Source organism: Schistocerca cancellata, chromosome 5 (genome assembly GCF_023864275.1).
Source record: "Schistocerca cancellata isolate TAMUIC-IGC-003103 chromosome 5, iqSchCanc2.1, whole genome shotgun sequence".
Taxonomy (NCBI): domain Eukaryota; kingdom Metazoa; phylum Arthropoda; class Insecta; order Orthoptera; family Acrididae; genus Schistocerca; species Schistocerca cancellata.
The window spans coordinates 623,455,788-623,556,764 of record NC_064630.1 but is presented as its reverse complement, the minus strand read 5'-3'; the positions used below and the strand labels follow the sequence as shown (position 1 = coordinate 623,556,764).

The 100,977-nt window shown below is 40.8% G+C and overlaps 1 protein-coding gene across 6 annotated transcripts; it reads right to left on the bottom strand.

Moving 5' to 3' along the window:
- Positions 1-19,395: 19,395 nt before the first annotated feature.
- On the bottom strand, positions 19,396-99,868 carry LOC126188057 (sialic acid synthase). Of its 6 annotated transcripts, none has more exons than XM_049929496.1 (8): positions 99,304-99,868; positions 86,157-86,294; positions 43,186-43,205; positions 42,346-42,479; positions 29,316-29,534; positions 29,105-29,228; positions 28,792-29,018; positions 19,396-21,408 (listed from the first exon to the last, which is right to left on the bottom strand). In XM_049929496.1, exons 4-8 carry the CDS (start codon positions 42,475-42,477, stop codon positions 21,007-21,009), a joined length of 1,104 nt encoding a protein of 367 aa, XP_049785453.1. In that variant the 5' UTR covers positions 42,478-42,479; positions 43,186-43,205; positions 86,157-86,294; positions 99,304-99,868; the 3' UTR covers positions 19,396-21,006. The 6 variants fall into 6 exon arrangements, with proteins under 6 accessions (XP_049785453.1, XP_049785451.1, XP_049785457.1 ...); XM_049929494.1 differs by having other exon boundaries at positions 86,168-86,294; XM_049929500.1 differs by lacking the exon at positions 43,186-43,205.
- Positions 99,869-100,977: the final 1,109 nt, after the last annotated feature.

Here is a 100,977-nt window from a genome sequence, read left to right as displayed (position 1 = left end):
AGCAAATATGCAAGCTGTTAAGATGGCCTAGAAAGAGTGCTTCCCAAAAAAATTTACATTTCAAAGTAAAGACTGACGAATCACTCACCAGCTTTGACAAAATGGAAAGTCAACTGCTGCCATCATAATAGTAAAGAAAGCAGTTATCTGGCTTTGCACTGACAAAAGACACAACTTGGGCCGCACATTCATTGCAGTAGAGCTTGACCTTCCCTTGAGCAAGAGCAAAGCAGCTAGCTTCAAAGATCTAAGACTGTAACAGGTACAGAACTTTGAATTGGTTACTGAACGTTAGCCTATGCAATTAATGAACAACATTGTTCAGTCATGCAAAATACCCTATACACTGATGAGCCAAAACATTATGACCACCTGCTCAATAGATTGTTGGGCCATCTTTGTAACACAGTATATCACCAGTTCTGCATAACACTGGTTCTGCAGTTCGTTGGTACATTTCTGGAGATGTGTGGCATCAAGTATCTATGCACATCTCTTTTAATTCCTGTAAACAGATGGCCATTGATTTGTGTGCATGGTGATGGTGCTATTGAATGCAAATGGGAATCATCTGATTCGCTTCAGGCAAATTTGGTGGCCAAGACATTAAGGTGATTTCACTATCATGCTCCTCAAACCACTGAGTATGGTTCTGGCTTCAAGACATGGACAATTATTTTGTCGAAAGATGATATTGGCATCAGGGAAGACATCAAGCATGAAGGGGTACAGGTGGTCCACAGCTGTCAGTGTGTCTTCGATTACTATTACAGGTCCTTTGCGAGGGCAGCAGAATGTCTCCCATAGCATAACATTGCTCCCACCAGCCTACGTCTGTGGCAAGGTGCACATTTTGAGCAGCCATTTGCCTAGATGACTGTGTTTGTGGAGACAACCATTGATGTGGTGTAGCAAAAACATGATTCATCCGATGAGCCGACATATTTCTAGTGATACATGGTCCAATCTCAGTGGTCCCAAACCCACTACAGTCTTAATAGACGATGTTGTTGGGCCAGTGTAAACAGGCAAGGATCATCTGCTGCAGAGCACCTTGCTCAACAATGTGTGCTGAATGGTGTGCACCAAAATGTGCATCCACTGGCACAGAGCTATTTCGACAGAAGTGCTGCAGATCCCCATCTACTCTACAAAGTGGAAAAGCGTCAGAACCCCATGTTCTGTGAATTCTTCACAGAATTTTGAACATCCAACCACTTAGTGCCTGGTGGTTGTTTCACTGCCCTTCTACCACTTTCCATAGACGCTCACAATAGTAGCACGTGACCATTCGACCAGATTCACCATTTTTGAGATGCTGGTTCATAGCCTCTGTGTAATAATAATGTGCCCTTTGTCAAAGTCAGTGGATTTCTCCATTTACAGTGCATAGCTTTGCTAGGGTAATCTCCCATCCATGTCTACTTGGCTTACATACTTTGCTTACTGTGTCATGTGCCCCCAACGCCACCAGGAGGCATCCAACCCTGCAGTTGACAGTGGTCATAAAGTGTTGGCTTATCATGTATTTAGTGCAGAACTAGGGAAAATAGGACCCTAAACAAGAATGCACCCAGGAGCTGAGCTGACGGGAGAGTCTCTTGTTAGTGTTGTAGTGAATAACAAGATACTAGACCGTATCCATTACATGTTGCTTTTTTCAAACTCGTACTGAACTGATATGTCTATCTGTTTTATGGGGCAAGATGCAAGTTTGGTTTGTGAACAATTGCAATGCAATAATAAGTCAATTCTGATCTCCATGTTTGTCAGTTTTTGTCAGTGCAGAATCAGACTTAACTCCGTGAAAAACAGCTGGGCCATGGAATATTTGTGTACACATAGCTGTGGCTGTAGCAGTATTATAGACAGTTTCAAAATCATAGTCTTGCTTTTACGTCTTAGACCGCCACCTGTAAACATGATACACCATATGGGGCACCATTGTTATATAATGTTTCTCTGCTGTTAACAGTGTGCACTGAAAATGATTGCCTATGTAGATATATATTAAATGCCATGTAGTAAATTGATAATGCATGAGAATTCACTGGACAGCCTCCATAGTAATATGAGAGGAGGGTTCCTTATCAGTCTTGCTGTGCTTCATGCAACCCTATGTGACGGTGGATTAGAGCAGCTGATGCAACCACACCGCAACCTGTCAAGCACCTAGAGGATGCTGTGTGGCAGAGCCAGAGTAGCTGTGAAAGAATAAATAATTTCTCAGATTTTGGCAAGATCAGTGTTTTTATTTTCCTAGAATGATATAAACACTGAACAACCACTGTTAAAGTAAACTTAGCACTATCATTTAAAAAAAAAAAATTGGGCTGAGGCAACTGCCCTCCTGCTTTGCCCATAGATCAGTTTCCCTCTTCTGTCTTCTTTAGGAATTGCTGGAGAGATTAAACCTTTAGATGCTGAAGTAAAAAATTCTAAAACTGACAGCATCGGCATGTTGGTACGAAAGGCAGCTGATTAGAAGAGTAGTGTTTATTGCCCCTTCAGTTTATTATGATACCATCAATCATCACCACCTACTTGGGAAGGTTGACAATATAATGTAGCACTTTAATTTTACACAGACCTCAGGAACCTTCTCAAGAGCTAAAATTCTTTGTAGAGCTCCTGAAACAAAGCAGCAGGGTTAGAAGACAGAAAAGTGGTTGGGGAATTTTATGTGGATGATTGTGCAATAACTAAACAGGGGATTAGTTTCAAAAGCATTAATGAAAGCTTCCAAAAGTCTTACGTCATAATTCGCCTACTTCAGGAGTCACCACGTGAAACAAAGACACAGTCATATGTTTTACATTTGAAGAAAAAGAATGTTACAGATTGGCTGTGCTGTGCTGTAACATTGCACAGCTCTGAAATATCTCGAAGTCACTTTAGAGCGATTCCTGGCCTTTAAGAAATCATTGGGTGCAGGGAGCATTGTAGTGCAGACATTCAGAAACAATTTGGGAATCACAGCCAGAGACAATGAAAGATTCTGCATTAAGCTTCTGCTACTCCAAGGCAGAATATCACATGTCCAGCATGGTACTAGTTTCACCACTGTGGAGCTGTGGATGTAGCTTTTGTATCTCTGCAAATAGGGTTACAACACATTTTAAAGTGCAGCAGAACTGCCACTAAATACAGACTTCATACTTTTGAAGAAAGTGGGTGAAACACCAAAATCTCAACCTTGTAATTCAACAAAATGTGAGAAATACAAAGTCATTGTGAGAAAGTGAGTTCAGTCCAAACAGATGCAGAACTAAATCTAAAATAATAGGATGGTCATATGTAGTAAACAATATAAGGGATTAAACAATAAGTAACATATATTGCAGAAAATCAGCTTTGTGTGATGAGGACCATGCTTAAACTGCGTGCTGTTCCTACCTCTACGTATCACTTATGATCACTATAGCTGCCATGGTATAAGCCAAGATCAGTACAAGTCGACACAATCTATGCTAGCCACCCAGTTCATTTCTGCATCACTGCTGCTAGCCAGTAAGGATACTATATTCTTTCCCCCTTTACCTGCACATAGGGCTGTTAATGCTTGGCACCTGCCATGGACGCATTGTGCTGGGTGATGTCCACGTAGGGAACAGGGGTGGCTGGCAGAATGGTGCTTTTTATCTTCCACAACTGGAGGCCGGGTCTCCATGCTTGTTTGTTGGTAGATGCTACAGATCCACTAATGTTGAAAAGCATGGATCCAATTCTATGGATGCACATGCCTTTTTACAGTAGGTCTTTGGGAACCAAGCTGGCCCAGACGAAGAACATAATGATGGGGGGGGGGGGGGGGGGGTCAGAGTCAAGGTCAGAAAGAGTGGGCTATGCCAGCTGGAAACTGAGTAACAGCGGTAGCCAGCACTGTCAGGCATATATAGTCCATGAAGTGAAGTAGCCAGATCTGACTGTGGTTGGCAAATCAGATGAGCTTGATTGCTCACAGACCTAAGAGCCTCCACAACAACATGTGCTGAACTCTCAGGGGAAGATACACGAGTTGTCTGCACCCATGTAGCAGCTCTGCTAGGCTGCAGCTGTTGACAGGCATGGACCAATAAGTAGCTAGGAAACCACTCATCGCTTCCCCTGCTGTCATTGCCTGCATCATTTGCATTTTAAATGTCCTGACCAACCATTCCACCTATGAATCTGATGCCGGGTAGAAAGATACAGTAATCAGATGCTGAATACCAGTTCACTGGCAGAATTCTTCAAATACAGATGATATAATTGCTGGCCATTGTCTGACACAATAGTTCATGAAGCTTCCTAATTTACAAAAATTTGGAGAAGGCTTGGCCTGTACATCTTGATGCAGTGGTTGTGTTTGCCAACTGGGCCACATAAGGGAAACTAGAGCAGCCACCACCAACAGTTACATTGCTCTGTGGAATGATATAGTGAAGTCGAAATGCACCCACTCCCAAGGGTGCTATGGCTTGGGCCCTGAGAAACTGCCATGTTGGTGCTACCTGGTAGTGGTCACAGACATTGAGGTACCACCCACATGTTCAGTGTTGGCATCCATACTGTGACAGTAAATGAGACCTTGAGCCAACGCCTTCATACATAACATCCCTCATTGTCAAACAGTGGAAACTCCAGGTTGGAATATCAACAATATGAGGAAAGTATAGTTTACTACCTACTATAAAGATGACACAGGCCAGTCTGAGCTGCTGGAAGTGGCGGTTGCATGTGCATGAGGTGTGCTGGCTTGTATGAACGAATATGAGTGTGCTTCTTGCTCTGATGTAGGCTGTTGCAGAAGGCTAATGTATAAGTTTCTTTTCGGTGTGCCTGTCTGCAACTAAACGTGTCATCTTTATGGTGATTAACAGCCTATTTTTTGCTTATATTGTTGACATCCCTCATTGTTATTTAAGTAGTAACTGGAGAATATCAAGCTGAAGCATGGGCAGAAGGGCAACTCTGCATTCTGCTTTCTCAGTGACCAAGAGTGGTAAGCGGTGTGTATACGTGCCGGGACAACTGGGAAATCTGGGAAAAACCCGGGAATTTTTTCATCCGGGAGAAAACTGAAAAACCCGGGATTTTTAGAATTCCAGGAATTTTTCATTGCTTTAGTCTTCAGATAAATTTTTCTAATTTTGACTGGTAAGAACTGATAAACAGCAAAATGTGTCAAAGCCGTTAGGATGAAGACTGTGGAATACTTCATAACAATAAACTGCTGCCAACGAGCGTGACATCACAACTGTTTACATAAAGTTAATTTGAGCAGTTGCCCATGGGCTCACACGCATCCGCAGTTTAGTTCCATATCGGCAGACATTCTCCTGCTTCCGGCTATGTGAAGTGTGAGCGTTAGCTGTATCAACATTGGCAACAAGCAGCCAGATGCTATCCCGAAAATTTTTCTGTCACGCCGAAGCTGGCTGATTCGCGCACGAGTGTAGCAGTTGCGATTGTAGTGGAGAGAGGGGGTTAGTTTGCACTTAAGCTGTGTTTATGTTCAGTGATTTTGCTGTTTCCCTTCATTTACATGCATCACATGAAATGAAGACAAAATGGGTTTCTGTGGTTGAGAGCTATCAAGTGAACTAAAATACATTCACATAATTACGGAAGGCTAACAGATGTTAGAGGGAGACCAAGAGATGAATACACTAAACAGATTCAGAAGGATGTAGGTTGCAGTAGGTACTGGGAGATGAAGGAGCTTGCACAGGATAGATTAGCATGGAGAGCTGCATCAAACCAGTCTCAGGACTGAACACCACCACAACAACAACAGATGTTATTAGTTTGCTTTCTGATTTTATTTTATTTCCACATTTTTGGCTGTCAGTCACCTTGCAGAACAATGAAGTTATTTTTGTCAGCTTGCTAAATAAATATGGCTTTTATTAATCTTTTTCCCCAGAGGCACTCAGTTTATTAGAAATGAAGTGTTTCATTCCGCACTATTGGCTAGTTTCAACTGTTCACTGAATTTCAAGAGCACATTTTTAGCTTCTGGCATGTATGGTATTATGCCATAATAAAGAACCAAAGATGAGATAATATAGTACTGGTACAGCAAGCAAATTTGCATACCGCAAACTGCACTGAAAAGCTTCGTAACAGGTTGGGCCGTACTTCTTTGTGAATCTGAACATATGAATGTGCTCTTTAAGCCAAATTATGCAGTTTAGTGTGGTTTACAAAATTCCGATGCTCTTGGAGTATACTATTTCTTTTATGATGTCATGTAAGATCTCTTAATACTATATACGTACGAACATATGGACTTCCTACATCATCGTAGCTGCCCACACACAGTAACACCTGTTTTTTGGCGCTCTCGGTCAGATAGTGAAATGAAGCTATTTCTAACAGGTCACAGGGAAATATTGCGAATGGTACTTTGAAAAGCATCAGTTTCAAAGTAAATTCCTTTTACACAAGATGAATTACATTACGTGTGTAAATGTGCAATTGACTTTCTTAAATCAAACAGCATTTGGCTCTCATTTAAAACCCAACACACTGAGAACTAGCCATTTAGAAGAATTTCAAGTGCTGAAGATCAGACACTGTCATTACTTAAAATTTTACTGGCACATTTGTGTGATGTATCTGAAAGTGTAACACACACAGAAAAAGACCAGTATTATATGTGAAAGATTAACTTTTCTTGTAGCTGCACTAATTAACTTTTCTTGTAGCTGCACTATGTACATTAATTTAAACCATTTATTCTTCCTATTTATGTGTTCACAGTATTGTTGGCTGCTATTGGCTGACTATGTCACATGTCTTATGCCCTGAATTCTGCTGTCATTGGCTGGTGAGGTCTCGTAATGTGAGCTATGATTGACTTACAAAAGCGCATTTCAATGCTTCTGAAACTGTGGTGCTGTTTTGAATCTATACTTTTTTAATACGAACACAAAAATGTGCAGTGTACTGTAATATGAAAATATGCAGCATAAGTTTAGCTGCAGATCAAATCTTTCCATAACTTTTTTTTTTGCCGAGTTTTTCGACCTCTGAATTTCCACATTGATGTATAAAATCTTTACCATTCAAAGGATTTATTTTTTTACAGCCCCAAGGAAAGTACACTTTCACTTATGATTAAAAAAAAGTGTATTTTTCACCTTGGAAGAAGTGTATTTTCATGTGGGAAAAGTGCATTTTTAACTAGGAGACCCGGGAATTTCTTTTCTTGCCCACATATACACCCTGAGTATGCCATCCCTGGCACTGAAGCAATGGGACAGGGAATAATATGTGCAGAAACTAACATCTGTTGCTTTAGGCATGTGCTCCAGCCCCTAAAACCATGTTGAAGACAGTACCTGCCAAAGTAGGAGTTGTTTACTGTGGTGTGAGCTACTTCACAAAATGTGACAGGAAAGTCGTATAACATGTAGCTAATAGTGTCTACGATCTAAAAACATACTACTTAGTTTCCAGAATGCAGAAAACTGTGTGCTGGACCGAGACTCGAACTCGGGACGACGTATTGGCGGAAGTAAAGCTGTGAGGACAGGGCACGAGTCGCGCTTGGTAGAGTACTTGCCCACGAAAGGCAAAGGTCCCGAGTTCGAGTCTCAGTCCAGCACACAGTTTTAATCCACCAGGAAGTTTCATATCAGCGCACACTCCACTTCAGAGTGATAATCTCATTCTGGAAACATCCCCTAGGCTGTGGCTAAGCCATGTCTCCACTATATCCTTTCTTTCCGGAGCGCTAGTCCTGCAGGGTTCGCAGGAGAGATTCTGTAAAGTTTGGAAGGTAGGAGACGAGGTAGCGGCGGAAGTAAAGCTGTGAGGACGGGGCACGAGTTGTGCTTGGTAGAGCACATGTCTGCGAAAGACAAAGGTCCCGAGTTCGAGTCTCGGTCCGGACAACAGTTTTAATCTGCTAGGTAGTTTCATACTACTTAGTGTTGATCAAAGCGGAGCCCATGGGTAGGTGGGAGAAGACACTGGCATTGACATTTCAGCACTGGGATGAGCTGCTCTAAATGCTCTTGAAAAATAGTGGTAGCACCTGTGTCTCCATATTGTAATCTATTGTACTTCTACATTTCAAAAGGTGGATTCAACGCAAGTATCTGTTATGTTATTGCACCTACTGCCAATGGCAAATATGTCTCTCTTAAATAAATTTTTGAAAAGTTATGTCTCCCGGCTAACTTCACCAGCAATTTTTAAGAATCCAGAACTGGATATACTTGTGTTAGAAAGTGCATTAACTGTGCCTCTGAACCAACCACAAACATTTGTATCACCATTCCATCTTTTAATTACTACTGTGCTCGTATCCATTAACTGCTTGCCTAAACGGAGGTGGTGATACCCTTTTTCCGCAGTTGACCAATTTGTTCTTTTACAGCCTCACCCATTGTGTTAGGTACCAGGTAAGCATAAAGAAATATGGATGGATTGACAACTTTAATAACATATGCACAAAAAACTCTTTCGATCATCCCATCCCCTAAGTGGGATGTACTTAGGAATTAGATTAACTTGCTAATGGATCTGGAAGCCAAACAATGAAAATTCATTGTGCCAAAAAATGGCCTTTCATTGATATTCATTGATTATTATGGGTAACTACACACCACTGTGAGACTTGGATTGGCACTGAGCCCTTGTGTTAATACATGTACAGATATGATGCATGACATTTTGATTCTCCAATGTAAACTTGAAACCCCACCTTGCAGGTGTTGATTTCAAACATAATCATCAACCTGGCAGAAATATCTGTGGTTAATTGTGTGATGTGATGTGAAGTTGCGTGTCATGACAGACACATGGTATCCAGACTTTTTTCTTGTTGCAAACATAGCACACTGCCATACAATGTAGGTAGTATGTATGGCTATGCTTTCTGCAGCACTGAAGACACCATTTATGTGACATCCATCTGCCTTGTTGATATGTTGTACCAAAATCTCATTTTGTGAAGAGAAAATGAATATGCTGTGTGAAAACTGTTATTCAGATTTACAGTTACTGATTTTATTGAAGTACTATTCACTGTTCTAATGTAAAGCTATTTCAACACTTGTCAGTAATAACAATGTGAAAAATAAATAGTGAAATAAATTAGTACTTTTGTAATCTGATAGTTCAAACTAAGAAAAGATAGAGACTTTAATCATTCTTGTTGAGGACAGTAACATTTTTTCTGGAGTCTTAAGATCTGTAATCAGTAAATTTTTTAAACCATGTCAAGGAACAAGAGTGGTCAATTATGAATGATAATTGATCATTTTATATCACAAAATTTGCTATCAAATGTTCAGTTCAACAAAAGTGGGTGTTCTGTGGTTTATTTGATCAGTATGGCCAAGTTTCAACAATAAAATATGCTGAGTAGCCTTGTATCACAGAATTATAAACAGTGACTTGATCGTGGTGTTTAGAAAGAAAATATGTGAAGAACCTTGAGAAGAGATTACGAATCAGATGATGTAGATCAGAAATCCAACTGTTTGGAACATTATTAATGAGTCTCAATAAAAATGGTAATCCTAATTAAAGTGAATCCCCAGGTGGACAGTAGCTCTGACAAACTGTGACATATTCAAATCTTTGTTCACCAAATTCATTTTTTTTCCCTCATGTGTGCAGGAAATGGTGTACCTATTAATAAGTGATCAAATTCAGATTTGGTAGACGCTACATGCACCAGTAACAAACACTTTTCAAAAACCTAAAGAACCTTAAAAAAAATATCAGGTTACTAATAAGAAGTAACTTAACAGGTTGTGATAGTGTTTCTATCAGAGTATGAATATCATGTGTTGTTCAGTATTATCTTTGTAATCAGTCACAGGGCATACTTACCAACACACTACACATGTTACAGTTACACCCATATAAAAAACTGAATACCTGTAAATGCAAACCACCTCTAATTGGGGACTCAAAATTCACTTTACTCCTTCTAGCCATTCAAAATAACCTATGATAGAATAATGATCCATTTTGTGCCCAGAACTTATTAGCTACCTCTCAGTTTGGCTTTCATAAAGGATTTACCACAGAGAAAGCCATACGATACCTCACAAATGAAGTTGTGGCAGAGCTAAACAAGAAAAATTATCCTGTTGGTATATTCTGTGATCTTGCTAAGGCTTCTGCTATGTGGACCACAAAATTCTACTTTGCAAACAAAAATTTTGTATCATTCATTTTGTATGAATGGTGTCCTATCATAATAGAAAGCAAAGGATCACGTTGACAGACTCTGTCACAAAGCTGAAACTGACCTCAGAACTGAGGAATGTAACCTCTAGGCTCCTACATGGATAAGTACTAGGTCTGCTCTTGTCCTTAACCTACATAAGTTATCTCAAAAGACGAGCCAAAACTGCAATTTTTACTGGTGACACAAGCTTACTAATTGTCCAGACACAGTTAAACTGATAACTGAGAAGGCCTATCTGGTTCAAAATGAACAGTTTAAGTCTTAATCTCACAAAGACTCATATTGTGCAATAGCAGGCTTTGATTAAAATAACTGTGATTGACGTGTGTCAGATGTGGGGAGCAGAGCTGCTATCCCACACACAACATGTGAAGTGTGCTGGTGTAAGCTGTCGCCAGCACACCAGACGGCAAAGAGGCTACAAGAAAGTCGATAGTAGGCACTGGAACAAGCAAGCCTATCAGAAGAGAGGGCAAATAGAGACTTGCAAGAAATATGCGCTGCCAATGCCCTCTTGGCTGCCAGTATTTACTGTATTTACTCGAATTTAAGCCGCACTTTTTTTTCGGTTTTTGTAATCCAAAAAACCGCCTGCGACATAGAATCGAGTGCAAAGCAAGTGGAAGTTCTGAAAAATGTTGGTGGGTGCCGCCACAACTAACTTCTGCCGTAGAATATATGTAGCGCTACACAGGCATGCTTTGTAGGCACAAAGATAAATACTGGCACCAAATCCTCTGCGTCAGTAAATAAATAAATAAATAAATAAATAAATAAATAAATAAAAAAAAAAAAAAAAAAAAAAAAGGTGGAAGACGAGCTTTTTTTCTCCGCCCCGAGTTCTGACCACTGCATTTTCATACATTATCCAACGAAGTAAATACAAATTCCGTATTGTTCATCTTCGAATGTAGCAGCATTTCAATGTACTACGAAAATCCGACTGGCAAGACTGTTTGGGATGTTTGTCAATATGACCAACTCTACGTTCTGAATTTTTTCCTACCTGTGAGAAGAGATGGTTGCTAATAGGAACTTCTATGAATTGTGAATCACATGCAGTATTCTCTTCACCATAAGAATAATACGAACATAAACATTTTGCCATGTATGTGAGAAGAGATGGTTGCTAATAGGAACTTCTATGAATTGTGAATCACATGCAGTATTCTCTTCACCATAAGAATAATACGAATATAAACACTTTGCCATGTATTGTTTCGTGTTTGCTGCCATCTCATTTAAATCCTGTCTGCCTAATAAACTACGAAACTAGAGTGAGACAACAGCAAACGCGGAAGAATATACATATCATGTCATGTTTATATTCATATTATTCGTATGGCTAATAGTGATACAGTTAGAAATGAAGCACAGCAATTGACTAGATCTTTAAATCTAAGATGACTAATTTCTGTGCAGAATGTAATGTACTAAAGAGGCGCCTGCAAAGATTTTCAAACGGAGAAAAAATTTAGCTAAAATCTCGTTCAGAACATCATCTATCATACGCAGTATATTATTTGGTTCTTGTTGATCATTATCAAAGAAAGCAGCAGTGTAAGTAACAACAAATAGCAGTATCTTGCCATTGTTTAGAGATTCCTCTCTCTTTTATTTTTTTAATTGTAAGCAGCGGTAGTGCGCACTAAAGCAAGCCATGGCGCGGGCGGCGACAGGCCATAAACACGCACTATCAGAATGCGACAAACAATGCATGACAGTACAGTAATGCATTTTCAGCTTAGAGTGACGTAAACACCTATAACAAAGAAAACGGCGCTTTTCAGATCAAAGAAAAATAAGCAATCAATTCAAAGCAGACGAAGCACATGAAAAAGGAAGGGTACCCGTATAAATACGGACGGAGCGCCTGACGCATAGCAATGGCTACCTGGTAAAGCTTAACTGCTAAGGTTACGACTCGAACCAAACTACTGTAGATGTATTGTCATTCATTCGACCTAAATTGTGTCTTCTATTACAATGGACCAACTTTGTTTCGATTTGGAGATGCGGCCTAAAACTTTTCTCTCCCCTTGAATTTCGAGTCTCAAATTTCAGATGCGGCTTAGATTCAGGAAATTTTTTTTTACTTGATTTTGAGTCTCATTTTTCAGGTGCGGCTTAGATTCGAGTGCGGCTTAGATTCGAGTAAATACGGTAGATCGCAGCCCTGGGCCGGAGGGCCCATTCAGTCATCCAATGAATCAATGAGTCGAGTCATCAATCATAGCCCAGTTGGAGTCGCAGTCGCAGTTATCTCGGTCACTAGCTCAGAGTCAGTCAGTACCTAGTGACCAGAGTAATGTACATAGTGGGACTTGTGCTTCACCAGCAATGAGGCTAATGTGGACCATTACCGAAGAGCTTGTACCACAACAACTGGACTATCTTAAGTAACTTTTTGTTCTTGTGAATAAAGAACCCTGTTAATACATGCATGCAGTACTAGCCTACAGGGACTATGAAAGGATACAAAATGAAGTGATCATGCAAATGATAACTGTGTGCACACATTCTGTCACATTTAGAGCCTGAGAAATAGTTGTGACCAGCTGATGCCCAACTGTTACCAACTGACTCATTGAAGTGTATCACAAAGTTATTTTAATTGAAGTACAGTACTAAAGTAGACATTAATGCTCATACATAAAGTGAAACAACTTCAGTATTCCTTGGTGTCCTGCTGTATGACACGTTATCTCTATTGTCACGTGGAATTATCTTCTGGAGTATTGCACCTGATTGAAATAAAGTATTTTATTCAGTAGTAATGAGCAGTATGAATGTTGTGTTAAGTAGATACCAGCATATCTTGGAGATGTCTCATTAAAAGTAATTGGAATTCTTCCACTCAATTTCCAATGTCTCCATTCCTTAATGGTGTTTTTGTTCTGATGATAAAAATCTGTTTCACATAAACTGTTATTTGCTGGTAAGGTAGTCAACAAGTTTCTATCAAACATTAACGGAGCTACCAGTTCAGAAGATATTAATTTATATAATATTAATTAATAATTAAAATATTTAGTTATGACTTCTGTAAATTATTTGATCACTTAGGTTCAAAAATTGAAAATTTCTGTAACCAAAATGACAGGCATTATGACCAGTAGTTTTACTACTGCTGCCATAAATGTAGATAACACTGTCTTTGAAAATTTTCAATGCTTTTGTATTAATATGAAGCTACCAGTACAAGGTAAACAGAAGGCTATTATAATACAGACACAAGCAGACATATGTAAAGGCAAAGAGTTTGGGCAGAGATATCAGTCAAGGTGGAAGTACAGAGGCAAAGATGATGTTGAATGACAGGTGAGGTATGAGTGGTGGCAACTTGAAATTAGCAGAGGTTGAGGCCTGGTGGGTATCGGGAAATATTGAAGGGCAAGTTCCCATCTCTGGAGTTCTGATAGGTTGGTGTTAGTGGGAAGTATCCAGATAACCCGGATGGTGTAACCCTGGCCAGGATATGCTGGCCATGCACCAAGGCATGTTTAGCCACAGGGTGATCCTCATTACCAACAAACACTGTCTGAACCATTACACCACCAACCTGAAAATAGCTTTTGCATCCCACAACCACCCTCCCAACCTGGTACAGAAGCAAATAACCAGAGCCACTTCCTCATCCCCTCAAACCCATAACCTCCTACAGAAGAACCCCAAAAGTGCCCCACTTGTGACAGGATACTTTCCGGGACTGGATCAGATTCTGAATGTGGCTCTCCAGCAGGGATACGACTTCCTCAAATCCTGCCCTGAAATGAGATCCATCCTTCATGAAATCCTCCCCACTCCACCAAGAGTGTCTTTCCGCCGTCCACCTAACCTTCGTAACCTCTTAGTTCATCCCTATGAAATCCCCAAACCACCTTCCCTACCCTCTGGCTCCTACCCCTGTAACCGCCCCCGGTGTAAAACCTGTCCCATGCACCCTCCCACCACCACCTATTCCAGTCCTGTAACCCGGAAGGTGTACACGATCAAAGGCAGAGCCACGTGTGAAAGCACCCACGTGATTTACCAACTGACCTGCCTACACTGTGAAGCGTTCTATGTGGAAATGACCAGCAACAAACTGTCCATTCGCATGAATGGACACAGGCAGACAGTGTTTGTTGGTAATGAGGATCACCCTGTGGCTAAACATGCCTTGGTGCACGGCCAGCACATCTTGGCACAGTGTTACGCCGTCCAGGTTATCTGGATACTTCCCACTAACACCAACCTGTCAGAACTCCGGAGATGGGAACTTGCGCTTCAGCATATCCTCTCTTCTCGCTATCCGCCAGGCCTCAATCTCCGCTAATTTCTAATTTCAATTTGCCGCCGCTCATACCTCACCTGTCTTTCAACATCATCTTTGCCTCTGTACTTTGACATCTCTGCCCAAACTCTTTGCCTTTACAATGTCTGCTTGTGTCTGTGTATATGCTGATGGATATGTGTGTGTGTGTGTGTGCGCGCGCGAGTGTATACCTGTCCTTTTTTCCCCCTAAGGTAAGTCTTTCCACTCCCGGAATTTGAATGACTCCTTACCCTCTCCCTTAAAACCCAAATCCTTTTGTCTTTCCCTCTCCTTCCCTCTTTCCTGACGAGGCGTTGGTTGCGAAAGCTAGAATCTTGTGTGTATGTTTGTGTGTCTATCGACCTGCCAGCGCTTTTGTTTGGTAAGTCTCATCATGGAAAGCGCTGGTAGATAGGCACAATAAAAAACACAAACACACACACAAAATTTTGAGCTTTCGCAACCCCCGGTTGCTTCGTCAGGAAAGAGGGAAGGAGAGGGAAAGACAAAAGGATTTGGGTTTTAAGGGAGAGGGTAAGGAGTCATTCCAATCCCGGGAGCGCAAAGACTTACCTTAGGGGGAAAAAAAGACGAAGCATTCCCACGTGGAATGTTTCCCTCTATATATATATATATATATATATATATATATATATATATATATATAGAGAGAGAGAGAGAGAGAGAGAGAGAGAGAGAGAGAGGGAAACATACCACGTGGGAAAAATATATTTAAAAAGACAGATGATGAGACTTACCGAACAAAAGCGCTGGCAGGTCGATAGACACACAAACAAACACAAACATACACACAAAATTCTAGCTTTCGCAACCAACGGTTGCCTCGTCAGGAAAGAGGGAAGGAGAAGGAAAGACAAAAGGATATGGGTTTTAAGGGAGAGGGTAAGGAGTCATTCAAATCCCGGGAGCGGAAAGACTTACCTTAGGGGGAAAAAAGGACAGGTATACACTTGCACACACACACACATATCCATCCACTGCTTGTGTCTGTGTATGTGTGGATGGATATGTGTGTGTGTGCAAGTGTATACCTGTCCTTTTTTCCCCCTAAGGTAAGTCTTTCCGCTCCCGGGATTGGAATGACTCCTTACCCTCTCCCTTAAAACCCATATCCTTTTGTCTTTCCTTCTCCTTCCCTCTTTCCTGACGAGGCAACCGTTGGTTGCGAAAGCTAGAATTTTGTGTGTATGTTTGTGTGTCTATCGACCTGCCAGCGCTTTTGTTCGGTAAGTCTCATCATCTGTCTTTTTATATATATATATATATATATATATATATGGGTTGCAAGCAGCGATCTGGAGGGGGTGGGGAAAAGGAAGGGGAAGAGTGGGGAGAGAGATGAACGCTGTCTGGTGGAGTGTGCAGGAACTTGTCTCCAACAGGGACAGCATCAAGAGGTTGTGGGGCAGGGAGGTGGTTAAAAAAGAAAACAAAGAATGAGTGGTGTTTGTTGTTGTTGTGGTCTTCAGTCCTGAGACTGGTTTGATGCAGCTCTCCATGCTACTCTATCCTGTGCAAGCTTCTTCATCTCCCATTACTTACTGCAACCTACGTCCTTCTGAATCTGCTTAGTGTATTGATCTCTTGGTCTCCCTCTATGATTTTTACCCTCTACGCTGCCATCCAATTCCAAATTTGTGATCCCTTGATGCCTCAGAATATGCCCTACCAACCTATCGTTTCTTCTAGTCAAGTTGTGCCACAAATTTCTCTTCTCTCCAATTCTATTGAATACCTCCTCATTAGTTATGTGAACTACCGATCTAATCTTCAGCATTCTTTTGTAGCACTGCATTTCCAAAGTTTCTATTCTCTTCTTGTCTAAACTATTTATCGTCAACATTTCACTTCCATACATGGCTACACTTCATACAAATACTTTCAGAAACGACTTCCTAACACTTAAATCCATACTCGATGTTAATAAATTTCTCTTCTTCAGAAACGCTTTCCTTGCCATTGCCAGTCTACATTTTATATCCTCTCTACTTCGACCATCATCAGTTATTTTGCTCACCAAATAGAAAAACTCATTTACTACTTTAAGCGTCACATTTCCTAATCTAATTCCCGCAGCAACACCCGATTTAATTCGACTGCATTCCATTATCTTAGTTTTGCTTTGTTTATGTTCATCTTATATTCTCCTTTCAAGACACAGTCCATTCCGTTCAGCTGCTCTTCCATGTCTTTTGCTGTCTCTGACAGAATTACAATGTCATCGGCGAACCTCAAAGTTTTTATTTCTTCTCCATGGATTTTAATTCCTACTCCAAATTTTTCTTTTGTTTCCTTTACTGCTTGCTCAATATACAGATTGAATAACACCGGGGAGAGGCTACAACCCTGTCTCACTCCCTTCCCAACCACTGCTTCCCTTTCATGTCCCTCGACTCTTATAACTGGCATCTGGTTTCTGTACAAATTGTAAATAGCCTTTCGCTCCCTGTATTTTACCCCAGCCACCTTCAGAATTTGAAAGAGAGCATTCCAGTTAACATTGACAAAAGCTTTCTCTAAGTCTACAAATGCTAGGAACATAGGTTTGCCTTTCCTTAATCTATCTGATAAGATAATTCGTAGGGTCAGTATTGCCTCACATGTTCCAGAATTTCTACGGAATATAAACTGATCTTCCCTGAGGTCGGCTTCTACCAGTTTTTCCATTCATCGGTAAAGAATTCGTGTTAGTATTTTGCAGCAGTGGCTTATTGAACTGATAGTTAGGGAATTTTCACATCTGTCAACACCTGCTTTCTGTGGGATTAGAATTATTATATTCTTCTTGAAGTCTGAGGGTATTTCACCTGTCTCATACATCTTGCTCACTAGATGGTAGAGTTTTGTCAGGCCTGGCTCTCCTAAGGCTGTCAGTAGTTTTAATAGAATGTTGTCTATTTCCAGGGCCTTGTTTTGACTTAGGTCTTTCAGTGCTCTGTCAAACACTTCACGCAGTATCATATCTCCTATTTCGTCTTAATCTACATTCTCTTCCATTTCCATTATACTGTCCTCAAGAACATCACCCTTGTATATACCCTCTATATACTCCTTCCACCTTTCTGCTTTCCCTTCTTTACTTAGATCTGGTTGGTAGTCATACCAATATAAAAAGCTGTGCAATGATTGCAGCAGTGCTGGTAGTTGACGGACATGGTGGTTTTAACAGGTGGCCTGGCCCCTGATGGGGTAGGATAGACCTGTGACAGGACTGGAATAGAAAGTGCTTGGTGGGTGATTGTGGCAAGTTTTGCACCTGGGTCTTCCAAAGGGAACAACTGAACCACATCCTTCACCATGGCTTTGATTGGCTATCATTGTGTGCTGAAATGAGAGACTCCCACCCGAGATACTTCCCACCCCTCCTTAAGTGGTGTTCCATTGCCCACCCAACCTCCACAACATCCTGGTCCATCTGTATTCCACTCCCAATCACAACCCCTAGCCACAAGGATCATGTCCCTGTAGAAGACCCAGGTGCAAGACTGGCTCTATCCACCCACCCAGCTCTTCCTATTTCAATCCTGTCACGTCTTATCTTACCTCATCAAATGCTGGGACATCTGTACAAGCAGCCATGTTGTATACCAGTTCTGCTGCAACTATGCACTGCTTTTTATGTTGGTGTGACTACCAACCAACTGTCCACCAGGGTGAATGGCCATTGCCAAACTGCGGCCAAGAGCACAGTAGACCACCCAGTGGCACAACATGCACACTTGATTTCAATGACTATTTCACTACCTGCGCCATCTGGATCCATCAGTCCACCACCAGATTTTCTGAACTGCACAGATGGGAATTATCCTTACAACACATTCTCTGTTCTCGTAATTATACCAACGTGAACCTATGGTAACACAATGTCCCCACACCCTTCACCCAACAGTTTCCACCCCCTATGTCCTATCATCTCCTCCCCATTTTTGTCTCCCACTGTTTATCTGCAGCTTTCTGCCAATGCATCCACTCATCTCCCCCCCCCCCCCCCCCCACCTCCCTACTCCACAACCTCCTGACGCTGTACTTGTCCCTGCACACTCCACCAGACATTTATCTCTTCCCCCTCTCATACACTATTATCCCTTCCCCTTCCCCACCCCATCCAGATTGCTGCTTGCATCGTACGTGGTGCATTCCGGCCCGAGACGCTGGAGATGTCAGTTTTTTGTGTGTGTGTGTGTGTGTGTGTGTGTGTGTGTGTGTGTGTGTGTGTGAGATGAATGATTTAATTAATTAACAAGTAAACAATTGGATTATTGACATTTATGTTTCACTGGTCAACTGGATATCATTTTGTTTTTGGTCAATGTAAGCAGAATTTTGATACATAATAGCAATCAAAAAATTAAGGTCAGTACTGCATATCTGAAGTCTAAACAATGAACCTTTTGTCACTTGTTCTTTATTTCCTTTACAACAATGCTTGTGGTAAGCTATAGGTGTCCATTGGTATCACTAAAAGGCTCCTATTAACATTTCACAAATAATATTTATCTGCTCTTTGTACACTGGACAGAACAACTCGCATAGCTTAACTTGTAGTGCACGTTTGCCAGAGGAGAGGAAAATGAGCCAAACCCAGATACACTCTATGACTGGATTCCTGAGGATGAACCTCATATGCCGCCGATCCAGAACAGACAGCAGTAATAACAGAGTAAAATGTTTTGAAACACACATTAAACAATTATTTGAATAATGCACACAAAACATAACATCTAACAATTAGTCGTGCAATGTATACGAAAATATATAAAAATGGAGTAAGGGTATTGATATCTACTAATCGTTTTCACCTGGCAACCACAGTATAAGGTAAAAACAGTATTTTTGTGTTGTGTCATTTATTTTTTATTTGTAACTGAAGTACATACAGTCTTTGAAATAAGAGCTCACAACCACACAATGGTTCAGTTTGATATACATACAATATGAACTGAAGCTATAATGAAATGGAATAACTACATAACTGCTACAGAATAAATGTGCTTATATCATGAGTAATTAGCTAAAGTGATAAGAAGCTGTGCATCAAGGAAGACAGTAGGCGGATGAAAGAAATTGGAACCAGAACAATATTAAATGCAAGAGACTCAAATTTTAGCAAACTATTAAGAGTTTGAGAATGAGAAATCAAACCTCAAACAACTCACATGATGTAAATGGATATGAAAGATTAGGGAAAACAGAAATAGAGTGAAAGAAGGGGTGAGTGGAGCATATTTGCAAAGGAACGAGTAAACAATGGTTATAAAAAAAAAGATAAAAAATCTATAGTGACAGAAATAAAACATTAGAAGAAGAGAAGGAGAACATAGAATGTAAGTAAAATTTGGTGGAAGGTAGGATGGATAGTTTTAAATGTGCTCTAGGAAGCCACTTTTTAGATCTAATTTGGATCTCTCTCATCTTTCCCCAAAATCTTTGTGGCATTCCTTTCCTTCCTGTTTCATCTATATCCGCTCTTTCAAAGTTGAGCTCCAATCTTTGATAGTACTTTGATATCTATGTATGTAGCCCCTTTTGATTTCCAGCTAAGTTCCTTTATTTCAAATACCCCTTAATTCACATTTTGCAGTGATTTTTCAGCCCTTCAGTAACTATGGATTCTTAACTTAATTTTCTTTGCATTTTGTTTCTTTAGCCTGATAGGCAAAATGCTTAAAAATTGCAGTAGTTGAATATTCATATACTTTCATAATTTCTGTTCCTGTCAGATTTTCTCAAGTTCATCTTCTGACGGATGATGATTAGATCTTTCTCTTGTGTCTTGCAGAACAATTAGAATAACATTAACCCTCGAGCAGGTGCACCTATTTATGATGTGTGCCAACCACAAATAAGATTGTCTTGTACCATTCCATTGTTGTTTTATAATTGCAAGACCATACTTATTCCTTTGTTATTGCTTCAGCTAACACAGTGATAAGTTCTGTTGTCATAGGTCCAAGCGAGCAGCAGTTATATAAAATAAACACCGAGCTAGGTGAGAAAAAATTTACGATCCGTGCAAGAAAATAAGCCAGATTCTGAGCTAACAGCACAAGATAATATGTAATCAAATAAGTGTTTAGCTCGCAATGATGCAACTGTGCTGTTTAATGCTCCTAGTGCGTGGCAACAGAGAGATTCAATGAAAGTTAATTTTATCATTGTTTAATTGAACAATGATTTAGCTCATATAATCTAAGTTAATTTTATCATTGTTTAATTAAACTAAGGTTAAGCTGTGATTTTGCTCATACTTGTTTACCTTCGTAACACGACAGACATGCTATAGTTGTGTACAAAGTATGCCAAGTGCCCATTGTGTTATGAAAATCGGCATGCCTAATCGAAGGGTTAAGGTTGCAGACCTGCAGAACATCATAAAATGAAGAGATCTGAGTTATCGCAATAGATTATTCTGATCATGCAGGTGCTCCACTGAGAATAAGAGCACTCATTACAATGGTTTTCTTGCTCCTAGTTATAAACACTGATATCTTTAACTTTCTGGTTGTGTAACAGTTAAATTTGAGAGACTTTGGATTTCAGTCAGATCTGTTAAACATATGCTTTCATCTCTCTTAATATCTCTGATTAATTTTTTCCCAAGAACATGTTCCATGTCTTCAGCCTTTATCCCTTTGGGTTCTGCTACTTTAATTTTAATATCATGTTGTGTCAGTAAAGACCCCAGCTTCAAATCTCGTCCAGCTACCAATGTTTTACCTAGCTTTTTATAGCACAGTAACTCACTGGGCTGAATCTTCTTTTGAGGATTACCTAGTGCTTGTTCCACGATTCTTATATTTGTTACCATTTCTGTAAATTCCTCTGGTGTTAACGAACATTTGTGATCACTTCCTTTCCAACTTTTGTTGAGCGTTATGTGCCGCTCTAGCACCTGAAAACAGGATCTGTGTAAAAATTTGAAGTCAAGAGCAAGAATATAAAAGGAAATGTGGGATTAAAAAGATATTTTCTTAAACATCAGTTGTAATTTACACTTTTTAACATTTGTAGCACATTAAATGTTATTCATATCTTTGTTTCTGCCTCCTGTGAATACCATTCTTTTATTTTAGCTGCATGATGCATTGTGGAGCAACTTAAGTCTCACTTTCACTTTGGAAGAAAACATGAGGGAACAAAGAGACGTTATAAAAATTCCCAATTTAATTTTAGCAACATCTCTGATACCACATTTAAACCATTCTCTGTATCACCCTATTTTTACTTTGGGGTGCTATCCCTTTTTGGTTTAGAAGATAGGCAGCTTGGAGATTAGAAGAGAAAGAGTGTTTGTGAAAAGGGGAGGGGGACATTTTGGATTCACCTTTGAAGTTAATCTAGATTGCAGAAATTGATACAGCAGTGCCCATAAAAGACTGCAGCATCACTTCAGGTTCCATCCAATACACAGTTTGCTGATTTATTTACAGGACCACTGTCTCATTTAAAACAACAGAGCTGTTCAGAACTGGTTTGAAGGCAAAGAGAGACAAACATACTCCTTTCATACCAAAATCACCAGATCCAAAGCAATACAAAATATGTGGGCAGATGTTACATGGCAACAACAACCTAGACCTACCAGTGTTAATCATTTTTGGATGAATTTTGAACAGTGGTGGGAAATATATCCTCATCTAATTTAGCAATATCTGTGTTATACCTTCAGCTAAGCCTACAGAATGAGGTTTTGCTGCAGCTCTCTATAAATGCCATCAGCTTTCTAGTCTCTTTTGGACTGTTGTCTCATTGCCAGAAAATGTGGAATTGTCCACCTTTTTCTAGGTATTGCATAAACAGTTGACTAATTTAATTCTCAGTGGATATTCCGAAACAGGAGAACTTGAATGTTTTCACCCAACAGTGAGTTTTCTCAAATGAATATCCCTTTGATAATAATAAATTATAATGGAATTTAGATAAGTTATTGACAGGTGAGCTGCAGTTTATTGGGATTTGTAGAAACTGCTTTCAGTTTGTTGCAAAAGGATATCCACAAATGATCTGGTATAGAGGCAAAAGCCCATATTCAGATGGGAGTGGACTCAGATACTAATGTGTAATTCTGATATATATTTTATATGAGCCCCTAAATCACTAACAAGTTGCAGGAAGGTTCTAAAATGCCACAGCAAATTCTTTCCTCTTTCAGCAGTTTTTTTTTTTTTTTGGCGCAAAACTGCTATGGTCATTAGCGCCCGGTCAGCGACATAGGAAACAGTAAAAACCCGAAAATGGAAACCAGCAGCAATGGAAACGAAACTCAAAAAATTGGAGAAACTAAAAGCAGAAGGAAGGCTTAAAAATCCACTACAGAAAGGGGTTGGTTGTCCCCAAAAAAAAGCTTCAAATGACTGACGTCATTTCACTGGCACTAATAAACTCGAGAACGCGATCGGCCGAGCGCGTGTCATCTGCTAAAATTGACGATATATCAGGCGACAGCTGTAGACGGGCGCGTAACAGAGTAAAATAGGGGCACTCAATTAAAAGGTGTCTTACCGTCCACAGCTGAGAGCAGTGGGGACAGAGTGGGGGAGGATCGCCGCTTAAAAGATGTCGATGGCTAAAAAGACAGTGCCCTATCCGGAGTCTAGTTAAAATTACCTCCTCCCGACGACGCGTTCGGGAGGAAGAGGTCCAAGCACAGGGAAGAGCTTTCACGAACCTGCAATTTATTATGGGGAAGTGTCGACCAATGTGCGTGCCATAAAAGAATGACACGACGACATAAAACGCTCCGTAGATCGGCGAAGGGAATCGACTGAATAGCTGGCCGAAGAAGAGAGACTACAGCCTTGGCCGCAATATCAGCCGCCTCATTTCCACAGATACCAACATGTCCCGGGAGCCAGAGGAACGCCACCGAGACGCCCCCCAGGTGGAGAAAGCGCAGACAGTCCTGAATCCGGTGGACCAGAGGGTGCACAGGGTAAAGAGCTTGGAGACTGAGGAGAGAGATGAGAGAATCTGAGCAGATAACATACTGTATCCGCTGATGGCGGCGGATGTAATGGACAGCCTGGAGAACAGTGTAAAGCTCCGCAGTATAAACCGAACACTGGTCGGGAAGTCGAAATTGATTTGGGGTGTCACCAACAATATAGGCACTCCCTACACCTAACGATGTTTTCGAGCCATCAGTGTAAATAAATGTGGCTTCCTTCATTTGTGCACATAGAGCAGCAAATGCCCGACGATAAACAAGTGAAGGGGTACCATCCTTGGGGAAATTGACAAAGGTCACGGAGCAGGCAGATCCGGCGACGGCAGTCTCAGCGTAAAGGCTTTCCACAGGGCTGGTGTAAAAAGCTCCAGATACTAAACGTAATCCACGGTGGTGGATAGAGTCGAGACGACAAAGAATAGACGGCTGAGCAGAGGAGTAAACTATGCTTCCATAGTCCAATTTCGAGTGCACTAAGGCGCGATAGAGGCGGAGAAGGACCACTCAGTCCGCTCCCCAGGAGGTACCATTCAGGACACGGAGGGTGTTGAGCGATCGCAGACAGCGAGCCGAAAGATAGGAAACGTGGGAGGACCAGCATAGTTTTCTGTCAAACATAAGAGCCAAGAATTTAGCGACGTCCAAAAACGGAAGGTTGACAGGTTCTAGATGTAAGGAGGGTGGAAGAAACTCCTTACGTCGCCAAAAATTAACACAAACGGTTTTACTGGGAGAAAAACGGAAGCCGGTTTCAGTGCTCCAAGAGTGTAGGTGATCGAGACATCCTTGAAGACGTCGTTCAGGAAGGCTGGTCCGTTGAGAGCTGTAGTAGATCGCAAAATCGTCTACAAAGAGGGAGCCCAAGACATCAGGAAGGAGACAATCCATAATTGGATTTATGGCAATAGCAAACAGTACAACACTTAGCACGGAGCCCTGGGGTACCCCGTTTTCTTGGGAGAAAGAAAATGCCACAGCAAATTCTTTCACCTGCACTCTAAATGTGCGCTCTGCCATAAATTCGCGAAGAAAAAGGGGCAGCCAACCTCGAAAGCCCCAAGAGAACAGTGTGCGGAGGATGCCTGTCCTCCAACAGGTATCGTATGCTCTCTCCAGATCAAAAAATATTGTTACTGTTTGGCGTTTCCGGAGAAAATTGTTCATGATATAAGTGGAGAGAGAAAAAAGATGGTCAACTGCAGAATGATGCTTTCGGAAACCGCATTTGGCAGGTGTTAAAAGACTGCGGGACTCCAGCCACCAAGCTAAACGCAATTCACAATACACTCCAAAACCTTAGATACACTACTCGTGAGAGAAATGGGGCGATAGCTAGAGGGGAGATGTTTGTCCTTTCCCAGTTTCGGAACAGGAATGACGATAGCTTCCCGCCACTGTCTGGGAAAAGTACTGTCGGTCCAAATTCGATTATAAAGGCGAAGGAGGTAAAGCAGACTATGGTATGATAAATGCAACATTTGGATGTGGATACCATCCGGTCCTGGGGCGGAGGAGCGAGAAGAAGAGAGTGCATGTTGAAGTTCCCGCATGGAGAAAACAGTATTGTAGCTTTCGCGGTTTTGAGAGGAGAAAGCAAGAGGTCGCACTTCCGCTGCACGTTTCTTCGGGAGAAACGCTGGCGGGTAATTTGAAGAGCTCGAAATCTCAGCAAAGTGTTGACACAAAGAGTTAGAAATTGCGACGGGGTCCACTAATGTATCATGCACGACAGTGAGCCCAAAGACCGGGGAGAAACTAGGCGCTCCTGATAACTGTCGAATCCGACTCCAAACTTCCGAGGAGGGAGTGAAGGTGTTAAATGAGCTAATAAAGAATTTCCAGCTTGCCTTCTTGCTATCGCGGATGACGCGACGGCATCGCACACAGAACTGCTTATAGCGGATACAGTTGGCCAAAGTAGGATGGTGGCGGAAAACGCGAAAAGCACGTCGCCGCTCACGTACTGCGTCGCGGCATGCCTCGTTCCACCAAGGAACTGGGGGGCGCCGGGGCAATTCGGAGGTGCGTGGTATTGAACATTCCGCAGCTGTAAGAATAGCATTGGTAATATGTGTGACCTCATCGTCGACGCTAGGAAAGTGACGGTCATCGAATGTCGCTAGAGACGAAAAGTGTCCAATCGGCTTGGGCAAACTTCCAGCGTCGCGGGTGCATATAGGGCAGTTGAGGCTGCAGTCTAAGGACACATGGAAAGTGATCACTCGAGTGTGTTTCATCAAAGGCGAACCATTCGAAGCGCCAAGCTAGCGGAACAGTACCGACTGAAAGGTCCAAATGAGAGAAATTTGTCGTGGAGGCAGACAAAAATGTAGGGACCTCAGTGTTGAGGCAAACTAGATCCGCTTGGTGGAAGACGTCTAGCAATAGTGAGCCACGTGGACAAAGATGTGGAGATGCCCAAAGCAGGTGGTGGGCATTGAAATCCCCAACCAGCAAATAGGGGGGTGGAAGCTGACCAAGAAGATGAAGGAGATCAGCTCGTGCCATTGGTGTGGACGATGGAATGTATACAGTACAAAGAGAAAAGGTATATCCAGAAAGGGAAAGACGGACAGCGACAGCTTGGAAGGAAGTGTTTAAGTGGATTGGGTGATAATGGAGAGTATCATGGAGAAGAATCATGAGTCCTCCATGGGCTGGAGTGCCTTCAACAGAGGGGAGATCAAATCGGACGGACTGAAAATGAGGGAGAACAAAGCGGTCATGGGGACGCAGCTTTGTTTCCTGAAGACAGAAGATGACCGGCGAGTAGGATCGTAAGAGGATCGACAATTCATCCTTATTGGCTCGAATGCCGCAGATATTCCAGTGGATAATGGACATAGGGTGAACAGAAAAGGGAGGAATGTGACCAAGGTTGCCGTCAACTCAATGACTGCTCAGAGCTTGCGACCGACAGCATGGAATGGCATTCAGCCGAAGGCAGAAGATCCTGATCCATAGGTTGTTCAGGAGCAGCTCCTGCCACCAGCGATCGGCCGGTTGATCGGCCGCCAGCAGTGCGCCTTGGCGACACAGAAGACGGCCGAGGGCGATTTCCACCAGGTGGTGCTGTAGATGAGACACGCCTTGGCGGAGAAGGAGATGAACTGGGTTTCGTATTAGCCTTTCTGGAAATATGATGTTTAGATGAAGGAGGAACCGATGGTTGTGAAGTTGGGGTACGTAAAAAATCTTCACGAGTATGCTCTTTTTTCGAAGTCTTGGTGTCTGACTTTTGGGCTTGAGATTTAGCAGAACCCGATGAAGGGTGAGCCGTAGAGTGGGCAGACGAAAGTGGTGAGGTTGAACGGGTGATCTTTGCGCTGGCCGATATGACGACCGTGGCATTAAAGGTGAGGTCGCAAGTCTGCGTGGCCACCTCCTCTGTTGGCCGAGGAGAAGCAAGGACAGTGCTGTATTTTCCTGTCTGAGGCACGGTGGGCTGTCGACTGGCGAATAATTTTCAAGCAGCAAAGGTCGACACCTTTTCCTTCACTCTGATTTCCTGGATGAGCTTTTCGTCTTTAAAAATGGGGCAATCTCGAGAGGAAGCAGCGTGGTCACCCATACAGTTGATGCAGCGAGGGGATGGAGGTGGACAAGCACCCTCATGGGCATCCTTGCCACACGTAACACATTTGGCCAGACTGGAACAGGACTGGCTGGTGTGATTGAACCGCTGACACCGATAGCAACGCGTAGGGTTTGGGATGTAAGGGCGAACGGAAATTATCTCATAGCCTGCTTTGGTTTTGGATGAGAGTTGAACTTTGTCAAATGTCAAGAAGACAGTGCGGGTTGGAATGATGTTCGTGTCAACCTTTTTCATGACTATGAACAGCCGTTATGCCCTGGTCAGACAGGTAGTGCTGAATTTCGTCGTCAGACAATCCATCGAGGGAGCGTGTATAAACGACTCCACGCAAGGAATTTAAAGTACGGTGTGGTTCCACACGGACAGGGAAGGTGTGGAGAAGTGAAGTACGCAGCAATTTTTGTGCCTGGAGGGCACTGACTGTTTCTAACAACAAGGTGCCATTCCGTAATCTGGAACAAGACTTTACAGGACCTGCAATTGTGCCGACACCTTTCTGAATAATGAAAGGGTTGACCATGGAGAAGTCGTGACCTTCATCAGATCGAGAACCAACAAGGAACTGTGGCAACGATGGAAGAACTGTCTGTGGCTGAGACTCAGTGAACTTACTTTTGTGAGCAGACATAGTGGAAGGTGAGGAAACCATTGCGGAAGAATCCCCCATGATTACCGGCGTCTCTGATGGCGTGCTCCTCCCTTGTGGGGGCCCTCTCTGAGGGCACTCCCGCCTTAGGTGATTGTTCACACCTCAGGTCACACCTCCCGACAAACGGACGGAGGGACCAATCGGCACTTTCGGAAGGTATCAGCTCGGGTAATCACCCCTCCCTGGGCCTGGCCGTTACCAGGGGGTACGTACGTGTCCTACCTGTCTACCCGGGGCGGGGAATTACGCGTTACCCCGTCACCGGCTATGCACGAAAATGTGTGGGTCGGCCTTCAGACATGCACAGGGAGGAAGAAAGAGAAACGGAAAAACAAAGAAAGGGAAAGGAAAGAAGAGAGGTCTCAAACGCCGCAGTGGAGAAAAGGGTAAAGAGAAGAGGTAAGGAAAAGAGAAGGACAAAGGAAAGATGAAAACATACACGCAGAGAAGGCGAAGAATGCGTTACATTTACGAGCGTCCGTCTCCAGACATAGGCACAAACCATACTCCCAGAGGGGGAGAAAGGGAAGGAAAGAGCCAGAGGGGAGGGGAGGGGGGGGGGGGCGAAGACGGGGGATAGGGAAGGATGCGGAAAAGGAAGGTATGCAGCCCGGAAAGGAAGGAGGGCCACATTAGCTCGGAGTCCCATGCTCGCTGCGCACATATCCACAAAAGAGTTGTGGACACCCTGGGGGGTTTCAGCCGGGTTTGTCTTCCATTTATAATTACCATAATGCTGACATAACATTGAACTGTAATCTTCCCTTTATTTCCTTTAAATGCATTGCTAGACTTTAAGAATAAAGAAGTCTCCTAACAATTCATAAATGAAGACTTGTACATCTCATATGAAATTACTACGCAAATTAAAATTTCATTATGTTATTTATATGGAGCTATACTTCCCAGTTGATTCTGTGAATTCAACTAAGTAGTAACATAACTGATTTTATTGAGCTCTACATTTTTTCTAAACAATAAGTTTTGAGGGAGTAAATAAAGTGGTAATATATTCAGAGGGCTTTAATAGCTATATTAGATACTCTCCACAAACAAAGTAACAGCAGACTATTGATAATACCTTGGATCCCATAGCAATAGCAGCTATTGAAATTGCTATCCCAACTTCATGTCCAGAATATCCAATATGTATATCAGGAAATTCCTGTTTGAATGTAGTGATAACTCTCAAGTTGACTTCCTCGGGCTTTGTAGGATACGATGAAACACAGTGCAATAAACAAAATTTACTAAAGATAGGTCGAACACAGTGATATATCTTTTTCACTATTTCCATGTCTGTCATACCTATATAAAACAAATGTATTACAACATAGTTACAACATTCATAGAAATTCAAGGAACTTGCAAATAAAACAACTATAAATACAAACCTGTAGATATGAACATGGGCCGTTTCTTAAATGCTGCATATCTCAACAAGGGAAAATTGTTTGCATCACCAGAACCAATTTTTATGAATGGGACATTCAGAGAGTCAAGCATATCAACTGATACCTAAGAATGACACATCATTAATGATAAAGATAAAACAATAAATTTACTGTTAAGAGAGTAGAGGGCTTTTAGGGACTGTATACTTACCATATCCATTGCTGATGCCGAGAACATTATTCCAACTTCTTCTTCAGCATATCGCTGCAACTCTCTAAACTGCTCCTGATCAAATTCCAAAAATCTTTTATGTTCACCATATGTTTTACCCCAAGAGTTCTCATTTTCATAAGGCCGATTAAGAGCTTCAGCATTAAATTTTTCGGATAAGCAAGATTTTTGGAATTTCACACAGTCAGCTCCACTTTTCTGCAAAAAAATAATAATAATAAATCAAGTAACTTTGTTAAAATAAAAGTATTACTTGCAGAAATTTAATCTTTTTCCAAGGCAACACAAGAGTATATCCATGCATTCTATCATTATCTGCATCTGGCTTGTATATTCTGTAAATTGCGATAGATATGATTACTTTTCATGAGGATTTATATTAATGTTTCTACTGATTACATTTCTGAACAAAGTCTGGGAAGATGATTGTGAGTGCTAAAGCATTTCATAAAAGATTACAAGGAAAGAAGTCTGTACACTACATACTGCAGTAGATATTTACAAAAGAGATGATGATAACCAAGGTTTTGCCATCGGTTGTTCATACCTTGGATTCATGTTTATAACATCTGCTTCTTCCACGCACCAATATGATTGATCTGTTTTAAAGACAGCAACTTAAACTGACACAGCTAGCTAATAATAAACCAGTTCTTCAGGAAAAATGTGAATGCACTGTGATAGACTCGTATTGCCAGTCTACTCAATGATTTGTTTTACAACATACAATGAGGTGTCAAAGGTAACGGGAAAGCAATATACAGTACACAGTTGGCAGTACCACCGCATACACAAGACAAAAGTGCAGTGCATTGGCAGAACTGTCATTTGCACTCAAGTGATTCATGTGAAAAGGTTTCCGATGTGATTGTGGCCGAATGATGGGAATTACAAGACTTTGGATAAGGAATACTAGTTGAAAGTAGACACATGGGACATTCCATTTTGGAAATAGTTAGGAAATTCAATATTTGGAGATCCACAGTGTCAAGAATGTGCTGAGAATAACTAATTTCAGGCATTACCTCTCGCCATGGACAACACGGTGGCCAACGGCCTTCACCTAACAAACGAGAGCAGTAGCATTTGTGTAGAATTGTCAGTACTTACAGACAAGCAACATTGCATGAAATATCGATAGAAATCAAAGTGGGACATACGACAGAATTATCTGTGAGGACAGTGTGGCAAAATTTGGTGTTAATGCGCTATGGCAGCACATGACCAACACAAGTGCCTTTGCTAACAGCATGACATCATCTTAAGCTCCATCCTAGTCTCATGACCATATCAGTTAGACCCTAGACAGCTGTAAAATTGTGGACTTGTCAGATGGCTCCTGATTGCAGTTAGTAAGAGCTGATGATAGGGTTCAAGTGTGGTGCATACCCCACAAAGCTGTGTACCAGGTTGTCAACAAGGCACTCTGCAAGTTGGTGGTGGCTACACAATGGTGTGGACTGTGCATACATGCAATTGACTGGGTCCTCTGGTCCAACTAAACCAATCACTGACTGGAAATTGTTATATTCAGCTACCTGGAGACCATTTGCAGCCATTCATGGCCTTTATGTCCCCAAACAATGATGAAATTTTTATGGATGTCAATGTGCCATGTCACCGGGCCAAAATTGTTCATGATTGGTTTGGTGAACATTCTGAACAATTCAAACAAATGATTTGGCCACCCAGATTGCCCAACATGAATCCCATCGAAGAAGAAACTGTTGGGTGAAGGGTGTGGGGAGAGTGAGCTACAAGAGATTGAGGCCAAGACAAATATAGGAGTGATGGATGAGTTTTAAGGACAATTCTCATTTGCGTAGTTCAGAGAAGGTGGTGGTGGAGGGAAGGATCCAGATGGGCCAGGTATAAAAGCACATATTTAAATCAAGTGTGTTATGCTTGGCTGCATGTTGTGACACCATATGGTCAACTTTGTTCTTAGCAACAGTTTGATAAAGATCATTTATCCTGGTCGACAGCTGGTTGTTTGCCTCAAAGATGTAAAAATGTGTGCAATGTTTGCAGCAGAGTTGGTATATGACCTGGGTGCTTTCACAGTTGTTCCAGCCTCTGATGGGGCAGGAGAAGCCTGTGGCAGGGTTGGAGTAAGATATGCTGGATGGATGGATTGGACAGGTCTTGCACCTTGTGCCACAGGGATATGACCCCTGTGGCAAAGGTTGGGAACGGGAATGGCGTAGGTATGGACTAAGATGATGTGTATGTTGGGTGGACAAGGGTGCATCAATTTAGGAGGGATGGGAAGGATCTTGGGTAGGGCGTCTCTCATTTCAGGGTATGATGAGAGATAAACACGGCCCTGGCAAAGGATATTGTTCAGTTGTTCCAGTGCATGGTGATACTGGTTGACGAGGGGGCACTCCTTTGTAGCTGGCTGATTCTTGCGAGTGGTGGGAGGACAGAGTGTGTGAGGATATAGCACGGGAAATCTGTTTGTGGACTAGCTTTAGGAGGTCCCACATGACATATTGAGAGCTTTTGATCAAGGCAATCAGATACTGTATTTCTCGATTACCAAAAAGCATTTGAACAGTACCACACTTATGCTTACTGTCAAAAGTATGGTTGAATGGAGTATCAAATGAAATTTATGACTGGATTGAGGACTTTTTGGTAGAGAGGATGCAACATGTTATCTTGGATGGAGAGTCATCATCAGATGTAGAAATAACTTCCAGTGAGCCCCAAAGAAGTGTGTTGGGACCTTTGCTGTTCATGTTGTACATTGATGACATTGCATACAATATTAAATGGTAACATCAGACTTTTTGCAGTTGATGCAGTTATCTATAAGAACTATCTGAAAGAAGCTGCATACATATTCAGTCACATCTTGATAAGATTTCAAAGTGGTGCAGAGATTGGCAACTTGCTTTAAATGTTCAGAAATGTAAAATAGTGCACTTCATGAAATGATAAAACGTAGTATCCTATGACTATAATATCAGTGAGTTACTGTTGGAATTGGCCAACTCGTACAAATATTTGGGTGAACGCTTTGTAGGGATATGAAATGGAATGATCAACATAGGTTCAGTCACGGGTAAAGCAGTTTATTGGTAGAACACTGTAGAAGTACAATCAGTCTACTATGGAGAGTGCTTAAAAATCACTCGTGCGACTGGTTCTAGACTATTGCTCATGTGTGCGGGACCCATACCAGATAGGACTAACAGGAAATATTGAACATACATAGACAAGGGCAGCATGAATTGTCACAGGTTTGTTTGATCCTTGGGAGAGAATCACATAGGTAGATACTGAAGGAACCGAGCTGGAACACTCTTTAAGATAGACGTAAACTATCCTGAGAAAGTCTATTAAAGTTTCAAGAACTGGGTTTAAATGATTACATTAGGAATATACAACAACCATCTATGTATCGCTCACATATGCATCATGAGGATAAAAATAGAATAATTACTGCATGTGGAGAGGTATTCAAACAATCATTGTTCCTATGCTCCATACAAGAATGGAACAAGAAGAAACCCTAATAACTAGTATAATGGGACATACCCTCTCCAACGCACCTCACAGTGGTTTGCAGAGTATAGGTGTAGATGTATATGTGGTGCCTGTGTGAAGGCCTTCATGAGACCTTCAGCACACTGGATAAGGGAGTTCTCGTCACTGCAGATATGTCGTCCACAACTGGCTAGGTTATGTGGGAGCGATCTTTCGATGTGAAAGGGGTGGCAGCTGGACTGTTTGTGGTCTGTCTACATTAAATGAACCAACCACCACCAGTACCTGCATTAAGTGTCAATTTGGTAAAAGCTTAATCTACTGTCCGAAGTTAGTTTGGTTTACTAAAAGATAAAAATAGTTTACACCTGTCAATGAAGTAGTGTGTCAATCATAACTTCATTTAAAAGTAAATATATGATATCAATCTAAATAAAGCCTTCAAATTTTTCACCTTTAAAATGTTGCCACAAATAACGAGACTCATCTTAACTTCTTACATTCCCGTTAATGTTCTGTAACTTTGTGCTGGAAGGTTGTGTTACATCTGATAAGCATAAAAGACTTTCCAATATTCCAATAGCCCTTTTGTTTTTATTTATCATTATTAAAAGTTCATGATACTCATTTGTAAGTTTTTTATGTTTTAAAGGAAGACACTAAATGCTCTTCTCTCAGTTGCACAGATTTGTCCTAGTTGTAATTATTTTCTGGGAGCTGTTTCAACTTAGCTATACTTATTCTGTACAATAGTGTTATAACATCAAGTTTAACACATATATTTCAGAACGACACAACACATACAAGTCACAGAGTAAGTTGACAAGCAAAACATGTGTACACGTTAGCATTCGAATGCCGCTGCTCGGCCGGCCGCTTAGGTGGCACAGCTGCTGCATTGCTGGCAGACAGCGCCGCACGTAGAGGACGCGCGTAATTGCGCGGCGGTGCTTTGAATGATTGGCGAGTCACAACACTTTTCCCCCCTTTGAAATTGTTGCACTGGTCTTGATGGAGGTGTCCTGGAGACGGCTAACATCCATAGGCGTTGTTTGACTCGCCGTAAAGTCTCGAGGAGGTGGCTTTCCGTACGGATGGAAGTGTCCCCGATGATATTGGGTCGAGATGACAGGAGACGTAGGGGTCGAATCTGCTGGGGCCCCATGCACCAATCTGCCCGTTGCGGCAAGTCTGGGAGATGTGTCGGCGTCCGTTGGAGGAGGAGGCGAGTAGATTTGCTCCGACAGAGGATGGTCATCCGGTTCCTGCATGGGCACGTCTCCTGGTGGCGTCCGTACTTGTGCTGGCATCGTGATGACTGTGAGAGGGCTGCGTTGTGAGTATTGAGAGATGCCAAGATCCCAAGCATCAGGTAGAGCCAAAGATGGTGTAGCGGCATTCGGAACAGGCGTTGCTGGCACACGAGGCCGAAGCTGGTCCAAATGACACACTGCAACACCCGTGTCCGTCTGGATTTCATACAGGCGTCCGCCACGGTGTCTTAAGATGCGGCCCGGGCTCCATTTTGACCGCCTGCCATATCCCCGTACCCAGACGAGGTCGTAGGTGGTGAACCGGCCAAGTGAAGGCACCCGCGGCCGTGAGGTGGAAGGCCGCAGAAGATGAAGTAGCATGCGGGGCTGTCAGCCATGTAAGAGCTCAGCCGGGTTGTGGTCGCCCATGGGGGTGAAACGGTAAGACGCCAGAAACTGAGAAGCGCATCATCAGCAGCAGAAGAAGTCAGAAGTTTCCGCATCTGAGCCTTAAATGTGCAGACCAGTCGTTCAGCCTCACCGTTGGATTTTGGATGGAACGGCAGGGCAGTGACATGCATAATGATGTGACGAGCACAAAAATCCGCAAATTCGGAAGAGGCAAATTGCGGACCATTATCAGTAACAAGAGTAGAGGGGAGGCCTTCCAAGAAAAAATGCGGGCGAGAGCACTGGTGGTTGCCACAGTGATAGGCGACGTGCAACGGACAATGAAAGGAAAGTTGAGGTGGCGTCAATTACGAGGAGCCAATAAGTACCTAAAAAGGGTCCCGCAAAGTCAGCATGAATGCGCTCCCAGGGCTTCTCAGGCGAAGGCCACGGTGACAAAGATGACATCGGGGCAGCGGCCTGTGACGCACAAGGGCCGCAGGCAGCGACCATGTGTGCTATTTCAGAGTCGATTCCAGGCCAGTACACATGACGGCGCGCCAGAGATTTTGTGCGAGACACACCCCAGTGCCCTTGGTGAAGGAGGCGCAAGACCAAAGCACGCAAAGACGCGGGTACCACAACACGCGGTGAAGCAGTGTCAGTGGAGAGGAGGATATCATCATCCCTAGCCGTGAGGCGGTAGCGCAAAGCGTAGTAGTTCCGCAACGGATAAGAAGTCTTAGCGGGCGGGCGATCTGGCCAACCCTTCTGAATACAGCATAAAACCTGGGAGAGGGTAGGGTCAGAACCAGTAGCAGCTGCCAGCCTGTCCCCAGTGATGGGGAACCTGTCCACAACCCGCTGCTCGGCAACATCCAGGTGGAAACACAAAGGTTCGTCCCTATCGAATGCCTGATCAGGACCCATGGGAAGGCAAGACAAAGCATCAGCATTTGCATGTTGAGCTGTTGGCCGGAAATGAATCTCATAATTGAAACGAGACAAGTAAAGAGCCCAACGCTGGAGGCGGTGTGCAGCCTTGTCAGGAAGTGACGATGGATGAAACAAGGAAACAAGTGGTTTGTGATCCATAACAAGATGAAATTTTGAGCCATAGAGAAAAACACCAAACTTATGAAGAGCATAAATAATGGCCAAAGCTTCTTTCTCAATTTGAGAATACTTTTGTTGGGCATCCGTGAGCATTTTGGAGGCACAAGCAATGGGTTGTTCCGAACCGTCAGAAAAATGGTGCGCAAGGACTGCACCGACCCCATACTGAGAGGCGTCTGTGGCAAGAACAAGATGTTGGCCAGGTCGATAAGTAGCCAGGCACAGGGCCTGTTTCAGCATAGTCTTCAATTTCTGGAAAGCCGCATCGCATGACACCGACCAGTGAAAAGGCACGTTTTTATGCAACAGGCGATGCAACGGCTGAGCCACCGAAGCCAAACTTGTGATAGTATGCTATTTTCCCCAAGAAGGCCTGCAGTTCCTTAACAGATGCAGGGCGAGGAAGGGCATCGATCGCAGCGAGAGTTTGCTGAAGCGGACAAATACCGTCCCGAGAGAGTTGAAACCCCAAGTACGTGATAGATGCCTGAAGAAATTGTGATTTCTTAAGATTACACTTAAGACCAGCAGTCTGTAAGACATGAAAAAGTGTGCAGAGATTTTGAAGATGTTCTTCAGTGGTGGAGCCAGTGACAACAATGTTGTCCATGTAATTGATACACGCAGGGACAGGGAGCAATAATTGTTCCAAGAATCGCTGAAAGAGAGCAGGGGCGCTAGCAACCCCGAATGGCAAGCACTGGTATTGATAGAGGCCGAAAGGTGCATTAAGGACCAGAAACTGCCGGGAAGCAGCGTCGAGAGGAAGTTGATGATAAGCTTCTGACAGGTCAATTTTAGAATAGTACTGGCCTCCAGCAAGTTTAGTGAAAAGTTCTTCAGGACGGGGCATAGGCTAAGTGTCGATAAGGCATTGAGCATTTACAGTGGCATTGAAATCGCCACAGAGACGAATATCACCATTTGGCTTAGCAATGACAACAGGAGAGGACCACTCACTGGAAGTGACAGGAAGCAAGACCCCTGAAGTAGTGAGACGATCCAACTCCCGTTTTACCCGATCACAAAGGGCCACAGGAATGGGCCGAGCCCGAAAAAACTTAAGCCGAGCAGTGGGTTTGAGCGTGATATGAGCTTCAAAGTCGTTTGCACGGCCTAACCCAGGAGAAAAAAGGGACGAAAATTTCGTCGACAAGGAGTCCAGTTGAGCATAAGGAATAGCATCAGAGACAATATTGACAGAGTCATCTATGGAGAACCCAAAAACGCGAAACGCATCGAAACCAAAAAGATTTTCTGCGTTGCTCTGGTCGACCACAAAGATGGGAACAGTGCGAACGACGGATTTGTAAGATACCTCAGCATTAAACTGTCCCAAGAGAGAAATCTATTTATTGTACGTCCGTAATTGCCGAGTGACATGTGACAGGAGTGGAGAACCCAACTGAAGATACGTCTGAGAATTAATCATAGTGGCAGCAGAACCGGTATCCACTTGCATGCGAACATCTCGACCAAGGATTTGGACAGTGAGTAATAACTTCCCTGAGAGGGAAGAAGTGCAGACAACACAGAATCAGAATCAGCGTTATGTTCATGAACATCATGTATGCGGTCGGATTTGCAAACTGAAGACACATGACCTTTCTTTTTGCAATTGTGACACACAGCCCAACGTTGGGGAGAATCCTTGCGTGAATGTTCCGTAAAACACCGCCGACATGAAGGAAGTTGCTGGGGGTTTTGCTGCAGTTTCTTAGCGGGTTGTTTACGGCTAGGCCGAGGCTGCGCGTGGGAGCGCACTGCGGCCACGTCGGCCGGCGGGGACGCGCCGCACGCGTCGTCAACAGCGCACAGAGGTTGTATTTCCCCAACATCACCCCACGCCTCTATTTGCGCCCCAGCGGCGCGAGAAATTTCAAAAGACTGCGCAATGGAGAGAACATCTAGAGTCGGATTCGCCAACTGAAGGGCACGTAGCGTCCCGTACCATGGAATCGGCATAGGATTCTTTGTGAACGTCAGTAACAAATTGACACTTTCGACTGAGGCCGTGAAGTTCAGCAGCCCAAGCGCGATAGGACTGATGTGGCTGTTTTTGACAACGATAAAAGGCAACACGAGAGGCTACCACATGCATCTGCTTTTGAAAATAGACAGAAGTGAGCACATTTCAGCAAACGACAAAGACGCAGGATCCTTTAAAGGAGCCAATTGCGACAACAACCGATACATTTGAGGTGAAATCCAGGAAAGGAACAGAGACTTACATGGTTGTTCGTCCGTGACATCAAATGCCAAGAAGTGCTGTCTAAGACGTTTTTTATAATCAGACCAGTCTTCCGCCGTCTTGTCATAAGGAGGAAAAGGAGTTACAGCCAACGACGAGAAACGCCCCGCATTTGACGCTGCGACGAAATCGCGAATCGCCGCTGTTAGAAGCGTTTGCTGTTCAAGGAGATTTTGCAGTAGTTGCTCGACAGTAGCCATGGAACCCTGTGGGTCAACGGTGAAAAGGAAAAATCCACTACCTCTTCGCCAATTGTTATAACGTAAAGTTTAACACATATATTTCAGAACGACACAACACATATAAGTCACAGAGTAAGTTAACAAGCAAAACATGTGTACACGTTAGCATTCGAATGAGCACCGAGTCCCAGTCTAGCGGCTGCTGTTCAGTTGGCCGCTTAGGTGGCGCAGCTGCTGCATGACTGGAAGACAGCGCCGCACGTAGAGGACGCGCGTTGCGCGGCGGCGCTTTGAATGATCGACGAGTCACAACAAATAGTTTAATGGAATAATTTTCCTTAGCAAAAGCTTAGTGGATACACTGAGAATCACGGGGATTGGATGGACACTGATTTTGTCAGATAGGATGTCACTGGTAATAAGACTCGTTTAAAAAGGGTCAAAGAACAGAGGTAAAAAATCACAGAGCAATCTCTCTACTATCTCGAATTTCTAAAATATTAGAAAAAAATATTTTATAAGTGGCTGATTCATTTTATAGAAGAACATTAGGGCTTCTCAAAATCACAGCATAGTTTCCGTAAATGTAGGTCAACGGAAACTGCTGTCTTTGATTTTTTTACGTGAAGCTCTGATCTCAGTTGGCCAAAAACATCAGTTATCTGCGGAGTGAACATAATGATGATTACAGCTGTTGAAATAAGTGTAATAAGAATGTAACTTGGAAACACATTAGCTTTAACTTATTTCAGAAGTGTAACTTGGTAACCTTTCGTTGAGTTTTGTTAAGCCACTGTGTGGAAGAAAACATTTATAGTTCGTGTTCAGACGGCAGAATGATATTTTAAGGAACTTAAGTTGAAACATAGTTTTTACACAGCCCTCATGTGAATACATTTGTATAAATTTTTTTTTACGAAAGTGAAATTTAGTGCCATGTTAGCCTTTATTATACTTACACACAACAGAAAACCATGAGGAAGCGAAAGATAGGAGAGTTATTAAGGCCGTTTTTGCGACTCGTACAACACCTCCACTTAAGCGAACAGATGACAAAATTACATCTACGTTGAAGACATCTGACTTTTCAGGCTATGCAAGGTAAGTGCAAAGGAGCAGTGACCACCCGTGCAACCAACGTCGAGCAACGGACACTGAGAAAGAGACATTTTACTGTCAATTATAATACTATGTTCTTTATTTTTTATAGAAAGAAATGATATATATATTCACCACATACATGATGTTTAACCTTCACTAAAGTAGAATAAAGTTCATGTTTGAACTCTTGAGAGGAAATTTGATGTTATTATATAATACACATTATGAGAGAGAATCTCTGTGAGATATATTTTCCATTTGTATAGACGGTATCCACAAGAAGTGGAGGTATCGAGGAAGTACTGAGCAGCTATGTGATTTACTCATGCAAGGATTTGTTAATGTAAAATACACTTAGTCATATGAACAGTCAGAACACAAACAGAGAATCTGTCATGAGGTTACACTACACAGACTTGACGTAGGGACACTTACATGTACCCATGATTTGGTAAATTGTAAGCACCTCCTTTCACACAACCCTTGAAGGTGATGCAAACGTTATAATGTATTGTGTTCTCTTTTTATGTAGTAGCTGTAGGATTTGGTAGTTTATAGGTAGTGAATAGTTTCTTCCAGTCTATCTTTCTTTCTTTCTCCATTATCCTACCACCACCTGCAGCTGGTTATTTTTTTATGGAATATAAGAATATACAGTGTGACAGGGGGTGAATAAAAAGACATGAATATTGATGGCATTACAAGCCTGGTCAACCACTAGCCAATATATGGAATCAAAAGAAATAAAGAAAGAAATAATAACTGAAGGAACGCCCGTGCTTTAAATATTAAGTCTGATATCCACTGGCACGCCCAAACCTGAATAAAAAAGGTAATACCCCAATAAAAGAAAGCCAATGGGACTTATAATAATTTTTTAGTGTAAATATTTCACATGCATATTCTTGTAAATTTATATGTATTTGTATATGTGTTAAAACTTTGCATATTGTCAACACATTCTGAAATGTGACCACGAAGTGTAAGCTTTCATAATTAACGATGTCAACATGCTGGGACAAAGTGAACTTTGTTAAAATGTAAATATGGCAAAAAAGTGTTGCAAAAAGTGTTAAACTGTGAACGTTATAAACGACGAATTTTGTGTTGTTGGTGAAACTTATGGTGCATAAACCAAATAACTGTTTGTAAACCGATATCAACTGCAATTTACTACGACGATAATGAGGATTTTCACACTGCAAATGAACGTTTGTTGGCGAGTGTAAACAAGGCGAGTGTAAACAACGTGATGATACACCTACCTTTGCGAACATCGACGCCATTGTTCCTGGCCGGCCTTCAGATGCTTTGGAGACAATAAACTCAGCACCTAACGTAGGCGATGTGAAGGCAAAAAACTACATCGACCATATATGCCCCGGGAACAATAGTCATGAAAACGCACAAGGACCTGGAGTGTTGTGTCGTAACAGAAGACATGGACATTGCTTCAGATCACGCACACGTTCAATCTTATGGTGTCACCGGACTTAGCATGCCATTTATGCTGGAATAATAACTTGTAATGAACACTATGTGAAAGTGAATACTGTGCAAGACTGTCATAACACAACGATTTTGAAACTGCCGCACGCGAAATTCAATGATGCTATTGCGCATGCGCAAAGACTACGTGCTGCCAGAGATGCATTGGGAAACCAACGCTGGAAGCGCACAACATTAACTGCGCTGACGAGCAGCTTGCTCAAACACGCTCTATGTAAATACATGTATATTAATTTTGTAAAAGGTATCAAAACTGTAACAATTGTATTTAGTATATAGATTTAGAAAGTAAGTATTGACAAAGATTATCCCCTATAAATGCACGTGGCCTTTCCTATGAAAATATGTATATATTGACATTTAGGTATATCTATTATATTGTTTGTAGCCTGCCACGCTAAATGTTTTAGCGTGACACTCGACGGGGCGATGTAGCGGGACTTTGAATTTCGCCGCGCTACACTCGTTCCCTCAGATAAAAATTATACCGTTGCAGCGGTATGAGCGCTCGACGGCAGAGATAAAATACTAAAATTGTAACTCTTTTTTGTTTTTCTATCCGTTTCTTTATTGTCTCTCGAGAGCGGAAGCTTAATGCAGACGTGATCTGATTAAGACGAAAAAACTTATTAATGTGTGGACATTGTGGAAGTTGTTATGAAATTCGGAGGATGGAGAGAAGCAACTAAAATAAATTGCATTATAATATCAAGACGGTTTTGGATATATTAGAAATTCCTGGACAATGAAACTTATTGCTGGATTTCGGAGCAGACTTTTAACGCAGAAATGAAGTAGGAGATTTTTGAAGACCTGGACGCCGCACGAAAGAAGACGTGTTAACCTGGTAAAGGATGAACTCTTATCTACGCCATTTCCCCCTGTCAGTTACCTTTTGTTATTCTCTGTTCTTTTTCAATAATTTTTGTAGTGGAAATTGGTTTAAGTTTTGCTCACAAACGCCACAAGGACCACCCCAACAATAGCTTTTCCGAATCACGAAGTCCGATAGCTTTTCATTCTTTCCCTTTTTCACGGTCATTTACGATTTAAAAAAAGAAAAAAAACTTTTTATTCACCATTTCTTCCCACATTTTCAACCTTTTCTTTTTCTTCTCTTTTTCTTTTTAATAAACACTACAGTCCCCTAAAGTTTAAGAGCAATTGCAATGCTACTATTATAACAAAAGGAGATGTAACTTACATGTACCAATGCAAACAGTATTAATGATGTAAACAAAATTGTAATTTAATATGAAATGGGCTGAGAATATCATTGCTCAAAATTATGATTTGTTCAATGCCAGTTAGTATCAGTGGATACTTGTCAGTGCATGTAATATAATTTCACCTGATCCATACAATGTATTTTGTCCACAGACCCAATAAATAAATAAATATTTTTGTTATTCCATCCTGGAATTTTCATTGTTTGATTTATACCCAAAATGAGATTTTTGGGAATATTGTTGCCATCATTACAACTTTTCCAGGTTTGTGACTGTGGAATTATGTTGTTGCATAGACAAGCATTTCAGACCTTGTTACAAGTGGCCAAAATGTTGGTCTATATAACATGATGCTGCAGTCACATACCCAGAAACATTTGTTGAAGTTATAAAAATTTCTTGCAGTTAATATCTTGCTTAAGAAAATGCCTAGTCCATTATTTATTGTAAATGATAAAGAGAGAATCTTGAATTATAGCTCACCTTTGCACAACTGATTAGTTTCTTAGCTATTCCAATATCACCTTGATGGTTCTGACCGATTTCGGCAATAATGAAGCATGGTTCATTAGTTCCCACTTTTTTTCCATAAGCTATATCAATATCTGCAGCCATTGCTAGGAGAAAAGAGAAGGCATTTTGAACATCACATGATGCATATCTGTGAATTATATTCACAATTTAAAATGCATTTACAACAGATAGAACTGAGAACAGTTGGTGTGGAGTTAACAGACACTTGAAACAGTTAGAAGCAATGAATTGTGAGCAATCAAAACCCAAGGAAAAAATTAAAGAAAATTAGTAGTGTAAACAATTAAGCTCATGAATTGTGGGCATCAAAACTCAGGGAGAAATTAAAGAAGCAAGTAGCATAGAAAAAGGTCATTAATTGTGAGCAATCAAATGCCAACAAAAAACTGAAGAAAGTAAGTAGGGTATTGTTGACAAATGTATTATGTATGTGCATTTTATTATGAAAAGAAAATCTTTGATGAAATACAAACAATGATTGATAAGACAGATTATCAGAGACATATAAAATGAAGCAATGAATAAAGATAGGTATGAACGAAATAAAAATGAGTACTTGTTTCAATTTCCAATTTTTGTATGGGAATTTTTCAAACTGTCATTAGTTTTTGTGCATAAACCTATCACTTCCCACTAAAATCTAAAGATGAGTTGTGATAATTCTCTAGTTTTCATTAAGTATCCTCATTATGGAGAAATGACAAGTAGTTATGAAGTGAACATAACAATTTATCAAAGATTATTTGAAATGTCTGCTTTTATTTACAAGAATTTATTATTTATACTCACCAGAGGTGACCAGCTGCTCACTGTCAGCGTGCATGCAAAGACCAAAGATTGTGAACGAAATTTGCTGATAACAGTGATAATATTTCACACTACAGTCACACTAATGAAATTACAGATAATCATTATTAATCTGTGCTACTCAACATGATCAAAAGATCTTTTGTAGACAGTTTGTGTCAAGCCTAGTGGAATTAACATATGGCATGTCAACTGCATACAATCTGAAGACTTACTCAATCTTACTGAATGTAATTATTACTTTATTTATTATAACTGCATATAAGTTATATGAACAATAATTTTAATACTTTAATTAACTTTTTAATAAACTGGAGTTTTTATTTGGTTAATGATCCACTGCAGCTACATAGAAGAATTTCATTTACAAGTGAGTTATTGATCTATAAATTATAGTGGCTCAAAAAAACTGATGGGATACTACACCTTACAGTATCTACTGCAAGAGAATAAATAGTGAAGTCCTTTAAAACTACTGAAAGGCAAATTATGGCAAAATTTAATTATGGAGTGCTGAAAGTCATTTACAATATTATGTCCAAAACCAGCCATTTTATTGCATATGTCACAGTTCAAGAATAAATAATTAGCTCTAAATAGTTCAGTACAAATTCTATGCAACTAAGATAAAGTAATGGTATGCAGGTTTGAAAATTTTCCAATGGCAATCTTAACATTACATTCACATCAAGAACAATGCAAACTTCTTGTTGGATGAAAGTTATAAAATTTTCACTAAATCAACCAATTTACTATTACACACTGAAATAATAGAAAGATAAAACAAATTCTTAATTGGTCCTATACCACTGCATCTTGTTACGTAGTGAGAACACAAATTTAACACTGTACAAGAGAGAAAGTGATAAGAGTAAGGGAAGAAGATGACAAAGATAACAAATAATTACTCTCAGGGACATCAAGGCAGAATACGACATGTACTAATGAATAGATCTATACTGGCTGTAATTTTACCACCCAACCTCACTACAGAATCCGAGTAGCCAGTGCAACATTACTGTTGACACCATAGTGTCACTACCTAGGTGGAACTTGTCACCAGGAGACCCTCTGATGAGGTCATACCTACCAGAATCCTCTATTAAAGCCAGCCCAGCATCAGTCTGACTCAGTTGTAATTTGGTAACAGCATGAGTGCTAGAGAAGTATGTGCCAATTGATTTATTGGTTTGTTTCTCCTTACAGATTTGGTTTATAGGCTTTTGCTGTTTAGTCTCTGACACTGAACTTGGGTTGCATTTCTTACTTAAAGATAGATTACACTGTTGTGGGGAGCATTCTGTAACCTATCTCACTCTGTCCAACAAACTGGGACAAGTCTCTGTTAGTGTAGATTGCCTTTACATAAGTGGTGACAAGGATGAGACCTGTGGCATATGCAAATCAGACTGTGAAAATTTTGTGGTTAGATGAAAGTGAGGGCCTTCAACCATGGATCAACTACAACTACTACTCACACAGGCAGCGCAAGCATTAGTGAATGCAGCAGATACATCTTTTGTGGCAGCCATTCAAAATGGTTCAAATGGCTCTGAGCACTATGGGACTTAACATCTGTGATCATCAGTCCCCTAGAACTTAGAACTACTTAAACCTAACTAACCTAAGGACATCACACACATCCATGCCCAAGGCAGGATTCGAACCTGTAACCGTAGCAGTCGCGTGGTTCCGGACTGAGCGCCTAGAACCGTGAGACCACCGCGGCCGGCTGTGGCAGCCATGTTTATGGTTTTTCTACCCTTTAATAAGCAAAGGATGCACTGACAAAGATAATTGCAACACTTCTACAGAATCGGCATTTTTTCATGGACTTCCAAGGAAAACACAGCTGATGGAGAACTCAAAAGAACGGTCTCCCCCAAGGAAGTGTACTGTCAACTACAAGGAACACTGTCTGAAGCTGAAGCAGAAAGTATCTTCCAGAAACTGCCTTCTTCAGAAACTGGCAGGATCGAACTGGGGTACACATCCACAAACATTAAGAACTACAGTTCTTGCCTTATGCTGTTCTGCAGGAGAGTATGCTAGCCCAGTGTGGTTCAATTCAGTACATGCAAAGCAGGTTGATGTAGCCTTAAATGACAGCTGTAGAATTGTTACAGGCTGTCTAAGGCCAAACCCCATGGACAAAGTTCAATGTCTCACTGGGATTGCTCCATGTGACATCAGAAGAGAGGTCGCCGCTAACATCGAGAGGCATAAATCAAATACAGCGACCTCACATCCACTCTGTGGACATCAACCTGCCAAGCCAAGACTGAAGTCCAGGAAGAGTTTCCTAACAACTTAACAGCCCCTAGGAAGGATCAGCTGTGGCTACCCGACTCACCAAGTGGAAAGAAAGATGCCAACACCTGTCAAACTGGATAACACCACAAGAATCCCTGCCGCCTGGACACACAGAAGTGGGTCATCTGGAAGTACTTGAACAGACTATGGACCGAAGTCGCAAGATCGAGGGACAATCTCCTTAAATGGAACTTCCAAATGCCAGCACAACACTGTGCAAATGCAGTGAACTGCAGACAACCCAGCATCTCTTCAAATGTAACTCAAGCCCAACCAGCTGTAGCATGAAGGACTTAACATCTGCAGCACCCAATGCTATCAAAGTTGCCCAATTCTGGGCGAATACTGAATAGTTTTCTTTGTATGCATTGTATATGTGTTCTTTTTAGTGTACCTCTGACATGAATAAAGAAAGAATGAGCATAGTGAAGGGTGGGACACTTACCACCAACGATTGCAGTTAAATTTCAGAGCTTGTTCAGTTTATGACACAGAAAGATGAATGGCCATGTTCTTGTCACAACATCCCAAAGGGCATCACCTAATTCAGAAATTAGAGCCACTAACAAATCCAGCATAACTTAAGTTGCCTAGAATAGTTTCGTTATTACAAGGACATTGTTCAATGAAGAATCATGTTTTGCAGCCAGGTTAGAATTTTGGCAATGAAACGGGGCCCTTATTGGTCTTACATAGACTGGGCCATTGATCTACAAGAATTAAGTTGGAATTGCAATTCTGAACTTTTGTGTAAGCAGAACTATGCTTACTCTCCAATCACGGATGTTGTAGTGCTCCTTACCCATGACTCGGAAGTAAGAAAACACACATTGAGATAATTGGATCCCACTCTGATGGAACTAATGCAAAATGCTCAAGCTTATGTAACAGCCTGCAAAGCTCAGAGAGTGTTTATGAGGGAAGAAGATGTTGAGGCAGTCAGCTATCTGCCACCAGTTATTATGGAGGTCGCACAATCCTTGGCAGAGCCCTCCCATTTTCCATGGCCCTAATGACCCCCTCAACAAACACACCAACAGAAATGGGCCACGTCAGCAGCAGTGCTGTTGCTCAACTGTAAACATTGCTTCCTTCACCATGCTTAAAGTGCATGCCCCGATCGGCATCCAGCATACTGCAGGTGTAACAAAAAGGGACACTTGCAAGAGCTGTGTTTTAGTAGTTCTGCTACAAATGCATCCCAGATTGTGGAAGTGAAGCAAGTGTACAATGAATATAGAGAAGTGCAAATTTCTCAGAATGCAGCTGAGTAAATGTACAAATATGTGTTCATAGGCAAACAATCAGTGAAGCTATTCCTAGACACTGTTGCTTCTGTGTTCTTACTAAACCAGCCTAGTTACCTAAGTTTGGGGTCACCATGGTTCCAGGCAGCAGAGACAAACCTTTGAGGCTATGGACTCCATCATACATTGGTGTTAGGAAAACCTCCAGTTTTGCTCTCTTACAGCCAAGTCACTTGTCAAGTAAATTTTCTTGTGGTAGCTGTCCCCAAAGTGGACAATATTTTGGGGGTGGACTCTTTTCTTGCTTTGGGACTTATGGCTCATGAAACAGTACATGTCATGCCCCACTCCCTTCCCGAAAGGCTCTCCATGATAGATATGCTTAAATTTTCTCACTTGGGTTGGGAATTGCAACTAATTTTGAAGCTCAGGCCACTCTTAAGGCAACAGCTACCTAGCACTTCTTCACATCTCGACCGGTGCCTCTGGCCCTAAAAGACAGCCTCAAAACAGAGCTGTCCAGACTCACTCACGAAGATGTGTTAACAGCTATTCACTACAGTCAGTAGGCCACTCCACTGGTAACAGCATGCAAACCCAACAGCACCTTGAGACTTTGTGATGACACACACACACACACACACACACACACACACACACACACACACACACACACACAAACACACAAAACTGCCAACTCCAGCATCTTGGACCAGAATGTAGTATTACATGGGATGCAAGCAGCAATCTGGAGGGGAAGGGGACGAGGAAGGGGTAGGGGAATGCAAAAAGGAAGGGATTGTAGTGTAAAGGTGGGGAGAGAGATGAATGCTGTCTGGTGGAGTGTGCAGGGACTAGACTCCAACAGGCACAGTGTCAAGAGATTGTGGGACAGGGAGGTGAGGAAAAAAGGAACAAAAAATGAGAGCAGCCAGGAAAGATGGGCAGATGCAGTGGCAGAGGGCTGCAAATAAACAGGGTGGGACACGAGGATGGGGAGGAGATGATAGGACATAGGGGGTGGAAACTGTTGGGTGGAGGATGCAGGGAAAGTAGGTTACCATAGGTTGAGGCCAGGATAATTACCGGAGCAGAGAATGTGTCGTAAATATGACTCCCATCTGTGCAGTTCAGAAAAGCTAGTGGTGAAGGGAAGAATCCAGATGGTTCAGGTAGTGAAGCAGCCATTGAAATCAAGTGTGCTATTTTCAGCTGCATGGTGTGCCACAGGGCGTTCTACTTTGCTCTTGGCCACAGTTTAGTGGTGACTGTTCATTCTGGTGGACAGCTGGCTGGTGGTCATACCAATATTAAAAGCAGCAGAGCTGGTAAACAACATGGCTGCTTCCACAGGTAGACTGGCCCTGAGGGTATGATAAACCTGTGACAGGAATGGAACAGAAAGTGCTGGGTGGGTGGATTGAGCAGGTTTTGCACCTGAGTCTTCCACAAGGATAAAATCCTTGTGGCAAGGGGTTGGGATTGGGAGTGGCATAGGGATGGACTAGGATGTTGAGGAGCTTGGGTGGGTGACAGAACACCACTTTAAGAGGGGTGGAAAGTACCTCGGGTACGAATTCCTAACCTCCAACTTAAGTCTCACCATCCTTTCCCAGGTCCCTTCCTCAGAACATGAACCTTTCAGCAGAAGAAATAACAGCCATACACAACTGCAAAACAAATCCTGACCTAATCGCCCTACCTGCAGACAAAGGTTCCACCACTGTTGTGATGAATCGCAGTGACTACCTGGCAGAAGGCCTCTGCCAATTGTCTGACTCCTCCACCTATAAACTTTGCCGGAGTTATCCCATCCCAGAAGTCCAACAAAAATTCCAGTCCTTGCTTAAAGCCTTATGCCCTTCCCAGAACATCTACCCTGAATCCATTTCCACCCTTACCCTTCCTGCACACATATTTTACAGTCTCCACAAAATCCAAAAGCCAATAATCCTGGATGCTCCACTGTGGCTGGTTATTGTGCCCCCACTGAAAGAATTTTGGTGCTCATTGACCAACACCTCCAACCATTTACCCATAACGTAGCCTCTCATGTCAGACACCAACCACTTCCTTCACCAACTCTCCATCATCACTCCCTCTTTACCTCCTGGATCCCTACTCGTCGCTGTTGATGGCACCTCCCTATACACCAACATACCTCATTCCCATGGTTTTACTGCTATTGAACACTACCTTTTCCAGCGTCCTTCACACTCCAAACCCACTACCTCATTTGTCATACACCATGCTAACTTTATTGCATCCCACAACTACTTCTCATTTGAAGGGAACATATATAAACAAATCTGCAGCACAGCCCTGAGCACTCACATGGCACCCTCTTCTGCCAACCTTTTTATGGGCCATCTAGAGAAGATCTTCCTAACCTTTCAAAACACCAAAGTCCTATTCTGGTTCATGTTCATCGATGATATTTCCATGATCTGGACCCAGGGCCAAAACACCCTATCTTTGTTCCTTCACAACCTCAACATCATCTCTCCCATCTGCTTCATGTGGTCATCCTCAACCCAGCGGGCCACCTTCCTAGATGTTGATCTCCTCCTCTCTGATGGCTCCATCAACACCATTGTCCACTTAAACCCACCAACCACCATAGTACCTGGATTTTGACAGCTGTTACCCATTTCACACCAAAAAATCCCTCCCATATAGCCTGGCTATCTGGGGACAGCTTATCTGCAGTGACAAAAACTCTCTTGCTCAGTACACTGAGAGTCTCACCAAGGCCTTCACAGACAGGCTCTATCTCCCAGATCTTGTCCACAAACAGATCTTCCATGCCATTTCCCCTTGCAACCCCAATCCTCCCACCACCTCCCAAAAACCTACCACAGAGGAATGTGCCCTTTTTCACCCAGTACCATACCAGACTGGAACAACTGAACCACATCCTTTGCCAGAGCTTCGATTACCTATCATCGTGCCCTGAAATGAGAGACGTCTTACCCAAGATACTTCCCACTGCCCCTAAAGTGGTGTTCTGTCGTCCACCCAAGCTCCACAATGTCCTAGTCCATCCCTATGCCACTCCCAATCCCAGCCTCTTGCCACAAGGATCATTCCCCCGTGGAAGACCCCGGTGCGAAACCTGCCCAATCCACCCACCCAGCACTTCCTATTCCATTCCTGTCATAGGTTTATCCTACCACATCAGGGGCTGGGCCACCTGTGAAAGCAGCCATGTCAATTACCAGCTCTACTGCAATCATTGCACAGCTTTATATATATTGGTATGACTACCAACCTGCTGTCCACCAGGATGAACAGTCACCGTGAAACTGTGGCTGAGAGCAAAGTAGAACACCCTGTGGCACAAGATGCAGCAGAACACATCACACTTGATTTCAATGGCTGCTTCACTACTCACATCATTTGGATCCTTCACTCTACCACCAGCTTTTTTGAACTGCACAGATGGGAGCTATCCTTACAACATATTCTCTGCTCCCATAATAATTCTGCTCTCAACCTGTGGTAATACACTGCCTCCACACCCTCCACCCAACAGTTTCCACCCCCTATGTCCTATCATCTCCTCCCAATCTTGTCTCCCACCCTATTTATTTGCAACTTTCTGACAATGCATCCGCCCATCTTTCCCTGCTCCTCTCAGTTTTTGTTCCTTTTTTCCCCCCACCTCCCTGCCGCACAACCTCCTGATGCTGCACCTGTTGAAGTCTAGTCTCTGCACACTCCATCAGACAGCATTCAGCTCTCTCCTCACCGGTACTCTACTATCTCTTCCCCTCCGCTTTCACCTTCCTCTTCTCCACAGCCTCCAGATTGCTGCTTGCAATGCATGTGATGTAGCATTCTGGCCTGAGATGCTGGAGTTGGTGTTCGTGAGTGCACGAGTTGTGCTTGCTCATGGACGTGTGTGTGTGTGTGTGTGTGTGTGTGTGTGTGTGTGTGTGTGTGTGTGTACATCTCTCTTTACTGATGAAGGCTGTGGCCAAAAGCTCCATGTGAGTGTCTTTCAATTGTGCCTGCCTGCAACTTGACATATCTTCTTTACAGTAAGTAGCAATCTATCTTCTGCTACATTGTTGATATTCCTACCTGGAGTTTCCACTGTTTGACATAGTTATGCACTTTTAATAAATTTATCATTCACAATATACCTATTTTTGACAGTTGCGACCAAGTGCTGTCAAAGCTGTAATCTAACAGGCTTTTTTACTTAAGCTAGTCTAGCAGTCCCTGTTAAGATATTCATCTGTAGAGTAGAAGGAGTGCCTATCAAAAAGTTTTCCAACCTTTTTTAAAACATGCTGTATCTTGAACCAAGCTTTTAATGGTTACTACCAATTTATTGAAAATTTGTGTTCCTGAATATCGGACCCCTGTTTGGACTAAGATAAGTAATTTAGGTTATTCCTCGTATTGATACTATGTATTGAGCTTTTGGTTGGAAAGAGAGATATATTACCTGTAACAAATTTCATTAAAGAATAAATATACAGAGACATTTCATGTGACAAATTAAATGTTCTAAAGTCCAATGAAATATTCAGATGTGGACCAGAGCACATATCATAGATTCAGCCATTCAGACATCATCCTATCAGGGATATGACACAAGTCAAGTTATAAATTACCAGACAGGAGAAATCACTGCAGGCAATTTCTGTAAAGTACAATAACAGCAAATTATCACTAGCGTTAATCTACTCATACTGGCAGTTGTGGGAATTACTTCTAGATTATTTTGTATACAACCTCTTCCTCTTACATTATTCAGCTGTTGTTTTTGTTCACTATTTCAATCTATGAATTTAAGCAAAATAATTCAACCACCTTTGGATTATTTTTCCATGGTCATGCAGAATTATTCCTGTTTCATCTTTCATTTGTTTTACTGCCGTTAGATCCTTAGAAGCTTTATCTCGTGATTTGCCTATCCGTATCAGTTGTCTCATATCCTGATTTTTCTGTAGTTGTTTGTATGCCTCCCATACTGATTCGGCTTTAGCTTTAGCCACGGTTCATTTTGCCTCCTTCTTTGCACTTTTGTATGCTTGCCCATCCTCAGCTCTTCCGGACATATCCCACTTCCTCTTAGTGTCTTTCTTTTCCTTCACAAACTTCTGCACCTCTTCATTCCACCACCATGCTTCCTTATCTTTTGGCACCCCTCTCCCAGATGTTAACCCAAACACTTCCTCCCTGGTGTTCCTTATAACAGCACTATTTTCTACCACTCCTGCACACTCTCTGTCAATTTTACCTTTCCCAGTAATTTTTCACTAAACTCCTCTCTCAAATTTTTATCCTTTAATCTCCACCACTTAATTTTCTTTTCACATTGATTTATGTGCCTCTGTCTTTTACATACTTTCATCTCACAATCTGCTACAATCAACTTATGTTGTGTTGCTATTCCTTCACCCTATATGACCTTAGTATTTTGCACACCTCCCCACTATTTTTCCTTCTACATAATATGTAATCAATTTGGCTTTTATTTTCGCCACTCCTGTATGTTATTAGTTTTTCTCTTTTTCTTTGGAAGTAGGTATTTGTAATAACTAGATCAAAAGCCACTGCAATCTCCACTATCTTTTTTCCTTCCTCATTTCTCTCGCCATACCCCCATCCTCCATGCCATCTCTCTTCCCCACCTTTCCTTCTGCCAACATGACCATTTAGATCCCCTCTGACTATCACTCTTTCATTCTCTGGTATTCCGACTATTACTCCATCCAAATCTCTCCAAAATTTTTCCTTCTTGTCCTCTGAACATACCGCTTGGGGTGCATTTCTCCGCCAAACATCATCTTAACATACATTGTCCTATTATTTACTCTGCTGACTTCACATACTTCTTCTTGAAGCTCTCTGTGCAAAATAACTCCAACTCCATTTCTTGATTCCGGGCTTGCACTACTATAAAGCAGCTTATAGCCTTCCACTAAGATCTTTGCCTTATTGCCCTTCCACCTTGTCTCTTGCACACACAAAGCCTTTATCTTCCTCCTCTGCATCATGTCTACTATCTCTCTTCCCTTTCCCGTCATCATTCCCACGTTTAAAGTTCCCACTCTGATCTTGAACACCTTTGGATCCTTCACAAAACACCGCCCCTGGAGATCTGAATGGGAGGCTATTACTCCGGAACATTTATCTTGAGAAGCATCCATCATTCCTCTTCTTTTGGCAATGTTTTTACAGCTGGATGCCCTTCCTGCTGCCAACCCCCTTCCCTTGTTAGAGGGACAGAGGCTTGCTAGTTTTGGTCTGCCCTGGGTATTGCACAGACAATATAAATAGATTTTTTTTTCCTCAGTGTTTTCAAATATTATAATAGATAAGTATAATAAAAATCACATTCACAATAACTCCAATTCAAAAAAGAATGACATAAAAGAAAAAATGAGAACAAATTAAAAAATTCATATGATGATTAATATGATGTGACAGAGAAATAGAAAAAAATACATTTAAACCAATTAATTGAAAAAAAAATTATAATCAGTCACTTCCCAAAAATAAGAAATTTGAAGCACCTGACAAGATCCAAACCCATGACTTTCAGCTCATGAAGGCCTTACCTTATCTACTACATCACACAGCCAATCAATAAAATTCTTCTCTTTTAATGCTGTTGAGAATCAAGTAAACTTTAAATAATAATAATAATAATAATTATTATTATTATTATACGCAAATGAGGCCCCACCATGAAGAATGGCTGCAGTGCTTGACACCTGAGATCTTATCCTACATCACTGTATAGATGGTTTCAAAAGATTGATCCTACCACTGGGGACCTCACCTTGTGAGAAAACTTTTAACAAGAAAAATGTATACACTGTTTAATTGCTCATAAGTTTAACTAAAGGCAGTGTCTTATAACGTGAGAGTGTAGCTTAAAGTTCAAGTTACTGAAATTTGTGTAGGTATTCAAAGTGGTCACCATCAACATCCATACACAGGTATGTTGTTGTTGTTGTGGTCTTCAGTCCTGAGACTGGTTTGATGCAGCTCTCCATGCTACTCTATGCTGTGCAAGCTTCTTCATCTCCCAGTACCTACTGCAACCTACATCCTTCAGAATCTGCTTAGTGTATTCATCTCTTGGTCTCCCCCTACGATTTTTACCCTCCACGCTGCCCTCCAATACCAAATTGGTGATCCCTTGATGCCTCAGAACATGTCCTACCAACCGATCCCTTCTTCTGGTCAAGTTGTGCCACAAACTTCTCTTCTCCCCAATCCTATTCAATACTTCCTCATTAGTTATGTGATCTACCCATCTAATCTTCAGCATTCTTCTGTAACACCATATTTTGAAAGCTTCTATTCTCTTCTTGTCCAAACTATTTACCGTCCATGTTTCACTTCCATACATGGCTACACTCTATACAAATACTTTCAGAAATGACTTCCTGACACTTAAATCTATACTCGATGTTAACAAATTTTTCTTCTTCAGAAATGCCTTCCTTGCCATTGCCAGTCTACATTTTATATCCTCTCTACTTCGACCATCATCAGTTATTTTGCTCCCCAAATAGCAAAACTCCTTTACTACTTTAAGTGTCTCATTTCCTAATCTAATTCCCTCTGACTTAATTAGACTACATTCCATTATCCTCGTTTTGTTTTTGTTGATGTTCATCTTATATCCTCCCTTCAAGATACCATCCATTCCGTTCAACTGCTCTTCCAAGTCCTTTGCTGTCTCTGACAGAATTACAATGTCATCGGCGAACCTCAAAGTTTTTATTTCTTCTCCATGGATTTTAATACCTACTCCGAATTTTTCTTTTGTTTCCTTTACTGCTTGCTCAATATACAGATTGAATAACATCGGGGAGAGGCTACAACCCTGTCTTACTCCCTTCCCAACCGCTGCTTCCCTTTCATGTCCCTCGACTCTTATAACTGGCATCTGGTTTCTGTACAAATTGTAAATAGCCTTTCGCTCCCTGTATTTTACCCCTGTCACCTATAGAATTTGAAAGAGATTATTCCAGTCAACATTGTCAAAAGCTTTCTCTAAGTCTACAAATGCTAGAAACATAGGTTTGCCTTTCCTTAATCTTTCTTCTAAGATAAGTCATAAGGTCAGTATTGCCTCACGTGTTCCAGTATTTCTACGGAATCCAAACTGATCTTCCCCGAGGTCGGCTTCTACTAGTTTTTCCATTCGTCTGTAAAGAATTCGTGTTAGTATTTTGCAGCTGTGGCTTATTAAACTGATTGTTCAGTAATTTTCACATATGTCAACACCTGCTTTCTTAACTCCCTTCCCAACCGCTGCTTCCCTTTCATGTCCCTCGACTCTTATAACTGCCATCTGGTTTCTGTACAAATTGTAAATAGCCTTTCGCTCCCTGTATTTTACCCCTGCCACCTTTAGAATTTGAAAGAGAGTATTCCAGTCAACATTGTCAAAAGCTTTCTCTAAGTCTACAAATGCTAGAAACGTAGGTTTGCCTTTCCTTAATCTTTCTTCTAAGATAAGTCGTAAGGTCAGTATTGCCTCACGTGTTCCAGTATTTCTACGGAATCCAAACTGATCTTCCCCGAGGTCGGCTTCTACTAGTTTTTAATGTCGCTGAAATGCTGCATGAACTACACACTGCAATATATCCAATTGGATATCAGCACAGAAATTCGATGCATTCTCAATTTCATCCAACATGCGTGGTATTCGTCACTAAATGATGTCCTTCAGTGATCTCCATAGGTAGAAGTACAGAGGTATTAAGTCTGGAGAGTGTGGCAAATACTCTTTAGCCTATCTATCACGTGGGTAGATCTTCATTGAGGTACTCACTGCCATAATTATGGTAGAGGGATGGAACAACATCTTGTTGAAAGTAAAACCTTTCATACCCACACAACAGACAGATACAAAGTAAAATGGATGTCGCAAGCTTCTCTAGGTACACCTCACCAGTAACTGTGGCATCAAAGAAGAATGGCCCAATCAAATCCTGATTAGGTAACCCGCACCATACATTCACTCCTGGTAACTTCATGGTTTCATCCATAGTGAGATGTGAATTTGCAGAAACCCAATAGCTGCAACTGTGGCAGTTTACTGTTCTGTCGAGTTTAAATTTCAGCTCATTAGGCCTCTCTCTGTGAACACTTCACTGTTGCATACCATGCCATTAAGCCACTCACAGTACTCCATTTTACAATCCAGGTTGTTGTCCTTCATTGTATGTAGCAGTCTTGGGATGTAGCACTTAAACTTTGCAGTCTTCAAGATGTGACGAACACCTGAGTGACTCACCCAGATATCACAGGTACTGTCTCACTAACTTCCATGGTGAGTTAGCAAGTTGTAACAGAACATGGGAGTTCACTGGACTTGTTACTGTCACAGGTCATCTAGATCATTGTTTGTGTACACCTTAAACACAGCCTTCACCTGCAAATTTATCTCAAATGCACATAACTGTTATAGGTGGCAGTGGCTCCATCTGAAAGTCATTTCACCACTGGTGTTAATTTTTTTGTACTTAATGTACTGCTTCAGTGGTCCTAACATCAGCTGATAGTGAGTATAGCATTACAAAATAACATGTATATAATGTGTGCAGTGACTGGTAGTGAGAAATAAATGAACAGTGTAGCATTAGCCTTTTGTTGTTAGATAACTCATTTGTAAAACAGTATTGTACACTACAGGCAAACCAAATGTGGTAGCGTTGTTTTAAACAGAGTGGCCTTGTTTCTGGGAGGATGCAGGTTCCAGTCTTCATCCTGGCATCCTCATTTAGGTTTGACGTGGTTTTGCTAAATAATTTCATGTGAATTCTGGGATGGTTCCAGTTATAAGACCACAGCCAACTATCTGTCCCAACCTTGTCATACTACACTTGCGAGTCTGTACATGTCTGTATATGTTAATTACTTTATTTCCGTAGTGCTTAAATTTTGATACCAAGACCTATCTAATATCTTTGTAAAAGAGATCTCTGGATGAATAAAACTATTATTACTACTACTACTATAAAACTGCATTCCTTTCAACAAATGTCAGCCTTGTACCAGACATGTTTACTCACATAAGTGGGGAAAAAAAGTGTAGTGACATCAGCAGTCACCACATTGATCAACAATGAGAGTGTGATCAGTGAGATGTCTTTGTTACTCAGTGAGTTTTTTGTAGGCGAATTGTAAACATTGCTTATCTTATGTGTTGTATAAAGCAAATGTTTAATAAATCTCTGGTGTTTGATCCTTTCTCCAATCAGTTCTGTGTGGAAGTTATAACACATCGGTAACTAGATTCCAATAGTGGTGATTGAGTGAAGAGCTTATGACATAAATTTGGAAGGTTCTGCGTTGTCTCCACAATGACTTCAATGACTCCTGCTGCAAACAATGGCTGCAAGCATGAGCAAACATAATTCTGAACACCAAAAATACAGAAAAATTAAGAAAAGTCAAAATGAGAACAATCAAAGCATCTCAGGCAACCTGAAGAAGCAATGCAAGGTAGGTCTCTTGGCCACATAAAATTGCCACCACTCTGGCCAGTTAGGCTTCAGTTATGGTTTATGGGAGCCAAAAGCATTTTTGAACAGCACAAGATCAGAAGCAATGTGGAAACATTTCATTGGACAGTAGTTCACTGAAACAAAACTCAAATTGTGCAAGCTGAGGGGTGTTAAAAACTCAGTGCTACATAGCATTATGAGATTGTCTAATCCAGAATTTTGCACTGTCACTTGAACTATGTCTTGTAAAGTTACTCTGTGAGGAGCAATTAAGGGATAGGTCTCAAACACAGTTATTAACTGATCTTAAGACACTGGCCGGAATGGAGTTGCTACCTGAAAATTCTAAACATGTTGTGGCTTAAAAGGCTACTGATTATGTAAGGACAGTTTTGATGACACAGAGATGCCTTTATGCATCTTAGCAGATAAAGCTGACACCACCCCAAATAGCCTGCACACTGTTTCCTGGGCTGTAGCAAACAACAACATAATGTGCAAACCGAGAACGTGCATGCCGAGACAGGGCAGCACACTGACACACTGGACCTTGAACACGCATAGCTATAGAAGTCCACACATCAACACAGGACCAGCTGGCAACCAGCATGTGTGAGCTAAGTGTACAGTTAACTGACCAGCAGCAGCATCAGGAACATGTTGCAGGTAGCATGGCAAACCTTCACCACACAAATGGAATGACACGGAATTGGAAGAATTCAGTAATTGATGCAGGTATCATTAGCAATTTGGGTGGAAGGCAGAAAAATGTGTGCCACCTTGCCAATTCCCAAAAACCACAGACTGCCTCTAACAGATGCCAGTGACCATCATCAGCAAGAAAGTAAGCAGAGTGCAACTAGTTGCACACACATGAAGGTGTCTGCATAAAATTCTTCACAATGACGACTCACCTATGCTCAAGACATCATGGCAGAAGACATCGTCCAGGATACCAGTGGCACCATCTCACACCCAAAAACATTTTAGCAGCTCCAGACAACATAAATCATCAAATACATAATGGTATAATGGCACCTTCAGGTCAGTGGGCCTAGCTCCTCCATATGGTTCTTCTGCAAAAACCACTTGGTGCATGTACAGCAACTACAGAGCACTGAATGCAAGGATCTTGCTGAATAGAGCCCATATTCTGCATAGAGCACACTTCAATTGCACAACTGCAAATGCCCAGATAGTTAGCATCACCACCTGCGAGAAAGCTTATTCACAATTTCCAGTCACACCCCTGAAGACGTAAAGAAAACCAGCTATTATTATGCTCTTCGCTTGTTCAAGTACCGATTCATGCTGTACAGATTTAAAAATGCAGCACAAACCAGGAAATGATTCAGCCATCAAGTTCTTAGAGGTTTGGACTTTTCATTCAGTTAAATAGATGGCATCTTAGTGTTCTCAATCTCACTGGAACAACATAAAAGCACCTCATACAGCTTGTCTAGTGACTGCCTACTGCAAGCATCACTGACGAACATTTTAAAATGAAAATATACACATGTGAGAAGGAAAGTGAAGTGGACACATGATCTCTTAGATGCTTTCCATAAACTCAAAAATTATGTAGCAAACATCGTGCTTCTTACCCACCAGCACCATGGTGCGCCATTGGCATTAATGGTAGATGCCAGTAAGAATGCTGTCGGAGCACCATTGCTGTATCACATCAGAAGAACATAGCAACAATTAGCATTTTTTCCACAAATGCTCACTAATGCAGAGAAAAAATGGAGTGTGATAGAGAACTGCAATCTGGGTGGCGATAAAACACTTCTGGTGCTGACTGGAAGGAAAGCCCTTACAATCTACACTGATCATGCACCAATAGCAGAATTATTTGCAAGAGTTATGGCTCATTTTATGCAATTGCATGTAGATCTGATAGGGCAACTATTAGTCTCAGACCAACACAGATGCATACTGACAGTCATAGGTAGATTCTTGCACTGGCCAAGATAGCTTCATGTGCTGGCCAGAGGCCATTTCCATTAAGGACATTCCAGCCCTTATAATGACCTGGATTTTGAGAGTTGGAGTACCTTAAACCATAAGATCCCAATGCAGGAGGCAAGTTGAGTCTCAGTTTTTCCACAACTCCTGCCTCAATGCAGCTGCAACCACTCAGAACCACCAGCTACCATCCCACAAGTGATGGGACAGTAGAAACGTCCCACAGAATTATCAAAGCAGCTCTAATGTGCAACAACAGTCAGTAGACTGAGTATACTACAAGTCTGGCTAAGAGCCACTGTACACAGGACCCTACAAGGTTCTCCAGAGGGCCATACACACCTTCAAAATAGGGCAAAACAGGAGAAAGAGACAGTGTCTATTGGGTGCCTCAAACTGGCATACATTGAAGAGACAGCCACAGACCAAACCCCCACAGTCTCAGTGCAGATTGCCCCAAACACTGAAAGAACACATCCCTCTCAACCTCAAATGCCCTCAAACTCTGTAGAACAGGGGAAAGATTTGGCCACTCCACCAACCCGTTGGGAGCAGCAGACACTGTCATTGCCATGACCATCAGATGTCATACAATGACCATCTGCTGTCACACTGGCTGCCACAATTGTCAACCACTAATTCTCTTCCATGCCCTGTGCTCCAGGTTTCAAAAAGGGGGAGGGGTGACGGCTGCTGGTGTAGTGTTCTTGACAGTCAACACATTGATCATGAACAGTGAGAGTGTAATCAGCGTGATGTTTTTGCTACTAAGAGAGTTTCTTGTATATGAATTGTAAACATTTCTTATCTTATCAAGTGTATCTAGCAAGTATTTAATAAATGTCTGGTGTTCAGTTTGTTCTCCAATCAATTCTGTGTTGAAGTTCTTAGTATCTGTAACTAAATTCCAATAAATGCTTATGTGGTGACATCACACAACAAATCAAAACAATGCTTATGTGGTGACTATCACATAACAAATTGAAACAACACTAATGTGGGAATTATCATGTAGTGAAACAATACTTATCTGGTGACTACCACATAACAAAACAAAGCAATGTCTCTGTGGCAATTGTCAGGATAATAAACTATTAAACTACCAAAGATTAGTATCATTTTCTTGGGCCAATCTGTACATTGAAAAGGATGGATTTTTTTTTTTTTTTGGGGGGGGGGGGGGGGAGGGGGGAGGTGGAGGCAAAGGACATAGAAGTTAAATGAAAGTTTAAGATTTTTAAGTCCTCAGAATGTAGTTTCTAGAAATTAACTGTAAGTCAAAATAAAGTCTACTGTGCAACAATGTGTTATTATGCTAATTATGAAAGATCAGTGTATTTAAGGTTATTTTCATAACTATAGTAAATAAGTAAGTATGATCCAATTTGGACTACTAAGAGACTTACTAGAAGGCAATTGCCCATAAAATCTTGTTGCTACAACCATAAAGTTGTCACACAGTCGATTTTCAACATCCACTAGTCTCAAGTCCTAATTAGCAAAACCAAAAGATTTTGATAAACGTTTGTTATAGTCAGGCAGTACTATAACCAATTGTAAAGTACTTATTCTCATCCCAATTTATTACCTTGTTTTACTAATGAGAATTACAAATTTATAATATAAAACAAAACAAAAAACCAGAGGTAGAAACAATAACAAACATGCAAAGTGGTTGTTGCTAAAGTATTATCAAACATTTTATGTTACATGTGAATACACCTGGCAGAGTGTAACACATAGAATTATTATTTGCAATTGAAGACTTTTCATGGTACAAACATTCAACATTCCACATACCATGTAGATATGTCTATAGTAAGATCATTCATCTAAGTGGAGGAATTTGTAGTGATTCACACCACTCCAGAGGAGTGGTGCAAATCTCTGTGTGTTCTTACCCACGAATGATATTGCAACAAAAGTTTTTTATTGGTAAGAAAATAATAACATAAAATGATATGTCTTGTACAAAGGTGCAGATATTATGCACTGATTTTTTTATTGTGCATGTGGCTAGCCATATTGAGCAAAAACATGCAGCACCAGCATGGTATAGCAGTCATGGCAATTTGACTATGGGAAATATTTGTTTTGACATAGCAATAAGTCTTCCATCGCACGTGCATGCGTGCATGTGCGATGAACTTTGAGAGTATTGTTGATCTTATATGTGGAACCATGAACATGTCGGATTGCCGGCCGGAGTGGCCGAGAGGTTCTAGGTGTTACAGTCTGGGACTGCGCGACCACTACGGTCACAGGTTCAAATCTTGCCATGGGCATGGATGTGTGTGATGTCCTTAGGTTAGTTAGGTTTAAGTAGTTCTAAGTTCTAGGGGACTGATGACCTAAGCAGTTAAGTCCCATAGTGCTCAGAGCCATTTGAACCATTTTTGAACGTGTCAGATTAGTGTGAATTGTTGATGTATTTCAGGTAGAGAAAAATATATTGCATGTTCAATTGTAAATTAAGTGGAAAGTTTAATCCTAAAATGTGGTATAAATGAGAGCCCACACAGAGGCATACCGACAATCCTTCTTTCCACGAACAATACAAGACTGGAATAGAAGGGAGAACCGATAGAGGTACTCAAGGTACCCTCCGCCACACACCGTCAGGTGGCTTGCAGAGTATGGATGTAGATGTAGATGTAGAATGTTTTTTTTCTGAATTTAAAGGAGTTATTGGTTTTGATGAGGAAGTCTGGCAGATCAATGTGGTAAGTGCACAGTCAAACTGTAGTACGAACGAAGTAAAAACCCCATGTATGAAGAAATGATTAACTCTTGGAATAACTGAGTGCAAATGCAGTCTCCTAGTTGTTCCAATCATAATAATTTTTTTAGTTACTAAACCCCACCTGCAATAATTGATCAATCAGTGTTTGCCTGACCACATTACTATTGCAGCTCATGGCAATGTGCGTACATCCTGTACTTCTGAGGACATCTATGAACATAAATACTCCATCTCATCAGATGTGCAAAGTCAAGGTGGCTGCCAAAACAAAGGGGGCTTAATAGTAATAGGAATGGACATCACTCTTGTACTGTGGACTGATATATCTGTCAGAGTAAATAATGTATGATGCAAATTTGAATTTAGCATGTGTGCTGTGGAAAAAAGCAATTGTAAATGTATTATTTTTTGTGAAGATGTGGGAAGCATCAACTCTGGATTACGATGTGCTGTGTATCTTTCTTGTTCTTTGGAAAATCCAGCATGGAATATAACAATATTATGAAAAGGAAAGTTGCTACTCACTGTATAGTGGAGATGCTGAGTCGCAGACAGGCACAACAAAAGACTGTCACAATATAAGCTTACGGCCATTAAGGCCTTTGTCGAAAATAGATGACAATCACACACACAAAAACACATGCAAACGCAACTCATACACATGACTGCAGCCTCTGGTAGCTGAAGCCACTCTGTGAGCAACAGCAGCAGTGTGTGATGGGAGTGGCAACTGGCCGGGGGTTACGGAGGAGGCTGGGGTGGGGAGGGAGAAGGATAGCACAGTAGGGGTGGGGGACAGTGAAGTGCTGCTGGGGAGCATGCGAGAAAGATGTGGAGAGAGGGTAGAGCAGCTATGTGCATTCGGGAGGTTAGACAAAGGGAAGGGGAGAGGTGGGGGAGGGGTGGGGCGTTGAGGAAAAGGGGAGAAGTAAAAGACTGGGTGCACTGGTGCAATGACAGCTGCGTGGTGCTGGAATGTGGACAGGGAAGGGGCTGGATGGGTGAGAAAAATGACTGACAAAGGTTGAGGCTAGGAGGGTTACAGGAATGTAGGATACATGGCAGGGAGAGTTCCCACCCTCGCAATTCAGAAAAGCTCTGGTGTTGCTGGGAAGGATCTATATGGCATAGGCTGTGAAGCAGTTGTTTAAGCGAAGGATGTCGTGTTGGGCAGTGGGCTCAGCAACAGAGTGGTCCTCTTGTTTCTTGGTCAAAGTTTGTTGGTGGCCATTCATGCGGACAGACAGCTTCTTGGTTGTCATGCCTACATAGAATGCAGAACAGTGGTTGCAGCTTGTATTGTATTGTATTGTATTATTTGTTGGTCCTGTTGTCTACATAGCAGCTTATGCATAAGACATTGGACAAGTCAAGTTATAAATATACAGGCTGAAAGTCATTTCAAGGCATACATATTTAAGGTTACAATAATACAATTTACATGTAAGTATTTACATAACACATTTCATAAATTTAAATATTCTTCAATGGAGTAAAAGCAGTGATGCTGTAAATATGACTTTCGAGATTTTCCAAATGTATTGACCTCAGTGATAGCTTTTATGTTTTCAGGAAGTTTGTTATAAAGCTGAACTTCCATGTGGTTCAAATGGCTCTGAGCACTATGGGACTTAACGTCTATGGTTATCAGTCCCCTAGAACTTAGAACTACTTAAACCTAACTAACCTAAGGACATCACACAACACCCAGTAACTTCCATGTGAAAAGTACCTTTTTGGCACAGTGCTGTGCTGATTTGAGTCATATGTAAGTTTCTGTTTTGTCTGGTAAAGTGCTCATATATGTCACAGTTTTTTTGCAGTCTCCGGTCCTTGCCTATTACATTTAATTTAAAGAACAAAAGGGCTTCCATAATGTATACACATGACAATGGAGGAATACCAGATTTCTTAAATAGGGGTTTACAAGAGTCTCTAGGCTTGCACCCAAACAAGATTCTAATGGCCCTTTTTTGTAGTTTAAAAGTGCTATTAGCTGTTTTAGAGTTTCCCCAGGAGGCGACCCCATATCTAAGACGAGAATGAAAGTACGCATGATATGCATTCAATACTGTTTTCTCACTACAGCGTGATTTTAATGAACAAAAGCCAAAGTCCTAAGAATTTGGTTTCAGTATAATTACCAACTGGTCTGTCATTGATAGAGACTGATGGGATAAACATGTCCTTGTTAGGAACATTGTGGAATTTTAGAGCAATTGTTTTCTTACTGTTTATTACAAGCTGATTATTCTGTGCCCAGCTGCTAAGCTGTTTCGTGACCATGTTTACTGTCCGCTGTAACTGTTCATCATCGTCTCCTTTTAGTAGAATCGTGGTGTCATCTGCAAATATGATTGTTTTGTGTGCATCAACATTTAAGCTTAGATCATTTATGTACAGATGAAACAGAAGGGGTCGCAATACTGATCCTTGGGGTACACCACATTTAATTTGTTTATAGTCAGATAAGTGATTGGATACAGTTTTTAGTTCAATATCTGTGTGCTTGATGCACACTGCCTGCATACGATTAGTCAGGAAGGAACTGATCCACTTGTTGGACAGACCTCGAATACCATATCTTTCTAGCTTTGATAGCAGAATTTTATGGTCCACCATGTCAAAAGCTTTTCACAAGTCAATAAAGACTTCTATTGTTTCCTGTTTTTAGTCCATCAGGTTTAGGATGGAATTGATGCACTCATAGACAGCAGTTGTCGTTGACCTCTTATTTCTGAATCCATGTTGTTCATTACATAGGATGCTGTTTTTATTTATAAATTTCATAAGTTTCTCATACATAACTTTTTCCAGTACTTTAGAGATGCAGGAGGAAATTGTGATGGGTCTGTAGTTATTTACATTGCCTTTATCCCCTTTTTTATATACAGGAATAACTTTTGATGTTTTCAACACATCGGGGAAAGTGCCTGCCTGAAGTGAGCAGTCACTTAGCTTGTAGATTACATGACTGGTTTCACAGGTAGCCCTGCCTTTGATGGGATAGGTGGTGTTTGCAATTGGACTGGAGCAGGTGGTGGTGGGAGGATGTATAGGACAGGTCTTGCATCTAGGTCTATTACAGATGTATGAGCTATGAGGTAAGGGGGTGGGAGCAGGGGTTTTGAAGGGATGGATGAATACATTGTGTAGGTTAGGTGGACGGCACAATACTACTGTGGTAGGGGTGGGAAGGATAGTGGGCAGGACATTTCTCATTTCAGGGCACATCAAGAGGTAGTTGAAACCCTGGCAGAGAATGTGATTCAGTTGCTCCAGTCTTGGGTGGTACCGAGTTACAAGGGAAATCCTCCTCTGTGGCTGGATGGTGAGACTTTGGGAGGGTGTGGGAGACTGGAAAGGTAAGGCACAGGAGATTTTTTTTCTGTGCAAGGTTGGGAGGATAATTATGGTCTGTGTTGGCCTCAATGAGACCCTCAGTATATTTTGAGATAGACTGCTCATCACTGCAGATGCGACAACCATGGGTGGCTAGGCTGTATGGAAGGGACTTCTTGGTATGCAACAGGTGGCAGCTGACAAAGTGGAGGTATTGCATGTGGTTAGTAGGTTTGATATGCACAGAGGTACCGGTGTAGCCAAAAGCTTATATTGTGACAATCCTTTTGTTGTGCCAATCTGCGACTCAGCATCTCCACTATATAGTGAGTGGGAAGTTTCCTTTTCATAATAATGTTATTTGTTATTTGAAAATTTTAGAGAATGTAATATAATGTGACAGATAAAAAAATCTACTCACCAAGTGGCAGCCTGAAGACACACACACTGGAAGAAGGAGCCGCTGGCTCTGAAAGTTTGCATAAGTATAACCCTCTTTTATATGTGTGTGTTCTCCTACCACCACTTGATGTGTAGCTTTCTTTTATCTATCCAATTACATTATTTGTTCTTTGGATTGCAGACACATCTATCTGCTGTTACATTTACTCTTTGTTTTTATGACTGATAGTTTCTCATTTACTCAAGTCATTTTTAAGTCTCATTTATCCAAGTGTGTAAAATAAAACTGTCAAATCAAATGTTGCTGACTCACTGAACTGGTAGTATCAACTATTGGTAAGCAACCACAAACTGGCGTCCCTTGGAATACTGAACAGTGTAGAGACCCAAGAACATGCACAAAGCAATAATGTGGCATCATGTCAAAACTTCAAATGGGTTCAGACATTAATGCAGTTGTTAAAGCTGCAAGAAGATCTGCAAAGGCTAATAAACAACCTTCAAGCTCAAACGAGAACATGAAACCATATAGAGATATCCCCATAAATGGTGAGATGATCTGAAAATATGACAGTTTAGTCGACAAGTCTAACATAGTTTCTCACACACAAATGAAAGTGCTGAGTCATCAGTTTCTGCCAGACAAACCAGAGCTGTTGGTTGTAATGTTGAATTTGGCATTTATGAAGTTTGCTGTAGCAGTCAGCAGCTAAGATGCCCTGGTAATGACCTCAAATATTACACTCCTGGAAATGGAAAAAAGAACACATTGACACCGGTGTGTCAGACCCACCATACTTGCTCCGGACACTGCGAGAGGGCTGTACAAGCAATGATCACACGCACGGCACAGCGGACACACCAGGAACCGCGGTGTTGGCCGTCGAATGGCGCTAGCTGCGCAGCATTTGTGCACCGCCGCCGTCAGTGTCAGCCAGTTTGCCGTGGCATACGGAGCTCCATCGCAGTCTTTAACACTGGTAGCATGCCGCGACAGCGTGGACGTGAACCGTATGTGCAGTTGACGGACTTTGAGCGAGGGCGTATAGTGGGCATGCGCGAGGCCGGGTGGACGTACCGCCGAATTGCTCAACACGTGGGGCCTGAGGTCTCCACAGTACATCGATGTTGTCGCCAGTGGTCGGCGGAAGGTGCACGTGCCCGTCGACCTGGGACCGGACCGCAGCGACGCACGGATGCACGCCAAGACCGTAGGATCCTACGCAGTGCCGTAGGGGACCGCACCGCCACTTCCCAGCAAATTAGGGACACTGTTGCTCCTGGGGTATCGGCGAGGACCATTCGCAACCGTCTCCATGAAGCTGGGCTACGGTCCCGCACACCGTTAGGCCGTCTTCCGCTCATGCCCCAACATCGTGCAGCCCGCCTCCAGTGGTGTCGCAACAGGCGTGAATGGAGGGACGAATGGAGACGTGTCGTCTTCAGCGATGAGAGTCGCTTCTGCCTTGGTGCCAATGATGGTCGTATGCGTGTTTGGCGCCGTGCAGGTGAGCGCCACAATCAGGACTGCATACGACCGAGGCACACAGGGCCAACACCCAGCATCATGGTGTGGGGAGCGATCTCCTACACTGGCCGTACACCACTGGTGATCGTCGAGGGGACACTGAATAGTGCACGGTACATCCAAACCGTCATCGAACCCATCATTCTACCATTCCTAGACCGGCAAGGGAACTTGCTGTTCCAACAGGATAATGCACGTCCGCATGTATCCCGTGCCACCCAACGTGCTCTAGAAGGTGTAAGTCAACTACCCTGGCCAGCAAGATCTCCAGATCTGTCCCCCATTGAGCATGTTTGGGACTGGATGAAGCGTCGTCTCACGCGGTCTGCACGTCCAGCACGAACGCTGGTCCAACTGAGGTGCCAGGTGGAAATGGCAAGGCAAGTCATTCCACAGGACTACATCCAGCATCTCTACGATCGTCTCCATGGGAGAATAGCAGCCTGCATTGCTGCGAAAGGTGGATATACACTGTACTAGTGCCGACATTGTGCATGCTCTGTTGCCTGTGTCTATGTGCCTGTGGTTCTGTCAGTGTGATCATGTGATGTATCTGACCCCAGGAATGTGTCAATAAAGTTTCCTCTTCCTGGGACAATTAATTCACGGTGTTCTTATTTCAATTTCCAGGAGTGTATATTGAAGTCACCCTCAGAGCAACAGTATCTTGATTTGAGGGGAATGCTAATCAGCCAAATGTGCAAATTGTTGGACAACATGTGCAGCAGATGTTATGGAGTGAACATATTAGAGACAGAATGCTGTCAGAGTTTTGGTATCACTTAAGCAGCATTGGTGGAGAAGGGACAATATCTAATGTGACACTACACTGTGGATCATTGAGGCAACTGCCATTACCAGTAAAAACAGCCATGGGAGTGTGCAAGAGAAACAACACAAATTCTGCACTTGCAATAGCAGACAAAGTGTACCTGATGATAGATCAAGGAAGCACTTTGGTAGTGATGCAGGTTGCCAATGATGTCAGCTTTGGGAAGGCAGCTGCGATTCAGAAGGAACAGCAAATACATGTTAGTGAAAACCTTAGAAATTTAAATGCCAAGAAGGTACACTGCATAAGCAGTTGTTGGCATTGTTGACTGGCAAGTGGACCCGGACAAGACAAGATGGAGAGGTTATCTATGCATCAATCCAGAAGAAACAACCAGAAATACAGATGGTACAAATGAAGCAACACAACTGTGTGCTGGAATCACCAGCATTTTGGTAATTGGGCAACCAGATGAAGGTCCCCACATGCTTATCCAAACGGCTTCAGTGGCCTGTAGTAGGCACTGCAGACCATGAAATTCTGAAAGAGCTCTAAGTTACAAGTGTCCAACACTGGTCCAGTAATTAATTACAGCTCAATAACACAAGCATTGAGCTGATCACGCTTGCTCATGTTATTGTGCCTGTTATATGTAGAGGACAAAAAAGCAAGCTGTTGCTAGCTGACTGACTCAGGTTCTGATGTAAGCATTCTACCAGTTGGCAAGGATGAGAATGCATCAGTAGCTGTACCTATCCACCTTACAGCAACCAGTGATTTGCCTTTAACAGCATATGGTACTTGCAAGGTGGAACTGGACCTCCATTTCAGCAGAAAATTCAAGTGGAAGTTCATGTTCACAAATGAATTAGAACCGATACTAGGACAGGACTTGCTTAATCAACAAAGGCTGAAGATTAATGTCAGAATGGCACAGTTTATGATGGATGGTGAAGTCATTACAGGTACTGTAGGCAAATATGCTATAAATACTATGGCCCTGCCACTTGGCTTGATTATGCGGCAGGGTAGACAAGAATTTGACAACCAAATAGGTAAAGTCCAGTATATCACAGTATGCTAGTTTCCTAGAGTAAAATCTTCAGATTATTGGATAACATCAGAGTCACCAAGTTGTGGTACAGTTAGCATGATTATAAATATCAAAATTAAGCAGACAAGTATTCACATAAGAAATCAAAACAAACTAAGATAATAATGAGTAAAAGTCTATCCCGGAGGAAACACTCTGACTGAGAAGAGATCTAATGCTGGAATACACGCAAGTTATCTGTTTCATTACTGCCAATTACTTGCACTATTTAATTATTTTGTAAATGTTCATAAATTAAAAATGTGTTTCAGATAATCAAATCAGAATTCATGAATCCACCTAAAAGCAAAGATACAGCGTTTCCTATGTTTCACGGTACTATTGAGAATGGGGCCAGCCATTAGTAGAGCTTTATTGAGATTAATTGGTATAAGTTTTAAATGTTCATACTGGGTAGAAAAGAACTCTTACAGCACTTAATCAAGTCCATCTTCCTGAAGTTAATCAAAATATTTGATAAATAAGAGGAAAATCAGAAACTTTAAATTAGAAAAGTAAAAGGTTACATGAACCTGAACAAGGCTGATCAGAGATGAAAACTTGAATTGAACGACACTGGATGGCTCTGCACATTAGAAATAAAAAGTATGCTTATAAAGCTACACAAGAAATGAACTGGAAATCAGTTCAATAAACCATGTTGTAATTACAGATTATGAGATGCTTATTCAACTTTGTGAGCACATTAAGGGTGTACGAACTGAATGCAGTGGAAACAAATGCAAATCTATCTCCTTCTATATGGCATGGCTGTGTGCTGTGTGCGACTGCTTCGAGTCGAATGAGCTAGATATACAGTCCTCTGATGTCATAGCAGTAACTTTATCTGGGCGCGGCAGGAAGTAGCGTGCTGATAAATCGCAATGGCAGCACCGGAAACGGAGCAATTCTGCGGATCGCCTTTAGTTAAAACTCTAGGCGATCCACCGCGGCCTGGTGGCGGCCAAGCGAAACTCGTTCAATGTCACCCGCCAAGATGGCGGCGCACACAGCCATCATACAATACATCATACATATTGAGTGATGATTACATGACAATACAGAGCACTGTACACCTAGATTAGGGATCAAAAGTTCCAGACTACTTATCAGAAATATGGATTTGCAGTTAAAACAAGGATTTTATTTTGAATATTCTATCATATCTTCAATCTGATAATGAAAGAAATACAAACATGAAAAGACTAAGCACCTCCATTGTATATTTAACTGGTTGTTCAGGTAGAGGGGCACCGATGACTATCCACAACAATACTGATGTGCCCTTACCTAAGACGGCGCCATCTGAATAGACCTTAGTACTTCAGCAGTCTGTGTAGCAATCAGTTCACATTCATTTACAGTACATTTTGTGGATCTAGAAGTGTGCTTGTATACCTGATCAGGTTCATACCATATTACCATCAAATAGTATGGAAGCAGGAGACTGAAACTGAAGAAAGTTCTGCAATTGTAGCTCAGCATCAGGAAGACTATTCTATCGTAATCTACAGTGGTGTGTACATTGCAGCAATTTTCTTACACTGGTGCCAATGCAAGAGTTTCCCAGTAGACCTCAAGTATCATCATACAGGGAAGATCAGTTCATACATGTACAGAGTAAATATTCAGAGCACTCATGCTGCATCGGAAATTTGAGAGGAAGTAAACATATATGAGCAGCTCCAATCTTTGTCTCAAGAGTGCAATGCCATCTCTGTGAACAAGGTGTAATGGGGTGCATAGCAGCCAAAAACCCTTATGATGCAAACAACATAAGTTGAAAAGATTGCAATGGGCACGGCAACATAAAAACTGGAGTGTGCACCAATGGTCCGAGCTGTTATTCACAGGTGAATCTAAAAAGGGGAAGGCCTCAGACATGCCAACCGATTCAGCTCAAATTTGGCAGGTCGCTTGTGTACAACCTAAAACGAAGGACTCTAAGATATTTTGGCTCAACACAACACTTCCCTCCACCCCCTCCATTTTTGTGAAAATAACCCCTAAAGGTTATGTATGATGAGCAATTGACTCAAAATTGGCAGGATCAATAAATAATTGTAAATAGAGCATTTTTTATCATCAAGATGGGGTCCACAAATGCATACTTTTCCAGAAACCATGGAAAGAAACATTTACAACTGCCACTTATGTACCCACATGGTAAAGTCTTTTCACCAAGAGCACCAACAGTGCAATGGCCAAGGTAACTGGCTGGGAAGTGGAGGACCCGGTTCAAATCTCTAGGAAACTATATGGTTTTCATTTTTATAAATTTCAGTTTTTCATATCAGAATTTGTAGGATTAGGAGGGTTAATAAGGTATGCAACTCAACATGGAATAATAATAGTAATAAGGTAGGCAAACCAATTTCCCAAATGATGTGAATTAGTAAAGAATTAAACTTTTAGGCCTTGTCACATGAAAACAACACCAAATAAGAGTGTCGCGAATTCCTCACGAGGGATCACAGATATCCAACTGCACAGCGCTTGTTTACAGTATAGATGAATATCCTGAAACATAAAAATTTGTTCTGTCCATGTTCTGTGCTTTGTATGTAAACCCAAACACCTAAATACAGAAGTGAGACATCTTTACTGTTTTCCTTTAGTAATGGATTTTTAAATGTATATGGTTTTTAATTTCCATGTTATTTGCTTATATGTTTCTTTGCCTTAATAATTTAAACTTCTTTATAAATAGTGTGCAATTCTGATTTTTTTCACAAGATATCCAATGTATACACTTTTCTGTTTCTTGGTATTACACATGTATGAACACTTGTATCCATTATAAGATCACTGTCATAATCATTTTAATCTTGTATCATCTATCTTCATTTTTGACTTGTCCTACATCATGTGCTTCTCTGCACACAATGTATGATCTACAGGATAAATAAAATTGCAATTACAATTACAGTTACAGTGAGGCACGAGACAGAATGCATGCGGGGAGATTTATGTTGTCGCAGTTCCCTGTCCATCATATCATGGTTGTGAACCTCGAAGAGGGAGAGTGTCCAGCATGAACTTTAAAGAAGTTCATCAGAAAGAGTTGTTTTCCACCATTAGGCTGCCATGAACCTCAAGGATACATGTAATGAGTTTTCATTGTTTATCCACCAAATAAAATGTTTTGTGAAAGAATACAGTGATCTTCCATAAGCAATATATGACTTGTACTGTATGTAGTTTGTAGTAATTAGCTTTTCTGTTTATGATGTAGTAACTAATTATTTTTTGTTGTGTCATATATTTCAGTTGCATAAACTGAATAATGGAGGATGTGCACCCTTTGACCAGCTCTGAAATATATAGTTGGGGAGTTTGTCACAGATAGCAGCAAGCAGGAAGCTACCGATGCTACGTTTTGGTTTGTAAAAGTGTTGCAAGATAGATGTATTATCAATGCACTACCAGAAGTAGATAGTTCTGCTTTTCAGCATTCCAGATTGATAGGAGCAGCTACCTTCGAGCGATTTTTGGAGCTGATGAATCAAATGACTTTTGTTGATACTGAAGAACTATACCATGAAGGTGAAGCAGAAGGTGATTCAGTGAAAGATATCACAACTTAGTGAATCACAAAATGCTCATAACACTTTGGAAATGCCCACATTGCAGGCAATCTGTGCTTCATCTGTTCCTGATGAGCATTACAAACTGGTTACTATACGATTGAACTATGGCACTATATCCCTTGAAGTAAAAGTAAAGGCGGTAGTGCTAGCCACGAATCATCCAAATTGGAAAGTACAAACACTGCAAAAGAATCGAGTAACAATAGCCCTGAAAAGGAAGAAGGGCCTAAAATTGTAGGAAAATGATATTGTTAAAGGAGGGACAAGATACAACAAATATCAGGCGATAAATAAGTGGATGTACGACCGATTTGTCGAATCTCATTATTGTGATGAGAATGTAACAATGAGAATACTCCAGGAGTGGGCTGCAGGTACAGTGCTTCAATATACAACCAACAAGGATTTTATGTTTGCTGTATTGTTATCTTGGGCAAGGAATTTCAAATCAGAATATAATATTCATCAACAGTATGTCACTAAATACGTCTCCCACAAGGAGGTAGAAAATATAGAAGACATACAAAAAGTGGCAGCTCTTTTCAGCACGCAAATGACATCACTTATGACTGGTTTTAATTGTGATTACATGATCAACACTGATCAAACAGGATGCGAGTATCGGGTGAACATTCGACACACGTTATTGCATAAGGGAGAAAAACGAACACTTGTCGCAATTAGTAGTAAAAAAAACTAACACATTCGTACATGGCGCAGTATGCCATCACAGCCTCTGGAAAAGTGTTGCCTAAGGTTTTCCTGTGTTTACAAGAAACGAATGTTACATTTGTTCCTCGGGTTATAGAAGAGGTCAATCGTTTAACCGACTCGTTGAAAAACGTTTACATTACTTGCTCCAAATCCGGGAAATTGACAAATGTGATTTACAGAATATTTCTTGACAATGTTTTAAAATCATATGTTGCTGATAACAAGTTTTGTCTAATATTGGATTCCTGGGGTGGAAAAACTAATACTCTAATATATGACACCATGTTTGTAGATGACAAAGGTCAACCAATATGCATGGTAAAAGTAATACCAACAAACTGCACACCGGTGTACCAGCCATGTGATGTTTATTTCTATCACTAGGTTAAAAACTTTATTTTGAGGCTTCAGAACTGCAGTGTGCTTCTGGAAACGCAGTGGGAATTGCACAGCCACACAGATGCAATAACTATTTACAGCATAATTTGTAACCAACTTTCAGCACTGATTTTTCATGCAATGATATTGTATGCATGGTATGCATCAAAATTAATTCCCAAGAAGCCATGTTTTTAAATGTAAACTAAGTTTATTTTCTGCCGACTCTCTGGAAGGAACTGTGTAGCTGTTGAAAGATTGCATGAGTATATTTGTTTCGAATGTTTATATGACAAGTACCATCCATCTAGTTGTTTGAAGAAAAGTGAGGACATGAACAGTGACTGGAAGAGCCACTGTAACAGGAGTAACATTTTAGTGGATTACTATCGCAAGAAGTTTGAGAAACTTATTTGCCTACCTTTTTATCATTCCTTATTGATTTACTTACCTTATTAACCCTCCTATCCCTATCAATAGAGTTATGGAAAAATACAAATGAGAAGAATAACATCCGCTAGATTCCCTTGAGATTCGAACCCAGGTTCTCTGCATCCCAGCCAGTTACCTTGGCCGTTGCACTATCGTTGAAAAGTGTTTCCCATGTGGGTACATAAGTGGCAGTTGTAAATGTTTCTTTCCTTGATTTCTGGAAAAGTATGCATTTGTGGATCCCATATCTGATGATAAAAAATGCTCTATTTACAACTGTCTATCGATCCCGCCAATTTTGAGCCAATTGCTTGTCATAACCATTACGGGTGATTTTCTCAAAAACGGGAGGGTGTTGAGCCAAAATATCTTAGAGTCCTTTGTTTTAGGTTGTACACAAGTGAACTGCCAAATTTGAGCCAAATCAGTTGGCCATGTCTGAGGCCTTCCTCTTGTAAGTTGCCAGTATTTGGAAGCCATTGTCAAATGATTGTTCATTGACTTCATGAAGAATGTATGAAGAGTCACTGTGTGATTCCAACAGTGAAGCATAGTGGAGGGCAGGTCATTGTGTGGGGATGGTTTTTGGTGATGAAGTCAGTAAGTAATGAGAATACATTGAACATTAAAGATGGAAGGATATCACAGGATACTGACCAACAATGTCACTCCATCTGGCAAGGGACTTATTGGTTGTTGATTTTTTCTGCAGCAAGACAATAATCACAAACATGCTTCTAAATTGCGCAGAGGATATGTCAGTAGAAATGACAAATGTGATGAACTGAAGAATATGATGATTTGGGAAAGTCAGTCACTTGATGTAAATCCTATTGAAATCTTTTAGGATGAACTTGACAGAGAGGTGGAAAACTGAGATCTTCGAAGATCTAGGGAACAATTTACAGATGTGTTGGACTGTGATACCTCCAAAAACAAAGAAAATCTTATCTGCAGAATGCCACAAAATTGTGCAACTGTTCTGAAGGTGAAGGGTGGATACTTTGAAGAGGCCAAAATTGTAACCATATTGTGCTGCACCTAGTGATTGAGAAAATATTTATTTTGTTGGTCTGTTTAGTTTGGACAATGTGTTTGTACATTGATCAGAAACTTTTGACCTGTAGTGTAATAAGAAGTAAGCTGAAGATGACAGAGAAAACTTCGAAGAGGAGATTATGTTTGTGTTAACAAAGTAATATCAAAGGTCGAAAAGACTATGAGAAATTCACAGACCTAGGGGAGATAGTACTTGATTTAAAACAAGAATTTTCTGAGTCTTATGACTGTGTCACTGTATACAAAAGAGAGCATGGAGGTTAAACTACTTAAAAACTGCAAGGAGAAAAAGTAGGACATAATTAGTCCACAGAATCAATTGTAAATTCAACTGGTGTGCATGAATCAGACTTCATTATGTTGTGGTGTGTTCATGATGAACATGTAAACCACAACCAATATTTCACTGTATTTAAGAGGTACACTAAGCATTCCACTGTTTAGAGGTATGCTTGCAGCTTCATATATTCAAGGGGATGTAGTGCTATGGGCAAATGAATTGTTGGGAGTTACATAAATCACGCAAGCTCTGAAGCAGCATTTTTGGGTAAGTGCTTGTCCTAGGATTGCAAAACAGATAAAGAAACGAAATACTGACACCATAAGCTTTCACCTTCTTCTTCTTTCGAATGGGTCTACTTTGGACCATGCTTGTTCAACTGTTGGGCTTTGATCTTTGCCCAGTACTGTTGCATCCTCTGCCGATGTAACTCCTTTCTTTTTTCTGTCCAGGGGGTACCCTTCCTTCGGGGCTTTTCCTGAAATCCTCGGACTTCCTTCAGAGTTTGTCTCACAGACTGTCTGTTCTGGAGATCAGTTATTCCCATTTCTTTAATGTCATTTTCAATTTCTGTCAGCCAAGTGGTGCGAACTTTCTTTTTTTGCCAGAAGGTGAACACATAGTTGGTCAATCTGTTTGGAGGCAATCTTGCAACATGGCTATAAAAAGCTACCCTTCTTTTTCCTGTACAGTCAGAGAGCCTCTCAATATGTTCGTAGAGCTCTGAGTTATGCCACCTTCTGAATTCCCCAGCTTCTTCTACTGGTCCTAGGATCTTCCTGAGGATTCTCCTCTCACTGACTTTCAATTTCTCCATCAGAACCTCTCCGATTCATGGAAAGACATTCCATGGCATACAGGGCTTCTGGTCTTATGACTAATGTGTACTTCTTAAGTTTCAGGTTGCGTGACAGGCATTTTTTGTTGTAGTTGTTCATAGTCAGTCGATAGGCTAGTTCCAACTTGTTGACTTTCATAGATAATGACTTTTTTCTGATAAGTTGGGTTCAATCCGATACTTAAATTTCTCAGTCCTTTTGGAGTTTGCCTGGTCTAGCAACATCTCTTTGATGTTGGTGAAGAACTCTGTTTTTCCAGTGACACTTGAAGACATCCTTTGGCTACCTGTTTTCTGAGGTAGTTTACCTTCATTTTGCCATTTCAAGAGAATCAGCAATCAGTGCCATTTCATTTGCAAAAGCCAGGCAATCTACAATCAGTTCTTTGTGCTTACAGTCCAGGTAGGCACCACTCTGAATACCCAAACCGGTCGTTCCAAGTGCCATTCTCTCACAATCTTTTCAAGGACTCATAAGCTTTCAGGCATTTTGTATAAATATTTACAGTTATTGTGTGCCAGAGATACCCTGGGACCAGCCCTCTGGTGGGAGGTCAACTTTGACACCTAACCAACAGTCCCCCAGTCACCGTAGAATTCTGGCATTGTTCTCACATCACAGAATTGTAAAAAGAGGTGCCAAATGACAGTGACAAACTTCAAATGAAGTTAAATAAATATAGAACCAGTTCTTCCATTTGGATATTGTTACTTAATAACAGCAAAGGCAATGAGCCCTCAAGCATCAGTTTTTGCTGCAAAGCAGTGAAATTGGGGCACTAAAATGATGTGACAGAGATGCATCACAACAACAATGGGATAAGCCCTCTTGTCTGAGGATGTGGCAATGAGTCAGCTAGGTGCAGCTGATACAAGCCAACAAAGGATAGTGGATCCTCTTTAGAAATGATGAACTGGAGATTGCCATGTGCCAGTGGTCCATTTTATTGCTCATAATTTGTACGTAGTGGTTGCAATGTACCATTTCCTGTTCCAAGCATCCAACAGCCAAAGGCACAGTGTTGACCACAAGTTGGATTCCAGTATCCCCACTCCAAGATTTCCATCTTGGTAGCTGTCTTTGGCTGTTGATCAGTAAGATTGATCCCCAGAATACCAATGTGACTATTGGATGCAGAGGAATTCAGTCAAACTCGCAGTACTGCAGAGTTCAGTAAGAAGATTGTGTATGCTTTAAAACAAGTGATTCTGAGGATAGCACTACAGATTCTCACACAGTCAGTGCAAATGTTTTTGGAGAAAGGGGGGGGGGGGGGGGGGGAAGGGAAGACTTGAATAATGGCCATTAATTCTATTGTAAAAAAACACTATGTACTTATGGTAGAGAGTGAAGTTTGCGATCTCTGAAATGCATGAAGGCATACCTGATGTGATCATTGATCTTTGAGCCAACATTGAAGAACTGTAGTAAATTGAAAATGCCAGACAGTTATGGATGGTGAAACAACAGGCCCTAAAGTCTCTGCAAGCTCATTAATCACCATAAGAAAAAGGGCCAGTTACTATAAACTCCTGAGGAACTCTGTTCACTTGAACATGAGGGGAACTGTAGATGTACCTAAGCAAACACAAAAAATTGAAGACTCGAGAGTAGGTCCCTAAAGCCCATTCATCCAGTGTCGTAAGGGCATGAAGTGTCATAAGCCTTTCTGAAATGATATAAGACAACAATGAGATGTTGGCAATAGGCATAACCCATCCTTATGGCAGACTTCAGTCAAATTAAATGATCAGTTGTTCACTGGCCCTCCCAACATCTACACTGGGAGTTGGACAAAAGACACCTCAAGGGACCAATACAGCCACCAATTCACCATTTGTATGAGAAACTTATGCAGCGTATAAGGCTGATGGGCTATAGCTGTCCATCTCATATGAGTTTTTATCCACTTTCGAGACTAGGACAATTGTGCTTTCCCTCTATTGATTTGGGAACACTCCAGATATGACTGAAGGTTGCAAGTCAGTAATCCACTGATAGGTGCTGTAGCATCTGCCATCTTTTGTGAAGACAAAAAATGGAAGGATTATTGTCAGACACAGATGCATGAGCAAAGGGTGCTGCAAAGTGCTCTGCAATAACAGTAGTGTCAGTATGAACAATACCAGCAGCACTGGTTATTAGCTGATGCCCACTGATATGACTGGCTCATACCTGTGACAAAGAGGTGTGGATCCCCATGGTAGTGACAGATCTTTCCCATCATTCCTTCTTCTGGTGGTTTATGTAACAGCATAGCCACACACATAACATTTTAAAAGTAATAAGGTTTTCCACTGAAAGGTTACACCTATGTCATTCAAGTGCCCACTGTTATTATTGCTGCTATGTATCCATAAATAATCATCAACATTCCCTTGAGGAGTAAGACTGGGTGGTATAGCAGTGTTGAAAGCATGCCACTTAGCTTTCTTGTGGGTCCCCTGTAAGGGTACTTGGCTGGTTAACAGTGTTAGAAGAACATGACATTCAAGAAATGATCACTCTCAAAGAGATCATCATGCATCCTCCTTTGGATTGAGGGGAGGAGGATAGAGCTACAGATTATATGTGCCACACTAAAATGACTAAAACTATTGCTGTTCAATAAACCGAAGTCGAGCTCTGTGGTAACTTGTTCCATGGGGGTAGGATCCAACTATGGGCTGTGGGCACTGCAATTACCTGGGAGGAGGAAAAGTGGAGATTGCTAATGGATCAGGTTAACAAGCTCTTGACAGGTCAGCTCTCTGTATGTGGAGGGAGACAGTTATTACAGAGGGTAAAATCCAAAATTATACGTATGGAGAAACAGCCACAACCTCTTATGGTGTACTGAGTGGTACGTGATTATTAAAACCATCTACAAATACCAACACACAGACACCACAAGATGCTTATTCAGTACCAGCTCTATTTTTGAAAGACATGTTGATTACTTAGGGTAGGTGGTTTGTTTCAGCAAATCAATTTTCTTGAGGGTGGTACATATTGCTGTATAAAATAACAGTAGCTGTCTTGAGTTCCACTAGGTGGTGAAAATAACTGTTACAGTTGCACTACATGATGGCTCCAAGTGTACATAGTGGATGTTGGAAGTAGTTGGGCCACATTTCAGCTTCTGCTTTCATGACCTACTAAATAGGAAAGAAATAAACGGTAATAATTTCAATGCCAGCAGTGAAGGAGCAAGGGAGGGGTGGGGAGGGGAGGGGAGGGAAGAGGAGGGGAGGGGAGGGGGGGGGTCTGCTGTATTCACCTTAAACTATGGTTTTTTCCTTGTCTTCTTTCGTGATTTTATCTTTATTCTCCTTACAATGCTTTGTCTCTGACTGGGGAGGTATTTGGATATATATCTGGAAGGACAACTGAATTGTTCTGCAGCCCATTGCAGATGCCTCTGTCATCTAGTCGTTGCTGCCTGACAACAAGGCTGGTTAGCAGGGTCAGAGGAAGATAACCTTCCACTGCTGACAGAGCAGGACTCTTTCCCGGCAGGTGGTAGGGAACTGGGTCCCTGATGTGCGTGTTGTGGGAGCAGAAGTGTAGGGTGCCATTCCCATCTCACGAAGAATTCTATTGAGACAACCACCTGGCCCCAACACTACGTGAGATCTAGATGTCTTTACCCATGTTCTACACGGGGTTTAATCATTGTTTTTGTGAAGTATGCATACAGTTGTCTGGACCGGATATAAGTGTTCCTATGTTTTCTTTGCTTCAAAATATGAAAGATGGTCAAAAGTTTTGTACTCCTGTGTTGGTCTTTCTTTCTTCGAAATACAGTAATTCAAACTCCAAGAGGAATGTTACTCTTCACAGTTTATATATATTGGCAGTTCATAGATACAATTTCTTATGCAACAGCCTTCTGGGGGTCTCCAGACGTGAAATCATTTGTGCAGCAAGAAAACATGACTAAAACACATTCATTAGAAACACCACATGTGCTTGAAACATATGACTTTACATCACAGTAACAAACCACATTTTTATCTTTTGGGTAATATGTCTCCACTGAAAGCTAAAATAAAAGCACCAATGACAACTGTTACCTTTTTGTCCCTGTTCTACACAAGGGACAAAATGGACACACTGTTCATCCAAGTTTGCACTTCATCTGGCTGTAATGGAAAATTGCACCTTGGAGCATGCTGAGGCTCTCATGAGGAGGTGAGTAGACATCACCGTTTTAATCAGAATGGACCCATTTCACATCTTGTGCTACAAACTAAGTACAGCACTGTAATTTCTCATTGTTTCTTTTGAGTCTGCTTTCCTCCCATAGCATGGACAGGGAAGGAAAAGTCATGGGGGTCATAACTTCCTGCGTTGAAATGGTGTGTTCTCCTGAGTAAGACTGCTGAGGGTCTTGTGAGCAGCAGTGTAAGGAAGTTTGAATCTTTTCATTAAAGATCATCTGCCATGGTACTACCCTCTCCGATCGAGGACTCTCCCAGAGACTGGGTACTGTGTTAGGATTTTGGCACCTAATACAATTTAATCAAACAAGAGGTGCTTATGATAGGATTGCACAGTGGATGGAATGTGCACCCCATTGGACAAGCCTCCCCATACTACTGTAAAATTTTGAAAGAATGGAAGTCAAACCCATATGCAGGAATCATATGTGAATAACAGAAATGAGTATGAAAAGAAAGTCTGGAGAAAACATTGTAACTAATCATAATCAGCGTCCTACAGAGAACCCATTTGTTGACAAGGAAGCAATCCTACAGATCAACTCAGAAAAAATGAATAGCCAAATAGGAGGATTGCACCAAAGAAATTAAGTATTCTTCTTTGTATACTTACTGAAATTTTCCAGTATCCTACCAATGAACCAAAGCTTGTCACCTACTTTATCTATGAGTGACCCCATGTGATCATTCCAATTGATACCACTACAAAGTGTTGCATTCAGGTATTTCTATAAGTTGACTGGCTTCAACTGTGTCATGTTGATATCATGGTATTAGGATATTACAGTTTTGCATTATACGAAATGCACAACTTTACATTTTTGAACATTTAACCCTCAAGCAGGTGTAAAGTGCACCAATCCCAAACAACATTGTTTTGTACTGTTCCATTGTTGTTTTACAATTGCAAACCCATACCTATTGCTCCATCACTGCTTTAGCTAAACAGTAATAAATTATGTTGTCATAAGTCCAAATGAGCAGCAGTAATATAAAATACACAGCAAGATAGATTGGAAATAATTTACATTTCCTGCAAGAAAATGACCCAGAACAATCCCACAATGAGGCAGTTATCTATGAGGATAGTAATCAAATAAGTAGTTGGCAGGGATCTGATGCAACTGCACTGCTTAATGCTTTGAGTGGGTAATTACTGTTGGGCAACACTTGTAAGGGGCATCACCAGGATATAATGAAAGATTTATTTTATTGTTTAACTAAACAATGATTTAGCTCATATAAGGTAAGCTCATTTTATCACTGATTAATTAAACTAAGATTAAACTGTGATTATGCTCATACGGTACATATTTAACTTGGTAACATCAAGACAGCTACCCTTTACGCGTGTAAAAAATGCACCACATGCCCACTCATGTCATAAAAAGCAGCGTGTCTGCCTCTAGGAAGGGACTGAGGTTGAGGTTGCTATTGTCCACCAGGTCATTAATATATGACTTGAACAACAAGCATCCCAACACACATCCCTGAGGCACACTTCTACATCTGTCAATGACCCACCATCTAAGACATCCTGCCCTCATCCCCATCCCAGTAAGAAACCCATTATCCCGTCAAAAATTTCATGTGATACACCATATAACTATAATTTTGTTAATATGCATTGGTGTGGTATCAAGTTAAATATTTGCCAGAAGTCAAGAAATATTGGATCAACCTGATTGCCTTGATCCATTGCTTTCAGGATATCATTTGAGAAAAGAATGAGTTTAGTTTAATGTGACAAGTTTTCAGTCATTCTGTTCATGATATGCCGTAATGTTTGAGCTCAAAATATGTACCAAGATTCTAAAATAGATAGCTGTCCCTAATTTGGATGGTTGTTTTGTGGATCACTCCTGATGCGTGCTATCCCCCTCCCCCTGGGGGGATCTACATTGATCTACAATTTACAATGGAAGATAAAAAAAGGATGCACACCAGAGGAATTATCTGAATGGGACAGAAATTGGTAGATTGATGCATGTGTACAGACAAATAAATGATTACAATTTCAGAAAAATTGGATGATTTATTCAGATGAAAGAGCTTCACAAATTGAGCAAGTCAACAGCACGCTGGTCCACCTCTGGTCCTTATGCAAGCAGTTATTCGGCTTGGCATTGATTCATAGAGTTGTTGAATGTGCTCCTCTTGAGAGATATTGTGTCAAATTTCCTCCAATTGGCATGCCAGATCATCAAAATCCTGAGATGGCTGGAGGACCCTGCCCATAATGCTTGAAACATTCTCAATTAGGGAGAGATCCTGGGATCTTGCTGGCCAAAGTAGGATTTGGCAAGCACGAAGACATCAGTAAAAACCCTCATCATGTGCAGTTTGGCATTATCTTGCTGAAATGTAAGTTGAGGATGGCTTGCCACGAAGGGCAACAAAACAGGGCAAAGAATATTGTTGATGTACTGCTGTGCTATAAGGGTACTGTGGATGACAACCAAAGGGGTACCTTCCCTCAAAATAAATGGCACCTAGAACCATCACTTCTGGTTTCAGGCCATATGATGCACCACTGTCCGGGCTGCCTCCAGACACATCATAAGTCTGAGTCTCATTGACATTGTAGAATTGTCTACAATAATGAGCCCCATTTAGAATTCAGTCCCAATGACCACTGAATGTGTGTCTGGAGATGCCCTGGACAGTGGTGGGATACCAGGCTGACTGTTGCCTGTCATATGGTCCGACAGCCAGGAGTGATGGTCTGGGGTGCTATTTCTTCTCATAGCAGGACCCTTTTTGGTACAATCCATGGCACCCTTACAGCACAGCGGCGCACTGACAATATTCTATGTCCCATAATGCTCACCCACACATGGTGAGAATTTCTACTGGTGTCTTCTTGCTTGCCTAACCTTACATTGGAGGGCAAGGTTGCACGATCTATCACTAATTGAGAATGTTTCAAGCATTATGGGCAAGATCCTCCAGTCATCTTGGGATTTTTGATGATCTAACATGCCAATTGAAGAGAATTTGGCACAGTATCCCAAAGGAGGACATTCAACAACTCTACCAACCAATGCCAAGTCAAATAACTGCTGGCATAAGGGCTAGGGATGGACCATTGCATTATTGATGTGTTCAATTTGTGTAGCTCTTTCTTTTGAAAAAAATCATCCAATTTTCTGAAACTGTAATCATTGTTTGTTTGCACATGTACATCACATCTTCCTATTTCCACCCAATTCAGATAATTCCTTCATGGTGTGTCACTTTGTTTTTGATATTAATGTATATTATGATTATTAGAGGGACTAACTCAGCTGCAAATTCTGTATAGAAACTGAGAGGGATCCATCGGACCCTTTTAGCAGTTTTAGCTGTTGCTGAATTCCACTAACACTGATATCTATAGTACTCAGCATTGCAGTAGTGTAACAATTAAACAGGGAAGTACTGAAGATCTTCCTTTGTAAAGGAACATATGAAAACAAAGGTAAGTAATTCTGCTTTTGCTTTGTTACCCTAAATTTTGATACCTGTCATTCAGTCATCTATGAGAGTATGGACACTAACCTACATGCCACTGACAGCCTCTTTTGACCAGAATTTATTCTGGTTTTGTGAAAGGTCTTTCAGTGAGATTCTGTCACATTAGTTACTTAAGGCTTCCCACACTGCCCTTTTTAGCATCTCTCTATTTATGGCACTGTGCTTTATCATACACTTATTCTGCTGTTTCTTTAAAATTTCTTTACAGAGACTGCATATCATGGAGGTTCCCATCATACTGTTTTAATGGGTACATATCTAACTGATGGTTAATTATTTTCCTAAACTAGAGCCACAGCTCCTCCACATGCAGGTGCCCACAGATAAATGCTGTGTGTTCCATATTGAGATATGACACAACTACATCTTTAATTTACTGAACACGTATATCTATCAACTTGTTTTGCTTGCACTTCGTATTTAGTAATCACAGTTGTAATGGATACCAGTTTCTGTATTGGAATCCTCAAAGAAGTCTGGTCTGTTTTTCTCAATAACATCTCATATATTTCCATCATGAGAGGGCTTCTGAACCATCTGTTCTAGGTAGTTTTCACAGAAATTGTTTAGTATTGTTTCACCCAATGTCGTGTCACTATCACAACCTAAATCAATAATTATACTTACCAAATGAAAGTGCTGGCAGGTCGACAGACACACAAACGAACACAAACATACACACAAAATTCAAGCTTTCGCAACAAACTGTTGCCTCATCAGGAAAGAGGGAAGGAGAGGGAAAGACGAAAGGATGTGGGTTTTAAGGGAGAGGGTAAGGAGTCATTCCAGTCCCGGGAGCGGAAAGACTTACCTTAGGGGGAAAAAAGGACGGGTATACACTCGCACACACACACATATCCATCCACACATTGTGTGGATGGATATGTGTGTGTGTGCGAGTGTATACCCGTCCTTTTTTCCCCCTAAGGTAAGTCTTTCCGCTCCCGGGACTGGAATGACTCCTTACCCTCTCCCTTAAAACCCACATCCTTTCGTCTTTCCCTCTCCTTCCCTCTTTCCTGATGAGGCAACAGTTTGTTGCGAAAGCTTGAATTTTGTGTGTATGTTTGTGTTCGTTTGTGTGTCTGTCGACCTGCCAGCACTTTCATTTGGTAAGTCACATCATCTTTGTTTTTAGGTATATTTTTCCTTCGGGGAATGTTTCCTTCTATTATAACCATATCAATAATTATACTGATAGATTGTTGGATGATTAGTTTCCTCCAATGAGGAAAATGTGAATGGGAGACATGTGTACTAGCTAGCTGAAGTTTTCTCCAAAGTTTTCAATTACACCTGGCTGCACATGTGTATATGGTAGTTAATAGAAGGACCCAATTGTAAGTTTTTCCTCACCCTTGATACTGATACTGATTTTCGCACAAACACTAATGCATGCAGCTTGAATTTCACAAAAATCATCCTCTTGCAGGCTATGTGCCCCACTCACCTCAATGTCATTTTAATCAAATCTTCCACTCCAGTCCATTTCCTGATCAGTTTGTTTGCTTTCTGATCTCCCCAGCAATTCCTAAAGCATGGGTCCCACTAGGACAATACAGTATGCAATACAACATGTTACAACAAAGATCATGCAATGCAATGCTTATACATGCGACACTAGTAGTCCCAATGGTGTGATACAACAAGTAACAAGACAACATGAATGCATCGGTGGCAGCATGCATTACAATTTCTTACAAGGTGTGAACAAGTGCCAGTAGGGACATTGATTCCTTTGCAACACGTGAATTAAGCAACATCATCAACTTAGGCAATTATGTCATCAGCAATAGTGGTATTTATGTCAATAAAAATGGAACATTAAACAACAACACATTCAGTAAGTACTCCACATGGAAGCGTCATCAGCAGCAGACTAGTTCGTTTTATCATGTTTCAGAAGAATATAAAACGACTGAAAACAACAATCAATATGGAGCCATGTAATTAACAAAACTACACATGCAAAGGAAAGCTCATATTCTGCCTTAAGTAAAACCTCAGATTAATTAACCATTGCATCAGTGTTTATTATTGCTCACAGATTTCTTACTCTTCCATTTAAGTTTGCTGCAGATTCAAATCCTCTCTCAGTAAATTTGTCCTCGAGGTGGTGACATCCAGAGCAGAGTATGCTTTAGTTATATCACTAGCAAAATCCAATTTCACATTCATTATTCCTGGAACAATTGCCTTTTGTTCAACAATAAGTGAACAAAAACAGTTACTGAATGTTTCATGACTGAAGCTATAATAAAATGAAAACAATCCTTAAAGCAATGTTAAATGTGGCTGTAACCAACTTCACAAAACACATACTAAAGAGAAAAATGGGCCACAATTCCACATAGTGCGCACCTGTAACAAGTATGGCAGTCATAGCTTGTTGCGGCCAAACATCAAAATGTATCACTTACTTGGGACTGGAAAGAGACATTGCTCTCCTTCCAGCGTTGAATGTTAGCTACATTCCGTATGCAGAAAGTATGCCCTAAAATGCCCCAAACGTAAAGTGGCGAGCAACTACATTCTTCACTGCAAACTTTTCAAAATTTGCCTGACGGTCTACTTTTTTTTTTTAAGTAACACAATAACTATGAGCAGTAGCGAAAAGAAAACCAGTTCATTAACAAGCTGTGATGGGAGACTATAGGATGTGATAAACTCATTTTTTTTCACCAAATAGTTTCCTTAGAATCAAATGAGAAAGACTGCACAGTGGAGAACAGATGCAAATCTAAAAAAAACTGCGGTTTTTATTTTTTTATGCAAAAAGTAAAAGCTTTTCTAAGAAACTAAGTAGAATGATAGGTGTAACTTTGTTTCATTTACATAAAGCAATTTTTTTGCAGGTACATGCAGTGGCTCGAAATTTGGTTCTCCCCACCCCTCCCAGTGTATCATATAACAAAGCTGTATGGAGCAGCCAGCATATCATGTTGTTCTGGCAGTATGATGGAGGTACATGATGCTGGTGTGTCACTGCCATCTCAGTGTTAACCAGTTAAGTCAATTCAACTATGTTTCTATGTGCTACACTAATGTAGGTTGCTTCTGTGTAATGCCACAAGTCGCATCGTGTATTGTATCATATCGCCTCAGTGGAAACTGTGCCTAACAGTCATCTCCCCATGCTTACCAAGCTCCTGGGTTTTTGAGTAGTTTCCACATCAAAATTCAATGTTTTATTGCTTTTCTTCAGAACTGGTAACGCACTGATTGTAAAATCCTTTTCAGGCACATAAAAAATCATAGTTTTGTAAATCTTATTTAGTTTATGAAACTCATACTGTGTTCATACCGCCATTTATTTATTTATTTTCTTTCTATTCAGCCATCAACTTTTTGACATTGACACCAATCAATCATTTCTTGACTTACATGTTAATTTGCACTATTTTCATTCCAATACATTAGTCCTTTCATATACTGGTACGTGATTTTCAGTCCTACAGCACTTTTCAACATGCTCTATTAAGTTCTTCCATTTGTTGTTAAATTATATCTGATCTGAGAGAAATAGAAACTTGCTAATGCTTCAGGTATGCTACATTAACTAATATTTTCTTCTTTTTCACACGATGGATAATCTAGGATGGAATGACAACTTTTATGTGTGCCTGTCTGTTACTCTGTCTGGTGAGTATCATTCTTCATTTTTCACATTTTCAAATCAGAAAATAGATCTCAGTGGATATATCAAAACAAACTGTGTTTTGCAAATGATTTTTCGTTGTGTACTTGTAGTGCAGACGAACTTAAACAACATATAGAAGTACTTCACAGAGCAAGTTTGAATGCAGAACCTAAAAATCTATTGTAATAATATTAAAATAATGTTTAGTCAACACATTGAAAAGAAAACCGTGTACATTTAAATTGAAGTTATAGACCCAACTAATGAGTTTTTGTATTCAGAGCAGCTGAACACAATGACTGGACAGGAAGCAAAATAAACAGAAGAGTAAACATAGACTGTGAGGAAGTAATATTTGTTTTATGGATAAATGTTTTCAGTGACCAGTCATTTATTGTTATGTATACTGCACTTCGTTTTCGCATTTGTACATGATGATGATAGATGGGACAATTATAAGTGCAATATTATTTTCAAAATGCAAAGGTTTTCTTGCTTTAGTACATATAATGTCAAAGATATTTTTCCTGAAAGAAGTCAAAGATACTATTTCTCCATACCAAATTTGTGCATATAAATATAAGAATGAGTGAACAGATATAAATTTGGTTATTATGAATTGACAGTTTTTAAGGTGGTAAGCTGGTGCAGACATATGTGACATGACATGCCAGGTTAAAGAAGAGGATTGTTGCGGGTTTTCATTTAAAGAGACGAGTAGTAAAGTCACTTTACAGACATGACACAGATGGCAGTGTTCAGGTGTGAGCCATTTTTATTGATGGACAGTATTGTCTGTGGGGGTTGTTACAATGTGCTCACAGCAGTAATGCCTGACCAATATGTGATCATCACTGTTGGTCATTTATTCTAGAAAAGTCCGCCTCACTATGTGACTGGTCAGTGAGGCCGAATGCCCAGATTCAATTCCTGGCTGGCTTGGGGGTTTTCCCCACTCAGGGGCTGGGTGTTGTGTTGTCTTCATCATCATATCATCCCCATCAATGTGCAAGTCGCCAAAGTGGCGTCAACTCAAAAGACTTGCACCAGGCAACTGGTCTACCCAACAGAAGGCCCTAGCCACATGACATTTCATTTCATTCTAGGAAAACTATATTTTGACATTTAGTATGCCAGCAGTGGTAGGCCTATTCATGTACACATTGTTATCACAAGCATTTGTGGTTTCTGGACGATACCAACTAGCACAATGACATGCTGTCCTGAGTCCAACCCACACCATCAATGGGAACATGTCCACAACCATTGCAGTGCTACATGACATACCGTGTGAACGAATTTTTACAGTTCATTAGTGATGTGTACATAAGAAGGTGGTTGTAGCTTGCTGTGATCACACAGCCAGGTCCACTACCACCATCCACATGTCAATACATGTGATACACTTCTATCCACTGGTTCCACACACACATCACTGTCATCATTTTTGACCCATTTGGACCCATCAACATTCTGATACTGCACTGTTTGAAGTAAATGAGACGCATTAACACTTGCTAGCACAGTTCCACTTTTGTGACTCACCACCAATCAAGTACAAACACACTTTCTCTGCAGTCCTTGTTGCTTACTGACAGCACATAGTCCTGCGGATCTCAGTTTTAATTTATTTAAGTTTCTACTAGCACTAACATCAATGTACAAATGTAACCATATGAAATTATGAATACATTATCGCTGAATTAAAAAAGGATCCATATGTTATTGGCTTGATCTAATGTTAACCTCAGATAAAAGAAATCAGTGGAGATATAATTTGATACATGAATAAAATAAATTATAACTAATTCATAAAGACTAAGTTATAAACACAACAATTATCTTTATTCCCATCAAAATTACAGCAGAAATTACATACTGGTGGACAAGTCTTCACAATTTTTCTCACAATACTGCTTCACATAAAAAACCTTAAAAATGATTTCATTTAATGATCAATCATAGCTATAGACCCATAAAAATGTGTTATTCTGCAACTGATTGGGCCATCCAGCATTACTCTTACCTCATTGTACCAGTACCTCTCTCTTGTTTTACAAACGCAATGGTTTGTGTTTGTCTGGGTCCACCAAAAAGAATGACTTTTGTCACTTTGTAGCAGTGTTAATTGTATAAAAGCTAGGTTCAAACCCTAACTACCAGCAGAGCAGTACTTTAAATTATTAGCAGTCATTCCTACACACTTTTCTGGTGTTATCGACTTGGATCATGGGAAGCATCTGATTCCACCTGTCTGCTTTGACCTGTGACATAAAGGTGTTGTGTGATGTCACTGTGGCATGGTGTTTTCGAGTCAGGTCATGTTTGTAGATGACAGGTGGTTGTATTTAGTGGTGTGCTCTTGTGGTGGATGTTCATGTTTGTAGTTGTTTGTGTTATGTTTGGTATTCCGTCAACTGACTGATGTGTAATCATTCTGTGAAGTAGTTGTTGGAAGAGAGTGTCGTATCACCAGTGAGTTTTAGGAAGCGTGTGTTGTGCCGCCTGTTTAGGGGGTTTATGAATTTGTGTTTGTATTAGGTATGATTAGTGTTGTGTGTTTTTTATGGAGCAAAATGTAATAGTGTTTTTCTTACTTTTTGTTAGTAATGGATATGTCAGAAATATTTAATAGTTATTCTCTCCTGTTTGCACCTGGCAATGATGACAATAAGGTTTTTGCAGGTGTTTGGCTTGATTGCTGACTCCATGATGTGTCATGTGTGATGAGATTATGAAGTTGACTTAGAGTCCCAGCTTCTCATACCAGGGACTTGTATTTTTAGCAGTGTTGCCGTTACAATGTTTGGCACCCGAAGCATGTCATTCAGGTGATCTAGGTTGGACATCAGGAGATAGTTTTATTTACACATTATCTTTGTCATGGATCATCTTTATATTTTTGTGTTCATAAAATAGGAATAAATGTGCAATGGAAAGATTTTCTTTTTGTAAGGAAGTTGTGCAATATATATGAAGTATAGGGGAAGTTTGGGGGGTGGGGGGGGGGGGTGAGGAGAGGAGGGTGCATCAGATCTGTTGTAGGAAGGGGAAAGAGGTGCTCTTCCAATTTGCAATCTCATTTAGATAAATATTGCTGATGAAAGTGTGTCCCAGAAAAGCAATGTGTTTTTTGAGGTCAGTGGGGAGATTGTATAGGCCAAGGGTTGTGAGTTGAATGTGTTGGGTTTGCGGAGGGGGGACAATGAGGTGTTCACGTCTCTCTTCTGGTGTGGATTAAGTCTAGATTTGCAGCCTTCTCACCTATCTTCCATAATGGAACTAAATAAAATTGATTACCTCTGCCTTTTAATTCTTCTCTTTCGGACCAGCTACTCTGTTCTGAAGCACCATGTTACATCAAACTACTTCTCCTAGCAGTTTATGCTGCACCCTAACGCTAAAAGAAAAACTTTTTTATCTTTTTCAACTTAACTAAATGACAAAAACCTGTCTTCAATTAACTGTCTCTTCTCCTTATGTAGGTATACATTATTCCACAAGACAAGATCTCATCTCCAGCTATATAGTTCATTAATAATAACAGAATAACACAATTTTCACTATTTTATAACATCTTGCAGATAATTAGTGGTAGCATTCAATGACCATAACATATCTTTGGGCTGCACCTACCAAGAGTAGGCAACCCCGACCCCTGTGCTGCCCTGTTCATCATTTTCTGCACAGCCGTTATGCTGCACCCATGAAACCCTTGACATCTGCACATTTCCCACACAATAGGCTGTTCTTGCCTTAATTCTAAATGCAATGACGACTTAACTTCATGATCACCTTTCCTTATCTAGAAGGATATAAGTGGGACCTATAATTTCCCCTGGAATGATATGAAACACTTTTTTTGTGTTTTGTAATATGTGGTTGTTTTAATGTTTTTCATATTTTTTCTGTTTCTTTATGAGTGTTGTGTTTAGGAGTGGTACTGGGTGAGATGGTGTAGGTTAAAGGGGGAGAAAGATTGGGAGCCTGGGGTTTTTTGGAGGATTTTGTTTCATTTTTGTGTATGTGCGTGCTTTTTTGGAGTAGGTTTGTTTCGGCTAATAGTTTTTTTGTTTGCATTTAATTGGTAAAGCGAATCTGGGGTTTTCGGCATTTTGAGCTGTGTTTTGGGTGTGTCTTGGTTTTTTGGCATCGAGAGGTCGGTTTGAACTATACAGGTCATGTGAAATGTACGATTCCTGAGGTTTGGTGTTCGTAACATAATGTTGTATGGTGAGAATCTTTTGTTTTGATTTTCTAGATGACGTACATTTTGGGATGGTGCTGTTTTTTGTATTGTCGTATATTTATCTTGTCTCTCCCTCCACCTCAAAACCCCCTACTTCCTGCTGTCATCCCATTCATTTCAATTTCTGGAGTATTCGCATTTGTATGTTGTGACATTATGGTTTACCATAATGCATAAGCTGTAAGTAGGGGTTTCCGCCATCTTGTTGACATCGTGGGTCAATACAGACTGGTGGCATCGGACTCTTCCGTAAGTTATGCCAGCACTTCTCATTATCATTATTATTATCCTTACAATGTTAAGTGCATTTACTTATACCTAAATTTTCGCAGAACAGCTCATCATATCTTACCAAACTATGTGAATTTTAAGTGTGTTTAATAGCTAGACATAGTTTCAGAAACACAAAACAAATAAACTTAAAATTTCTTTTCACTTCAGGAAAAGAAAAATATCACGAGATCAGAATTGAGTTCTAAAAGGATGTGGTAGTGTATATAATACAAGGCTCCTTAAGTGGTGTTTGTTTTTGGTCACACTGTTAATAGGAAAGTTGTCACAGATGAATAAATTCTTATAAAAGCTCATCTTCACATGCCTCTCCATACTTTTAAGATAAAACTTAGGAAGGCATATTTCGTGCCATAAATTTGCAAGTACTTAACTTAATTCTATCTGCACTACTGCTTAATTTTTGAAACCATGTTCAAATTGCAGGATAATGGCCAAGGACCTTAAAAGCATACCATAATGGTGTTCATGACAGAAGTTTTTGGGAAAAAAAAAGACAGTGTAAGATGTTTTTAGTGTCACTGATTTACACCTTTTATAGCAAATGAAAAGTGAAAGCAAATGTGCAAGCCAAGAAATACATTACATATCCAGCACTTACAGGAAAGGGAATTGTGTCTGATAGAGGTTGTCTCAAGAAACAAAGAATAAACCAATTACAGAAGAAGATTTCTGTCTGACAGTTGAAGAAAAATATTTTTTCATTGAGACTAGATAGAACTAAATAAAATGTTGGGTATGAGTCCCATCCCTCCCCCAACCTCCTCTAGGCTGAAGCACCTGAAATATTTAAACATGCAGCAACACTGAAAAAGGAAATGAAGGAAAATGTGCAGTGTGTTGAATATATAAGACGGGAATTGCCGTTCATGTTTGGCTTTTTGATGCAGAAGTTAAGTTTGTTTGTGTGAATGTTCTCCTTTTTCATTAGTTATATATTCCCCTAAGTTTGTACCATTGCTGAATGTATTTTCTTGCTTTCCACCATAATACATCCACAGCCTTACAGTAAGAGGAACAAATACCAAAATTGCTTTGCCAGAAATTTCTGTCCGCTGTAATCTTTCAACTCGTACCCTGATACCTATTATCCCGCTCATTCTTTTTCTTTTCCTTTTAAATTAATTCTTCGGAGAGAAATGGTGGTGCTTCTGGGTTGAAATGTTCACAATACGTTTTGTGGACAACTGTTTGTACGGTACCATAAATGACTTCGATTGCAGTTTGTTTAAAGAAGAATAAAAGTATACAAGATCTCCAAGGTTTTTACAATAACAATATGTGCTCTGTTCTTCGAAAAACCACTGTAGAGTGCATAGCGGAAAGTACTAGGCACCAATGCTGTAATTCCCCGTACATAAGCAGCACCACCGTATACTTAACAATCTAACTCCATCAGCAACAAACATTTGTTCGATGTGCGGCATTGCACAAGTAAAGATAGTTTACTGCGAAACTACTACTCATATAAGTGTTTTTCTGGCTACAACGTAATTTTGTTTCAACAGTTCAACATCGAGCACTAAATATTACTTTATTGATGCAGCATGCAACTAATTCCTAAAACATCTACGAAAGTAGCAACAGAAGGAAAATAAGCAACCTCTACGCTCTTCAAGTAATTAAGGTGTATGTGCCCGGTATAAGAGGAACTTTACATTTTATACTTGTTTAGCTGCTTCTCGCTGTTGTACGGGGATAAGAACTTTTGTTTGCCTAGCTATTAACGAATTTTTCTAGAAAAGACTTTATTTATTGCTAGAAATATGCATGTTTGTCATTACTGTTCAGTTTTCGGATACGAGAACTGAAATATTTAGTAGAAACGAACAGAATCTGATTCTACGGCGAGACACCACTGCTTTTCATATTACTTCGCACAAGCGTAGCACACTCGGCAGAATGACATGACTCATGTCACATGAGTAAATAGGAGCTCCCATCAGCCAGGACTGTCTGGCGCCAGCAAAACGAATAAACGACTAGCCGCGTTGACGTTTCGGACCACAGTCTAACATGTGTTTCGGACCTGAAACCGGTATCACGTGACTATGTGCTAGACTAGACCACAGTATAACCACAATCTATGTTAGACTGTGGTTGTACTGTAGCTGGCCAGACCGCAATGACAGATGAACAGCGAACGAGGAATTCTAATATGGTTGTATATTCGCGCGAACAGAGTTGACACTCGACGCAGTGGCTGACAAAAGCTACGGTAAATTGGAAATAACGCGTTGAGTGCCAACTTTGTTTGTGCCTATAGTAGTTTTCCTCATTTTGATCCCTCAGTCATCTATAAGTACTAAACAAATTGTCGAATGTACTAAAATGGCTGATTCCTATTAAATGGAAAAATACGCTGCCAATTTTGATCCCTCAGTCATCTATAAGTACTAAACAAATTGTCGAATGTACTAAAATGGCTGATTCCTATTAAATGGAAAAATACGCTGCCAATTACACTTCATTTGTGCTTAAGAACCGACAGAAAGATAGCAAGTGATTCTTACTTTTATAACACATGTATGTGACTCCGCCGTAGAAGCAGACTCAATATTAAACAATAGTCATTTGCTGTCACGTACGAGGTCAAGTAAGTTATCATTGTGTATTAAATATTAAGAAATACATTACGGTATTGAAGCTTTTCCTGCAAAATTAATACAACATTATGGATTACTTTAAATACAGTTATACAGATATTTTAAATGTAATTATTAGTCTATGCCCGTAAATTGCTTTAATGTTGTATGATTGTCTGCCTAAACCACGTAAAAAGCCTTCAAAATTTCACAAACACTTCTCTGTTAACAACTGGGTAGGACACCAAACTCTCGTATTTTTCAAGGCGTCTGTATGACTGGTAAACATAGTTCACTGACATCTTCATTCCAGCGAAGTTAAAACTATTGAAATTTATTCAGTCCAAAATGAAATGTAGATTACTAACATCTGCAGGGTCAGGTCTGTGTACACTACATCAGTGTGATAATGACCCACCCTAATTCTGTTTACTTTTGGATTAAGGCATATTCTGGAACACAGTGATAATACAATTAATAATGCAAATCACTGAGAAGGGTGGCCATACGATTCAGTCACATCTAGTATTAAATATTCCTTTGATAGCTCTGGCTGTTTTTATTGTTTACCACTGGAATACTGTTAGTGTATTGTATACTTTCCACAAAGATTAACACAAAGAAGAAAATGTTCACAGAAGAAAGTGTATCTTCTAAGCAACTGTTTATCACGCACAGTGGTTTATTAATTTGTGAAGGATGAAACCACTTTTATTAGCTTGCTGTATGTCTAGTGAGTATTTGCTTATCGTGTCAGAATTTGAGATCTAGGTGTATGACTGGCTGTCGGGTCCAGCATACTTATTCCGTCACTGAGTCAGTGATGGTAAATGTAAATAGCATCAGCTTCATTGTTATTTAAAATATGAGTGCCACCAGAAAAACAATCAAGAGTATCTATCTATTAGGCCTACTTTCTTTTCCTCCTTTAATATACTGTCATATTCTCGATTAATTTGGCAACAGCTAAGTGATTTTTCAGAATACAAAAAAGGCCATTAGAATTATAAAGGATGTAAATCTAGAAAATCCTGCAAGCCCTGTTTAAGAAGTTAGGATTCAAAGAATAACAGATTGTTTAAATAATGACAATTGTCACCATAACAGTGTTGTTGTTATTATCTGCAGTTGACGATTGGTTTGGTGCAGCTCTCAACGCTACTCTACCCTGCACAATCCTCATCATTTCCGAATATTTACTGCGACCTACATCCTTTTCAACCTGCTTACTGTATTCATACCTTTAACAGGATAAATTATGTAAGAAATAAGTAAATTCCAGCAGCAAATATAAAACAACAGAAGCAAAAACAAAAAACAACGAAGGAAGCAAGCGATATGAGAGTAGGTGAGTGTAGCACGTCTTATAGCAGCTACTTTCATAATGATAGAACATGAACAACCAGGCGTTCTCTGAAGCCGGGTTGGTATGATTAAGTGATGACATTTCCGGTCTGCAACGCCACACAGTCAGGTGTTTTACTGGCGCGAGATACTCCCACATCAGCCACCTTTCAGTTTCTCCATAAGAGTAAAGGCGCGTTCTCACGAGTCAAGTTTAGTTGACTGATTTCAGTTGATCAGCAGAACGTGAATGTGACTTGAATCATCTTCTGTTCATACGTTTCAAATGAAATGGATCAATCCGTTTCAATATGACATTGGCTTTGTAGGTAGCAGGGCGCGAAAATAGTGCTGTAACAGTTATGTTACAAGAACAACTACGAACAGCAGGATATTTACATATGTTAAAAATATGGTTCAGATTGTTGTTATTCTGATTGAATATAACATTTAAATTGCATTTACGGTCAATATTCTGACAAAATATGTGTTATTTTTATGTAATTAAAGCTTAAAAATTATTAAATATCAAGATGTGGTCACGTGATCGAAAACGTTTTGTTCTTGGCTGATGCTCTGGTGACGTCACAGACTAATAAGATGAAGCTATACGTGTGTGATAGGAGCGCTAGCCGAAGTTACGAGGTTTTCACGTACTTTTTCTACAAGCCTGTTTAGCGATGGAAAACGCAAGTAACAACAGAAAGGACTTTTGTGAACCATGATAGTGGAAGCCTTGCGAAAGTTGATGCCTTGATGCTCTAACCATTTAGAGCAGCGATATGTGCAACGACCGACAGTCTTTACCCTGCTCCCTATAACATCACCAAACACGCTCAAAACCAAGGAACTGTAGAACTTTTGCAAATGGGTCCGTATGTTGTAACTTGATGGTCGGCTATCAGTCATGAGCTACGACCCAAAACACAATAAAATTATTCTTGGCAAAACTTTGTGCCGATTTCCTTTTTAGAATACACTCACAGAGATATTACATTCCGCAGGCGGTCGCAACGGATAGCCTATCCGACTGTAACTGAAGAGGGTATATGTTCTAATCAAAGAAGTTTTACACGAAATAACGAAAATTGCGTTAGCAAGAACTGATCGTAACTGTTGTTTCAATTATAAGTGTATAGCATCACATTATTCTGAGTCTGAGAAATGAACAACAGATCATACATGCATTTACTTTGCGTCAGTGGCAGATCAGAAAAACCTCAAGGAGGGGGCGCTAAAGGTATCTTGAGCTACCTTTACTTTTACCATAATAAAAAATAACATAGTAACGATGCGTTTTTAGGAATCTTCTTGGAAGTCACTAAGTAAGCAGGGAGGAGACACTGAAGGCTGTCAGAGAACTAAAGACAACATACTCAGCAGGAATTGATGGTATACCGAACAGAATCCTAAAACTCTGTATCCAAAATATAATTGACCCCCTTACTCACTTATGCAACTGTTCCCTAGAGGCAGGTATCTTTCCAGATCAACTAAAAATATCAAAAGTCATCCCTATTTTCAAAGCTGGTGACAAAGATGAAGTAATAAACTATCGTCCCATTACATTAACATCCTGTTTCTCAAAAGTAATAGAAAAAATGTGTAGTAAGTTGTTAAAGCTTACAAACAAAAATAGTGTGCTATCTAATACTCAACATGGCTTTAGAAGCAAGAAATCAATGGAGACAGCAATCTATGAATGCATATCTACTGTATTAAAAACAATAGATGAAAAACAATAAACAACAGGTATATTTTTGGACCTAACCAATGCCTTTGATATGGTAAACCACAAAACCCTATTGAAGAAGCTAGAGCACTATGGCATTAGGGGGTTGGCTAATGACTGGTTTCATTCATTTCTCAGTGACCGTAAACAAAAAGTATCCATCAGACATATAGATGATAAAGCACGAATAATCACAGAATATGTATCATCAGAAAGCCCAATCACTTAAGGGCTACCGCAAGGGTCGGTAATGGGACCCCTACTTTTCTTCTTATATATCAATGATTTGGATATACATATTGATTCCCACAAAGTAATAATGTTTGCTGACGACACAACAATACTGGTAAAAGCAGCAAAAAATGAAGATATACAAGAAGAAGTAAACACAGTTACAAAACATCTAAGTAATTGGACAGCAGAAAATCAGTTGATAATAAACTACAACAAAACAGTAGCCTTAAATTTCCATAACCACCAAAACACCACACTGATATATCCAGAAATAAAAATCAATCAACACCCTATTGCAAATGATGAGGCTACAAAATTTCTTGGCATCTGGATACAAAGAGACTTAAAATGGGACAAACACATAGAACAAATTAATGCCAAGCTGAACATGGGCTGTTATCTTCTTAGGGTTCTCAAACGATGCATAAATGAACAGGCACTATTGTATGCTTATTATGCGTACTTCAATGCCCATCTCAAGTATGGACTCATATTCTGGGGAAATTCCCCAGCAGCTCAAGGGACTTTCAGAATACAAAAAAGAGTCATTAGTATTATGACAGGGAGTGGTGCTCGACAGTCCTGCAAACTAATATTTAAAGCACTGAATAAACTACCTCTACCGTGTATGTTTATTATTGACACACTAATGTACATAAAAAAGTATATGATTGGAAATGATGATAATACTTTAAAAAACAAAGATATACATGATTATAATACTTGAATAAAATATAACTTGCATGTACTCCCAGCCAGTACCAGTTTCTATCAGAAAGGTACTTGCTATCTGGGTATTAAACTCTGTAATAGACTATCAAATAGTATAAAATGCTTACAAAATATTAGTGCTTTTGAAAGATCTGCCAGAGAATATCTACAGTACCGCTGTTTCTACACAGTAAAGGAATACTTGGACCAGAATAACTGTTAAGAACTAAAGCTACTGTAATTTGTAACATTGTATCATTGTAAGAACTACAACTATTGAAATTGGTAGCATGTTGAAAAATGATTATTTAAATATGTATCATTTTGAATTTAGTAATAAGTCCAATACCATCCTGAACACTGTACTAAATATGATCAAAGGACTCAATAAGTAAATAAATATTACTGGAGATGTACGCATCAATAGTTTCCCATACCTAACTCCTCTCGTAACAATATTTTAACTGAGAAATTACTATGAATTACTATTATTAATACTTCACAATCAACTGATCACTCTCATTCTTGACTAATCTTCACACTTGCACTTGCTACAACTAGGACTTTTTACTTATTCATTCTTCAGTCTTCATATTTCTGCTTTTGAATCTAAACTAGCTTCCTATTCGACGAATAGTCCGTATTTATAACTCTAAGTATCGAAGGTTCTCTGTGCAAGAAAACAGTAGAATATTCGCGACTTTTCTCGAACAAATACCAGACAGATTAACGTATCGAGGTCACTAGAATGCCCTTGACTTTTCTCGTAGGTATGTGTTAGCTACCTATGTGCCAGACAGAAACGTATCGAACCGGATGCCGCTGACATGCTTGCTACATAGGAAAGCACAACTACTGGATAACTCGATTCAGTTGAGTCGACTGACAAAAGAAACGAATGAATGACGTGCAGGCTGACTGGCGGGGCCGAAGTGGGTGGCAATAAGGACGACCCCGCAAGAGGGGGCGGGGGGGGGGGGCGCGCTCCCCATATAAATCCGTCACTGCTTTGCGTACAAACAATTCTCTTTTTTGGAAAGCATTGCTAGTAGTGAAGATATCACCATACGCCCACAGTACAATGAAGTGTAGACGATGAGGTTATACAGAGAGATATAAAGCGAGTTCAACATGCAGCTGACACAAACATAAGGGCTGTGATATTTGTGAGTGTAAACTAATGTTAGTGTCTGAAGCCAAGTTACTTTATCTTTATATAAGGTGATGAAACTGCAAAAGATTAAACAATAAGGATGCTAGCTGGACAGAATAAAAATAAAGTAATAAAGTAAAAAGTGTATGGTCCCATTAACTAGAAAATATCTTTTTGAACGTGATATGTGTAAACACCGATTGCAAATATAAGAGCATGTAAATAGCATGGAAAACACAATAATATTCTGTTTCTGATCGGTGTGATGAAGATTTGTAAATATGATTTAGTTTTCACATGAGACAACTGCCGAGTCGTTTTCAAGTAAGTTAAAATATTCTGCCATCTTAGATTCGAACGAACGATCTAAGGACATCATCTTATAAAATTCGACTGTCTATCTCTCTAAAAACCTGTTTTTTGTTCTTCTAATGTTCGTTGCGTTTGGTCTGGGCGGACATCATAGGAGCCTCTCTGAACGAACACGCTGAGCTACCGTGTCAGTAACAACTGAGCTACCGAGTAATTGACGTGTAGCTCGATAAAACGACAGGACTTTAATTTGGTTGAATAACGCTATCCTTCGTCGAAGGCAAATTGATGTTAATTTCACAGTGCAACACTTTTTAATTAAGTTATTGAACTTGTGCGTTGATGTGGCGGCAATTTGCTGGTTCAGTGCAACCACATTTTACGTATCTTCTCATTCTCTGGGACACTCAAAAACAACTTTCAGGAGTTTTTATAGATGTATTTGTACAGTATGGTACTACAAACCATTTACAACACACTTTCCAAAATGTAAATTTCAAAACAAGACCACTGTAATTAGAATTATGACAGTAGAAGCAGTGAGCTAGCCACTTACATCATAGGCATCACATGACTCGAATGAGGCGTTTTAGCAGGCTGTCAAACTATTTGAAT

Excerpts from the sequence above, each read along its gene's own strand:
- LOC126188057 (XM_049929494.1), bottom strand. Across the intron at positions 29,229-29,315 it reads CGGCATCAGCAATGGATATG|GTATCAGTTGATATGCTTGA; the intron begins GTAAGTATACAG and ends TGTCATTCTTAG. Across the intron at positions 29,019-29,104 it reads GCCCATGTTCATATCTACAG|GTATGACAGACATGGAAATA; the intron begins GTTTGTATTTAT and ends TGTTTTATATAG.